Source organism: Mustela nivalis, assembly GCF_964662115.1.
Source record: "Mustela nivalis genome assembly, chromosome: 1".
NCBI classification, from domain to species: Eukaryota; Metazoa; Chordata; class Mammalia; order Carnivora; family Mustelidae; genus Mustela; species Mustela nivalis.
Window position 1 is genome coordinate 64966158 of NC_139020.1, and position 144179 is coordinate 65110336.

Below are 144179 nucleotides of genomic sequence, written 5' to 3' on the forward strand. Positions count from 1 at the left end.
GTAAAGGAAATCATTGAAAGTGTTAAAAAATCTACTGTTATAAGACTTAAGAACTATACCAAAATGCAATGTGAAGACATTTTTTTTAATCTTTTGATAGGAAAAAAAAAAAAACATTAAATGACATTTGGCTTTAACCAGGTTAATTTGAATATGTAGTGAGTATTAGATGACATGAAGGAATTCTTAATTTTGTTAGATGTGAAATTAGGTTAGATGTGAAGTTAAAAAATCTGTATCAGTTTGAGATGCACATTAAGGGTAAAATTATGTCTGGGATTTGTTTCAAAATACTCAAGCATAGAGTTGGGGAAGGGATGAAATTAGGTTGCCAAAATGTTAAGCATTGATTCTTGGTGATGGGTATGTAAGGGTTATTAAAAATGGATTCACTTTTGCCTGTTTAAATTTTTCCTTAATAGTTTTAAAAAGCAGAATAAGCCCCGCAGAAAGGGGATGTCCGAAATGAAAGACCCCAACTATTCTAGAAGGTTCTAAGATTTCACAGGGATTTCCGAAAGATGTGAACTGTAATTCCCAAAACGCTGCTGGATTTGAGCATTGGACTCCGGCTCTCGGGACCGAACCCACGGTAGGTGGTTGAAGGCTCACGTCAGTTTTGGGAGTGCTTTGGGAAGGCAGGACGTCTTTCCCCAGCCCAGCGGCCTCCCCGCCTCAGGAATGCCCTCTTTTCAATCTTTCTTCCTCTAAACCCCCCGTGCCCTTCACTCCCCTACGCCTTTGGGTGCTTCTCTTTTCGCCGCCCCCAACCTTCCTCTCCAGCGCCTAGCCCCACCCATCCCTTTTGCGGACCCTACCTGTCCTCTCCCACGCCAGGCCCACCCCTTCCGTTTCAAGGCCCGCCCACGAATTCGCCCCGCCCTCCCTCTCGTGCTCCTCGCCCCGCCCCTTATCTCGACGCTGAGGAGGAGGTTACCATAGCTACCGTGCACACAGCAGCTACGCGTCCCTAGTTGGTCCCCGGCTGGCCGGAGGGAAGAGGCGACACCATGAGCCATGTGGTGACTATCGAGGAGCCCCAGGCCAACCTGCAGGTGTCTCAGACCCGGTGCGGGGTGAGGTCGAGGGCCTGGGGCAACGTCTCTACCAGTCGACAGTATGATTTTCTGTACGGTAAGGGTGACACCAGACTTCCCTCCTGAGTTACTGCCTCCTGAGCTAGGTGGGCTTCGGGACGGTGGGACCGAGCCAGGAGCCCGGTGAGCGGAAGATGAGCCTCAGATCAGATCCCTTGTCCGCGGTTATCCTTTGTTGGGTGGGGGCAGCTCGGAGCTCCCAGGTGGCGGTGCTCTCCCTGCTCGTTGGGAGCCCCAGGTGTGCTCAGCGTGTCTGAGCACCGCGCCGGATCATCCGCCTTTACTGTTCGCCACGATCTTTTCCTGATAATTTGCACAGCCTTAAGCAGTCTTTCTAAAACCTGTTTCCACTGTTTTGTTATCCAGAAAAGTGTGCAGTGATTTGCAGAGTTGGAGATTCACTCAAATCCCCACGATGAAACTGCAAAAATGACCTTCCCGCTCCCATTCTCCGGGCAACTCAAAATTTGGCTTTGTATATAAAGAAGTAGCAGTTTATCTCACCTTTGTTTTTAGTTTTATCTTTTTTTAAAAACTTATTGTTACTCATCAGAGCATTGCTTATAAACTATGTCCGCTGGATTCTTTTGGGTCAGTAAAGGCAGGCCCAGTTTGTTTCAGTACTATGCTTGTCCGTTGATGTTCTGTTTCTTTTACTGGATCTTTAAGTTCCTTGAGTTCTTTAGGTACTTGTTTTATACAGTTTTGCAGGCTTATCATCATCAGTGTTGGTACATGTGCGAGCTGCTTCACAAAAAACCTTACTGAATTTTGAATTTACTATTATAAGAATTTTAATCAATTAAACATGATTTTTCTAATTTTGCCCTCATTGATCCCATGCTCTTCTCCTGAACCCTGCATTGCTTTTTAACCATGTGGTAGCTCCTCTAGGATTCCCAGGATCATCTTTGGATGGGTATCCAGAGGTTACCCATTTCCTGGTATAGGGACTGTGTAATGGGTTGCTTGGGTATTATGGGCAGTGGTTTTCTTCATTCACTCTTGGTTTCATCTTGTAAAAATAAGTCTGGTAAACTGTAAAAACATCACGTTGGTTTCAAAGGTAATTTGGAAAGTGGATAGACCTCTTCAGTAAAGACAGGCAAAGAATTTATCAAGCTTCTTGTCTCTTTTATCCTTAAAAGTATTGCTTTTTCTCTTTCTCTTTCTTTCACTCTTGCAGAAGGATTGCTAAATGTTTCCATGTTCCTTGCAAGGAACAAAAACCCACTCAAAATAGGCCAAATAAAGTTTGGATTGTTCCAATAAAACAGAGAGTCTCACAGCTATTAATGGACAGGAAGCATAGTTTAGCTAGGACAAAGTAGAACCAAGACAAGGAAGGTCAGAACTAAGTTGGTGCCCTTCTGCCTGATTTCTTGGACCTTATGGTTTTTTACCTTGTTTAGGTTGTCAGATTTAGCAAGTAAAAGTACAGGATGCCCAGTTAAATTTGAATTTGAAATAAGCAATGAATAATATTTTAATACAAATTTTTAGCCCCATGCAATATTTGGGATCTATTTATATGAAAAGTTATTCATTGCCTATATGAAATGTAACGGAGCATCCTGTATTTTAGCTATCAACTCTAACCTTTGCTCTTTTCTGTGCATATGTTTCCTTCTTCCATCTGACAAGAAGCCACTTCTTTATGGATTTCTCTTACTGTGATGGGGACTGGGGTGGCAGTCTACATGACCTCTTATCCTAAAGCTCATCATCAATTGTATAGAGACCGCATGTATCTTAGCTGAAAATTGAAGAGAGAAATAAGGTAGATTGTTGACAAGCCAGTGAATTGACTGACTTGGGTCCAGTTTCCACCTGACAGAACTGTGCTAGTGTCGGTGTGGTGGTCAGTGGTATACACGTGAACACCTTAACAACTTTTTCATGCTTCCCCCGTTCCCACCCCTCAAACCCAATGGACTTTTCACCATAGTTAATTGTCTGCAAGGCTTTTCTCCTCTAAGAAGCTTTGGGTGCCTTCATTAAATGTAATATTTACTCTTCTGATCACTCTAGCAATTAAGATTGATTCAGATGCCTTCCATTTTTTTTTTTTAAGATTTTATTTATTTATTTGACAGACAGAGATCACAAGTAGGCAGAGAAGCAGGCAGAGAGAGAGAGGAGGAAGCAGGCTCCCTGCTGAGCAGAGAACCCGATGCGGGACTTGATCCCAGGACTCTGAGATCATGACCTGAGCCGAAGGCAGCGGCTTAACCCACTGAGCCACCCAGGCGCCCCTATTTTTTGGTATTTTAGAGTTAACATCATTTTCTTAGTAGATTTTACCTCATTTATATACCATTTTGCATTTAACTCAGTTTTTTGGTAAATGCTTTGTGTCTCTCAAGTACCTCTTGAAGTGACCAGTGTACATTGTCACTTTGCTGAATCTGTACACTATTAGTTATATATACAGTAGTATATGTAACTATATATATATAGTTACATATACAGTGTATATATATAGTTACATATACAGTAGTCCTGATAATGAAAGCCTTTTAACTATATGATACAGTTTTTCTAGCTTCCAAAATGTTTTAAAATGCTTTCTAGATATATCATAAGCTCTTTCCTCCCCCCCCCCGAATATGCAATTTAGTATATTTTTGCCTAAAAGTAATCCTTCTGTCTTGGGGTTTTATACACTTCTTCTCATGATTACTTGGTTGTGATAACTTCGTAGGCTTGCCAGAACAGTTTCTACAGTACAGTTAAATTGGCTGAGGGGCTTTCCCATGGTTTCTGTGGGAAACTTCCACCCATAAAATTCATGGGGTTCCGATAATATTGGGCCTGGGAACCAGAAGGATTGGAGTTGAAATTCTAACGGTCAGTAAGTGGCTAATTTCTTGAAGCTTCAGTTTCCTCCCCTATAAAAAAGGAGGCCTAGTGCCTATCTCATTGGCTTTTTGAAAGGATTAAATGGAATATTGCTTCTAAAGTACTTAATACCTGTCCAGGAATAAGCAAATGATACCTGGTGAGTACTATTACCTGGGCATCTCAGAGGTCTTTCTATTGCCTTTTGAGCATTGATTATGATCACAGTTGTGGGGTATGTTGCAGAATGTAGCCATAAATCCTACAGTATTATGCCATTATCTTCTATGGATGGCAGGAATGTTTCTATAGATCACATGTCTTTGTACTCCTTATGGGTAGAAGAGGAGAATGGTTTATAATTTATTATTCAGATTTAGGAGAAATGCAGCCTAAACTCATTTCAAATGAACAACACGGGTGGAACCAAAGACCCAGTGACATCTTTTAAATCACTTAAAGTAAGAGTATGAATAGAAATTTCCTTTTGGGGGCACTTGGGCGCCTCAGTCAGTTAAGTGTCTTCCTGCCATTCCCCCTGCTTATGCTCTCTCTCTCTCTCTCCCTGTGTGTCAAATAAATAAATAAATAAATAAATCTTTAAAAAAATGTCCCTTGTCCCATACTATTCCTAATATATCAGATGTGTTGAAGCTATAGCCTTTTCCCCTTTAAACAGGTGCATTCATTCAGCCTTCAGATTCACTAGCCTGTAATTTGGGGCCATAAAATCTGGTCTCATCATTCCTAATCAGCCCAGTTTTCATCACTTCTCAACTTGAATCATAGGTGTGGATTTGGGTGCTGCAGTTGAAGAAGAGTATATCTAAGGATGATGATTCCCAAAGTCATATCACTGATCCAGACTTCTCTTCCAAACTCTAGATTCTTATATCAAATTGCCTGCTTCATTTCTCCACTTGGACATATAATAGATGCCTAAGGCATGCTTTTCATGTTCTCCCTACAAATCTGCACCATCACAGGCTTTCCTGTGTCAATTGATACCAGCCCCATACTTTATTTTTGTATTATTATTATTTTTATTATGTTATGTTAGTCACCTTACAGTACATCATTAGTTTTTAATGTAGTGTTCCATAATTCATTGTTTGCATATAATACCCAGTACTCCATGCAGTATGTGCCCTGCTTAATACCCCCTCACTGGGCCAACCCATCCCTCCCCACCCTGCCATCCAAAACCTTCAGTTTGTTTCCCAGAGTCCATAGTCTCTCATGGTTCATCTCCCTTTTTGGTTTCCCACCCTTTATTTTTCCCTTCCTTCTAATGTCCTCCATGCTATTCCTTACATTCCACAAATAAGTGAAACCATATGATAATTGACTTTCTCTGCTTGACTTATTTCACTTAGCATAATCTCCTCCGGTTCCATCCATCCAGCCCAATACATTGCTAAGTCGAAAAATCTTGGAGCCATCATTGTCTCATCTCTCTCTCTTTCTGACACACACCATTCCAATCCATTAATAAGTCCTCTCTGTCCAACCTTAAAAATATATCTAAAATCCTGCCCCATTTCATAAGTTCTCTTGCCATCAATATCATTTTTTCTCTAGGCTCACTGCATGAGCCTCCTAATAGGTCTCCCTGTCTTTTCGATTGTTTCCATGCTATCTGTTCTTCACTGGGCAGCAACAATGAACATTTTATTATTTTTAAAAATATTTTATTTATTTATTTTAGAGAGAGAGCATATGAGATAAGTGGGGAGAGGTGTAGAGAGGTAGAGGAGGAGAGTAGAGGGAAAGGGAGAGAATCCCAAGCAAACTCCACACTGAGTACAGAGCCCTATGTGGGGCTCAATTCCACAACCCCAATTTCAGCTCATGACCTGAGCTGAAACTTAACCAACTGGGCCACCCAGGAGCCCCTACAATGAACGTTTTAAAATATAAGTCAGATTTTGTCACATTTTGTTTCAAAATCTTACAATGGTTTCCCACCTAACTCAGATTAAAAGCCAAAGTCTTTTCAGTGGTCCACAAAGCCCCATGTGATCTAGGCCCCTGGTAATTTGCCTGACCTTTTATCTACCCTATTTTGCCCCTCTCACTCTGTTTCAATCCTGTTGGTTTCTGCTGTTCTTCAAACACATCAGGCATGCTGCCATCCTAGGGCCTTTGCTCTGTTTCCTCTGCTTCAAATGCTCTTCAGATAACTCTGTAGTCAACTCCCCACTTGCAGGTCTCCTTAAATGCCACCCTTTGGGGTGCCTGAGTGGCTCAGTGAGGTTAAGCATCTTCCTTTGGCTCAGGTCATGATCCCCGGGTCCTGGGATTGAGTCCTACATTGGGCTCCCTGCTCAGCGGGGAGCCTGCTTCTCCCTCTGCTGCTCTCCCTGCTTGTTCTCTCCCTCCCTCTCTGTCTGTCAAATAAACAAACAAACAAACAAACAAACAAATAAAATCATTAAAAAAAAAAAAAAAAGTCATCCCTCAATGAGGCCTGGTCTGCCCTGACTATTCTGTGTAAAATTGCAACCCAATTTCCCTTACCTGCTCTTTCCCCACATTTTTAGTAGCACTTAACTGTCCTCTAACATATTATATAATATGCAAATTTGTTGTGTTGTTTATTGTCTCTCATGAAGTCAGGGATCTTTATCTTTTTCTTGATATGTTCGAGGCACCTTGAACATAGTAACCTGTCCATAAATCTTTCTTGAATGAAAGAGAGCTGAGCCTCTTGTAGTTTATCAACCTTGGGGAAAATATTAAAAATCTGCATCCAATATATCATATTTGTTTGGTAACTGAGGAGTTATTAGACTCTAGGAATTGACTCACATTATCTAAATTAAATTAAATTTAAATTACTTATAAATCACAATGACAATTATTAATTCCTGTGAAGAAATATATTGCCAAGTCATATAGACTAGTTGGCCAGGGTATTTGTTTCTAAAGAGATACCTATTTGGGAAATCAAACCTCTATCTGAAGGTTGCTTATGAATTTAATGTCATGTTATTTCATTTTAAGAGATGGCATAATAAATCATAAATATTATTCATTGCTTTAAAGATATACCTAACAAACCCATACTTACAATAACAGGGTAACCTTTTGTTGAACTTTGGAGAAAAAACTTTGTCCCATCATCAACATCCTTCTAAATTTAAGGAGTGAATTATAGCTGATTTTATTTATTTATTATTAGAGAATGACATTTTCTTATTATGTTTATCAATTCTGAGGTGACGTGTTGTTAAGAGTTTGTATCTTTCCCTTGTACTGAATATGGGAGGTAGTGCTGCAGTGTGTTATTTCTTTCACTTGCAAAGGGGCGTAATTAGTGTATATATCTTAGAATATTTCTTGGGCCACCTAGACCCAGAAAGTGGTCTGGGTAAAAGAAAGCAGTCTGAGAGAAAAGATGGCGTATTTATGCTCCGGTGCTTGAGAACATATCAGGCCTACTTTTTGCCTTCTAATTCTATTTCCTGACTTTGGAATATACAGAGGAGAAATGCATCTAACAGACTCTCACTGGTGACAGAGTAACAGGGCAATGAGCTTCTGTAGAGTTAGGCAATATCTAAATCTTGTAATTAGTTTTCCAATTAAGAAGTTACATTTTTTTGCTATTATTCTCAGTCTAGATATATTCCATTCCTTATACCACCTTATTGTTTATTTTGCAGATCCATTGTTTATTGTGTCGAGTGAGAAAGACCATACACAGGCAACTATCCAAGCTAACCTGATTCGAAACAGACTGGTAGGTCAATGACTAAGGCCACCTAATGAACTTGAACCATCTAGTTTTGCTAACCACACTAATCAGACTGACTAATCATGAGATTTCCAGTGGATTTTGTATTCTGCAGAAATCACTCTGCCATGATTACTATGGGATAAGACATTTTGATACTTATGGCCCACTGTGAAGATTAATTAACTAATAGTGAATAAAGGACTCATTATAACCTAATTTATTTCAGTGGGAAAAGTTATATGTGCCTGTGTTAAAAGAATTCAAATAGTACAGAAACATATATAGTACGAAATAAATTCTGTCCCTCATCCCCCTTCTTATAATCATCCATTGCCATCAGTTTCTTGGGTATCTTTCTAGAGATATTCTATTCATATACAATTACCCTTCTTTCTATGCCATATACACTGTTTTTGTACCTTTCAAAATTTATAATAATAAATAAAATGCTTTAGAAAATCTGATGGTGGGGCACCTGGGTGGCTCAGTGGATTAAAGCCTCTGCCTTCAGCTCAGGTCATGGTCTCAGGGTCCTGGGATCGAGCCCTGCATTGGACTCTCTGCTCAGTGTGGAGCCTGCTTCCCGGCTCTCTCTCTCTGCCTGCCTCTCTGCCTACTTGTGATCTCTGTCTGTCAAATAAAAGAAAATTTTTAAGAAAATCTGATGGTAAGATTTTGTCCTTTTCCTCCCTATCTGCCTGTCCTAATATTAGAGAAAAGTTCCCAGGTTTAGAACCATGTTCAGTAACCTGATCCATTATCCAAGATATTCTCTCTATTGGAGCAAGGCAGACCCTGTCCCACCATTCATCCGCCGGGAATGGAAAGGACAGGAGGAGAAACACAGAGAAGCCCTCAGGCAGCTTACCACGTAAGTGTCAGGTAGCTTTGGCTGCTAATCATGTTTTTAATAAATGTGTTTTTCTTCTTAAGAATTTTTATTCTGCATTTTTTAAAAGTACCATTGTGATGTTACACCCAGGTCAATTGACCAAAAGAGACCTGATTCAGGGGCAAAGGTTATGGGATTATAGTTAGTAGATATTCTCAGAAGCTTGGAGTGAATATATATATTAAATGACAATTTGCCACCAAAGGTAGAGGTAGAAGTGACTGAATTTGTTTCTTTGATCCATCTTAGAAATTGCAACTATACCCTTCTGCTAGTATCTAAATATATATATATTTGGAGATTTGCAGCCAAAGCACCTTCAGAGACAAGTCTCTTGAATTCTTTATTCTTTTAATTATTTACAAATCATGCCTAGTAAGTTTAAAAAGCTACCTTTCAGCCTGGACATAAAAAGTTTCTCTTAAAACTCTGTTATTCCTATATACTATTAATTAAAAGTGTGTATTTTTGTATGTGAGATTTCATAAACCCACTTTTTTCTTACTCTTCCTTCCTCTTTTTAACCCCTGGTTTCTTGGCTCAGGGAAAGTAATTATTATGTAGTCTGAGATGTAGGTCAGTCAGATGCATGTTATAGATGACTTTGCTCTCAGTCTCAGATACTCTGTGCATCTCCTACTTTATAGACATAAAAATATGAAATAGAAATTATATTTGAAAATGACACATTAGACTTTAATAATGTTTTTCTGCTTCATTTTAGAACTGGTGAGTCTTTTCAGATGACTAAAGAGACTTATGAAGATCCTGAAGTTACTGGAAGGAATCGCTACAAATATTTTGAAAGGTAAAATGTAATTACTAATGAAAATGAGCCCAGATATTATTAGAAAATGTCTTTTATGATAATATTAGCAGCTGTCAGTTTTGAGTGCATGCAGTGTGTCACGTACCAGTTTAAGTGCTTTATATCTATAATCATTTTTTTTTTTTTTAGATTGTAAAACTACACCCAACAAGGGGCTCTAGCTCACAACCCCAAGATCAGTAGTTGCATGCTCTACCAAGTGAGCGAGGCAGGCACTCTATATAATCAATTTTTATAACAGAATTGTAGGATAAGATATATTATCCCTCTTTATCAATAAGGAAGCTGAGACCAAGAGAGGAAAAATAAATTGCTTGAAGTCTCTTAAGTTAGCAAGTGGCAGATCTGGGATTCCAGCTAAATCTGCCTAACATCAGTAGCTGTAAGTAAGAATGTAAATTTGAGAACAAAATGAAGTCATCAAATCAAATGAGATATAGCAGATTCATCATGACAGTCATAGTACATGGGAAATTGTGATAAGTGGACAAATAGGCAACATTCACTGTCTTTGTGTGAGTGTTGTCAAAACCAACATGGTCGAAAATTTCACTTTGTTTCATTTGTGATCAGTATTCATGTGATAATCCTGTAGTTGGGTTAAAATAAAATGAGGATCTCTCTATAGGTCTTAGGTGGTTAGAAAAACAGTCGTGATGCCATATGTACATAAGCTTTCTTGAGAATGTAAATTTGTTATCCACATTGTTATTTGTAAGCAACCTCTTTAGAGAAGTTTTATAACGCTGACTTTTTAGAGAAGTCTTAAATTTTCAACATAGTATTCTCAATTCCTAGACTTTCTGGGGGTAGTTTTTAAAACTAAGTCATTGCGAATTTCACAATGTCTCAGGGAACTGAAGTTGCTGGGAACGGATGACCAGCTGAAGCCCAGGTATAAGGCATTGCTTCTGAAACTGTGGCTTGTTTACCATCTGCAGGGAAAACACTGGAATGTTTATTACAAATGCAGAATCATTAGCTCTATCTTAAATCTCCTGGATCTCCTGGGCTAGACTTGGTAATTAGCATTTTAAACAAAATCTCCCCCACTCTCCAGTGATTTTGTGTTTGTCCAGATTTGAGGATTACCAGTACGGGATATTCAAGCTCACTGATTTTAAGGGACTAATATGAGAGTTGGAATAAAGCCCAGAGAGCACACAATGAAAAAGTTCCACATGTTTTTGTTTTTCTCCACCAGACCTTTCCTTCCATTTCAACAGATGCCATTCAATGTCGTTTTTGCAGCAACCAAGTAAGTAACTGTTATTTTACAATTTTTTTTCTGTTTATTCCCATATTTGTTTCCAGAAGATAGTTCTCTAAATCAACATTTTTCAAATTCCAGATCACAAATCATTAGAAAGTCATGACATATTTTAGTGGGTCATGAATAGCATTTTAGAAAATGAAATAGAAAATAACCAAAAGCATCAGATACTTTGAGGGTAAATTGCCTTTTTGCTAATAATTTCTATTTTGGATAGATATATACATATGTTCATATGTAATGATTATGATGTAAAATGTATTTCTTATTACACATTTTGGTAAAAATACAAGTTAAAAAATGCTTTAAATATCCTCTTTGCTTCCCTGAAACACACACTTACTTGGCAACAACTCTTCAGTATTTTATCGAGAAAAGTAATCAGTTATGAAATAGTTTTTGAGTACTGGAAGTTCATAATTTAATAATCATCTAATATACACAAGGTTATTCAATATACAATGATCAACAAAACATGGTTTTTGTCCCAGAGAGGAATGGCCCAAGGTGACAGAAAAGTAAAGGACAGGGGCCAAAGCTGGGATGAATGTGCAGTTCTCCAGTATTGTTTTAGGGCTGTACTGTTTTGCTCTACTGTTTCCTGTGTCAGTATAACATAATGTGTTTACAAGAGAAATCATTGAAATGATCAAGAAAAGAAGCCTTTCTTAAGGTCTCAGATTTCTGAACAGAAATTTGGATAGGGCTTGGCTTTCAAACAAGTATTTAAAGGATATCCTAATGATACAGCATTTTAAGAATAGATGTTATCAAATGTCTGTAATCCTCAAGATAAGTGCCAGTTATGATCCTGATTCTCTGAGTATTTATTTATTTATTTATTTTAAAATATTATTTATTTATTAGGGAGTGCATGAGTGGGGGGGGGGGTTTATAGACTCCCCACTGAGCAGGGAGCCTGACACAGAGCTTGATCCCAAGATCATGATCTGAACCAAAGGCAGATGCTTAACTGACTGAGCCACCCCGGTGCCCCTCTCCTCTGATTTTTTAAGACTATGCATGGATACTTTTGGCTCTTATACAGATGGAGAATAGATTTCTTGCTCTCCCCTTAGAGAGAGCAACTTTGTGTGGTGTCAGTTTACTCAGGGATGGCTGCAGACTTGTTTTCAGTGAAAGGCTCTGTATGAGAAAGGAGGAACATATGAGATTGGGAGATCCCTATAGATATCTTTGATAACTCTTTGAAAGCAGGCTTAGTGGATCATCTACTTTGGAGGTAATATTTACGTCAGGTCTAAAAGTTGTTTAATTGTGGGGAGTTCCGGGTTGACAGTGATGAACACTAAGCCTCTTCTTTTCTAAATAACTGTGATGTGAGAGATTCCCTATAAGAATTAAACCATAACAGTTGACATCTTAGATACTCTCTTAGAAGTTTTTAAGGAATTAATCAGTGTCCCTGAATGCAATCAGCTCTGGGATTCTGGCAGGGTTGAATTTCTGAGCAATGAGGATAATTCACCTTACGTTAGCAGGGATGGAATTGTCTGGGGGACCAGCTGGCCTTCTCCAGCCTTTCATGGTTGGCCGTGGACTCTTTACTTTGGACTCATGTAAGCATCTTGGTGAAAAGGATAAAAAGTTAACATTTTAAAAAAGTTCAGTGGCAGGTTTTAGTTCCACATGTGAGGAGCTTGGCAGTTGCCATCTGTCCTATCAACAAGTAAAAAGTGGAACAAACTGAAAAAGCAACAACTTTTCTTGGATCTGTAAGAAAGGGGAGGATTCAGGGCAAACTGCTGCCCTAAGATTAGAGTGTCAGACAGGTTATAAGGAGGCATGGATTCCCAGAATCCCAGAGATTCATGAGTGGAAACAACTCCAGAAACCAATTCCAGATAGGAAAACCTGAACGATGACTGATGAATTGCAGGGCGCCTGGGTGGCTCAGTTGTTAAGTGTCTGCCTTCAGCTCAGGTCATGATCTCAGGGTCCTGGGATCAAGCCCCACATCGAGTTTCCTGCTCAGTGGCAAGCCTGCTTCTTCCTCTCCCACTCCCCCTGCTTGTTTTCCCTCTCTCGCTGTCTCTTTCTCCCTGTCAAATAAATAAAATCTTAAAAAAAAAATAGATGAGTTGTTGGAGGCTCTGAGAATTAAATTTTAGGGGGACCTAGTCATTGGAGCTCCCACAATTTTGTGAGATTTACCTCCAGGAGCTCAACTAGGTTCTCAAAGGGGGTTTAGGGAAAAAGCCCCTCATGTGGGGAGTGGAAAGGGAACTATTTTGAAATATGCCAGAGCACTGTGTTCTTAACAAGGTCAGTTATTAGGAGAAACTAGTTAACCAGAGTCTAACCTCCTGGAATTACTATGGCCTAACTCACCTGGGGGAAGGATAATATGCAATTCTACCCTTCTCTAACCATCTTGCCCAACCTGGGGAGGAGGCAGATGGAGAAAAAACTGGGAAACACTTAGGAAATTCACAGTCCATATGCATAGGCTCACCAAAAGACTGAGACATAATCACAGGACAATAGAATACTTATTTTCCCCCTCTTTCCCACTTCACCACCACATTACTAAAGGCCTATTTACAGTAGTTCTTCTCACCCAGTATTATGTGTATCAGTCAAGAATCAAAAGGCATACTGAAAGGCAAAAAACAATTTGAAGAGGCAGTATAAGCATGAGAACCAGACATGGGAGATATGTTGGATTATCAGATCAAGAATTTAAAATGACTATGATAACACGCTAAGGAGGTCTAATGGATAAAGTGGATAGCATGCAAGATCAGATAGGCAGTGTAAACAGAGAAAAGGAAATCTTAAATTTAAAAAATGCTAGAAATAAAAAATGCTATAGCAGAAATGAAGAATACCCTTGATGGGCTCACTAGTAAGTTGGACATAGCTTACGAAAGAATTTTGGGGCTAGAAGTTAGAACCATAGAAAGTCATAAAACTGGAAAGCAAAGAGAATAAAGACACAAAGACTGAAAAAAGGAACAGAATACCCAAGAGCTGTGGACAACTACAAAGATAAAATAAATGTATAATGGAAATACCAGAAGAAGAAAGAGAGAAAGGAACAGAAGACATATTTGAAACAATCACTGAGGACTTCCCCAAATTAATATCAGACATCACACTACAGAGTTAGGAAGCCCAGAGAACACCAAGCAGGATAAATGCCAAAAGAAGTACACTTCTCTTACTGATAATTACTTTTCACTGATAAGACATATCTTATTCAAACTAAAGAGAATCAAGATAAAAAAGAAATTTTGACAGAATCTAGAGGACAAAAATACCTTACTTACAGAGGAACAAAGATGAAAATTACTTCTGACTTCTCAGAAATCACATGTGTAAGAAGAGGGAGACATGAAAATTTAAAGTGTTGAGAGAGAAAAAAAATCAACCTAGAATTCTGTATCCTATGAAATTACCTTTAAAAGTGAAGGAGAAATAAAAACTTTCTCAGACAAACAAAAATTGAGAAAATCTGTTGCCATTAGACCTGCCTTATAAGAAATGTTAAAAGATGTTCTTTAGAGAGAAGGAAAATAATAAAAGTCAGAAGCTTGGATCTGCATAAAGAAAAGATGGAATAAATGAAGGTAAAATGAAAAGTTTTATTTTTTTAATCTAACAGTTGACAGTTTGTTCAAAATAACAGCAACGATGTGTTTGGAAACATATATATAGTTGATACACAGTAGACTCTTGAAAATATGGAGGTTAAGGGTACTGACCCTGGCATACTGAAAATCTATGCATAACTTTTGACTTCCTTAAAACTTAACCTACTCATAGCCTACTGTTGACTGGAAGGCTTACCAATAATATAAACAGTCAGTTAACACATACATATTTTGTATGTTGTATATATTATGTACTATATTTTTTACAATGTTAAGAAAATCATAACAGAAAATAGATTTACAGTACCGTATTGTATTTAGGAAAAAAATCCACGTATAGATGGATCTATGTGATTAAAACCTATGTTGTTCAGGGTTTAACTGTGTGTGTGTGTGTGTGTGTGTGTGTGTGTGTGTGTTTGCTTATGTATGCTTATATAAAGTAAAATGACAGCAATGATAGGTGAAAGAGAAGAATTAGGATTATTTTGTTATTATATAAGGTGTGTACACTACCCATGAAGGAATATAATGTTATTTGAAAGTGGACTTGGATTAGTTTTAAATATATATTGCAAGCTCTGGAGCAACCACTAAAAAAAGTCAAAAAGGAAGTATAACTAATAATACTTAATAAAAAAGATAAAGTAAAATCATATAAAATGTTCAACTAAAGCCATAAAAAGCAGAAATATGGTAGAAGACAAAATAAGAACAAAAAACAAGAACAACAAATAGAAAATGGTAACAAATATAGTAGACCTTAATCCAAATATATCAACAACCACTTTGACCATCAGTGGTCTAAATGTACCAATTAAAAGACAGATATAGTCAGGATGGATCAAAAAACAAGAACCAACTATATATTGTCAATAAGAAATCCACTTTATTTTTTATTTTATTCAGTTTTTAAATTTTCCAGTATAGTTAACATACAATGTTATATTAGTTTCACCTGTACAGTGTAGTGATACAACAGTTCTATACACTACTTGGTGCTCAGCATAATAAATGTACTGTTTAATCCCCATGATTTATTTTACCCATACCTCCAGCTACCTCCCCTCTGGTAACTACCAATTTGTGCTCAATAGTTAAAAGAGTCTATTTCTTGTTCTCTTTCTCTCTCTTTTTTTAAAGAAACCCACTTTAACTATAAAGACACTTATAGATTCTTTTTAAGATTTTATTTTTAATGTTGGGGCACCTGGGTGGCTCAAGGGGTTAAGCCTCTGCCTTCAGCTCAGGTCATGATCTCAGGGTCCTGGGTCAAGCCCTACATCAGGCTCTCTGCTCAGCAGGGAGCCTGCTTCCTTCCCTACCCCCTGCCCACCTCTCTGCCTACTTGTGAACTCTGTCTGTCAAATAAATAAATAAAATCTTTTTAAAAATTTTTATTTTTAATGTCTATACGCAGTGTAGGGCTTGAACTCACAACCCCAAGATCTAAGAGTTGCTCTATTGACTGAGCCAGCCAGGTGCCCCAAGACACCTATAGATTAAATGGGTGGAGAAAAATACATTATGCCAACACTAATTAAAAGAAACCTACAGTACTTATATTAATTTCAAAAAGAGCAGACTTCAAAGCAAGGAAAATTATCAGGGATAAATAGAGGCATTATGTAATGATAAAAGGCTCAGTTCTCCAAAAAGACATACATTCTTTCACATGTATGCACCTAACAACAGAATGTCAAACTACATAAGGCAAAAACTAATAGAATTACAAGGAGAAATGGATGAATCCATTATCATAGTTGGAGACTTTAACACCCTTCCAGCAGAAATGGACACATCTAGCAGGCAACAAATCAGGAAGGCCCTAGTTGAACTCAACAACACCATCAATCAACTGGATGTAATTGATATCTATAGATTACTTTGTCCAACAACTGCAGAATACATATTTTTCTCAAGTTCACATGGAACATTCACCATGATAGACTACATTCTGGGCCATAAAACACAATTTAACAAATGTGAAAGAATAGAAATCATACAGTGTCTGCTGTCAGACCACAATGGAACTAAACCAGAAACTAGTAACAGAAGGGTAACAGAATTCCTGAATATGTAGAGATTAAATGATACATTTCTAAATAACACAAAGGAGAAAGAAGAAATCTCCACAGAAATTGAAAAGTATTTTGAGCTTCATGAAAATGGCAATACAGTTTATCAGAATTTGTGGAGTACATTGAAAGCAGTGTTCAGAGGGAAATTTATATTGAATTTATGTATTAGAAAATAACTAAAACCAATCATCTAAGCTTTCACCTTAGGAAACTAGGAAGAGAAGAGCAAATTAAATCCAAAGCAAAAGAAAGGAAACAATAAGAATTAGAGCATAAATCAGTGGAATTGATCAAGGAAATCAATAGAAAAAAGTCAGTGAAGCCAAGAGCTGGTTCGTCAACAAGATCACTAAAATTGATACCTCTAGGGACACCTGGGTGGCTCAGTTGGTTAAGCTGCTGCCTTCAGCTCAGGTCATGATCCCAGTGTCCTGGGATCGAGTCCTACATTGGGCTCCTTGCTCAGCAGGGAGCCTCCTTCTCTCTCTGTCTCTGCCTGCTGCTCTGCCTGCTTGTGTTCTCCCCCTCTCTCTCTGACAAATAAATAAATAAGTAAATAAAATCTTAAAAAAAAATTGATACCTCTAGCTGGGATAACTAAAAAAAAACAACACAGAGAGAGAGAGGACACAATTTACTAATATCAGAAATGAAAACAAGGACCTCACTACAGATTTTATTGATGTTAAAAACGTAAAGGAATACTATGAATAACAATACCTGCAAATTTGGTAACCTAGATGAAAAGACTAATTTCTTGAGGCTCAGATGGTTAAGCGTCTACCTTTGGCTCAGGTAATGATCTCCAGGTCCTGAGATCAGGCCCCCTGTTGGGCTCTGTGCTCAACATGAAGCCTGCTTCTCCCTCACCCTCTGTCTGCTGCTCTCCCTGCTTTTGCTCTCTCTGTCTCTCTTTCTTTTTCTTTCTTTTTTTTTTTTTAAAGATTTTATTTATTTATTTGAAACAGAGAGAGAGATCACAAGTAGGCAGAGAGGCAGAGAGAGGGAGAAGCAGGTTCCCTGCTGAGCAGAGAGCCCGATGCGGGCCTCGATCCCAGGATCCTGAGATCATGACCTGAGCCGAAGGCAGAGGCTTAACCCACTGAGCCACCCCGGCGCCCTCTGTCTCTCTTTCTCTCTCAAACGAATAAATAAAATCTTTATTTTATTTTATTTTTTTTTAAAAAAAGGTGTCTCCCTTCAGTTTGGTTCATGATCCCAGGATTGAGCCTAGGCTCCCTCCTCAGCTGGGAGCCTACTTCTCCCTTTCTCTCTGCCCCTCCCCCAGCCCACTCATTCTCTCTTTCTCACTCTGCTCTCTTTCTCTGGAAAATCTTTTCCTTTTAAAAAGAAAATACCTGAAAGACACAATTTGTCCAAACTCACACAAGAAGAAATAGACAATGTGAATAGACCTGTATCTATTAAAGAAATTAAATCAATAATTAATAACCTTCCAAAACAGAAAGCACCAGACTCAGATGGGTCTACTGGTGAATTCTACCAAACATTTAAGAAAGAAATGATACCATCCTCAACAATCTGTTTTAGATAATAGAAGAGGGAATACTTTCTAACTTTATGTGGCCAGCATTATTCTAAAACCAAAATTGAAAGAAGACTGCAGACCAATGAACATAGGCACAGAAATTCTCAACAGTATATTAGCAAATCAAATCCAGCAGTGTATAAAAAAGTTATACACCACAACCAGGCTGATACTAGGCTAATTCAGCATTTGGAAATCAGTTAGTATAATCCGTCATATCAACAGGCTAAACAAGAAAAATCACATGATCACATTAATAGAGGCAGAAAAAGTATTTCACTGTATCTAATACCTGTTCATGATAAAAACTATGAGTAAACTAGGACTAGAAGGAAACTTCCTCAACTTGATAAAGAACATGTACAAAAACTTACAGTATACTTAAATATTGAGAAACTCAAAGCTTTTCCAAGGTCAGGAACAAGGCAAAGCTGTCCCCTGTCACTTCTTCTTTTCAACATCATAAAAGTCCTAGCTAATGTAGTAAGACAAGAAAAGAAAATAAGTTACACAGATTGGTAAGGAAGAAATCTGTCTTTGTTAGCAGATGCTATGTTTATCTATTTAGAAAATTGGGGAAAAAGGACTAAAAATACCAGAACCAATAAGTGATTATAGTAAGGCTGCAGAGTACAAGGTTAATAAACAAAAGTCCATTGCTTTCCTATATACCAGCAATGAACAAGTGGGATTTAAAATTAAAAAAATGCAGTACCATATAATTATCATAAAAAATGAAATATTTAGGTATCAATTCAATAAGATATATACAAGATTTATAGGAGGAAAACTATAAAACTTCGATGAAAGACATAAAAGAATAAATAAGTAGAGAGAGATTCCATGTTCCTGGATGACAAGACTCAGTATGGTCAAGATGTCAAGTCTTCACAACTTCATCTATGGATTTAATGTAATCTCAGTCAAAATCCCTGTAAGTTATTTTCTGGCTATCAAAAATTGATTTTAGAGCTTATATGAATAGTCCTTATGTGTTGACAATAGCCAATGCAATATTGACGGAGAAGAACAGAGTTGGAGGACTGGCACTACCTGACTTCTAGACCTACTATTAAGCTATAGTAATGAAGACATAATGGTATTGAGAAAATAAAAGACAGATCAGTGAAACAGAATAGGGAACCCAGATGTAAGCCCACATAAATATAACCAACTGATTTTTGACAAAAAGAATAAAAGCAATACAATAGAGCAAAGTAGTTTTTTTAACAAATGGTGCTGAGACAACTGGACATCTACATGCAAAAGGAAAAAACAAAAAAAAGAATCCAGACACAGACCTTACACCCTTCACAAAAATTAACTCAAAATGAATCACAGATCTCAAGGTAGAATGCAGAACTCTAAAACTCTTAGAAGATAACAAGAAGGGCGCCTGGGTGGCTCAGTGGGTTAAGCCGCTGCCTTCGGCTCAGGTCATGATCTTGGGGTTCTGGGATCGAGTCCTGCATCGGGCTCTCTGCTCAGCAGGCAGGGAGCCTGCTTCCCCCTTTCTCTCTGCCTGCCTCTCTGCCTACTTGTGATCTCTCTCTCTCTCTGTCAAATGAATAAATAAAATATTAAAAAAAAACCCCACAGATGCCCTGCACTGCCAAGTGGGCAGACATCTGGACACAGGGTGAAGGCAGGGATCTGTGGGATCCCTGGGACATACGAGGGAAGATTGTTCACTCTTCTCTAAGGGCTTCCTAGACAGTAGTGGGCCCAAACTCCCCTCTCAAGGGAGAGGGCTGGCGCCATTTCTCTTCCCTGCCCCTCAGCATAAACTAACTACAGTAAGCAACACAAGCTAACAGTGGCAGCATAAACTGCTTACACCAAGCCCTGCCCCCTTGCACTCTGCAGTTACTTCTTTACTAGGGCAAGTGTGCCTGAGAACCTGAGTAGTGGGCCCCTCCCCCAGAAGAGCAACATAACTGCACTGTATGCACCAAGTCTACTGACCATAGAGTGCTGCAAAGCATCAGGTCTCTCTTAATAAACAGACCAGAGCACACATAGTTAAAATTTGCCACACTCTGGCCAAGTTCCAAGCAGTCCCCAGGGCAGGCAATGTGAAATTCTGCAGAGGACTGACCTGAGGGAAAGAATAGCCATAACACAGCAGCAAATGTACACAGCATCTAGAGAGACACTTTTTGAAGTGCGTAGCCCTCGACAGCATATGAACCTCTTCTTCATAAAGCTATTACTCTCAGGAGCAGGAAATATAACAGGCTTTCATAACACACAGAAGAAGACAGAGACCTAAACAAATACCAAGATGGAGGAATTCATCCCGAAAGAAAGAAAAAGAAAAGTTCACAGTAGTGATCTAATCAAAACAGATATAAGTAATATGCCTGATTCAGAATTTAAAACAATAACCATAAGGATACTAGCTGGGCTTGAGAAAAGCATAGAAGACATCAGGGAGACCTTTATCACAGAGATAAAAGACCTAAAAACTAGTCGGGCTGAAATAAAACATTCTATAACCAAGAAGCAAAATTGATTGGATAATGACAACAAGGATGGACAAGATATGAAGAAGTACTAGGATAAAATTATGGAAAATAATAAAGCTGAAAAGAAGAGAGAAAGAAAAATATTGGATCATGAATGTAGATTTAGGGGACTCAGTGTCTCCACAAAGTATATAACATTCATATCATAGGAGTCCCAGAAGAAGAAGAGGAGGAAAAAGGGGCAGAAGGTTTATTTGAGGAAATGATAGCTGAAAACTTTCTGATCTGGGGAAGGAAGCATATATCCAAATCAAGGCAGCACAGAGAACTCCCATCAAAATCAGCAAAAGCATGCCAACACCAAGACACATTGTAGTAAAATTTGCAAAATGTGGAGATAGGGAAAAAAAATCATAAAAGCATCAAGACAAAAGAAGTCCCTAACTTATAAGGGAAGACAAATAATGTTAGCAGGAAACCTTTCCACAGAAACTTAGCAGGCCTGAACGGAGTGGCATGATATATTCAACATGCTGAATGGGAAAATATTCTCGGAAAAGCCAAAGTATTTTAGAAATGGGAAAAGCCAAGAATACTCTATCTAGCAAGGTTGTCATTCAGAGTAGAAGGAAAGATGGTGTTTCCCAGACAAAAACTAAGGAAGTTTGTGACCACTAAACCAGCCCTGCAAAAATTTTTAAAGGAGACTTTCCCTGCAAAAAATTTTAAAGGAGACTTTCCCTGGAAAAGAAAGACCAAAAGTAACAAAGACTAGAAATGAACAGAGAAAATCTCCAGGAACAAGGACAAAACAAGTAACACAATGCCACTGAATTCATATCTAACAATAATCACTCAATGTAAATGGACGAAATGCTCCAATCAAAAAACATAGGTTATCAGAATGGATCAAAACAAAACAAAAAAATCAAAACAAGACATCTGTATGTTGCCTACAAGAGACTCACATTAGACCTAAAGGCACTTACAGCTGGAAAGTGAGATGGAGAACAACTTAACATGCTAACAGACATCAGAACAAAGCTGGAGTAGCCATGCTTATGTCAAATAAAGTAGATTTTATTTTATTTATTTATTTTTAAGATTTTATTGATTTATCTGACAGCACAAGCAGGGGGAGCAGCAGATGGAAAGGGAGAAGCAGGCTCTCTGTTGAGCAGGGAGCCTGATGTGGGGTTCAATCCCAGGACCTTGGGATCATGACCTGGGACAAAGGCAGATGCTTAACCATCTGAGCCACCCAGACACCCATAAAGTAGATTTTTTTTTTAAAGATTTTATTTATTTATTTGACAGAGAGAAATCACAAGTAGATGGAGAGGCAGGCAGAGAGAGAGAAGGAAGCAGGCTCCCTGCTGAGCAGAGAGCCCGATGCGGGACTCGATCCCAGGACCCTGAGATCATGACCTGAGCCGAAGGCAGCGGCTTAACCCACTGAGCCACCCAGGCGCCCCCATAAAGTAGATTTTAAATCAAAGGCTGTAACAACAAGAGTTGAAGAAGGGCACTGTATCCTAATAAACAGGTCTGACCAACAAGAAGATCTAACGAATATAAATATTTATGCCCCCAACTTGGGAGCACCCAAATATATAAAACAATTAATACAAACATAAAGGAACTCACTGACAATAGGGGACTTTAATGGCCACTTAGAGCAATAGACAGATCATCTAAGCAGAAAATCAGCAAGGAACCAATGGCTTTGAATGACACACTGAACTGGATGGACTGAACAGATATATTCAGAACATTCCATCCTAAAGGAGCAGAATACATATTCTTTTTGGGAGCACATGGGCATTGTCCAGAATAGATCATATACTAGGTTACAAATCAGGCCTCAACAAGTACAGAAAGACTGAGATCATACCATGAATATTTTCTGACCACAATGCTATGAAACTTGAGGTCAACCACAAAAAATTTGGAAAGACCACAAATACATGGAGGTTAAAGAACATCCTGCTAAAGAATGAATGGGTCAACCAGGAATTTAAAGAAGACATAAAAGAAATAAATGGAAAAAAAAAGAAAATGAAAACATGCTGGTCCAAAACCTTTGGGATGCAGCAAAAGTGATCATAAGAGAGAAGTATATAGCAAGATAGGCCTATATCAGGAAGAAGAAAAATCTCAGATACACAACTTAACTTTATACCTAAAGGAACTAGAAAAAGAACAAGTGAAACCTAAAGCCAGCAGAAGAAGGGAAATGATAGAGTAAAAATAAATGGTACAGAATTTTAAAAAACCAAACAGAACAGATCAATGAAACCAGGAGCTGGTTCTTTGAAAGAATGAATAAAATTGATAACCCCCTAGCCAGACTTATCAAGAGGAAAAGAAAAAGACCCAAATAAATAAAATCACAAATGAGAGAAGATAGATCACAACCAATACCACAGAAATTCAAACAATTATAAGAGAATATTATGAAAAATTATATACCAACAAATTGGGCAATCTGGAAGAAATGGACCTAGAACATATATACTACCAAAACTGAAGCAGGGAGAAATAGAATATTTGAACAGACCCCTAACCAGCAATGGGATTAAATCAGTGATAAAAAATCTCCCAGCAAACAAAAATCCAGGGTCAGGTGGGTTTCCAGGGGAATTCTGTTAAACATTTATTTTTTATTTCTTTAAAGTTTTTATTTATCCATTTGACAGAGAGAGAGAAAGATTACAAGCAGGGGGAGCAACAGGCAGAGGGAGAGGGAGAATGCAGGCTCCCCATTGAACAGGGGCCTAATCCCAGGACTGTGGGATCATGACAAAGGCCAGACACCCAATCAGCTGAGCCACCCAGGTGCCCCTCTATCAAACATATAAAGAAGAGTTAATACCTATTCTTCTGAAGCTGTTGCAAAAAAAGAAATTGAAGGAAAACTTCCAAACTCATTCTATGAGGCCTGCTTTAGTTCCCAAATCAGACAAAGACATCACTAGAAAGAATTACAGGCCAATATCCCTAATGAATATGGATGTAAAGATAAATTTCCATAAGGTAGTAGCAAGTTGAATCCAACAGTACATTAAAGAGTTACCACATCAAGTGGATTTATTCCTGGTCTGCAAGGTGGTTCAATATTCACAAATCCATCAATGATACACTATATTGATAAAAGAAAGGGAAAGAACCATGTGATCCTCTCAATAGATGCAGAAAAATCATTTGACAAATACAGCATCCATTCATTATAAAAACCCTCAATAAAGTAGGGATAGAAGGAACATACCTCAACATTGTAAAGGCCATGTACAAAAGACCCACATCTAATATCATCCTCAATGAGGAAAAACTGCGAGCCTTCCCTCTGGTCAGGGATGTACAGGGATGGCCACTCTTATCTTTGCTATTAAAGTAGTACTGAAAGTCCTAGCCTCAGCAATTAGACAACAGATTGGCAAGGAAGAAGTCAAACTTAATTATCCATAGATAACATAATACTCTATGTAGAAAATCCAAAAGACCCCACCCCAAAATTGCCAGAACTGATGACATGAATTTAGTAAAATTGCAGGATACAAATCAGGGTACAGAAATCTGTTGCATTTCTATATACCAATAATGAAGCAGCAGAAAGAGAAATCAAGAAATCAGTTCCATTCACAATTGTACCAAAAGCAAGATACCTAAGAATAAACCTAACCAAAGAGGTAAAAGATCTGTACTCTGAAAACTGCAGAACACTTGTGCAAGAAATTGAACAAGACACAAAGAAATGGAAAAACATTCCATACTCATGGATTAGAAGAACAAATATTGTTAAAATGACTATACCACCCAAAACAATCCACACATTCAATGCAATCCCTATCAAAATATCAACAGGACTTTTCACAGAGCTAGAACAAAACAATCCTAAAATTTGTATGGAGCCACAAAAGACCCCGAATAGCCAAAGAAAAGCAAAGCTGGAGGCATCACAATTCAGGACTTCAATTTATATTACAAAACCGTAGTTATCGAGACAGTATGGTACTGGCACAGAAAGAGACATCTAGATCAATGTAACAGAACAGATAACCCAGAAATGGACCTATAACTATATGGTCAACTAAACTATGGTTTCCTGCTTTGACAAAGCAGGAAAGATGGAATCTTTGGAAAGATGGAATCCATGGAAAACAGTCTGTTCCATAAAAAAGAGTGTAATATTGCCATTTGCAACAACATGGATAGAATTAGAGTGTATTATGCTAAGCAAAGTAAGTCAGAAAGACAAATACCATTTTATTTCATTCATATGTGGAATTTAAGAAACAAAACAGATGAACATGGCAGGGGGAAAGACAGGCAGACCATAAATTAGACTTTTAACCATAGAGAACAAACAGGGTTGCTGGAGGGGAGGTGGGCAGGGAGATGGGCTAAATGGGTGATGGGGATTAAGGAGGATACTTGTGATGAGCACTGGGTGTTATATGTACGTGGTAAATCAGTAAACTACTCCTGAAACTAATATTACACGGTATGTTAACTAAGTGGAATTTAAATTTATTGCAAGGACAGGACTTGCTCTTTTTTTTTTTTTTTAAAGATTTTATTTATTTATTTGACAGAGATCACAAGTAGGCAGAGAGGCAGGCAGAGAGAGAGAGGAGGAAGCAGGCTCCCCGCTGAGCAGAGAGCCCAATGCGGGGCTCGATCCCAGGACTCTGGGATCATGACCTGAGTCGAAGGCAGAGGCCTTAACCCGCTGAGCCACCCAGGCGCCCCACTAAGCGGAATTTAATACAAACTTTAAAAAAAATAAAAACTTTTGCCGTACAAAGACAGTGTCAGTAGAATGAGAAGACAGCCACAGACTCAGAGAAGATATTTGCAGAAGATGTATTTGCTAAAGTACCGTTATCCAAACTATGTAGTAAACTTCAAACATAACAATAAGAACAACCTGATTTTAAAATGGACCAAAGACCTTAACAGACACCTCACAAAAAGGATATACAGATTGCAAATAAGAACATGAAAAGATGCTTCATATCATATGTCACTGGGGAAATGCAAATTAAAATGATAATCAGGTGTCACTATGCACTTACTAGAATGGCCACCATCTGGGACACTAACAATACCAGCACCAGGAACCCTCATTCATTGCTGGTGGGAAATACAAAATGCTATAGCCACGTTGGGAGACAGTATGGCTATTATAAAACTAAACATACTCTTAGCATATGATCCAGCAATCTTGCTCCTTGGTGTTCACCCAAGGAGTTGAAAACTTACGCAAAAATTTGAAAAATTTACCTGCATATAAACCCATTAGTATTTATAGCAGCTTTATTCATAAATGCCAAAACTTGGAGGCAACCAAGATGTCCTTTACCAGGTTGATCGATAAACTATGGTATATTGAGACAGTGTAATATATTATTCATCACTAAAAGGAAATGAGCTATTAAGTCATGGAAAGATGTGGAAGAATCTTAAATGCATATTACTAAGACAAAGAAGCCAATCAGGAAAAGCTACAGTATGTGTGATTCCAACTATATGACATTCTGGAAAAGACAAAGCTATGGGGATTCTAAAAGGATCATTGATTGCCAGGGGTGGGAGGGGTATGGATGAATAGATGGAGTACAGAGAATTTTTAGGACGGGGAAGATACTCTGTATGATGCTGTAATGGCAGATAGGTATTATGCTACATGTACTACGTATTGTAAGGATTTGTCAAAGCCATAGAATGTATAATACCAAGAGAGAACTGCAGTATACTTTATGGGGTGATCATGATGTGTAAATGTATGTTCCTCATTTGTAACAAATGTACCACTCTGGTGAGGGATATTGATAATGGAGCAGCCTATGCATGTATGGAGGCAAAGCGTATATGGGAAGTCTCTGTACCTTCCTCTCAGTTTTACTGTGAATGTAAAACTGCTCTGAAAACATTAAGTTTTTAAAAAACACATTCTTTAGCGTTTAGTTACAGAAACCCCTCTTTGTGTTTAGTTTTGTTGGGCTTGGAGGGGAAAATCTAGAAGGGGGTCTGGCAGACAGGGCATGCTCCTGGTGCTTGTGTGGTAGTGGAGGAGGAAGGGTCTGGATAGAGGGAACAGAGCAGTGGTACATGCTGTCAGGGTACCAGTGAGCCTGTGGATGGGATCCAGGGCTCAAGCCAGATGAGAAGCAAATACGGGGTTTTTCTTGTTTTTGAGTCCTGACTGAAGTTGGGGAGGGGTAGGAGAGAGATCATTGTTCTTTCTTACTCAGTTTATTCTCCCTAAAACCAGCTGAAATGGAGAAAAGGAGTATAGGTTGGAGAAAAATAACAAGTTAGAAAAGAATCTATTAAGTTATAGGACTTCTGTCAAGGTAGCTTTCCCCTTTGCATCCTCTCCCCCGACTCCTCTAGAAGGATCTTAAATCATCAGAGAGGCTAGTCAGAAGGATTCGTTAGGCTTTAGCATAGTCTTAGCAAATTTGATCAGATGGTTCAAATGTGTATAAATTTTAATTTGGTAAGAAATTTATTTTCTTGATTCAAACCAGTGGTGTTATAATATTCATATGATCTGAGATAACATAAAGCTGATTTGAAGTTATTTCCTCAACTAGAATCTTTATAGTCAAGTAATTTCTGCTGAAAACATAAATTATAAAATATCTAAATTATCTACAGAGGTTAGAAATTCATAACAGCTGCTGAAAAAATGATTTCAATACCACTAGAATTCAGCATTAATAACAGTTTAAAGTACTATTTCATTACAGGTTGAGCCTCCAAGAAGGTGCTTCTTTCTAGCTGACTTGAAGTGCATTTTTAGAGCTCAGCTCTGTATGTTTTGCTTATATATAAACACCTCCCATTGTCTATTTTTTAAAATGGAAACCTTTCTCTCTTTTGCCATTATATTTCAGGTTTTTTGCTTACGTAATTTAATATTCTACCAACTAGAAAATGTATTTTCTTTTAAATGGAAATGGCTATTTTTTCCCTTATTTTTTAGTACTTATTTAATAGTACTACGTGTTTAGATTTTTTATTTATTTTATTTTATTTATTTATTTATTTATTTTAGATTTTTAAAAAATGTTAGAAAATTTAGAAAAACTATAAAAATGAAAAAATTCTGTAATCCTATCCAGAAATAGCTATTTTATTGTATATCCATCTAAGCATTTTTCTATGCACAAAACACAGGTGTGGTTTTTTTTAAGATTTTATTTTATTTATTTGACAGAGAGAGATAGCAATCACAGGTAGGCAGAGAGTCAGACAGAGAGAGGGCGGGAAGCAGGCTCCCTGCTGAGCAGAGAGCTCGACTCAGGGCTCCATCCCAGGACCCTGAGATCATGATCTGAGCCGAAGGCAGAGGCTTAACCCACTGAGTCATCCAGTTTCCCCCAAAACACAGTTTTTAAATATAAAAATGTAGTCCTGTTGTACATGCTGCTCTACAGTGTGCTTTTTTCCCTATTTTACATTGAATTATGGACATTTTTATATGTTTATAAATTCTGATTACATTTTTACTTTTAATAGCTGCATAAATTCCATTATATGTATGCCATATTTTTTGAAGTAGTTTTTCTATTGATGGTGATCATTTAAGTTTCTTGAAAACTTAAATTTAAATCATTTTTCTTGAAAAAGAGCCACATGAATAGATTGAAAAGATTTCCCTGAGGTATGACTTAGTTAAAAGGGGAAGATGCAAAAATGTATTAATAATATGATTTCCATATTAGCAAAACAATAATAATCTATATGTGTATATTTGTTCAAGTGTAGAAGAATAAGTGTGGATGAAAATACAGCAAGATTCAAGCATAATTGAAGTATATATTCTAGATATAGGATATACAGAAAGGGTCCTTCTATAGGTGGATAAGGGAGAAAAGATATTAAGGGAAACAAACTCAAAAGTAAAAGAGAAAAACACTGCTGGGGTGCCTGGCTGGCTCAGTTGGTGGAGTTGCAACTCTTGATCTTGGGGTTGTGAGTTCGAGCCCCTCATTGGGTGCAGAGATTCCTTAAAAATAAAATCTTTATTTTATTTTTTAGATTTTATTTAAATTCAAGTTAGTTAAAATATAGTGTATTATTAGTTTCAGGGGTAGAATTTAGTGATTCATCAGTTGCATACAACATCCAATGCTCATTACATCAAGTGCCTTCCTTAATACCCATCACCCAATTACTTGGTCCCCTCACCAACCTCCCCTCCAGCAATTCTGTTCCCTATAAGAGTATCTTATGGTTTGCTCCCTGTTTTTATCTTATTTTTTCCTTCCCTTCCCCTGTGTTCATCTGTTTTATTTCTTGAATTCTACATGAGTGAAATCATACGGTATTTGTCTTTCCCTGAGTTATTTCGCTTAGCATAATACACTCTAGTTCCATCCATGTCATTGCACATGGCAAGATTTCATTCATTTTGATGGCTGAGTAATATTCCTCTGTATGTGTGTGTGTGTATACACACTATATCTTTATCCACTCATCAGTTGATGGACATCCAAAAATAAAACCTTAGAAAAGAGGGGTGCCTGGGTGGCTCAGTGGGTTAAGCCGCTGCCTTCGGCTCAGGTCATGATCTCAGAGTCCTGGGATCGAGTCCCACATCGGGCTTTCTGCTCAGCAGGGAGCCTGCTTCCCTCTCTCTCTGCCTGCCTCTCCATCTACTTGTGATTTCTCTCTGTCAAATAAATAAATAAAATCGTAAAAAAAAAAAAACAAAAAACACCTTAGAAAAGAAAACAGTGCGCTGTTTTTAAAGCATATGTGCTATCATACTTGTTATAAAATATATATAAATATAAAAATAGCCATATATCATTTTGATATCATATAAAAATATATAAAAATATAAACATTATCATACTTGTTATAAAATTATGTTAATAGTAGAGATGTTTATTTTTTGTAATATTTTAAAGATTTTATTTATTTATTTATTTGACAGAGAGCTAGAGAGCACAAGTAGGCAGAGTGGCAGGCAGTGGGAAGAGAGAAGCAGGTTCTCTGCTGAGCAGGGAGCCTGACATGGGGCTCAATCCCAGGACCCCGAGATCATGACCCAAGCCTAAAGCAGATGCCTAGCTGACTGAGCCACCCAGGCACCCCAGGAGTAGACACATGTTTGAATGAATTAATATAAAAATTTTTTCCGTACTTAAAAGTAACCAGAATAAGAAAAAAACAAAAAGTTGAAAATATGGATCTAAGATTGATGCCTAATAACCTCAGGTGCAACCATTTTTTAAAAATTGGTCATTAGAAAAAGTTTTTAAGTTTTCTCTTACACATCAGACTTTATGAATATATTTGCATATATCTCTGTATATCTGTTTATATTTCAGTCAACATGAGAATGCCCGTTTCTTTGCAATTTGATCAATGCTAGGTATTTTCAATTTTTTAGATCTTTGCTTATGTAATATAATAAAATAGCATCTTGTGGTTTTATTTTACTTTTCTTTGATTACAAGTTATGTTCATTATTTTTTCATATGTTTGCTACAAGTTTTCATTTTTTCCAATTGTTCTTTATCCATTTTTCTTTTAGTATTTAACTGTCTTACTGATTTATAAGGCCTTTATTTGGTAATAAAAATATTATGGTATATTTACTTATGTTTCCTATTACTTTTATAGTCTCATTTTTTACATTAAATGCCTTAAAATATCTGGAATTAATTTCTATCCAAGGGATGAGGTAACTTTTACATAGTTAACCAAGTAATCCTAACATTAATTAATTGAGTCATCTATCTTGAAAGAGCCTTGCCTTTTTAAAAAATCAGAAAGCATCTCTTCTCTTTTCTCTGCTCCTGAATTTCTAGAGGGAAACAAATTTTGTTGTATAACTGAAACCAGAGAAAAAAGAAACCAGCAATTCTCAGCAGGTTCAGAAGTAACTGTATGACATCCTAGAATCTACCTTTTATAGCTCTGTACTACATTCCCGCCCAGTGATACACAGATAAGTAGGTACTTTTGTGATTAGACCTGGGCTTTTATATCCCTTCAGTTTTTTGGAAGAGATGAGACTAACAAGGCAGTTCTCTCAAGATAATTGGGCACAATCCTGAATACACTGGATTCATGAATTTGTGCATGTTTAAAGGGGAATGGGCTTAGTGAAGCTAAGGATTTATTTCTACGTGACTGTATAGTCTTCTAAGTGATTGGATCAGGTTTTAATTTTTGAAATAATTTTCCCTTTTAGGACAGAGGCATATATTTTCCCTCCTACTCCTGCTAAGTACCCTCCTGTACCTTCAAAGTATACCGTGGGTACTCAGACTGATTATCGGGATGCTGAAGTTCAAACTGATCCGTATTCTCCAGAATATGTAGTATGTCAGGATTCAATCCCTGAGCTCTTGACCCTGGCTACTCTTACGTGGGGTGAGTTGACAATTGTCTTGATTATTTTTGAAGGCCTGTCCTGATAACAGTGCATGCTGTTGAGTTCCTGGAAATAATGTGCTCAGAGGTAACTGCCTCTGTTGCTGTTTAAAATGTCTTGCTCAGCAGAGCTACTTCACAGACTCATGCTTCTATTGATACTTTTCTTCAAGGAGAGTATACCCTTTCCATTTTAAGGAGGCTTATTGTACTTTATCCTCGAAGCTGAAGTTCTATTTCAGCTTAATTTTGTGTTTATTTGCTGACTACTCACCTCCCCCCGCCCCCCAAACTGTTTTTCCTAATGAATCAATTCCTTTTCATTGAGCAATCCTCACTCCCTCTTTACATATAAACTTTTTTTGAGTGTATAATACTGAATGTATATTCCACCATATGGAACAGTATTATCTTACTTTGCCAAAATATCTTGCATTATCAAAGCTCTCTTACATACCCCTATTGGATGATTTGGGTGATTTCTTTTGCTGTTATCTCTAAAATGTCAATATGGTTCAGGCTCAGAAATTCACTCTTAGAATGCAATAAAATCTGACCAAGGCCTATATTATGTGAAATTAGAAAAATTAATAAGGAAAGGGGCTTTTTAAAAAAAATATTTTATTTTTTCAGTGTTCCAAGATTCATTGTTTATGCACCACACTCAGTGCTCCATGCAATACATGCCCTCCATAATACCCACCACCAGTCTCACTCATCTCCCTACCCCCCCCCCCAAAAAACTCTTTGTTTCTCAGAGTCCACAGTCTCTTATGGTTTGTCTCCCTCTCCGATTTCCCCCAACTCACTTCTCCTTTCCTTCTCCCAATGTCCTCCGTGTTATTCCTTATGCTCCACAAGTAAGTGAAACCATATGATAATTGACTCTCTCTGCTTGACTTACTTCACTAAGCATAATCTCCTCCTGTCCCATCCATGTTGATACAAAAGTTGGGTATTCATCCTTTCTGATGGAGGCATAATACTCCATTGTATATATGGACCATATATATCTTCTTTATCTGTTTGTCTGTTGAAGGGCATCTTGGTTCTTTCCACCATTTGGCTATTGTGGCCACTGCTGCTATGAACATTGGGGTACAGATGACCCTTCTGTTCACTACTTCTGTATCTTTGGTGTAAATATCCAGTAGTGCAATTGCAGTGTCATAGGGTAGCTTTATTTTTAATTTCTTAAGGGATCTCTGCACTGTTTTCCAAAGTGGCTGCACCATTCCCACTAACAGTGTAAGAAGGTTCCGGAAAGGGGCTTTTGGAAATGACTAGACATTAGCTTCTTGAACTCACTTGATTGTAGCAGGGAAACTGAGAGCCAGAGAAGCCAGCTCCTCCTAGGTGTTAGAGATAGTTGGTTCACTGTAATGATTTTTATTAAAATGAGTTACTTTTGTTTCCCAGTTGTGATAGTTTGCTCTGGTCAAGTCTGTATCATAGACAGTAAAGATGTTCATATCTGAGACCTAGTTTGGTTCTTGTTTCCTGGCTCTCCTTACAAATTCAGAAGCATTCTTTACATCCATACTTAAAAGTAGAGGCTCTACTTTCAGATGAGATTTTCAGAGGAGATTTCAGACAGATTAAAAATATGGTGAAACTTTTCCCTTCTGCTCTGAATATGTATATGTATTAGTGTATATATATGAAAATATATATTGGTTATATGTATATTAGTGTGTTTGTATACACATATATACTTTTTAAGAAAGGAAGAAAATTTCCGTAGTTTAGAAGTATAGACTTCCTAAAAGAAAGAAATAGCTGGGAGCCCAAGATGATGAGCAGGAACTGTGAATGGTAGGGAGCCTGATCTGAAATGCCTGCCTGAACTAGAAGAAGCAGGACTTTTCTCCTGCCCACAGGTGGGGCCGAAGCCCAGTGCCTGCCAATACAGATGTTGAAGTATCAGTAAAAACCACTGAGTCAGGCCTACCCCCTCATTTGTAAGGCCCTGAGTAGGATTTTAAATGGAGGCCTATATACTATATGTATAAGATGTTTTAAAATGATAAATCAAGTTAATATCTGTTAAGTAAAATATTTTAAGGAAATAAATCTGTATTTTTCACAAATATATCTTTTTTTCTATTTTAAAAATTTATTTATTTATTTTCAGAGAGAGAGTGCATGTACAAGCAGGCAGAGTGGCAGGGAGAGGCAGAGAGAGAAGCAGGCTCCCCGCTGAGCAAGGAGCCTGATGCAGGACTCAATCCCAGGACCCTAGGATCATGATCTGAGCTGAAGGCAGATGCTTAACCTACTGAGCCACCCAGGCATCCCTACAAATATATCTCTATAACAAGTTGAAAGGACAAGTTTAAATGGAAAATTCTTAGATACCTTGGGATTCTTTGGAGGAATGGGGCAGCAAGAAAAGAGGCTGCCTGTGACTTACTTTTTTCTCTGGCTCTGTTCCACATCATGAGGGGCTTGTCATGTATGCATGTGGTTACTTCACCTTCTTTTTCCAATCTCTGCATATATATCCCTGTAAACAGCTGCTACGTGGTTACTTCTTGGGTTTAAGGGTGAACGAACAGGGGCACCTGGGTGGCTCAGTTGGTTAAACATCTTCTTTCAGCACAGATCATGATCCCAGGGTCCTAGCATCAAGCCCAACATTAGGCTTGCTCGGTAAAGAGCCTGCTTCTCCCTCTCCCTCTGCTGCTCCCCGTGCTTGTGATTTTTTTTTTCTCTCTCTCTGTTAAATGAATAAAATCTTTTTAAAAAGGAGGGGGGTATGAACAAACAGCAGCATATAGTCTGCCCAGGGGAATCTGAATTCTAGGAAGAGGTCCATGTAGATACTGCAAGGAGGCTTGGGCCATTTTTTAAGGAATTTCAAGGTCTCTAACAGTGGAGTAGGTTCAGCTGGGCATGGTCTGTTGAACTTCTCATCTTATGATAATGGGCAGAGCTCTAAAGAATGAGGCTGGGGAGCTATCCCTTTTGCCAGGTCAAAGACTGTTACTATCCAGTGTGCTTATGAGAGGAATCTACAGATGATCTCAACCCAAGAATCACAAAACATCTAAAGAACACAGGCACCAGGAGTCATCCACAAAAAGTTAAAAAAGAGAGAGAGAGAGAATAAATTCCTGAGCAAACAGAGCAAATGGACCAATCTGAAAAGGACTTGGGAAATACTTTTTATATCCTCAAAGAGATAAAGAGGGATAAAGCATGAAAACAAGAGTGGGAGCTATGAAAAAGAACCAGTTGCAATCACTGGGAAGGAAAACTATGAAGTTTGAAATAAAATGAGCTCAGTAGTAAACTAGGCAGCGCTGAAGAACAAATTAGTGAAATGAAAGAGGAAATGAACAAATATTCCAGAATGCAATATTCAAAGATAGAATAAGGTTTAAAAAAAAAAAGGTAAGAACCATGGGGGGGAAGAAAAAAAAAAAAAAGAACCATGGGGGATAGGATTATAAGATCCTATAATAGAGAGAATGGTGGAGAAGCGGATGCAAGAAAAGATAAAGACTGAGAAAGATAAATGGCTGAGAATTTCCCAGGACTAAAGAAATATATGAATCATGTACTGTTGGATCCTATTGGCTAGTATTTGGTGAGAATTTTTGCATCTGTGCTCATGAAGGATATTGGTCTGTAATTCTCTTTTTTGACGGGGTTTTTGTCTGGTTTTGGTATCAAGGTAATGCTGGCCTCATATAATGAGTTTGGAAGTTTTCCTTCCATTTCTATTTCTTGGAAAAGTTTCAGGAGAATAGGTATTTTTTTTCTATTTTATTTATTTATCTTTTTTTAGTTTTTATAAACATATAATGTATTTTGATACCCAGGGGTACAGGTCTGTGAATGGCTAGATTTACGCACTTCACAGCACTCACCATATCACATACCCTCCCCAATGTCTATAACCACACCCTCTCTCCCAAACCCCCTCCCCCCAGCAACCCTCAGTTTGTTTTGTGAGATTAAGAGTCACTTATGGTTTTTCTCCCTCCCTATCCCATCTTGTTTCATTCATTCTTCTCCTACGCCTTAAACCCCCCATGTTGTATCTCCACTTCCTCATATCAGGGAGATCATAGGAAAGTTGTCTTTCTCCAATTGACTTATTTCGCTAAGCATGATACCCTCTAGTTCCATCCATGTCATCACAAATGGCAAGATTTCATTTCTTTTGATGACTGCATAGTATTCCATTGTGTATATATACCACATCTTCTTTATCCATTCATCTGTTGATGGACATCTAGGTTCTTTCCATAGTTTGGCTATTGTAAACATTGCTGCTATAAACACTCGGGTGCATGTGCCCCTTCGAATCACTACGTTTGTAGCTTTAGGGTAAATACCCAGTAGTGCAATTGCTGGGTCGTAGGGTAGTTCTATTTTCAACATTTTGAGGAATCTCCAACCTGTTTTTCAGAGTGGTTGCACCAGCTTGCATTCCCACCAACAGTGTAGGAGGGTTCCCCTTTCTCTATATCCTCACCAGCATCTGTCATTTCCTGACTTATTAATTTTAGCCGTTCTCACTGGTGTGAGGTGATATCTCATTGTGGTTTTGATTTGTATTTCCCTGATGCAGATTGATGTGGAGCATTTTTTCATGTGTCTGTTGGCCATCTGGATGTCTTCTTTGCAGAAATGTCTGTTCATGTCTTCTGCCCATTTCTTGATTGGATTATTTGTTCTTTGGGTGTTGAGTTTGCTAAGTTCTTTATAGATTTTGGACACTAGCCCTTTATCTGATATGTCGTTTGCAAATATCTTCTCCCATTCTGTCAGTTGTCTTTTGGTTTTGTTAACTGTTTCCTTTGTTGTGCAAAAGCTTTTGATCTTAATGAAATCCCAATAGTTCATTTTGTTTTTGCTTCCCTTGCATTTGGTGATGTTCCTAGGAAGATGTTGCTGTGGCTGAGGTCGAAGAGGTTGCTCCCTGTGTTCTCCTCAAGGATTTTGATGGATTCCTTTCTCACATTGAGGTCCTTTATCCATTTTGAGTCTATTTTCGTGTGTGATATAAGGAAATGGTCCAGTTTAATTTTTCTGCATGTGGCTGTCCAATTTTCCCAACACCATTTATTGAAGAGGCTGTCTTTTTTCCATTGGACATTCTTTCCTGCTTTGTCGAAGATTAGTTGGCCATAGAGTTGAGAGTCTATTTCTGGGCTCTCTATTCTGTTCCATTAATTTATATGTCTGTTTTTGTGCCAGTACCATGCTGTCTTGATGATGACAGCTTTGTAATAGAGCTTGAAGTCCGGAATTGTGATGCGACCAACTTTGGCTTTCTTTTTCAATATTCCTTTGGCTATTTGAGATCTTTTCTGGTTCCATATAAATTTTAGGGTTATTTGTTCCATTTCTTTTTTTTTTTTTTTAAGATTTTATTTATTTATTTGACAGAGAGAAATCACAAGTAGATGGAGAGGCAGGCAGAGAGAGAGAGAGAGAGAGAAGCAGGCTCCCCGCTGAGCAGAGAGGCCGATGCGGGACTCGATCCCAGGACCCTGAGATCATGACCTGAGCTGAAGGCAGCGGCTTAACCCACTGAGCCACCCAGGCGCCCCTTGTTCCATTTCTTTGAAAAAAATGGATGGGATTTTGATAGGAACTGCATTAAATATGTAGATTGTTTTAGGTAGCATAGATATTTTCACAATATTTGTTCTTTCAATCCAGGAGCATGGAACATTTTTCCGTTTCTTTGTGTCTTCTTCAATTTCTTTCATGAGTACTTTATAGTTTTCTGAGTATAGATTCTTAGCCTCTTTGGTTAGGTTTATTCCTAGGTATCTTATAGTTTTGGGTGCAATTGTAAATGGGATTGACTCCTTAATTTCTCTTTCTTCTGTCTTGTTGTTGGTGTAGAGAAATGCAACTGATTTCTGTGCATTGATTTTATATCCTGACATTTTACTGAATTCCTGTATAAGTTCTAGCAGTTTTGGAGTGGAGTCTTTTGGGTTTTCCACATATCATCTGCAAAGAGTGATAGTTTGACTTCTTCTTTGACCATTTGGATGCCTTTAATTTCCTTTTGTTGTCTGATTGCTGAGGATAGGACTTCTAGTACTATGTTGAATAGCAGTGATGATAACGGACATCTCTGCCGTGTTCCTGACCTTAGCAGAAAAGCTTTCAGTTTTTCTCCATTGAGAATGATATTTGTGGTGGGTTTTTCATAGATGGCTTTGATAATATTGAGGTATGTGCCCTCTATCCCTACACTTTGAAGAGTTTTGATCAGGAAGAGATGCTGTACTTTGTCAAATGCTTGTCAGCATCTATTGAGAGTATCATATGGTTCTTGTTTTTTCTTTTATTAATGTATTGTATCACATTGATTGATTTGCAGATGTTGAACCAACCTTACAGCCCTGGAATAAATCCCACTTGGTCATGGTGAATGATCCTTTTAATGTACTGTTGAATCCTATTGGCTAGTATTTTGGTGAGAATTTTCACATCTGTGTTCATCAAGGATATTGGTCTGTAGTTCTCTTTTTTGATGGGATCCTTGTCTGGTTTGGGGATCAAGGTGATGCTGGTCTCATAAAATGAGTTTGGAAGTTTTCCTTCCATTTCTATTTTTTGGAACAGTTTCAGGAGAATAGGAATTAGTTCTTCTTTAAATGTTTGGTAGAATTCCCCCTGGGAAGCCGTCTGGCCCTGGGCTTTTGATTGTTTGGAGATTTTTGATGACTGTTTCAATCTCCTTACTCATTGTGAGTCTGTTCAGGTTTTCTATTTCTTCCTGGTTCAGTTGTGGTAGTTTATATGTCTCTAGAAATGCATCCATTTCTTCCAGATTGTCAAATTTGTTTGCATAGAGTTGCTCATAGTATGTTCTTATAATTGTTTGTATTTCTTTGGTGTTAGTTGTGATCTCTCCTCTTTCATTCATGATTTTATTTATTTGGGTCCTTTCTCTTTTCTTTTTGATAAGTCTGGCCAGGGGGTTATCAATCTTATTAATTCTTTCAAAGAACCAGCTCCTAGTTTCATTGATTTGTTCTATTGTTTTTTTTTTTTTTTTTTTTTTTTTTTTGGTTTCTATTTCATTGGTTTCTGCTCTGATCTTTATTATTTCTCTTCTCCTACTGAGCTTAGGGTTTCTTTCTTGTTCTTTCTCCAGCTCCATTAGGTGTAGGCTTAGGTTATGTACTTGAGACCTTTCTTGTTTCTTGAGAAAGGCTTGTACCGCTATATATTTTCCTCTTAGGACTGCCTTTGCTGTGTCCCACAGATTTTGAACCATTGTGTTTTCATTATCATTTGTTTCCATGAATTTTTTAAATTCTTTAATTTCCCAATTGACTCATTCATTCTTTAGTAGGATGCTCTTTAGCCTCCATATATTTGAGTTCTTTGCAACTTCCCTCTTGTGATTGAGTTCTAGCTTTAGAGCATTGTGGTCTGAAAATATGCAGGGAATGATCCCAATCTTTTGGTACTGGTTGAGACCTGATTTGTGACCCAGGATGTGATCTATTCTGGAGAATGTTCCATGTGCACTAGGGAAGAATATGTATTCTGTTGCTTTGGGATGGAATGTTCTGAATATATCTGTGATGTCCATCTGGTCCAGTGTGTCATTTAAGGCCTTTATTTCCTTGTTGATCTTTTGCTTGGATGATCTGTCCATTTCAGTGAGGGGGGTGTTATAGTCCCCTACTGTTATTGTATTATTGTCAGTGTGTTTCTTTGATTTTGTTATTAATCGGTTATATAGATGGCTGCTCCCATGTTAGGGGCATAGATATTTAAAATTGTTAGATCTTCTTGTTGGACAGACCCTTTAAGTATGATATAGTGTTCTTCCTCATCTCTTTATTGTCTTTAGCTTAAAATCTAATTTATCTGATATACAGATTGCCACTTCAGCTTTTTAAAATGTCTGTTAGCATGGTAAATTGTTTTCCACCCCCTCACTTTAAATCTGGAGGTGTCTTTGGGTCTAAAATGAGTTTCTTGTAACAGCATATTGATGGGTTTTGTTTTTTATCCATTCTGATACCCTGTGTCTTTTGATTGGGGCATTTAGCCCATTAACATTCAGGGTAACTATTGAAAGATAAGAATTTAGTACCATTGTATTGCCTGTAAGGTGACTGTTACTGTATATTGTCTCTGTTCCTTTCTAGTCTACTACTTTTAGGCTCTCTCTTTGCTTAGAGGACCCCTTTCAATATTTCCTGTAGAGCTGGTTTGGTATTTTCAAATCCTTTCAGTTTTTGTTTGTCCTGGAAGCTTTTTATCTCTCCTTCTATTTTCAATGATAGCCTAGCTGGATACAGTCTTCTTGGCTGTATACTCTTCTTATTTAGTGCTCTGAATATATTGTGCCAGTTCTTTCTGGCTTGCCAGGTCTCTGTGGATAAGTCTGCTGCCTATCTAATATTTCTACCATTGTATTTTACAGACATACAGCTTGTCCTGAGCTGCTTTCAGTATTTTCTCTTTGTCACTAAGACTTGTAAGTTTTACTATTAGATGATGGGGTGTGGACCTATTTTTATTGATTTTGAGGGGCTTCTCTGTTCTTCCTGGATTTTGATGCTTGTTCTCTTTGCCATATTAGGGAGATTCTCTACTATAATTCACTCCTTTTTTTCTTTCTTCTTTTGGAATTCCAATTTTTCTAATATTGTTTCATATTATGATATCACTTATCTCTCGAATTCTCCCCTTATGGTCCAGTAGTTGTTTGTCTCTCTTTTGCTCAGCCTCTTTATTCTCCATCATTTGGTGTTCTTTATCACTAATTCTCTCTTCTGCCTCATTTTTTACTACACCTCATTAATAGGTTTTTAAATTTCAACTTGGTTAGATTTTAGTTCTTTTATTTCTCCAGAAAGGGATTTTATTTCTCCAGAAACGGTTTCTCTAATATCTTTCATGCCTTTTTCGAGCTCAGCTAGCATCTTGAGAATTGTCATTTTGAACTCTAGTTCTGACATATCAATGTCCATATTGATTAGGTCCCTAGCCCTTGTTACTGCTTTGTATTTTTTTTTTGTAGTAAGTTTTTCTGCCTTGTCATTTTATCCAGACAAGAATATAAGAACAAGAGAATAAAATGCTAAAAGGGTGGCAAAGACTCCAGAAAAATGTATGCTAACCAAATTGGAAGAATCCAAAACCGGGGGCGAGGGGAGAGGAAAAGGGGAAAAAAAGAAATAAAAATTAAAAAATTTTACACATTAGACTGTGTGCAAAAAATTTACACATTACACACACATTAGACTGGCGAGTAGAACAGAGCCACGCCCTTGATTTTGGGTGTATTTTGGTATTTTGAAGGAACTACCTCCCAAAATTTTAAAGAAAGAAAAACATATATATATACACACAAAAGTAAGGGTAAACGTGATGAAGGGATGGAATATGACTGTACAAATGAGAATAAAAAAAATTCTAAAAAAAGAAGTGATGAGATAAGTTGGTTGGAAAAAGAAAAAAAAGAGGAGGGAATGTGCTCAGGCTGGAGACTAGAACAAATCCATGTGCTAGATTAGGGTATATTTTGATTAGAAGAACTTATACCCCAAAATTAAAAAAAAAAACCCTACACATATACAAAAAATAAGGTTAAATACAATGAAGGGATAAAATATGGTATAACAATGAAGGTTTAAAAAGATTTTTTTAGAAAGGTATTATTAAGATAAACTAGCTCAAAAACGTTAAAAGAGGAAAGAGGAAATGTTAAAAAAAAATAGGATTAAAAAAAAAAAACTAGGGCACCTGGGTGGCTCAGTCATTAAGTGTCTGCCTTCAGCTCAGGTCATGATCCTAGGGTCCTGGGATGAGCCCCACATCGAGCTCCCTGCTCTGTGGGAAGCCTGCTTCTCCCTTTCCCTCTGTTGCTCCCCTGCTTGTGTTCACTCTCTTGCTGTGTCTCTGTCAAATAAGTACGTAAAATCTTTTAAAGAAATATTTTAAAAAATTTAACTTTGCAAAACTAAAGGATCATGGAGAAAAGGCCATGAATTCTATGCGTTGCTTTCCCCTAGCTCTGGAGTTCTGCTGTTCTCCTTGATTGGTGAGCGCGGTCTTGGCTGGATGGTCTTGCTCATTTTCTGTGGGAGGGGCCTGTTGCAGATTCTCAAATGTCTTTGCCTGAGGCAGAATTGCACCACACTTTCCAGGGACTGGGCTAAGTAATCTGCTTAGTTAGCTCTCGGAGCTTTTGTTCCCTGAACATTTTCCGTACTGCTTTGGAGGATGGGAATGAAAATGGTGGCCTCCCAATCTCTGGCCCAGAGGAGCCAAGAGCTCGGGGCCCCACTCCTCAGTGTGCCCTCAGATATAAGCAATCACTCTTGTTTTCCTGGTCTCTGGCCGTACTCCAAGCTCACCCGGCCTGTGATTGAATGTTTCTATCTCTGGTGCACGGTCCCATTTGGAGTCTCCAAACCCAGCAGATTCCTGCTGTGCTGCTTCTCCTGGAGAAGGAAGGTGAGTCTCCCTGGATCTGCCACTTGTGGGGTCACTGCTCTTTGATCATGTGCCTTGGATCATGGTTTAAGGCAACCCCGATCTGAAAGCTCACTCTTGGTTCTGATTCTGTAGTTGGCTTCCCCCCTCTGATACCTGGCAGCTCTGACACTCTCAGACACCCCCAATCTTTCTCTGACCCCATGGGACCTGAGACCACACTGTCCCCACGAGGGCTCCACCCCCGCTTAGCCTCTGGAGTGATGTCCCTCAGTGGAGCGGACTTCTAAAGATTTTATTTATTTATCAGAGGGAGAGATGGGGAGAGAGCGAGCACAGGCAGACAGAATGGCAGGCAGAGGCAGAGGGAGAAGCAGGCTCCCTACTGAGCAAGGAGCCCGATGTGGGACTCGATCCCAGGACGCTGGGATCATGACCTGAGCCGAAGGCAGCTGCTTAACCAACTGAGCCACCCAGGCGTCCCTGGAGCAGACTTCTAAATTTCTGATTTTGTGCTCTACTGCTCCACTGCTTGCCGGGAGCCCCCCATCCCCTGGTCCATCTTCCTGTCACTTTCGATTCACTTCTCCCCACATCCTACCTTTCAGAAAGTGAAATCAGAAAGGAAATCTACCTATGTGTTCCTAGAATTGCTGCTCTTCTTCTTTCCTATCTCCTTTTGAGTTTGTAGGTGTTTGGAATGGTTTGATAACTATCTAGCTGAACTCCAGGACCTGATGTCATTTCAGTCTGCTACTCCTCCACCATCTTGCCTCTCACTCAAGATGATAATTTTTTAAAAAGTTTTTTTGGGGGGTGCCTGGGTGGCTCAGTTGTTAAACATGTGCCTTCGGCTCACATCATGAAGCCGCGTCCGGCTTCCTGCTCAGTGGGATGCCTGCTTCTCTCTCTCCCACTCCCCCTGCTCATGTTCTCTCTCTCTCTGTCTCTCTCTCTGTCAAATAAATAAATAAAATCTTTTTTTAAAAAAAAGTTTTTATTTATTCTCATTTGAGAGAGAGAGAAGGCACAAGCAAAGCGAGGGGCAGAGAGAGAGAAACAATCAGGCTTCTCACTGAGCAGAGAGCCCAATGCAGGACTCCCTCCTAGGACCCTGAGATCATGACCTGAGTGAGCCAAAGGCGGATGCTTAACCTACCAAGCTACCCATATGCCCTGTAAAGATGATAATTTCTTTAAAAAAGAAGTAAGTATTAAAACTCTATGTTAGGATTGGCAGACTATGGTCCAAAAGCCAAACTGGCCTATTGCCTTTTTTAATATAGCTTGAATGCTAAGAATGGCTTTTACACTATAAAATAGATGACAAAATCCTATTTTGTAGCATGTGAAAATTACATGAAATTAAGATTTCAGCGACTCTAAAGAGGTTTTATTGGAACATAGCCACACTCATTTGTTCATGTACTGTCTGCCTGCTTTTGCATTTCATTTTTTGGAAAAAAAAATTTTTAAATTTTAATTTCATTATATTTAACATACAGTGTTATATTAATTTCAGGTATATAAGATAGTGGTTCAGCAGTTCTATACATACTAACACACATCACAATAAGTGTATTCTTTAATTCTCATCACCTATTTCCCTCCTTCCTCCCTCCCAGTAACCAGTTCTCTATATTTAAGAGTCTATTTTTTGTTTTTCTTTGTTGATTTGTTTTGTTTCTTAAATTCCACACAAGTAAAATCATATGGTATTTGTCTTTCTCTTTCTGACATTTCACTTACCATTATGTTCTCTAGCTCTACCCATGACAAAGATGTTGCAAATGACAAGATTTCATTCTTTTTTATGGCTGAATAATATTCTATTGTGTATATATGCCACTTCATATTTATCCATTTATAATTCTATGGACCCTTGGGTTGCTTCCATAATTCGCCCATTATAAATAACACTGCTATAAACATATACCTTTGGAAATTAGTGCTTTTATATTATTTGGATAAATACCTAGTAGTTCAAGTACTGGGTCATATGGTAATTCTAGTTTTCATTTTTTTGAATAACCTACATGCTGTCTTCCACAATGGTTGCAGAAGTTTGCATTCCCGGGGTACCTGGCTGGCTCAGTGGAAAGAGCATTCCACTCTTGATCTCAGGGTCATAAGTTTGAGCTGCATGTTGGATATAGAGATTATTTAAAAACGAAATCTTAAAAAAATGTTTTGGGGCACCTGGGTGGCTTAGTTTGTGAGTGTTGGACTCTTAATTTTGACTTAGGTCATGATACCAACCCCCGTATTGGAGTCATGCTCAGTGGTGAGTCTGTTTGAGATTCTCTCCCTTTCCCTCTGACCTTCCCCTACTCACTCATGCACTCTCTCTCTCTCAAATAAATATATAAATCTTTAAAAAAAATTTTGCATTCCCACCAACATCAAGGTTCCTTTTTCTCTACATCCTTGTCAACACTTGTGATTTCTTACTTATTTTAGCCATTCTGACAGGTGTGAGATAACCTCTGGTGGTGTTTTTGATTTGCATTTTCCTGTTGATGAGTGATGCTGAACATCTTTTCTTGTGTCTGTTGGCCATCTGTATGTTTTCTTTGGAGAAATGACTGTGTGTGTGTGTGTGTGTGTGTGTGTGTTGAGTTGTAAAAGTTCTTTCTATATTTTGGATACTAACCCTTGGTCAAATATGTCATTTGCAAATATATTCTTTCATTCAGTAGGTTGTCTTTTAGTTATGTTGATTGTTTCCTTTGCTGTGCAGAAGCTTTTTATTGTAGTCCCAGTAGTTTATTTTTGCTTTTGTTTCCCTTGCCTTGGGAGACTATCTAGAAAAATGTTGCTGTGACCAATGTCAGCGAAATTATTGCCAGTGTTCTCTTCTAGAATGTTTATGGTTTTAGGCCTCAAATTTAGGTTTCTAATCCATTTTGAGTGTATTTTTGTGTGTGGTATAAGAAAGTGGTCCAGTTTCATTCTTTTGTATGTAAGTATTTGGTTTTCTCAACACCATTTGTTGAAGAGACTTTTTCCCATTGCATGTTCTTGCCTCCTTTGTGGAAAATTAGTTGACCATAAAATTGTGGATTTATTTCTGGTCTTTCTGTTCTCTTCTGTTGATCTATGTGTCTGTTTTTGTGCCAGTACCATACTGTTTGATTACTACAGCTTTATAGTATATTTTGGATTTTGGGATTGTGACACCTCCAGTTTTGTTTTGTTTTGTTTCCCAAGATTGGTCTGTCTATTTGGAGTCTTTTGTGGTTCCATTCAAATGTTAGGATTATTTGTTCTAGTTCTGTGAAAAATACTGTTGGTATTTTGATAGGGAGTGCATTAAATCTGTAGGTTGCTTTCTATAGTATAGACATTTTAACAATATTTGTTCTCCCAATATATGAACATGGAATATCCATTTGTATCATCTTCAGTTTCTTTCATCAGTGTTTTATAGTGTTCAAAGTAGACGTCTTTTACTTCCTTGGTTAAGTTTTTTTTTTTTTTTTTTTTAAGATTTTATTTATTTGACAGAGAGAGACACAGCAAGAGAGGGAGCACAAGCAAGGGGAGTGGGAGAGGGAGAAACAGACTTCTTGTTGAGCAGGGAGCCCGATGTGGGGCTCCATCCCAGAACCCTGGGATCATGACCTGAGCTGAAGGCAGTTGCTTAATGACTGAGCCACACAGGCACCCCTCCTTGTTAAGTTTATTCCTTGGTATTTCATATGATTTTTATACTTTGTGCTGTTGATGTGATATATCATGTTGGTTGATACTGAACCACCCTCATATCTCAGGAAAAAATCCCACTTGATCTTGGTAAATGATTTGTTCAACTTGGTTTGCTAATATCTGTTTGAAGATTTTGCATTTCTGTTCATCAGAGATATTGGTATATAGTTCCCTCAGTCTGTCTCTCTTTTTTTTTAGTGTCTTTATCTGGTTTTGGTATCAGGGTACAGGTGGCCTCATAGAATGAATTTGAAAGCTTTCTTTCCTCTTCTATTTTTCAGAATAGTTTGAGAAGAATAAGTATTAACTCTTTAAATATTTGTTAGAATTCACCTTTGAAGATGTCTGGTCCTAGACTTTTGTTTGTCAAAGTTTTTTGATTGCTGATTCAATCTTTTATGCTGGTGGTCAGTCTGTTCACATTTTCTGTTTCTTCCTGTTCAAGTTTGGGAGGTTATATGATTCTATTTCTTCTGGATTATCCAATTTGTTGGCATATACTTTTTTATAATAGTCTCATAACCCTTGGTCTTTCTGTGGTGTTGGTTGTTATTTCTCATCTTTCATTTCTGATGTATTTTTGAGCCCTCTCTTTTTCTTTTGATGAGTTTATCAATTTTGTTGATCTTTTCAAAGAACCAGCTCCTGGTTTCATTGTTCTGTTCTACTGTTGTTTTTTAAAAAAATTTCTATATTTATTCATTCTCTAATCTTTAGTATTTCCTTTCTTGTGCTAGTTTTGGGCTTTGCGTATTTTTTTTTTTTTTTTTTTAGCTCCCTTAAGTGTAATGTTAGGTTGTTTATTTGAAGTTTTTCTTGCTTCTTGAGGTAGGCCTGTATTGCTATAAATTTCCCTTTAAAATTGCTTTTCTGCATGTCAAAGATTTTTGGCCATTGTGTTTTCATTTTCATTTGTCTCCATATATTTTTTAATTCCTCTTTGATTTCTTGGTTGATCCATTCATTGTTTAGTAGCCTGTAACTTAGCCTCTATGTATGTGTGTTTTTCCAGATTTTTTTCCTGTGGTTGATGTCTAGTTTCATACTGTTGTGGTTAGAAAAGATGCATGGTACTTCAGTCTTTGTAAACCTGTTGAGACTTGCTTTGTGGCCTAATATGTGATCTGTTCTGGAGAATGTTCCATATGCACTTGAAAAAAATGTGTGTATTCCACTGTTTTAAGATGCAATGTTCTGAATATATCTGTTAGATCCATGTGGTCAAATGTGTCATTTATAGCCACTGTTTCCTTAATCATCTACTGTTTAGATGACCTATCCATTAATATAAAGGATGTTAAAGTCCCCTACTATTATTGTGTTAGTATCAGTTGCTCCCTTTAAGTTTCTTATTAGCTGCTATATATTTTCGGGTATTCCCGTCTTCTTGTTCAGTGGTTCCCGTCTTCTTGTTCAGTGGTTCCCTGTGTGATTATGTACTATCCTTTGTCTTCTGTTACTGTCTTCGTTTTAAAGCCTATTTTGTCTAATAAAAGTGTTCCACCTGGCTTTCTTTCACTTTCATTTGCATGATAAATGCTTTTGCATTTCTTTACTTTTAGTCTGCATGCATATGTCTTTATGTCTGAAGTGAGTCTTGTAGGCAGTATATATATGGTTCTTGCTTTGTTTTTTTTTTTTTTTTTAAGATTTTACTTACTTATTTACTTACTTATTTATTTGTTTTAGAGAGAGTATGAGTTGGGGGAGGAGGAGTGGAGGAGTAAAGGGAAGAAGAATCCAGGTAGACTCTGTTCTGAGCATGATGTCCCACACAGGCTTGATCTCACAATCCTAAGATCACAACCTGAGTCAAAACCAAGAGTCAGATGCTTAGCCAACTGAGCTACCCAGGTGCCCTGATGGGTCTTACTTTTTTATCTATTCTGTCACCCTATGTCCTTTGATTGGAATGTTTAGTCCACTTACATTCAAAGTAATTACTGAGAGGTATGTACTTATCGTCATTTTGTTACTTGTTTTATGGTTGTTTTTGTAGTTCTTATTAAATTCCTTTTTTTTCTCATTGTCCTCTTTCAAGATTTGCTAGCTTTCTTTATTGATATACTTTGGTTCCCTTCTCTTCGTATTTTGCATTTCTATTACTAGTTTTTGATTTGTGGTTATGTTTAGGTCTATATGTAACATCTTATGCATGTAGCAGTCTATATTAGGGTTTTGGCCACTTAAGTTTGAACCCATTCTAAAAGCATTAAATTTTTATTCCTCTCCCCTGTTATATTTTAGGTATATGGTGTTACACTTTACATCCTTTTATTTTGTGATTCCCTTGACTGATTTTTATAGATATACTTTATTTTACTGGTTTTGTGCTTCCTACTTTTCTTACTCCTGCTTATGGTCTTTCCTTTCCACTCATAGAGTCTCCATTAACATTTCACGGAAGGCTGGTTTAGTGGTCATGAATTCCCCCAACTTCTGTCTCCTTGGCAAACTTTTTCTCTCTCCTTCTATTCTGAGTGATAGCTCTGTGGGATAGAGTATTCTTGGTTACACATTTTTCTCTTTCAGCACTTTGAATATTTCATGTCACCCTCTTCTGGCCTGCAGTGTTTCTGCTGAAAAATCAGCTTGTTGTCTTACAAGGTATTTCTTGTATATAATTACTTTTTTTTCTTGCTGCTTTAAAAATTCTTTACCACTACTTTCTGCCATTTTAATTACCATGTGCTTTGGTATGGACCTCCTTGAGTTGATTTTGTTGGGGGCATTTTGTGCCTCCTGAATCTGGATTTCTGTTTCCCTCTCCAGATTTGAAGAGTTTTCAGCTGTTATTTCTTCAAATAAAATTTTCTTCCCCCCACCCTTTTCTCTTTTTTTTTTTTTATAGATTTTTTTTTTTTTTTAAGATTTTATTTATTTATCAGAGAGAGAGGGGGAGAGAGCGAGCACAGGCAGACGGAATGGCAGGCAGAGGCAGAGGGAGAAGCAGGCTCCCTGCCAAGCAAGGAGCCCGATGCGGGACTCGATCCCAGGACGCTGGGATCATGACCTGAGCCGAAGGCAGCTGCCCAACCAACTGAGCCACCCAGGCGTCCCTCCTTTTCTCTTTTTTTTTGGATCCTTACAATGCAAGTGTTATTATACTTGATGGTGTTGTTGAGTTTCTTTAATCTATTTACATTTTTATTATTCTTTTTTGTCTCCTGTTCAGCTTGATTGCTTTCCATTACTCTGTCCTCCAGTCACTGAAATATTCATCTGCATCCTCTAGTGTACTATTTTTTTCTCTTCAGTTATTGAGTTCTTCATTTCTGTTTGGTTCTTTTTTATGTTTTCTCTCTTTGTTGTGTGTCTCACTGAGTCCTTCACTCTTTTCTCCATTTCAGTGAGTATGTTTATGATGATTACTATTTCCTACCAAGCATATTGTTTATCTCTATTTCATTTAGATTTCTTATGATTTTTCCCTGTCCTTATTGATATTTTCTCCTGTCCTTTCATTTGGGACATATTCTTCTGCATCCTCATTTTGTCTAATTCTCTGTGTCTGTTTCTATGTGTTATGAAAGTCAGCTATATCTGCTCTTGAAAGTCATGGATGTATGAAGAGGTGGTCCTGTAGTGCCTTGCATTACAATGTCCCCTTTTCACCAGACCCTGCAATTTCAGGGGCATCTTCTGTGCATGTTGTTTGTGCTCTACTGTTGTGACTGAGTTGTGTTTACCTTCAGTCTAGTCATCTGCAAAAGCTCTTTGCCTGTTGTAGGCAGGGTTTGGTCCCCGTGTTTTAATTTTGCCAGTCTGGGATTGCCTTGAGCTTGAGTTGAGTCAGACCAGGGGTTTGCCAGAGCTTCAGTAGCACTGAACAGCAAGGTATTCTTCCTGTATTGTCCCTTGAGATAGTTTTGTTGGTGAGTGGGACCAGCAGTTAGTTCAGAAATCTGTCCCCAGCCCACTACTATGTGTGGTTAGACTGGTATGTGTGGTTATCTTCCCCTCTCCTTGAGACAGGAATTGCTTGGAGTGGTGGTGGCCCCTTTTTGGGCTGCTTGCATAATGCTAGCCTTGGATGGACTTTTGCCAAGGATGGTTCCACAGGAGACATGGGATCAGAGTTAGTAGTGTCAGCAAGGTCTGTCAGTATGTACGGAGGTGACCTGCAGCTGCCTGGGACAACTCTGCTGAGGCCAGCTTGGTTGGAGAGAGCAGATCTTCAGAAGACTGTGGGGCAGGGTATGCTATTAGAAAGGTTGGTGGAGATTATTCCTGCTGTGCTGATTCTGGCAGTTGTCCATATATCTACACTGGAGGGTGGAGGTGGGAAATGGCCCCTGCCAACTTCTTTGTTCCTCGAGGAGTCTCCCAAAGATCCCTGCCCCTCCAGCACAAACTCTGAGATAGTAAATAAACCCCCCTCTTGTATATCCCAGATGCTTATCAAATTTCTGCTTCTAAGTTGAATCTCAGTGGGGCTATTTGTTGTGCTGTCTCTTTAAGGGTAGGGGCTCAGTTTTCTCTCATCCTCCACTCTCCTGGAGCTGAGCCCACTGATTTTTTTTTTTTTTTTTAAGTTCCAGGTGCTAAGCCATACTGATTTTAAGAGTTGGCGAAGCTGGACCCCTCTTCCTTTCAAAGCCAAATGTTACAGGGATTCCTCTTTCTGGTGCCTGTCCCCGGTGCCTGGGGTACCTGGCATGGGTTCTATCCTCTTTGTACTCACTGCATTCTTCCCTTTGGTGGACAGTCCTGCGGGTCTGTTTGGCTCCCACTGTGTCTTTGCCTTTCTTACCCTCCTTAGTGTGGCCTCTTTTCAACATATAGATGTGAAGTCTTTTCTTCCAGTCTTTGTTGTTTTTTTTTTTTTTTTCTGGTTATTTACACTGATGGGGATGTATCTAGTTGCATCTGTTGGATGAGACAAGCCTAGGATATTCCTGTTCTGCCATCTCCCCACAAGTCCTTCCTCTACATTTTTAATATAGTAATGATTAGGATGTGTTCCTGGCATTTAGCACATGGGATTGGGCTTGGGAGGTAGGCTGGCATGGATACTAAATATCCTATCCTGCATTCAGCAGTCCCATATAAGAAATAATTGTTTGCTCAGTATGGCAGTGATATCACTGATTGAGTGATGCTGACTTTTTGATTGAGAAATGCTGACTCAGTGCAGTAAGAGGGAAAAATTCAGGTATGAGGATTAGAAATAAAAAGCAAAACTATACTTGTAGACAGTTTACTTATTTAGAAAATCAAATGAAAGTACAAATTATCAGAACAAAGAACCTGAGTTGAAGGTAGGTGATTGTGGAATTGACATACAAAGATCAATAGCTTTCCTATATGTGAACTATGTCTATAAATATATAAGATTATATTTGAAAATATAATCTTAAAGCAACAAATAACAACCTAAGAAAGTCACGTAGCAAAAACATGTATGTATAGCATTATGGAGAAAACTATAAAGTGTTCCTTAAGCATGTGAACAAAGATTTGATAAAAAGAAGAGCATACCATGTTTATAAATGGGAAGACTCCTGCTTGAATAAATAAATATTATTTCTCCCCTAAATATTTTATACCTTCAATCAATGCTAATCCAAATCCCTATTTCCAGTATAACTGTATATATATATAAGTCAGTATCTTTGCTCTTCTCTTCCCAGAAACCATACAAAAGCAATAAGCACAACAGAACTCCCACAAGGTACACTTTCAGTGAAACTACAAAAAAAAAAAAAGAAAATCTGTGAAGGACTACAAAAAGCAACTGAGATTAGGCAGAAACAATGTGGGAGGAAGTAAGGAAGCATGGGCTGTGGGGGAGCACCTGGGGAATCTCAGAAGGCTTGAGGAAAATTCTGGGAGGCAGGTTTGGCAATATCCAGAAAAATTTAAAGTGATTATATTTTATGATCTAGCTGCTAGACTTTAGGTCTTTCTAAGGATCCTAGAGAAATTTTCATATGGACATAATGAGAGCAGTACAAGGATGTTTTTTGCAGCATTACTATGCTTCAAAAATTGAAGCAATCTAAAACATCAATTTTTAGAAGATAGCTTAAATTCTGGTTGAGTCCTACAGTTGGAGAATGAAATTAGATCTCTTTCTATCAGTGTGACTAGTGTCCCCAAGACAAAATTGAGTAAAAAAGCAAGTTGCTGAGTGATACTTAAATATAGTAAAATATCATGTATGTAAAAATTAAATAAAAGACTAGTGTTATATTTTTACTTACATATAGTTCATTTTTTTCCAGCTTTATTGAGATATAATTGACATATCATATAAGTTTAAGACATACCATGTGATGATTTTATATATATATATATTTTACAAAATGATTGCCACAATTACTTAACACACCCATCACCTCACATAATACTTTTTTGGGGGGGGGGTATGTGTGGTGAGAACTTTTGAGGTCTACTCTCTTGTCAGCTTTCAAGTATACAGTATAGTATTTTTAACTATAGTCATTTTGCTGTATGTGAGATATCCAGAACTTATTCATCATATAATGGTAAGTTTGTACCCTTTGACCACTTTCACCCATTTCTCCCACTTCCTTGCCCCTGGCAATCATCAGTCTACTCCCTGTTTCTATGAATTCAGTTTTTTTTAGATTCCAGATGTAAGTGAGATCATACAATTTTTGTTTTTTTCTGTCTGACTGATTTTACTTAGCATAATGCCCTCAAGTTTAATTCATGTTTTCACAAGTGGCAGGATTTCCTTTCTGTATGGCTGAATTTTATATATTTTATATTACATATAAAATTTATCACATTAATTATAGTCAGTATTAATTATATTAAATATTACATATATGATAAATTTTGTTATATCACATAGTAATTATATTTAATATAATGATAATTATATTTAATGTTATATAGGAATTATATACATTTATATCATTTTTTTACATAGTCATGTGTTGATGAACACTTAAGTTGTTTCCATGTCTTAGCTACTGTAAATAATGCTACAATGAGCACGGCTGGGTACAGATATCTCTTTGAGATAGTAATTTCATTTCCTTCAGATATATACCCAGAAGTGGAATTGCTGAATCATATGGTACCTCTATTTTTAATTTTTTGAGTAAGCTCCATACTGTCTTTGATAGTGACTATAGCAATTATATTCTTGCCAACAGTGCACTAGGGTTCCCTTTTCTCTATATCCTTGCCAGCATTTGTTATCTCTTGTCTTTTTAAAAACAACTATCCTAACAGCTTTGAAGCAATACCTTCTTGTGTTTTTCTTTTGTAGTTCTCTGATAATTTCTGATATTGGGTGCCTTCCATGTACCTGCTGGTCATTTGTATATCTTCTTTGGAAGAATGTCTATTCAGGTCCTTTGTCCATTTTAAAATCACATTATTTTGGTTTTTTTATTTGTAGTAGTTCCTAATATATTTAGGATATTAACCCCTTATCAGATGTATGGTTTGAAAATATTTTCTTCCACTCTATAAGTTGCCATTTCATTTTGTTACTTATTTCTTTTGCTGTGCAGAAGCTTTTTAGTTTGATGCAGTCTCATTTTTGTTTATTTTTGCTTTTGTCATTGTGCTTTTCATGCCATATACAAAAAACCATTGCCAAGACGAATATCAAGAAGCTTTCTCCCTATGCTTTCTTCTAGGAGTTTTACATTTAAGTATTTAATCCATTTCAAGTCAAGTCAAGTCAAGTGATTGATGTAAGTTAGGGATTTAGTTTCACTCTTTTACATGTAAATATCCAATTTTTCCAGCCCCACTTACTGAGGAAAGTATCTTTCCCCCATTGAGTATTTGTGGCTCCCTTGTCAAATATTAGTTGACTATATTTGGGTTTATTTCTGGGCTCTTGATCCTGTTTCATTGGTCTATGTGATTGTTTTTATGCCACTACTGTATTATTTTGATGACTGTAGCTTTGTAATATAGCTTGAAACCAGGAAGTGTAATGCCTTCAGCTTTGTTCTTCTTTCTCAAAATTGCTTTTGCTCTTTGGGAGTTTTTTATGTTTCCATATTAATTTCAAGGTTGTTTTTTCTATTTTTTAAAAAAGATTTTATTTATTTATTTGACACAGAGATGGAGATCACAAGTAGGCAGAGAGGCCGGCAGAGGGGTGGGGGGAAGCAGGCTCCCTACTGAGCAGAGAGCCTGATGTGGGGCTCAATCCCCAGACCCCGAGATCATGACCTGAGCCGAAGGCAGAGGCTTAACCCACTGAGCCACCCGGGCGCCCCTGTTTTTTCTATTTCTGTAAAAAATGTCTTTGAATCTTACTAGGAATTGTACTGAATCTGTGTATGGCTTTGGGTAGTATGTATATTTTAACAAATTAATTCTTCCAATCCATGAACATGGGATATTTTTCCCTTTACTTTTGTCATCTTCAATTTCTTTCATCAGTATTTCATAGTTTTTAGTGCATAGATCTTTTACCTCCTTAGTTAAATTTATTCCTATTATTATTATTACTACTACTACTACTATTATTTTAAGATTTTATTTATTTGAGAGAGAGAGCATGCACGAGTGGGGTGGGGAGGGTCAGAAGAAGCAGGAGAAGCAGCCTCCCCACTGAGTTAGGAGCCTGAGGAGGGGTTCAATTCCAGAACCCTGGGATCATGACCTGAGCTGAAGGCAGAAGCTTAATTGACTGAGCCACCCAGGTGCCCCCCATTTTATTATTTTTTATTCTATTATAAATGGGATTGTGTTCTTTATTTTTTAGGTAGTTCATTGTTAAAATATAAAAATACAACTGATTTTTGTATGTTGATTTTGTATCCTGCAACTTTACTGAATTCATTTGTTAGTTCTAGCCGTTTTTTATAGTCTTTATAGTTTTCTATATTATAAGGTCATGTTATCTGCAAAAGAGACCATTCACCTCTCCCTTTTCAGTTTGGTTGGCTTTTGTTTCTTCTTTGCGTGATTGCTCTGGGTAGGACTTCTAGTACTGTACTGAATAGGAGTGATAAGAATAGGCTCTTGTTTTGTCCCTGATCTTAAAGTAAAAGCTTTCAACTTCACTGTTGAGTATGCTGGGCTTGTCTATAGAGTCCATTTCTGTTTCATTTCTCTAATAGAGAGGGAGTATAGAGTAGTAGATAAGACCACAAAGGTCAGATTGCCATGTTCAAATCCTGATTTCTATCACTTACCAGCTGTGACCTTCTTTAAGTAACTGGTATTTCCTTGCATTTCAAAATGTTGATTTGTCCGATATAGGGCATTCCAAGGTATGATTATTTAGTAGGCAGATAATATTCTTCAAATACTGTCTAGTTTTATTTTTTTTTAACTGTCTAGCATTTTATGTGCAACGAAAATGTCTTCTGGCCGAATAAGTAACAAGAGGCAGTACAGGGCACAGATAAGCTATGAGGCACACCAGGAAGATGTTTCCTAATATCATTTTGTCATCACCCCTGAAGTTCAAGAGAACAGGAACTGAAAGGGAATAAATGAAATACTGAAATGTACATGAGTTTGTCCATATGCTTCTAAGGTTCTTTGCTTCATCATCCAGGTCGAGGGCTCCCGGCAGGACAAGCTGAGGTTGAGATGATAGAACGTGCCCGGGAGAAGCGTGCTTGGGAAGCCACTCTTCCAAGTCTGAGTGACTCCTTCCAGTTTGAGAAGAGGAGGAGGATGATGAATATGATGGAGAGGAAGGAGTGGGCCTTCAGAGAGCAGGAGATTGAAAAGTAAGTTCTAGATTACCCAAATATCTGCACCTGAGCTGTTGGCATAATGTAAATACTTTTTATCTGTAAAACATTTTCCCAAATGTATTGGTTTAACAGCAACCTGCCACCTATAGAGATAGAAAGTTGGGTTTCTGGTTCTTTTGGGAATAATAGCTCTATAATTTTCTTCCTAACAATATAAAAATGTATAAGGCCCTTTTCATATGTAAAGTTTTAAGTATGGAACCCAGATTTGAACAATTCCTCAAAACATCTGTGATTCTTCTCTTCCCTTTTCCCTTTTCTCTCTCTCTCTCTTTTTTTTTTTTTTATGATTTTATTTATTTATTTGTCAGAGACAGAGGGAGAGAGAGCGAGTGACGCAGGCAGACAGAGAGGCAGGCAGAGGCAGAGGGAGAAGCAGGCTCCCTGCCAAGCAAGGATCCCGATGTGGGACTCTATCCCAGGACTCTGGGATCATGACCTGAGCCGAAGGCAGCTGCTTAACCAACTGAGCCACCCAGGCGTCCCTTCCCTTTTCTCTTTAAAGAAATCTAGACTATCACAGAATCCCACTGAAATGCCTTTTGTTTTTTTAAAGATTTTAAAAATTTATTGGAAAGAGTGAGCACAAGCAGGGGGAGCAGCAGAGGGAGCTGCAGGGGGGAAAGGGAGAAGTAGGCTTTCCACTGAGCAGGGAGGCCGATGTGGGGCTCGATTCCAGGACCCTGGGATCATGACCTGAGCCGAAGGTGACTGAACCACTCAGGTGCCCCTAAAATGTTTTTCTTTTTAAAATTTTTAAAACTGTAGTTCATTAACATACGGTGTATTAACATACAGTGTAATACTGGCTTCAGGAGTAGAATTCAGTGCTTCATCACTTACATATAACACCCAGTGCTCATCACAAGTGCCCTCCTTAATCCCCATCACCTATTTTGCCCATCTCCCACCCACTTTCCTGCATCAACCCTCAGTTTGTTCTCCATTTGTAAAAGTCTCTTTCCTTTTTCTTCCCCTTCCCATATGTTCATCAATTTTGTTTCTTAAATTATACATATGAGTGGAATCCTATGGTATTTGCCTTTCGCTTTCTCTTACTTTGCTCAACATAATATACTCTAGCTCCATCCACTTTGTTACAAATGGCAACATTTCATTATTTTTTCACACCTGAGTAATTTCCTATTGTGTGTGTGTGTCTGTGTGTGTGTTTGCCACATCTTTATCATTCATCATCAGTCTTTTGAACTGACCCTTTCTGTTCATTCCCAGTGCCACCCTCTCTGGGGATATCTTCATATCCAGCAGCCTCCTAGCTAATCCTCTTATTCTCCCTGCTACTGGATTCGAAGTCAGGACGCCTCGGGTTCTAGTCACAGCCCATGGGGCATTTTCGATTTAAAAGACAAATTGTGGAGTTCCTTAATTAAGAGATGAACTCACAGTGCACAAATAACAATATGCTGTGGTACTTCTGGTTTTCAGTTATTTATCTAATGTATTTGCAGTAGCAATGTATTTGTCTTTGGAATGTGTGGAAAGGATGAAAACCCCCAAATTACAACTCCCTAGCAATAAGGAAAGGAAAGGAAGGGAACTTGATAAGGTTATCGTTTGTCCTAGGCTGAGCTGAGGCACTTCACTGCTCATAGCAATGCCACCACAGCCCCTGACGGTGCGCTTACACAAAAGAAAGTTAAGAACCAGAGCCTCAGTGTGGTTCTGAATTCAAAATATGTTTTATCTTTTTATAACACCTTCTATTAACCCTGAATCCAGACTGTGTGATGTTTTGGTAAAAACTTGCAATTAAAAAATGCAAAGGTGTTAGGTATTGGGTGTCCAATCCTGTCTGTAGAAAATTAAATTTATTGCTGCAATTTGGAGAGGTATAGTCTTATCAGAAGGGCATTAAAAACATTTAAAATGTTTCTGGGTAGTTCTGTTTGGGGTAAGTGAAGACTTGGGAAAGTTATTGTGAGAAGCTAGCCTCTGAGCTGGGTGTTGAAGGGTGAGTAAGAAGCCATCAGTTAGATAATATTAGTGATGACGATGATGATGATGGTGATGATGGTATTTACAGAGCATGTTACAGTTATAGAGTGCTTACTATGTGTTGGAGCCATGTTCCAAGCCAGTAGTTCTCAAATTGTGGTCTGCAAACCAGCAGCATCAGCATTACCTGGGAATTTGTTAGAAATCCAGATTTTCGGGCACCATGAGGATTCCAGATTATCTGATGCATGCTCAAGTTTGGGAACTACTCTTCTACCGTGTTGTATGTATTAACTCATTTAATGCACATGACAATCTTATGGGATAGAAATTATGTCCATTTTATGACTAAAGGAATTGAGGTTCAGTGATGAATTTTAGAATGAACCTAGGATTTCTAACTTCACACAGAAAGGTGACTCTTGGTCTGTGGCTTATTTTTAAAAACACCTGTTTCTCCATATTTTTCGCTTTTCACTACTTCTCCACTCCCCCTTGTATGTTCGCTTTGAGAAGCTTTCCCAGTATGACATGTTAGCTCTGTCTCCAGTCCTTTGAGTTGAACTTTCCTCTACTGAGGCCTCACTTTTCCCTTGTGTATGTGGCAAATCTCAGGCCTTGTTTATTCTCAAGACTAGAGTTCATGGCTCCTGTACAGAAGACTTCCCCACCTTCCTGGATCCACTGGGAATAGCATTAGACATAGACACTCTGTCATTTCTTCTCCCATATTCTTCATTCTTCTGGTCTGGTATTTATCTTCTTGTGCTATAAAATACTAGTTGATATGCCCGCTCCAATAGAACAGTACTTCTTGAGAGAAGGTGTTTTATTTTGTTCATCATTGTTTGTTTCCTGCTTGGCATATGGTGAGCACTTCATAAATATTTGACAAATGAGTGGCTGAATAATTTACTCTATGAATTTTTAAGTAAGAGTAAAATGTTCAAATGTCTATTTTAGGAAGGAAAATCTTGACAGCTGTCTGGAGCAAGATTAGAAGGAGGGACTAGATTAGCAACTAGAGTCAAAGTTAGGAGAGGGATGATAAAAACATGAGCTAAGTGATGGATGTAAGAAGTGTTTTAGAAGAGGAATTATTAGGGGAGGGAAGATGTAAGATAGGGTAGGTTTCTGGTGGAACAAAATGAGTGGGGTTTGTTTGAGGTTGTCAAGGACTAGCTGAAAATTCCTAGCAGACAGAAATTCTGGTTCAGAAACACCTGGTCTGGAGGTAGAGATTTTGAAGTCATGTGTACATGGTTGTATACACATGAGCAAGGTAGCTAGCTCTGGGAGAACAAGATATAGGTAAGGGGAAGGGAAACAAAGATTGATTGGTTGTCTATATGTGCCAGACACTGGCATTTTCACATTTATTCCTTAAAATAGCATGCTGCTTCGTTTTCTCTTCACTCGTATTACTTAACTCCCCGGCCAATACCTATGGACCTGGAACTGTGTACAAACGTCTTATTGTTCTTTTAGGTCCATCTGCCTAGAGAGCCCTTTTATTTGACTGGCATACTCTTCTTCTCCTTTCAGAACTACGCCCATACATATTCATTTTATAGAGAGACTCACTATTGAGTTGCCTCCCCCAAACGGCCAATCCGTTTGTCATACTTTTGCCAGAGCAGCCTTTTTAAGTACCTGAATGTGATACCAGCCTCAAGAGAGCATCCTGTTTATGGCAGGGGTTTCCCTTCTCTCTAGTACAACACTCTGAGATACCAAATAGGTCCTTATGTCTGGTGATTTACTTAAAGGCTTCAGGAGATTCGCCTGGAGATTCTAAAAGAGCTGCTGAGAAAACGTGATGAGAATCAAAACGAAGTGAACATGAAGCACCTGAATGCCCGGTGGTCTCAACTGCAGGAAGCAAAGGAGGCAAAATTGGCACGGATTCAGCACACACACGTCTCAGGTAATGGTATCATATGAACAGTGAAGGGAATGGGAGGGTTCACTTTGCTTTGAATCTTTGAGCAAACCTGATTTAGATACAATTCTTTTGAGTCCTAATGTTATTAAATAAGTAAAGGAGATGAATTATTTCTCAAAAGTTGAAGAGTGGAAGAAAATTCCTTACTGAGAAAACCAAGTATTGATGTTCTAACAGGCAGTCCAGCTATTAACATTATGTGTGTGGGGGGGGGGGGGAAAGGGGTAAGTGTAAGGGGTTGGCCTTCCCATATTCATGGATTGAAGTCCTGGATAGGGAGCCCTATTTCTCAGTCTTTTTTTTATTATTGCTCTTAAATGAGACATTTAATCATCATTTTTCCTGCTCACCCCCTGCCATGAAATTTTAATACCGTGGATATACTTTATATCTGTTTGTGTACTATATCTGTACATATAAAAAGAGCAGTCCGTAGATGATTAAGAATGACTATATCGAAATTTTAAATTAAAATTTAAAAAGGGGCATCTGCATGGCTCAATTGGTTAAGTGTCCCCCTTGATTTCGGCTCAGGTCATGATCTCAGGGTCAGGAGATTAAGCCCCATGTTGGGCTCCTCACTGGGCATGGGGCCTACTAAAGCTTCTCTCTCACCCTCTCCCTCTGTCCCTAACCACCCCTCATCTCTGTCTTTCTCCCTCTCAAAAAAAAAAGTAAAAATAAGGTTTAAAAATTTTAACTCATTTGTATTTAACTTTATAGTTTTATTTGCTTAGGAACTTTTAATGTAATTTACTTTTAAAGTTGTAATATTTCAATTACATGTGTAAATTAGCAATTTCTATGCCTAATAAATGGAATAATCATAATATTTAAAAAACCAAATTTGTTATTTATCTACAAAAGTAGAACAATTATAAAAATTCCTTAAAATTAAAAAAAATTCCTTAAAATTATTCTCAGTGAACTTAACTTCTAAAGTTTTCTTGATGTGAGAAAATAACTTTTAACTAGATGCTAGGTATGCATTTAGATATTGTCAACTGTTTCTTTTCAGTACTTCACAATAATAAACGATGGGTTGACTAGCTTGTCTATTGTATTCTATTCTATTCTAAAGTCCTCCTGTCCCTCTCTTCCGCCCTCTGGGATCGGTCACCTTCCAAAAAACTTCCTGCACACATAACTTTGTTTTAGGCTCTGCCTTTGGGGGAACCAAGGCTAAGACATTACTCATATGTCACTTCTTCAGTGAGGCCTTCAAGGACACCCCTACCCCCCATAAAATAGGTACCTGTTATCTGCTCTCACTTATATGCCCCTGAACTTTTGTGTGTGAGAAGATAACTTTTAACTAGCTGTTAAGTATGCAGTTAGATATTGTCAACACTTTTTCTCTTCAGTACTTGATCTAACTAATGATGAGCCGACTAACTTTTGTAGATAAATAACAAACTGAAGGTTGCTGGAGGGGAGGGGTAGAGGGATGGGGTAACTGGGTGATGGGCATTAAGGAGGGCACTTGAGAAGATGAGCACCATATGTTAGATGCAACTGATGAATCACTGACCTCTACTCTGAAACTAATAAAAAAAGATAAATAACAAAATATAAACTTTTTGTTTAATTCCCAAACCCCACGTCACACACAAAAGTGTGGAGAATCAAACATAAATGCCCATAAGGTAGCAGTAGTACATGCAGCCGCCTCTTATAGTAAGACTTTGCTGTCCCACAGTATGGGTTTGCACCCATGGTGAGTGCACAGTGTGGAGCCCTAGGGGGTGGATCTGTGGTAGGCAGAGAGGTAGCACAACTCCTCAGCTGAGTAAACTCCCAGTGTGCACAGCTGAGCCTTTTCCATCTGACGGCCAAACAGTTCTGAAAGCTCCAAGCTGGGATATATTGTGTTTTATTCTGTTGTTAGCCAAGGTAGAAGGAGATTATTAAAGAACCTGTTGTCTTCCTTCCCTTGCAGTTATTTTCTCAGGAGAAAATAATTCTCCAGAACTTCACTGACCATGTCTTTCTTGGTTAGTTTGAGTTTCTTTCATTAGCTTGACAAAACTCTTCCTGAGTTTTTGTAAGTAAGTTTTTGTAAGCTCTTACCTCAGAGCTTGGAATGCACTTATAAAAGACTTTTGATGAGTACCAACTGAGGACACCAACTGACTCAGCTTCTGTCACTCCCACTTGTCTCCTGATGACCTGGGCTTTGCGGATGACAGACCTGGCTACAGTGAGCGGTCATCATGAAATTCAGTCAGTTCAGTAGCTTCCCTGTGAATAAAAGTAGAACTGGCTTATTAGGCATTTGTTCAGAACAGCACTGTGAAGATAGTCATAGAGGTATGTTTTATTGTAGCAATCAGAAAACTTGTGGGAAAAAGAAAGAATATAGAAGGAAAGTTGGAGAGAAGAAATATCATCAGGGATTATTGTGATTATGCATCACAGGTCTATGGACCTCTGTCTCGCCTTGGTCGTTTCCCCGACAACAATTCAGAGGACTTTGTAGTAAAAAATCACTATCTCAACACCTATGAAGGTAAGCAATTTACATAATTACAAGTCCAGTATAAGAGGAGTATTAAAGTACTAAAAGAGAAGTATTAGGTTAAAGGCTAAACAAAAAATAAAAATATTTTCAAGAAATAGCAATGAACACATTTAATGTTATTAATAGGAGTACATACAAACCAATAAAAATTCCTAAGATCCAAATAAATAAATGGGTTTATTGTGTAACAATATATGTTTACCTACTAAACATTTAAGCATGTTCAATGTCACAAAAATGAAACTGAAAAAGCTTTTATACTAGGTTTTCAGAGTAAACAAGGAATATATCATGAAATCAGCCCTTTAAAAAGAAGTATTAGTAAACTGGTGGGCAAGGAAATGTGTAACTAGGGGATAAGTTCATGGAGAGGACTATACCTCTTGCCAAGTCCCGGTGAGGCTCATTTAGATTATTTAAATTTAATTGGCAAGTTGAAGCATATACATGGCCAAGATCATGAATTGATGGTCACACTGTTGAACCCGTAGCTCTGGCTGATCATCTCCAGAGCAGAATACAATAAACTGGTGTATAGCGACCAAAAATTGGTGGTCCCATATATCATATGGTCACTAATTTTCTGTGGTTATTGTCATAGAACTTAATACTTTTTTGTAGGGAAATATTTAATTAGAATGCATTTCTCAGGGTCCCTGGGTAGCTCAGTTTGTTAAGTGTCTGATCCCAGGGTCCTGGGTTCAAGTCCCACATTGGGCTCCCTGCTCAATGGGGGGTCTGCTTCTCTGTCTGCCCCACCCTCTTTATGTGCTCTTTCTCTCTCTCTCTCTCTCTCTCACAGATAAATAAAATCTTTTTTTTTTTTAAAGAATGCATTTTTCATTTTGTGGTCTAAATCACCAAGAACACGAGAACATTAATTATGTAGAAATTTGCATTACATTTTGGGGCCACTTCAATTATGTGAGCTCTATCTTATCAGTAATTCTAAATTAAACCACTTAGCAAACATATTGTTTAACAATATGCTTTCAAAATGTGAAATTTAATCACTGAATACTAAAAATATGTACTTCCTTCCTGTAGGATTAGTTGAACTTGAGTCACGTCTCCCAGATTTTGTGACACAACCCCGAATCAGACCGCCAAAGCCAAAAGTCACTACCACGAAAGCTGGTTTTCTCAAGAGGGCAGCAAGGATGGACCATGAGTTGGTAGAGGTTCATAAGGTATAAGACTTATTCGTAGACAGGCGCTATTAGTGGGACTTTTGTAGTGAAATACTTCATCTCCAAAACTGCAGTGTCCAGTAGTTCTCAGCACATAACTCTACATCTTTTTTCTCCAGATTTTATCTTCTGGAAGTTGCCCACACTGTGTTGAACCAATGTTTTTTCCTTGTTTCAAACTGTAGGAAAATTGTTGGAGGCTGTTCTCGCCATTTGCAGAAGTCATGCTACTTCCTTTTTTTTGTTGTTGTTGTTAACATGTTACTTCCTAAAAGTGGTTCTGACTTTGGATCTACATAATAAAATCTGCCACTACAATGAGGTGGAGCAAGTTCCTAGTGTCAGGAATTACTGCTGGTTTTAATAGTGTAATAGGCCTCATTTTCTCCCTTTTAGATTTGTTACCGGGGACTCGGGAAGAAAGGGAGTCACGTTCAAGTCCTTTCTCATCTGGTTTAAAGCTCAACTAAATGAGAAAGTGCAGTGGTTATCCCCATAATACAAGTTACACAGCACCCCACAGCTGTGCTTCCCATTTGTTAGTTGGACTGTAAGTGTACAGACTCTAGAATTCGTGATTTATGATCATGCTGCTCCGTCTTTAGCATGCATCACAATCACCTAGAGGGCTTAAAACACATGTCGCTGGGCCCACCCCTCAAAGTTTCTGATTGAGTAGGTCAGGGGTGGGGCTGGAGTATTTGCATGTGGTACAAGTTTCCAGATAACCCAATCTTCAGAAATTGCCATTGGAGACACACTGGTTCGTGATAATCTCATCATTGGCCCATGCATTTGTTTGTTCATTTGGCTTTGGGAATAGCATAAGAATCCACAGTAGCCTATACTCAATATAAAAATTAAGACCATGGGGCGCCTGGGTGGCTCAGTTGTTAAAGCGTCTGATTCTTGATTTCAGCTCAGGTCACGATCTCAGAGTCCTGAGATAGAGCCCCACTGTGGCTCCATGCTAGATGGGGAGCCTGCTTAAAATTCTCTCTCTCCCTCTTCCTCTGTCTCTACCCACCCCACCAAGGCACACATCGCCCTTTCTTTCTATCAGTAAATAAATAAATAAATAAATAAATAAATAAATAAGGACTTTGACAATAATTCACGTATATCTATGTGTTTTTTTCCCACCTCATCACCCCATCTCCATTTACCCATTCTGAACTTAGTGTTCATTATTCTCTCACTTTCTGTAAGTTTCTTTCAAATACTCTTTATTAGGGAATGGAAGTTCTCTTCTACTCCTGTTTTACTAAAGATGTTTTATCTGTATCTATTGAGGTAATTATATATTTTAAAAATTATTGAATAGGGAACATTTATGTTTATGTTTTTGTTTTTTTTAAATGAACAATCTATCCTTACATACTGGGAATGAACCTAACTTGGATAAGATTTTTTTTTTAAGATTTTATTTATTTATTTGACAGAGATCACAAGTAGGCGGAGAGGCAGGCAGAGAGAAAGGGGGAAGCAGGCTCCCTGTGGAGCAGAGAGCCTGATGCAAGGCTCGATTCCAGGACCCTTAGATCATGACCTGAGCCAAAGGCAGAGGCTTAACCCACTGAGCCACCCAGGTACCCAAGATGTTTTATTTTTAATACACTGTTGGATATTAAGGAGGGCACTTGTTATGATGAGCCCTGTGTGTTATATGTAAGTGATGAATCACTAAATTCTATTCCTGAAACCAATACTACACTATATGTTAACTAACTAGAATTCAAATAAAAATTTGAAAAAGAAAAAAAAATCATTGTTGGATTCGATTTATTAATATGTTTTTCAGAATTTTGATTCCATATTCATGAGTGAAACAACCTTATTTTTCTCTCATTTTGACTCTGTATGGCTTTGGTGTTAGAGTGATGCAGGTCTTCTGAAATGACTGCAGAGTATTCCTTCTTTTCTACTTTTGGAAAGAGTTTAAGTTTAAAGTGATCTAGTCCTTCAATTCAGTAGAATACTTATATTAAAATTATCTGAGACCGATGTTTTCTTCATGGAAAAATTCTAACTACTCCTTCAGTTTCCTCACTAGTTCTAGAACTGTCTGCATTGTTTTGGTAAATTATATCTTCCTTTTTTTTTAAATTTCTTTTTTATTATTATTTTTATTTTTTATGGAGGGAGAGAAGAAAGGGGCAGGAGAGGGGCAGAGAATGAGGTAGAGAGAGAATCTTAGGGGATCCATGCCCAACTGCAGAGCCCAATGCGGGACTTATCTCAGTACCCTGAGATTGTGACTGGAGCCAAACCAAGAGTCAGACATTTAACTAACTAAGCAAATCAGGTGCCCTGGTAAATTACATTTGCCTTATAAAGTGTTTTGCGCCTAACTTTTCATGTTTTTTTGCATGTGGTTGTTGATAGTATTATTTAAATCTTTTTAGTGTTTGTGGTATCTATAGTCATGCCTACTTTTTTTCATTTGTAATACTATTTATTTTTGCTTTCACTTGCTTTCCTTACTTGGTTTTACAGGAGGCTTATTAATTTCCTTGGTATTGTTTTTCCAAAGAATGAAATTTTGACTTTGCTGATTTTCTCTATTATATATATATATTTTTAGTCACATTAACTCCCATTCATATACATCTTTCCTTTTTCTTTCTGTTTTGTTGTTCTTTTCCTTAAAGTAGTCATGTAGCTCATTAATTTTCAGGCAGTCATCAGTTTTATAAAAGTATTGAAGGGTAAGCATTTCCTTCAAAACACTGATTTTGGTATATTCCATTAGTTTTGATTTTATCAATATTAGTATCTAATTTTTTAAAACATCTGTTATGGTTTTTGAACCTGTGAGTGTTTAAGTTTTTAAATTTCCAAATATGCAGGAATTTTAACTCATTTTTGAATTAACTTCTAACTCCTTTGCTCTATGGTCAAGGATCCCTATTCTTTGAAACTTAGTGAGGCTTGTCTTGTGAACTAGTTTACATATAAAATAATCTAAGTTTTACATATAGAGATTTTTTACATATAAAATATTTTACATATAAAATAATATGTTACATATAAAATAATCTAAGTCCACCTTCAGATAATGCTGCCACTTTACGTGCAGTGTAGGTTCCTTATAGCAGATTATTCCCCGTTCATCCCTACTGTCCGTGTGGCACTCCTGTCATTCACTTCACTGATCCATATGCTATAATAACCAATATATTCTTACTCTCATTGCTTTAACATTTCTATTTTGGATCAATTAAAAATAAGAAAAAATACTTTATTTTACCTTTATTTATTCTTTCTATGGCACTGTTCCTTTATAGGAATGCAAGTTTATGACCTATGTCATTTTGCTCCTACCTGAAGCAACTGGAGAACTTGGTTTACATTTATTATAAGGAAGGTCTCCTGGCAATAAACTCTCTCAGTTTTTGTTTGTCTCAGGAAGTCTTTATTTCTTCTGTATGATTTTTTTTTTTTTTTAGATAATTCACATACCATTAAATTCACTCTTTTAAAATAAACAATTCAGTTTTTTTTTTTTCTTCTTTACACATTTATTATATAGAAAATATTTCACTTTTCTTTTTTTTTTTTTTTTTTTAAAAAAAAAAAAAAAAAACAATTCAGTTTTTTTTAGTATACATATACACAAGGTTGTTCAACCATCACCATTATTTAATTCCAAAACATTCTCATTATCCCCAAAAGAAACCCATACCCATTGGCAGTCACTCCCAATTGCCTTCTTCTCCCTATCCCCCAGCAACCACTCATATTTCTTTTTATGGATTTGCCTATTCTGAACATTTCATATAAATGAAATCAAACAATGTATGGCCTTTTGTGTCTAGCTTCTTTCACTTAGCACAATGTTTTCAAAGTTCATCCATGTTGTGGTAGGTACCTTATTGCTTTGTATGACTGTACAATATTCCATTATGTGGATATATCACATTTTGTTTACCTGCTCATCAATTGATTCAGTTGATAGAAATTTGAGTAGTTTCTACTTTTTATCTATTATAAACTATGGTGCTTTGCACATATGTGTACAAATTTGTGTGTGGACATAAATTTTTCAGTTCTTTTGGCAATATACCTAGGAATGGAATTCCTGAGTCACCAGGTAACTCTTATACTTCTTGAAGAACTCCCAGAATATTTCAAAAGTGGCTACACTGTTTTACATTCCCACCAAGAATGTATGAGGATTCTGATTTCTCCGTATTTTTGTCCACACTTATTATTGCCCATCTTTTTTATTATAGCCATCCTAGCTCACCCAATGAGATTCCTGCATGGTATCTCATTGTGGTTTAGAATTGCATTTGTCATAATAATTAATGAATTTTAGCACCTTTTTCATGTGCTTTTTGGTCATATGTACATCTTTTTTTTTTTTTTTTTAAGATTTTGTTTATTTATTTGCGAGAGAGAGAGAGACAGCGTAAGAGAGTGAGCAAGCACAAGCTGGGGGAGGGACAGAGGGGAGAGGGAGAAGCAGGCTCTCTGCCAAGCCGGAGCCCGATTCAGGGCTTGATCCCAGGACCTTGGGATCATGACCTGAGCCAAAGGCAAATGCTTAACCCACTGAGCCACTCAGGTACTCCAGGGCATTTGCATATCTTTTTTGGGGAAAAGTCTATTCAGATCCTTTGCTTATTTTTTAATTGGTTGTCTTTTTATTGTTTATAATAGACATTACTTTTAATGTCTATTTACTGTTGAGTTGTAGGAGTTTTGTATATATCCTGAGGACTATTCCCTTGTCAGATGTGATTTGCAGATTTTCCTCCCATTCTGTGGGATGTGTTTTTACTTTGATAGGATCCTTTGAAACAGGTAAGTTTAAAATTGTGATCTTTTCAGTTTTGAATAATTATTTTATTGAGTGAATTCTAGGTTGGCGGGATTTTTTTCCAACACTTCAAAGATTTCACTCTCGCATGGATTTTTTTTTTTTAAGATTTTGTTTATTTATTAGAGAGAGAGTGAGCAAGAGCATGGGCAGGGAGGAGGGACAGGGAGAAGCTGAAGCCGATTCCCACTGAGCAGGGAGCCTGATGCAGGACTCGATGCCAGGACCCCAGAATCATGACCTAGCTGAAGGCAGATGCTTAACCGACTGAGCCACCCAGGCATCCTGCATAGATGTTTTCTGACTAGAATTCCACTGTAATTTTTAATCTTCATTCCTCAGTAACGAAGGTGTGTTTTCTATCTTCTTTCAGACTTCTCTCTTTGTCTTTCTCTAAATGTTATATGCCTGGGGTGTGTGTGTGTGTGTGTGTGTGTGTGTGTGTGTCTGTGTGTGTATGTGTGTGTTAAGGTACATGTCTTGCTTAATGTTTTCTAAGCTTTCCGGATTTCTGGGTTGGTGTTTGTTATTACTTTGGGCAAGTTTCCAGCCATTATTATTTCAAATATTTATTCTGCATTCTCTCTTTCTTCTCCAATTGGCATTCCACTTACACATATTACTCCTTGTGATATTGTCTCACAGTTCTTAAATGTTCTGTTCTGTTTCTTTGTTTTTCCTTGCATTTCAGTTTGGGAAGTTTTTATTGACATATCTTCAAGTTCCTGGAGTCTTTTTTTTTTTTTAATCTTTTTTTAGCTGTGTTGATTCTACCAATGAGCCTATTGGTAGCATTCTCCATTCCTGTTATAGTGTTTTGACTTCTAGTCTTTCCTTTTGATTCTTTGGGTTTCTGTCTCTGCTTACGTTACTTATCTGTTCTTGCTTGTCATCTTCCTTTTCCATTAGAGCCCTTAACATAGTAATCATTGTTATTTTAAATTTTCTGTCTGATAATTCCAACATGTATATCATATCTGACTCTGGTTCTGATGGTTACTTCTCTTTTTAGAGTATTTTTTTTTCCTTGCCTTTGTAATGCCTTTTAATTTTTTTGTTGATAGCCTGACATCTGTTATCAAACAATAGTAACTGAGGTAAATAGACTATAGTGTGGCATTTATATTAATCTGGCTAGATGTTGGGCTGTGTTTAATGTTTGTTATAGCTGATGTCAGAGGATTCACATTCTTCTACAGTCCTTGTTTTTAATCTGTCCTCTTGGCTTTGGGATGAGATGCCATTATATGGTGTCTGTCAGTCTGGAATATTGGTTTGAATTAAAGAGAGTCACTAAATATTAGATTTATGTCCAGATAGTGTATTTACTTGGTCTTATGGTTACATTATTTTGAGAATCCAGTATCAGAAATATAAAGGTATAGGTGGTATAAGGCTTTAAAAAATACTTCATGAGCTATGTCACAGTAACCATAGAGGAGAAATATCTAGAATAGTATAAAATAATTTCCACAGTACAGTATTTTCAGGCTATTCTTGGTAGTAATTTAGGTTAGAATATATTTTTGAAGACTTGTCAAATTACTTATGTCCTAAAGGAAATTAAAGAGTGTACCAATGAATACTTTCTTCTATTTATGAAAATCATGGATTGAACTCAGTTGCCTAATGTATTTGTCTTTTAAGCATGTTAAAATGTATTGTTTGGTAATAACATTTCCTCGATATTCTCATATTCATTCATATTCCCCCTCCCAAGAGCTTTACCTTTCTAGACAATAAGACAGATTGAAGGGATTCTCATATACTTTTATTTGTTGGTTTTATTATACTTTTCATTAGACTTCTTGACCAAACATTTTTCCCTTAACTGTGAAAATGAATTGCCTTTTTTCCAAAATTTAAATTATTTGTTTCTTTTCTCCTATATTTAGAATTTATTTGCTGACTGGGAAAAATATCCACATAGTTCAAAATTCATAAATTATACAAAAGTATTAAATGTAAATCTTCTATCCCTGTCTCCCAGCTATGCAGTTCCTTCTTTGGAGGCCACCAGTGTTTTTTAGTTTCATATCTTCCTGTCCAGAGATATCTTACAAACAAATATATTCATATCTATATAGAGAAATATACACATGTATATATGTGTGTATTTAGAAATATGTAAGAACAAATAAAAATACCTATGAGTATCTTCTTAAATTTTTTTACACAAATAATACATAATACACACTGTCTGTCTGTGCTTTTATTATTTAATATATGTTGGAGATCATCCCATATTGCGTTACATCATTTTTTACAGATTTTTCATCATATAAATGTTCCATGTCTACCCAGTCCCCACTTGATGGATATTTATATTGTCCCAAGTTTTTTGTATATAAAAAAAATACTATATTGAGTGATCTTATTTGCATATAATTTGGTACATGTATGAGCAACATATCTAGAAGAAAATTCCTAGACATGAATTACTGACCCACAATATGCCTGCATTTATAGTTTTGATGGATGCTGATAAATTTTCTTACATAAATGATGTACTAATTGCTGAGTGTGTGAGAGTGCCTGCTTTTCCAGATCCCTACCAACATATTATGAATGATTGGTTTTAAGATGGTTTCTTGTGGTGCTGTTTAAGGCAACGCACTCAAGAGATGCCTGAGCTTAAAATTATTATTTTTTTGACTGCTGCTGCTTTCTGTTGATTCTATATATTAGAGCTCTATATATTAGAGCTGTTGTGTATTTGGTGTCAGTTTCATTTTGTAGAAACTCAGAGGGTTCTGTTAAAACCACAATAATTTCGTGTGGTTTCAAATTTTACTCAACTTGCATATTTTTATTAATTTCAAGTTTTGGCTTAGTGCTTATTTTGTCACTTCTCTCTGTTTTCTGTGGGAAAACTAATATAAAAATCATATGATGAAAAACATTCTAAAATATGATTTTTAAAAGACAGATCAGGTTTTTTGATCCTTTTAAGTTACAAGTATCCCTCTATGGCTGAAAATAGAAACAATGAACAAAACCTTATGTCATATATAATTTGGGGGACTTCTGGTGACTAAAAGTAAAATCAGTAAAAATGTATGTTGAAATCAAAGCACATGCACACACTGTTTCTCAAGAAAACAAGTTCATTTTCAGAAAAACTGAGGTGCAGTCCTTCATGGTCAAAGGAAAGCCCTTTCTTCACTAGGAGACAATTGCCATTTAATGTTCCTCAGTTCCCCCATAACAACAGAACATACCAAATATTTCTGTCATTTGTGGCACAGGGAAATTTTCTATCACTCAGGTACTTACTTGAAATAGCTAATTGGCTCTTATGGAAGAATAGGATTTGGAGGTTTTGCTTGCATACACACCACAAAACCTTTCAAAATCTCAAAAAAAATTTTTTTAATTCCCCAAATCTTTGACTAAAATGGATAAACCTAGAATATGTGCTTGGTTTATTCAGTGTTAGCAGATGTTTAGGAATATCATACCATCCCTTGGGTCAAACAAGCTCCCAGTTTTGGCCCTTCTCAAACTGTCATAGCATAACCATAGTGAAGACTATTTCTGATTGATACTTGATCTGTGGCCTAGATTGAGTAGTGGAAGAAAATACAAAGGTAAGAAATGACGCTAGTTGGTGTGTTTGATTTCAGGCAATACTGGATAAGAAGAATAGAGTTCTTGAACCAAAGAAAGTTTTGCGCTTTCTTCAAAGAAAGGCTCTACCTCAACCTCGGCTTCCAACTCCAACCTTGGAAATGAGTTCCAATGTAAGTTTGAAACTTTATTTGAAATGCTAAATTCAGTATTGCTGTTTGTTTATTCTTATACTTTGGGTTAAAAACAAACCTAACTTAACAGAGTTACCTTTTCAAGATCTGACTTATGGCTTTTCTTCTTATGCTTCAAACATCAGACCATTACGAATAAGCAAAATGAAATCTTCCTAAGAAAAATGGGCATCAGAAGGTAATCCTCATGTGTGTCAAATAAAAAAAGATGAAATGATGATCAGTTACCATAACCACCTTGCCCATGGGAAGGTGGCTATGAGCTGGAGTCAGAAAGGAGGGAAATACCAGCAATGTCACGAGGACAGGCCAGCTTCTGAGGTGGGACTGGCTCCAAGAGTTCACCCTGACCAAGGTCACACTTCACCTTCATAGGTCTCCAAACTTAGTTTGGGCAAGGTACCAGAGTCAGTCAGGATTTAGGACTGACTTGGACTCAGCAGCTTCCGCACCCCCACAAGAAAGTGCTAGAGATGCCACAGTACAGATGTATTGCTTGACAGAAGGATTACTGCCTCCCTTGTAGAGGAGGATATTCTTCTTAGCAGTCCTTTTCCTCAGCCCACTATCTACCAGTATAGGCAGTTCTCACAAGATGCCAGAAGGTCGTTGTGTGTTGTCAGAGGGAGAAACATTGGCAGGAGGTCTCATTAGTGCTTCTGAAGGGTCACCTGTGTGGAGACCCTGCTCCAGTACTCCCACTGACTGCCCGGGATATGCTTCTGGAGTTCCCCTTTCTAGGCTTTGTGCCAGTCACTCCCTGTGGTTCACATTGTCTTTCGCATGTGTTCATGCTGTTGATTTCTGTTGCTTTCTCTTGCATTCAGGGGCACTTTAAGTCAATTTGCAGGCTCTGCTTTCTGCTTTTGGTATATAGTTACCTAAGGTGATTTTTGTAGATGGCTATTCTTGTCCATTGTGTTTTTACCAGCTTTTCTAAATTCTTGAGAGAAGTACCTTACTCTAGACTCCAACATAGACTAGTTGTATTCCTTGTCTACTCATGAACAAACATGAAAAAACTATTACAAAAGGGATGTTATAAGCAATACTTGCTGCTTCAAGAAAGATTTTGCTAGAAAGGAGTATAGGAAAATGAAAATGACTTAATTTGTAGGGATAGAGTGAGTTTTTTGCTTTTGATATGATTTTTTAATGATGTCTTATGATAAAAAATAATTTTAACAATACAGGAAGTAACATTTAAAATACTATATGTTCAATGAGTGTAGGCCTTATTTATTTCTCTTCAAATCCTTCTGGCATCTAGCACAGTCTCTTTTGCTTGATCTAAGTCTTCAAAAAAATATTTGATGCTGACCGCTACTCTTTTCAGCCTGCTTGGTTCTCACTTTGTTCTTTTAGGAAGAAGAAGATATAGAGATGGCTGTGATCTACCTTCAAAAGTTACTCCGGGGAAGAGCCGTTCAGAACATGGTATGTATAGTCCAACCACTGGTCCTGTGCTTCTTCTTTGAGAATAGATTTATAGAAGGTGTATATACTCGGTTCCTTGGGGTGAATTCCCTCTTACACCCTGCTGTCTGATGGAACTGTGTGCTCCTGAATTACCTACCCATTCCCTTCTACTGTCAGAGTTTGTCCAAGTGGGTGGCATAGGGTCAGGGAGAGAAAGGACCTGCCTGCTGTTTGTCACAGTTGTCACCGAGGCAAAGTGAAATTAGTATCTTCCTTAGAATCACTAAATCCAACAATTTTCTTACCTGAATTTCGACTTATTTTATAAAAAGTTTATTTAGTTAAGTAATCTCGACACCCAACATGGAGCTTGAACTCATGACCCCTACCCCCCAAGATCAAGCGTTGCATGCTCTATCAACTGAGCCAGCCAGGTGCTTCTGAATTTTGACTATTAAGGCATCATAGACTAAATGGATTCCCTAATTTTCCACAATGTCACAATTATTTGAGTTTGTATATAGCTAGCACTACCTGAATAATAAATAGCTAAGTAATGCTAACTACAGTTTTGAACCCATACTATAAGCTCACATTATATATTCTTTGCTTTACATTTATCATCTCAGTTTTTTCTATCAGTTACCCCATTTTATAGGCAAGTGTTGTGAGTCTGAGATTATATTAACTACTAGCAAATTCAACTCTGGTCTTCCTGACTGTAAAGCCTTCACCACATTATTTGTGCAAGCACACTTCAATTTTAAAACGGACTGATACAAAGCACCAACAAAAAGATCTCTTGGAAAAGAAAGCATGGCTATGAAAAAGAGCATCCTCAGGCATCTTTGGGAAGGAGAACAGAAAATGAAGGGGAGGGTCTGGTTTCTTAATATGACACTATAGAAACCACTTTATCTTTGAGAGGTATTTTGAGAAACTGAGTAAACAACTGCTAAGTAAGCTCTTATTCGACCTGAGCAGCTGGAGGTGTAGAAAAGAATGCAGAGCTCTAAGCCCTGTGGAACACCCCTGCTCTGCGAAGGCAGAACCGAACCCACCGTTCACCAGTCCCTCACCAGTCACTGCAGGAGCCTTAGGGTCCCGCACAGGGGATGCTAACTTACAAGTCTCTTTTTTTATTTGATTTGATTTGATTTGATTTGATTTGATACAGATGTTTGAAGGGAAGGAAAAGCGGCTGGAGTTGATCCAGGAGCTGCGTACCAGCCACGCACTACAAGAGGACGACAGGCTGCTGAAGAAAGCCGAGAAGCAAGTGACGCTGGCCTTGCAGCGGCAGAGGAACTTGCATGAGCACAAGGTTCTTTCCTTTTCTTTCTTGTTATGTCATTTCCCCAGATTTTTATTATTGAGCCGGTGGCGTTACCACAACAGTAAATGAAATGACAAAAAAGAACCACCCCAACCCCATCACTCTATCATAGTTGTGTTTTAAATAACAGCCTGCAGCAGCAGTCCAGAATTGGAATGGGATGTGCCCTTGCTGAACTGGATGTGGTCTTATTTTATTTGCAAAAGAAAAAAAAAAAAACCACCACATTTTAAAAAGGCTCTCCCTTCCAATTTTCTTAAATATTTGGTTATTGTACTCAGTAGAATGGGGGCTCAACAGAATGAAAAGTAGTAAAGGCAGAAAAAAAAAAGACATAAGATTTATTTATTTATTTAAAGATTTTTTATTTATTTATTTGACAGAGAGAAATCACAAGCAGATGGAGAGGCAGGCAGAGAGAGAGAGAGGGAAGCAGGCTCCCTGCTGAACAGAGAGCCCGATGCGGGACTCGATCCCAGGACCCTGAGATCATGACCTGAGCCGAAGGCAGCGGCTTAACCCACTGAGCCACCCAGGCGCCCCCAGACATAAGATTTATTATAAAAAGCAGCACTTGTTTATGAGTTTTGGAGCTGTTCATAGTGTATGTTGGTTAAACCACATCTAAAATATGTTGTTATCTCATGGTATTTGGTATCCTGTGATTTTCATCAGTGTCACCTGCCCGATGCGGAACTCGATCCCAGAACCCTGAGATCATGACCTGAGCCGAAGGCAGCGGCTTAACCCACTGAGCCACCCAGGCGCCCCCAGACATAAGATTTATTATAAAAAGCAGCACTTGTTTATGAGTTTTGGAGCTGTTCATAGTGTATGCTGATTAAACCACATCTAAAATATGTTGTTATCTCATGGTATTTGGTATCCTGTGATTTTCATCAGTGTCACCTGACAACAGCTGCTAATTGCAGCTCTTCCCCAAAAGTTGTAAATGTTTTCCTATGGCATTTGTCCATGTATACAGTTTTCAATATTTCTGACTACAGAATAGACATACTTTTACTATCTCTCCCACTTATCTCTAAATCAGCGTGAAAAAGAAACCGTTTGCAGAGTCTTGTGTTATAAGAAAGCTAATAGTGGAGTTAATATGACCCACCCTTAGTAGTGTACACAACACTTGTGCCATGTGGGACTGGGCATAAATGGTAGGCAGCTTGAGAATGAATGTGTTACGTCTTTCCCATGACACCAGGCTTGTAGATACTCTCTGAGTTTGGGGTTGATGGTGTAGAGAAGGGAGGAAGAAAGCCACAGACTGTGAGACCCAACAGAGGGACAGAGAAAGAAGAATGGAATGTGGACACGAGAGTTTCTGAATCTGGAGGTCTCAGAGCCCTCAAAATGACAGAGACAAGGCTGCACTACTGTTCCGATGGGAACAGAATGGCCTAGAAATACCAGGACCCAAGAACTGGATGGAAAAATGCCCTCCTTGGCCCTTCAGAGTTTCTGATTATAGACTTCAGCAGGTGCACCTAAGCCGCCCAGACTTTATTTTTTTTCTTTTTCTTTTTTTTTTTTTTTTTGATTTTATTTATTTATTTGACAGACAGAGATCACAAGCAAGCAGAGAGGCAGGCAGAGAGAGAGGAGGAAGCAGTCTCCCCACTGAGCAGAGAGCCCGATGTGGGGCTCAATCCCAGGACCCTGAGATTATGACCTGAGCCGAAGGCAGGGGCTTTAACCCACTGAGCCACCCAGGCACCCCCAGCCCAGGCTGTTTAACTCATGTGTCCCAGTTCATAGGTAAACACTTGACTGATACCATCTCAGCTAAGAGCTGAATGAGTCGTTAACAGAAAGAGCTGTCCCCTAACAAAGGACTTGCCCTGCTTACCTTCTGCTGTACCTAGATACACCACTGATATGCAGGAGTCTGAGGGAAGGGGCAGCTCACATCTACCTCCAGCTGATCCTCTCCTATTCTCCTCTTGTATTTTCTTCGGGGCATAGTACAGAAAATGCACAATTCCCAATTATGTAATGCATTGCGTGATATGATCACAGCAAAATCACCTTCCTAAAGATTTTTACTTAATTTTCAAATTAGATTGTACTACCTTAGCATACTCAAATTTCCTGCTGAAGGAGAAGGCTGGACACGAACAGGTAGCCACTTGGGATTTTAAAGGTTGCATCTGCCCCATAACGGAGGGAGCTTGTGATCCTGAGACAAGGAGAGAATCTGTTTGTGGTCTCTGGGCTGAATGACCACTGTTGATAAATGTAAGGAGCAGTAAGGCACTCTTAGTACGGCCCTTTCTTTCCACCTCCTCCTGTCATATAAGTAAAGCTGAACTTTGTGGTTAGAAAGTATGTGCGGGCTGGGTGGAGGTGAGGGAGGGTGCTGGCGCTTGAATGGCAGTCTCCCACAGCCTCATCCTCTTTGAGACCTATGTGGGTTTCCTCCCTTCAGAGACAAACCAGAGAAGAGCACAGCACAGAAGAACTGTCAAGACTGAGGGAGTGTATGACTGGGAGATGAGCCCTTTCCCTTAAACTGGAGGATAGGAAAAGGAACGGGATGAAGTTGCAAAGGATTCAATCTTCCTAAACACTTTCATTCTCTCTATCAAAGCCAGGACAGACAGATCCATAAATAGATACTGTGGCTTATTCCTGCCAGAGAACTCCAGGCCCCAGCTTTACCTCAATGATTACATAGACCTGTAGGCTTTTTCTTGCTCTGTTTCAAAGATAGTTCTTAATGACTTTGAAGTTATTTAAAAGAATATGGTACCACAGTTTCTACTTTCATGTTATTCAAGACCTTAGAATCCCCCAAACTTGTGTCAAAGGACCAAGCGTTAAAAAATTAAAAGGTATCATGAGTGAATTTCTAGAAGGTTCTATTTTATTGAACTCCAAAAATTTTTTTTTAAAAAACCTTGACATTTCCCTTCATATCTGGGAAGATAGAAGTACTTTTCCTTCTGGAAAAAATGAAAAAAAAAATTTTATGTGGGTATTAACTAATGTTTTGCTAAATCCCCCTCATAATTTGAGGACTGTAATCTGTCAGTGACTGACTAAGCAATCCACTTTCTCATGTCTCAGTTTGATTATAAGTTTTCTTAGTAAGAATCCTTGGGGCCGGGCTGCCTGGGTAGCTCAGTGGATTAAGCCTTTGCCTTTAGCTCAGGTCATGATTTCGGGGTACTGGGATCGAGTCCAGCATCGGACTCTCTGCTCAGCAGGGAGCCTGCTTCCCTTTCTCTCTCTGCCTGCCTCTGCCTACTTGTGACCTCTCTCTGTGTCAAATAAATAAATAAATATTTAAAAAGAAAAGAATCGTTGGGGTGATGCCAACCTAGTGATAATACTCCTAATAAACACTAAGTGTATTCTGAAAATGAAGGGACTGTCAGGAGTTCTGGGTAATCCAGCCTCCCTCCATACACATTCGCATGCTTAGTAGAATTTGTATCCTTAAAATTTTACTATTGTTTTTAAGGTCTCACTGGTCGAAAACCATTTGGCTGGACTGGAAGGAAGGGCGCTGGCAGACATGTTTGACTTCCTGTCCAAAGAGCTGGTGAGACTACAGGAAGAGCGGAGGATCCATGCTTTTGCCATGCTGGCCGAGCGGCAGCGGAGGATGCGAGAAGCTGAAGAGAGTGGTCGGCGCCAAGTCGAGCAAAGGCGCCTGAGGGAGGAGGACCAGATATTTAAGGAGGCAAGTGGGGGGCGCAGCTGGATGGCTGAGGAGCCGAATCAAACCAGAGGATACTCATGATACGAAATGGCACTTGTTTTTTGTTTCTCATTGTGTTCTACAAATATGTATTATGTTCCTATGATGTGCTAGGCACTGTGAGATACTTTGGAGGGAAGAAACCAGACTTGGTCCCCTTTCTCCTGGAGCTTAAGTACTATGTAACATGCAAATATGTGTAGGATGAGAAAATATAGTACGTTTCATGAAGCAAACAGATGGGGCCCAGTGGCACATTTTAAACAGGTTACTCTTTTTGCTGTGTGGAGAACAGGTTGGAAGGAGTGCAGAGTGGAAACCAGGAGATCAGGAAGGAGGCCGTGGAAGTAGTTAAAGCCAGTGAGAAACAGGAAGAAGTCAAAGAAACTGTCCGGTTTCTGGCCTAATCAACTGGAAGATGATAGTACCGTTTTTTGATGTAGGAAAGCGGAGCATGGAATTAATTTAAGGGCAGGGGTAGAATCAGGAATTTGATTTTTATTAGGCTTGAGACATTCTAGTGGAGGTGGCATTTCAGTGGTGGATAGCTAAGATGGAATTTAGAAGAGAGGTTTTGGCTAAAGATATAAACTAGAGCACCAGGTTGGTAATTTAGAATTCTGACCAAGACCTAATGAGTGTGAAATTCCAAAGTGAACAAGATGTAAATTCAGAGGAAGTCCAAGGAGCTAATAATATCTCAAAGCACTCACCCTCATCAAGAATATAAAAGCTCAAGTGTTAAAATTGAAGGGGATTTATGAAGAAGATTCCTTTAGAGAGAACTGTGCTGTGACTACCCGTTACACCTCCTACCCCACTCCCACCCCCCAACACACACCAAAACACACCCAGAGGTTGATTTCTTTTACTGCAGTCATTGGCTAGCTTGATACATACTCTTTCAGTTAGGGCGTCTGACGCCCTGGGCATGGAGAAGAGGGAAGCTGGGCCAGCTGGCTGCCCAGGGATAGAAGAGGCTCTATGGGTGGCTAGCATACCCAGAATATGTCAAGGCAAAGGCTGTGTGAGAGTTTCCCCTGGTCCAAATGTGGGCCACATGGGAAAGAGAGATAGAACCCACCTGGATCTTAAACTTTTCCAAGAGGGCTGTCTGAATTGTATGTGTGGATACTCAGTTCAAAAAAAAAAAAAAAAAGGGCGTCCATTTGAGATCTTCTTACTTGATTTGAGATTTTCAGGATTTACCCAATTCTTTCCTTTTTTTTTTTTTTTTTTAAGGATTTATTTATTTGACAGAGACACAGCAAGAGAGGGAACACAAGCAGAGGAAGTGGGAGAGGGAGAAGGCAGGCTTCCCATCAAGCAGGGAGCCCGATGCTGGGCTTGTTCCCAGGACCCTGGGATCATGACCTAAGCTGAAAGCAGACACTTAATGACTGAGCCACCCAGGCGCCCCGATTTACCCAATTCTTACGGAATTAGGATTGATTCTTGAATAGTATTTGTTTTGTGTGTGTGCTTCAAGTTTTTTTTTTTTTTTTTAAGCCAAAGAGATTGCTCTCCCTCTATACAGCGTAAGAATTTTTGAGTTACATATTGTCATGTTCAGCCTTTTAACTGGGGTGGCAGATCATCTACAATGTGTAACAGCCTATAATCCATATTCTAGCTATTTATGTTTGCATACTTAGGGAGGAAAACTGTAAAGAAAAGAGAATGTTTACCATAAAGTCATGACAGTGGGAAGGGTCTGTGGTCAAGAAAAACCCATAGCGGACTTCTAGAATTCTAGCAGTGGCTACATGGGTACTGGCTTTACCCTAATTCAGTGCACAGGACATCTGTCACTGTGCATTTTTTAAAATGTGTGTTCTACTTCACAATTTCAGAAAGCTTAAAAAAGCAACAGTCCAGGGTATGATAGTTCAAAAATTCATCAGAGACTCAGGATCCTTCTAGCTTTCTACTTTTTTGTCCTTAAGGCATGGCCCTCATGGCAGTTTAAGATGACTTCTGGTGCTCCAGGATTATGTCCCCATGATGTGAGACGTGAAAAGAGAAAAACAAAAAAGCTAGGTTACTCCCTTTAAGAATCTTTCCTAGGGGGACCTGGGTGGCTCAGTTAAGTGTCCGATTCTCGATTCTACTCAGGTCACGATCTCAGGGTACCGAGAATGAGTCCTGCCTCAGGCTACACACTGGGTCGAGCCTGCTTAAGATTCTCTCTCTCCCTGACTTGGTTGTGTTCTCTCTCTCTCTCTTAAAAAAAAAAAAAAAAAAAAAAAGAATCCTTTTAAGAAAGTACACGGATGACTTCTGCGTATATTCCCTCAACCAGAACTATGGTTACTAGGAAATGTAGTCTTTAGACACCTGTTGACACAACTAAAACTCAGGGGCTCTGTTATATAAGAGAAAGGAAAGAAAGGACATTGGGAAATAAACTCTTAATCTCTGCTACAGTTGGGTAGTTTGACCAAGTCACATCACTGGAAAGAACAAAGCCAGGATCCAAAACAGGGTTATTGACTGAGGCCCATGGTCCTTCTGCAGTGTTGTATTGCCCACCCTAAGTAAGCCTCATAAAGTGGGCTAGATGGATAGGGCCTGCCCGGACTGGGTGGGTAGGTGGGCTTGCTTGAAACAGACTGACCAGACGGGGGAAAAAAGGAATGATCAATGAGGGAACTATTGACTTAAAGAACGAAATAGATGTGCTTAAAAGACATTAGCCAATGTTTGTTCATTTTTTGGGTCTTGTTTACAGTAGTATTCCTAGTCTTAGTAAGGAGGTATTTTTATTTTTTGCAGGTAATTAAAGTTCACCAAAGTACTGTAACTTCCTATCTGGAAGACATAATACTGAACACTGAAGAGAACACTGCAGAAGAACAAGCCAGGGCAGAAATTGAGAAGATGGCTAAGGAAATCAATGACATTGCTTATGAAATGGAGAGCCGGTTTGTACCAAGACACCAGAGGGCAGGATGGGCAGTCCATTTACTGTTACCGATATGTATTTTTCAAGAGCTTAAGATTTTACCTTTAAGGAGAAACAAGTTTATATCTCCCGCTTCAGTGTCCATTGTTTTTTTGTTTTTAAAGATTTTATTTATTTATTTGACAGAGAGAGAGATCACAAGTAGGCAGAGAGTCAGGCAGGGAGGGGGGGGAAGCAGCTCCCCGCCGAGCAAAAAGCCCGATGTGGGGCTCTATCCCAGGACCCTGAGATCATGACCTGAGCTGAAGGGGCGGCTTAATCCACTGAGCCACCCAGGTGCCCCATTGTCCATTGTTTTAATTGCATAATTCCTTAGAAGTCAATGTGCCTAAACCTTTGTATGGCAGGAGCACGGGGAGTCAGATTTTCAGTGATCCTCTGCAGTCTGGATCACTAACATGTACTTTTACAATACCACAAAGCATGAAAGCAATGTGAATAAGTATGTGCAGTATGACTTCACCCCAAAGGTTTTGGCTTCTTGTATAAGTTATATTTCTAACATTTCTTTCCTGGCAGGCAGGTTAACTAAAGGACAGGATCAAACCTGAATTTGCATGAAATCAACCAAGCCCTCTGGCAGAATAATATTTCAGACAACTTAATCAAGGAAAAGGCAGTGGTGGGATTTGAGCAGTGGAGTCCTTCGCATAAGGAGAACTTAAGTAGAAATCAGAAGCTCAAGTGAGGCAACAAAGGAAATAGTTTAATTTGTTTTTTATTTTTTAGTCGAACTCAGCTTCAGTCAGAGGAGATTGTTGCTGAGTTGGTTTATAGTTTCCTGATCCCAGAAGTGCAAAAGGACTATGTCAAAGAAAAAGGTAAGCCAATGTAATGCTTCACTTTGTGATTTCCTTTAAAAGATATAAATTATTTTCAATATCCCTGAGATTTAAAATTGAGCAGAAGTATAAAGAAATTTCTGAAGGAGAATCACTGAGTTTTTATTTCAGAGCTTGTCAAGTTCTCTTCATGCTCTCTGATTCCAGAGTACAATCAGTCTAGTATAGATGTAATGCAGTTCTAGTAAGTGTGACGGAGTATCACAAGCAAAACCTTCTTTAAGAATTTGGTAAAAAAAAAAAAAAAAAAAGAATTTGGTTTAAGGCAAATGTTCACAATATGCAGGATTTTCAGAGTGCGCTAGCCTTTTGGAGGTGGAACACATACAGGGTGGGTGTTGGAAAGCTGAGATGCTTAAAGGGTTTAAATCTATTCTGCTGCTCTGCCTGTGCCCCAGATAACTTAGTTTCTGCCAGGACTGTATCTAAGTATAAATATCTTCATTTGTCAAAAGTGGCATGTCTTGAAGATGGATGCTTTTAGTTAATAGAGAAAGAAAAATATTGTCTTAAAAAATGTTCTTGGGGCACCTGGGTGACTCAGTCAGTAAAGCATCTGATTCTTGATTTTGGCTCAGGTCATGATCTCAGGGTCTTGGGATCAAGCCCCACATCTGGCTCCATGCTCCACGTGGAGTCTGCTTGAGATTTTCCCTCTCCCTCTGCCTAACCCCCCAGTCCCCACAGAATACTTCTTTGGAGCTTTCAGCCTATTGGTGATAGGTTAGCAGAGACAAAGGGGTGCAACCAGAAGCAAGAAGTGAAATAACTTCCAAGGAAGATGGCCAAGTAGGAAGATCCTAAGCTGACCTTGTCCCACAGTTACACATAGATGACACACATATCAGTGTAAGCAACCCAGAAAACAATCTGAAAACTGACAGAACACACTCTCAACATCTAAACGTAGAGAAGAGATCACATCAAAAATGGTAGGAAGTGCATAGACAGGTCAGAAATCAAACTGACCCATGATGCTGTCCATAGAAGGGACACTGCAAGCATAGAGAAAGGAAAACAGCAGATCCTACACGAGACACCACCCCAGGCAAGGGCCACCTGCACAGGGAAGATGAATCCCTATAACATCTGGTTTTGAAAACCACAGGGGCTTAACTTCACAAGTTTTACAATCAGCAGGGCTCAACATCTGGTACTTTGTAACAGTGGCTTGGCTCTAGAGAGCCAGAAGGCAATAGGAAGCAGTCCCCATCCTTAAAGAGACAGCATAACAAACAGCTCTACTAGGATACAGCATGGAAGCAGCAGTTTAAGTCTATGAGAAGACTTACTAATCACAGAACATGTGCTGGAGGGGCAGGGATCTTTAAGAAACTTCTCCAAAACCAAAAGTGCTGTCAGGAGCCATTTATCTCCCTCAACCCCAGCCTAGATAAATGGATACCTACAAGGACCAGCAAAGTGCATACTCTACTTAGCTTGCTAACAATATACTCCATTCCCAGGTTCTTCTGGGAATCCCAAGCACTCCACTAGGCAGGAGTTCCACTAAAGCTGTGTCACAAACCTGGCATCATGCAAGCAGCTCAATGGACCAGCACCACTCCAAAGTGACTCCTGCCCCAGGGAGAGAGGAAGATAACCACACACACATCAGTCAGATGTGAATCCAGCAAATGGCAGACATTTGGTCTGACTGCGTGCCTCACCCACCAGTGAAAGCCTCCCAGGGGTCAACACAGAAAGAATGCCCTATAGTTCAGTGTGACCATAGCTCTGGCGAACATAGGGCTGACCCAAATCAAGCCCATGGTGAACCCCAGACATCATAGGGACCAAACCCTGCCTACAACAAGCAGAGAGCCTTTGAAGATGACTAGACTGAAGGCAAAAACAACTCAGTCACAACAGTAGGGCATACACAACATGCATAGGAGACATCCCTGAAATTCCAGAATCTGGTGAACACGGGAAAGTTTAATGCAGGGCACTATAGGACCACCACTTTATATGTCCACGACTTTCAAGAGGAGATGTAGCTGACTTTCATAACACATAGAAACAGACACAGAAAAAGGAGGAGACAGAGGAATATGTCCCAAATGAAAGGACAGGACAAAATCATGAGAAAGCTAAATGAAATGGAGATAAGCAATATGCTTAATAGGGAATTTAAAGTAATGGTCATAAACATATTCATTGGAATGGAGAAAAGAGTGAAGGACTCAGATACACAACAAAGAGAGAAAACGCAAAAATACTGGAGGGAAAAAAATAGTACATGAGAGGAAGCATAACACATCAGTGATTTGGAGGATAGAGTAATGGAAAGTAATCAAGCTGAAAGGTAAAAAAGAATAATAAAAATGAAAATAAATTAAGGAAACTCAACCACACCATCAAGTGTAATAACACTTGCATTGTAGAGATTCAAGAAAGAGAGGACAGAGAAAAGGGTAGGGAGAGAAAATTTTATTTGAAGAAATAATAGCTGAAAATTTCCTAAATCTGGAGAGGGAAACAGAAATCTAGATTCAGGAGGCACAAATCACCTCCAACAAAATCAACCCAAGGAGGTCCACATGGTAATTAAAATGGCAAAAAGCAGTGGTAAAGAATTTTTAAAGCAGCAAGAGAAAAAAAAAAGTTTCATATAAGAAATACCCTGTAAGACGGCTGATTTTTTAGCAGAAACATTGGAAGCCAGAAGGGAGTGGCAGGATATATTCAAAGTGCTGGAAGAGAGAAACATGTGACCAAGAATACTCTATCCAAAAAAGCTATCATTCAGAATAGAAGGAGAGAAGAAAAATTTTTCCAGACAGAAGTTGGAGGAATTCATGACCACTAAATCAGCCTTACATGAAATGTTAATGGGGACTCTGAGTGGAAAGGAAAGACCATAAGCAGGAGTAAGAATAGGAAGCACAAAACCAGTAAAATAAAGTATGACACCACATACCTAAAACATGGTGGAGGAGAGGAATAAAAATTTAGTGCTTTTAGAATGGGTTCAAACTTAAGCAAACAACAACAATATAGACTGCTATTTGCATACGACATTACATATCAACCTAATAGTAACCACAAATCAAAAACCAGTAATATATATGCAAAAAATTTGAGAAGGGAATCCAAGTATATCACTAAAGAAAGCCAGCAAACCAGGAGAGAAAAGAGTAAGAAAGGAACAGAGAACTACAAAACAACCATAAGACATGTACTTATTGCTATTTGTTACTTAGCTATCAGTAATTACTTTGAATATAAATGGACTAAATGATCCAATCAAAAGACACAAGATCATAGAATGGATAAGAAACCAACACTCCTATATGCTGCCCACAAAAGACTCATTTCAGACCTAAAGACACATGCAGACTGAAAGTGAAGAGATGCAGAAGGGTTTATCATGCAAATGAAAGTGAAAAGAAAGCTGGGTACAACTTAGTTCAAATAGACTTGAAAACATGGGGCACCTGGGTGGCTCAGTGGGTTAAGCCTTTTCCTTTGGCTCAAGTCATGATCTCAGGGTCCTGGGATCGAGCCCTGCATTGAGCTCTCTGCTCATCAGGGAGCCTGCTTCCCCCACCCCCAACCGCCTGCCTCTCTGCCTACTTGTGATCTCTCTCTCTCTCTCTGCCAAATAAATAGGTAAAATCTTTTTTTTTAAAAAAGAAAGAAAACAAAGTCTATAGCTAGAAACAAAGACACTACGTAATCATAAAGGGCATAACAATCCAACTAGAAGACACAGCAATTCTAAATATTTATGCACCCAACATGGGAGCACTGAAACATATAAAGTAGCTATTAACATACAAAAAGAGAGTAACTGATAGTAATACAATAATAGTAGGGGACTTTAACACCCCATGTACATCAATGGATAGATCATGCAAAGAAAAAAATCAAGGAAACAGTGCTTTGAATGACCCAGCAGACCAGATGGACCTAAGAGATACTCAGAAATTTCCATCCTAAAACAGTGGAAGAGGCATTATTTTCAAGCACACATGGAACATTCTCCAGAATAGATTACATGTTAGGCCACAAAATAATTCTCAACAAATTTAAGGAGTTTGAAGTCATATTATGCATCTATTCCAATGACAATGCTATGAAACTAGAAATCAACCACAGGAAAAAATCTGGAAAGAAAACACTACATAGAGGTTAGATTACAAATGAATGCATCATCCAAGAAATAAAAAAATACATGGAAATAAATGAAATGGAAACGCAATGATCCAGAATCTTTGAGATGTAGCAAAATCTGTTCTAAGAAGAAAGATTATAGCAGTACAAGCCAACCTCAAGAAAAATCTCAAACAATCTAACTTTACACCTAAAGAAGCTAGAAAAATAACAAGCAAAACCCAAAAACCAGAAGGAAGGAAGTAATAAAGATAAGAGAAAAAAATGAATTAAAAAACTAAAAAACAAGGAAGGAAAACAAGAGCTGTTTCTTTGAAAAGATCAACAAAATTGATAAACCTTTAGCCAGACTCATAAAGAGAGAGAGAGAGAGAGAGAGAAACAAAGACAGAGGACTCAAACAAAATGAGAAAAGAATGAGGAGAAATAACACCACAGAAATACCAAAGGTTATGAGACTATTATGGAAAATTATATGGCAACAAATTCAACACCAAGAAGAAATGGATGAATTCCAAGAAATATATATCCTCTCCAGACTAGGTCAGGAAGACATAGAAAATTTGAAGATTAATCACCAGCAGGGGAGATGAATCTGTAATAAAAAAAACTTCCAACAAACAGAAGTTTAGGACCAGGTGGCTTCACGGGTGAATACTACAAGCATTTAAAGAAGCATTTAAAGAATTAAACAAACATTCTTCTCAAACTATTCTGAAAAATAGAAGAGGAAGGAAAGCTTTCAAATATAGTCTATGAAACCAGCTGATATCCTGATACCAAAACCAGATAAAGAAGCTACAAAAACAAGAGAACTACAGGCCAGTACCTCTAATGAACATAGATGCAAAGATTCTCAACAAAATATTAGCAAACCAAATCCAATAATACATTAAAAAAAATTCACCACAGTCAAGTGGGATTTCTTCCTGGGATGCAAGGGTGCTGCAATATTTGCAAATCAATTAATGTGATACATCACAACAACAACAAAGTATAAAAGAACATGCTCATTTCAACAGAAAAAGCATTTGACAAAGCACAGTGTCCTTTCATGATAAAGACCCTCAACAAAGTAGGTTTAGAGGGAGCTTACCTGAACATAATAAGGTCCATATATGAAAAACCCACAGCTGAAATTGTACTCAGTGGTAAAAAACTGAGAATTTCCCCCCTAAGATCAGGAATTAAGACAAAGATGTCCACTCTCACCACTTTTATTCAGCATAGTACTGTAAGTCCTAGCCACAGCAATCAGAGGAAAAGGAGAAATAAAAAGGCACCCAAATTAATAAAGAGAAGTAAAAGTTTAACTATTTGCAGATGACGTGATAATATATAGAGAAAACCCTAGTGATGCCACCAAAAAACTATTAGAACTACTAAATGAATTCAGAAGGGTTACAGGATACACACTCGATAAGCAGAAATCTGTTGCATTTTTTATACATTAATAGTGAAGTAACAGAGAAATTAAGAAAATAATCCCATTTACAATCACACCAAAAAGAATGAAATACCTAGTAATAAACTTAACCAAGGGGGTAAAAGATGTCTACTCTGAACAGTATAAAACACTAATGAAGGAAATTGAAGATGACACAAATGGAAAGACATCCCATGTTCATAGATTGGGAGAACAAAATTGTTAAAGTATCCATACTACACAAAGCAATCTACAGATTTAATGGAGTCCCTTTCAAAATTGCAACAGCATTTTTTCACAAAACTAGAACAAATCATCCTAACATTTGTATGGAACCACAAAAGACCTTGAATGACCAAGGCAGTTTTGAAAAAGAAGAACAAAACTTGGAGGTGTCACAATCCCAATTTCAGGATATGCTACAAAGCTGTAGCAATCAAACCAGTGTAGTACTAGCACAAAAACAGATATATAAATTAATAAAACACAATAGAAAGCCAAGAAATAAACCTACAGTTATAATAGCTGACTAATTTTCCACAAAGGAGACAAGAAAATGTAATGGGAAAAAGTATCTTTAATAAATACTGTTGAGAAAACTGGACAGCTACATACAAAAGAATGAAGCTGAACCATTTTCTTATATCATATACAAAAATACACTCAAAATGGATTAGGGACATATGTGTGAGACCTGAAACCATAAAAATTCTAGAAGAGAGCACGGGCAGTAATTTCCCTGAGGTTGGTCATTGCAACAATTTTCCTAGATAGGTCTCCTGAGGCAAGGGAAACAAAAGCAAATATAGATTACTGGGACTACATCAAAATAAAAAGCTTCTGCACAGCAAAGGAAACCATCAACAAAGCTAAAAGACAAACTACTGAGTGGGAGAAGATATTTGCAAATGACATATCCAGTAAAGGTTTAGAAAAAATATAAAAAACTTTCACAACTCAACACCAAAAAAAAAAAAAAAATGGACAGAAGACATGAACAGACATTTCTCCAAAGAAGACATACAGATGGCCAGAAGACACAGGAAAAGATGATGATACCACTAATCATTAGGGAAATGCACATTAAAACCATGGTGAAATATCACATCATACCAGTCAACCTGGCTAAAATCAAAAACACAAGAAAAAGTGTTAGCAAGGATGTATTTAAAAAACAAAGGGGGGAACCTTATGCATTTATGATGGTAATACAAGCTGGTACAACCACTATAGAAGACTGTATGGAAGTTCCAAAAAAAAAAAAAAAGAAAAATAGAATTACCAAATGATCTAGTAATTTCAGCATTGGGTATTTACCTAAAGAGTATGAACAGTAATTTGAAAAGATATATGCACCCCTGTGTTTACTGTGGCATTATTTAAAATAGCCAAATTATGGAAGCAGCCTGTTCCATCAGTAGATGAATGGATAAAGAAGATGTGGTATATATCCACTATGGAATATTACTCAGCCATTAAAAAAGAATGAAATCTTGGGGTGCCTGGGTGGCTTAGTGGGTTGGGCCTCTGCCTTTGGCTCGTGTCATGGTCTCAGGGTCCTGGGATCGAGTCCCGTGTTGGGCACTCTGCTCGGCGGAGAGCCTGCTTGCTCTTCTCTCTCTGTCTGCCTCTCTGCTTACTTGTGATCTCTCTCTCTCTGTCAAATAAAGAAATAAGATCATTAAAAAGAAAGAATGAAATCTTGCCATTTGCAACAACATGGATGGATCCAGAGGGTATAGTGCTCAGTGAAGTAAGTCAGACAGAGAAAGACAAACACTATGATTTCACTCCTATGTTAAATTTAAAAACATCAAATCAACAAACAAAAATAGACAAATAAGAAAAAAGAATCTTAAGTATAGAGAACAAACAGATGGTTACCAGTGGGGAGACTGGTGGACAAATATATGAAATAGGTAAAGGGGACTAAGAGTTCACATAACGTGATGAGCACTGAAGAATGTATAGAGTTGTTGAATCACTGTATTATGCACCTGAAACTAATATAACACTATTTTAATTGTACTGGAATTTTAAAAAAAGAATAAAAATTTTTAAAATGATCTTTTGTAAGCCTCAAATGTTTACAATAAAAAAATATGGAAAGAGCCCAGATGTCCATCGATTGATGAATAGATAAAGAAGATGTGGTATATGAAGATACAATGGATTATTACTCAGCCATCAAAAAGAATGAAATCTTGTCATTTGCAACAACGTAGATGGAACAAGACAGTAGTATGCTAAGCAAAATCAATCAATCAGAAAAACAATTATCATTTGATCTCACTCATGTGGAATTTAAGAAACAAAACAGGATCATAGGGGAAGGGAGGGAAAAATAAAGTAAGATGAAATCAGAAAGAGAGACAAACCATAAGAGACTCTTAACTCTAGGAAACAAACAGGGTTGGTGGAGGGGAGGTGGGTGGAGGGTGGGGGAACTGGATGATGGGCATTAGTAGGGCACTTGAAGTAAGGAGTCCTGGGTGTTGTAAGCAACTGATGAATCACTGAATAATACCACTGAAACTAATAATACAGTATATGTTAATTAAATTGAATTTAAATTAAAAATTTTAAGTGAAAGAACAGCTTGGTTATTTTTTTACAAGGTTTCCATGTTATGTGGAGAATTCTGGACAGACTTAGAGAAGTATAACATTTCAGATCACCTAAAAGGGACAAAGGAATGATAGAATTCTAATGCATTGGAAGAAAACAAAGAAATATCTTTTTTTCCATTACATAAGTGTACTGAAATTTTTAAGACAGTACCTTCTAGTTATAAGCATTTAGTTTGTTTCATTGTGTTTTCCCATACCTAGCAGTGCTGCAAGCAATATATTTTATGCAAATCCTGGTCATGCTACTGACAGTAAATTCCTAGCAGTATGGTGCTGGAAATAGGGCATGTGCCTTTTACTTTTGCTAGGTGTTACGAAAAGATTGTCCTAATTCATACTCCCATCATAGGTATATGGTAGTGCTTATACCAACAATATTTAATTTTTGGATAAAATAATCAATGTTTTTGTGTTATCTTATAAAAGGGATCTTGTGTTTTCTGAATCTTAAGAAAATATGTAACTCCTTTTTATTTTTCTTAGATCCAAAGTGAGGTCAGCCTGCTTCAGGTCAACTCTAACTGAGGGAATTGAAGGAGGCAGGGAAATCGTGTGTTTAGTAGTTACTAGTTTATGATCCATCCCCTAGCTTTTCTGGGCTCTGAGGGAACGTGGCCTCTGAAGAGGCACTTGAGCTTAAGGAATCCAGTGGAACTTGTCTGTGGGGAGGGTGGAGAAGTCCTTAGCCTCTTCTCTTTGTATGTTTACCCCATGAAGAAAGCCATCTGGACAGGGAGCACACTGGGACCTTTTTGTTTCTCTTTTCAAATAAAAGAACCATATGTATTATATATACTCTTTACCCCAAATTAAGATAATATTTACAGACCGTGTTTGAGATATTTCATGATTGAAAAGACCTGTATATAGATATAAAATAACAGTGACTACCGAATTTTAAGTGCATGCTAAGTTCCAGATACTGTGCTAAGCATTTAAAAAGTACCTATATCAATTTCTTAAAATACCTAGAGGTCTATTCTTATTTTTCAGTTCTGGAAATAAGTGCTTAGAAATTTTATACAACTTACAGATTTGAACTGTGATCTGTGTGGAAGTTGCTGTGTGATTTATCCTCTGTAAACTTGCTGACACTTGAATAGCACAGAATCCATAGTACTTCTTCCTGTCCTTTACTAGCTGTATGATCTGGGGCAAATTACTTAATCTCTCTGTCTCTCCATTTCCTTCTCCAAAAATGGGGATATTATCAATAGTCTCTTTTAGGCTTGTAGGGTGGTTTAAATGAATATATGCCAACTGCTTAGAACAGTGCCTGGCACAAAGTAAGGGCAAATGCTAAATGCTAAATCATCATCATCAACTTCAGGATTAGTGCCTTCTGAGGGAAATGGGATGCCTAACTACTAATTCTTGATAATAAATATCCTTAGAATATGGAGCAAAGACCACCTTCTACAGCCATGAGCTCAGAAACTTATCATCAGTCAACAAGTATCTTCCAGGCTCAAAGAAAAGTAGGAGACAAGGTCTCTACCTTTAAGTCATTACAACCTAGTTAATAAACAAAATGGAACTCACGCGGAGTGCTTCAGTGCTGCAAGTGGGTTTGTACGAACTCAGGTGTGGCCGTGGTAGATGCGGGCTGGCCCAGTCGGAGGAGACTTCTGGAGGAGCTGGGACCGGAATTGGGCTACGCAGAGAGGGTAGAACCGGAGTGCAGGCATTCCAGGGGAGGGCAGCTGTGGAGGAGAGGAATAGAGGAAGCCTGGTGGGGAGGAGCAGGACCACCCGGAACCTGAGAGTGGGAACAGGGGGAACCGCTCTCATGAGCCAGGAGCCTAGATCTGGCTCCTGGAGGAGGTGTACTTCTAAAACAGAGAGCAGGTCATTGTTATTTAATCTCATCAGCTTTAAGCAAGGGAATATGTGGCTTACAGAATTATCATTTCTATCACTACTTTCTTGAAAATCTTTGGGAATGATCTTGTTTAGACTTTCAGAGTAAAATTTCTTGTTGCTTTGGCACAGTGAGGAACGCCCAGCGGAAGCACATTCTTGCAGCCCATCAGATCATCCACAGCCACACGGAAGACATGGTCAATAAGGATTTTGTGGAGCAACAGCAGGATGAGGCGGTCTCAGACACAGACGAGTTACCCGAGGGAGAAACTCAAAAATAAGAACCACAGCTCAGGTGAGGTGGGTTTTTCATCTGAGAGGAGGCAGAGAGGAGGAGAGGCAGCAGCATTCAGTTCTCTGCTCTAGTCCAACAACCATGATGTGTTTAAGAAAGTGAAACACTCCCATTCAAATCGGCACATTTCATCTAGGTTACAGAATCTACTACTGAAATTCTTAGAGAATAGAGTTGACATTATAGCAATTGGACTCTTGGGTCCAGGAAACAGGATCCTAGGTAATTTTTTATGGGTCCTTAAAGCAGATGATGGTAGTTCATCACAAATAAAGCTTAAAATGCGTGTTATAAAAAGCAGCTTGTTTTTAGGGAGTAGAGGAGGACTCCTTGTCTCATCAGCCTGGTTGTAAGCATAGCACGAGGCACAGGCTGTCCAATTCTAGCCCAGAGGCCACCTGCAGGCCCCACCAGGAGCTGGTCTTAGGTTCAACTAAACATCCCTGCTCACAAGACTAACATAGACAAGGTTTGATATGAGTTTGGTATCTGTCTACACAGCAAGAGAGAAGTTGGAAACTGCAGCTTTGAGCAGGGTGGATGGCAGGTGCTTCTCTATATGGAAGCTCTTGTCGTGTCCACACAGACACAGTTACTTTATCCCCTGGTTACAAAGCTCAGAGGCAAGGAAGAGAGATTTCCATTGGGTTGGTGCAGACCTGCCCTGCTTTCCATGCCTTGGGGTCCAGGATGTCTCATAATGACTCCACACGCCTCGTGTCTGGGTCCCCCTAATGGATCCACTCGGTTACAAAAGTCAGCACACTCAGGAAAACTCAAAGCTATGGTTTCTTGTTAGGTATTAATAGTTCATTTATAATTATTTCCAATAAAATGGTAGTTACTTGGTGGTTAAGTAGTGTAGCTTAGTAACATAGTTGATACAAAATACCTTATCAAATTACTAGAATAGAGCTAGGGAGTCAATAGAAAATAAAATTCTCATGAGAATTCCCATAAGAAGGGAAGTGAACCCTTTGCCTATACCTTCTGCCTCAGCCCTCCCTGGTCAAGCACATCAGTACTGTTTTGGCCTGAGAGTATGCTATCAGGAGAGGGAAAACACAAGGCTTACAGGAAAATTTGAGCCTGGCATTCAGAAGATTTGGATGTTAGCCAGCTCTGCCACTAACTATAATTTTATAGAATAATTTCCCTTCACTAGATGTTTGCCTGTGCCTATGTGACCAACAGACCCTGTTCAAGGGAATCTATTAGGGCCTTAAGTTTCGACCAAAGAGGATCGTACAGTGGCTAACTGAACATAATTAAAAACAAAGAGGATCATAGAAGGGATATTGAGAGGAAGGGGCAGTAAAGAAAGAAAGCAGAGAGAAAACTGATAAAGGACTCTTAAGTACCAAGCTATGGCTGTAAATTACAGAAAAAATCTTTCATTTTTAATTAGTAATGAAAGAGCCTCTGAAATCCCCAAAGATATAAAACATGTATTTACATGTAACATTATCCATACATCTATGTAATATAAATTCAAGGACCATAGCATTTTGTCTATCTTATTATGATAAAAACCATCGTCAATACTTGGATAGTCCTTTGTCTTACATGAAAATTTAAGAAGATCAGTAATTTACATAGTTTAAAATGAGTATGTCTGCACTTACTTCTGAGTATAAAGTATCTATCTCTTTACTGTTTTATTAATGTTTGGAACATGATGCTTAGTTATCTCCATTGTATGTACCCTCTCTTCCTTCTCTGTGGGAAGGAGGGAAGGACAGATGTGAGATTATTTAATAGTGCTTTGGGATGTAGGCACGAACCATTGATTTTAAAATATTTTTAATCAGCTTGAAGACAATGGAGAGCTAACAGTGAGGAATCTCTGGCCAGATATCTAAGAGAAGATATATTCAGAGAGGTGATTCTGGCATTTGCAGCCGCCTTTTTTTCCCCCTGAAGGAATGTGCATAGTTTAGAATATGGGGCTGAAAAGCTGAGTGATGCTTTCACCAGCTTTGTAAAACTAGGGGGACAAAAACTAGAGTCAAGCTGGAGGCCCTGGTAAGCCTCCCCTATTTGGGTTGGGGCACCAACCCCTCGTTGGGACTAGGGGCACCTGGGTCGCTCAGTTGGTTAAATGTCCAACTCTTGATTTCAGCCCAGGTCCTGATCTGAGGGTCATGAGATCAAGCCCTGGGTCGGGCTCTGTGTTCCACAGGAGTCTGCTTGGGATTCACTCTCTCTCTCTCTCTCTCTCTGAAATAAATAAATAAATCTTAAAAAAATATATATAAATATATATATATATATATATATATATATATATATATACACACACACACATACCTAACTCCTTTGGTTCACACCTGGAGAGGAATTTGCCTCAGGATGAATCATATCCTGACCCTCACCCATACCTGATTTAGAGGATATTTAGATGAGACTTAGATGATGCTCTAATGAGTTAAGACTTTGGGGGCTATTGGGATGGAATGGTGAGAAGGACATGAATTGGGGGGTGGGTATGGAGTACTACAGACTTTTGTCCCCCCAAAATTCAGATGTTAAAGACCTAACCTCTAATATGATGATATCTGGAGATGAGGGCTCTGGGAGGTAATTGGCTTAGATGAGATCATGAGGGCGAGTCCCCTATAATGGAAATGGTGCCCTTATAAGAAGAGACACAGAGAGCTTGTCCTCTCTTTTTCCCTGCCATGTGAGAACAGGCCAAGAAGACAGCCATCTACAAACCAAGAAGAGAGTTTTCCCCAGAAACCGGCCATGCTGACATCTTGATCTTAATCTCCAGAACTGTGAAAAAATGAATTTCTGTTGTTTAAACTCCCCAGTTAAGGTATTTTGTTAAAGCAGCCTGAGCTAACACACTTATGTTTAAAGAGATAAAAGTCAACATTGAAATTTTCAGAATTGGAGATGATACAAATGATATAGCAGATTTCTACTGTAAAACAGAAATTCTAGATTCTAAAAATACAGTAATGAATATGAGAAACTCAATGAATGAATTTAAGAGCAGGATAAATATAGCTATGGAGAAAACTAATAAATTAGAAGATAGGTCAGAAGAATTTATACCTAGAAAGAATAAAGGAACAAAAAGGTGGAAACTACAGAGGAGCTGCAAGGATAGATGTAGGATGACTTAATTATTAGGAAGAGACAAGAGGATAGTAGGAGTGGACCACTGATTCAAGAAATTTGACTGCTAAGAAAAGAAATATGTCAAGAAATCCTGAATTTATAAAAACCAATGAGAGACTCAATATTTATAACAAGCCTTCTTTTTAAAAAAAAATTAAGATTTTATTTATTTATTAGACAGAGATCACAAGTAGGCAGAGAGACAGGCAGAGAGAGGGGGAAGCAGGCTCCCCGCAGAGCAGAGAGCCCATGCAGGGCTCAATCATAGGACCCTAGGATCATAACCTGAGCTGAAGGCAGAGGCTTTAACCCACTGAGCCACTCAGGTGCCCCTCTAACAAGCCTTCTTAACCCCAAGCAGAAAAATATTAAAAATCTATACCTACATATATTTTAATATGACTGTGAAAACAAAAGAGAAAAAAAAATCTTTAAAGTTTTCAGGGGAAAAGGACGTGAATTGTCTTCAAGACAATAATTAAAAATTAAAGAGCAATAATTAAACTGAAGTTGACTTCTGGCTAGAAACAAAGCCAGAAAATAATTGAGTGATAGCTTCAAAATGCTGAAATAGTATAATAACATAGGCTTCTATACCATGCCAATATATCCTTCAAGAATGACAGTGAAAGACATATTCAGATAAATGAAACAAAATTAGTCACTAGGACATCATCACTACAAGAAATTACTAAAGGGTGTTGATCAAATAGAAGGAAGATTATCCCAGTTGGAAAGTTGGATATAAAGAATATGTGGATATTTTTTAACTGCAAAAAAAAGAAGAAGAAGAAGAAGAAAAAGCAACATTGGTGACATGGTTACACAGCATAAGTAGTGCAAGAGTCCGAAATCCGTGTATGGGCTAAATTGTTGTAAGGCATTTTGCTTTATCTAGAAGAGGGATAAAGTGTTATTTAGCATTATCTTTGATGACTCAAGGCAACAGTCCGTAACGTCTAAGGTAACTTCTAAAGCACAGTAGAAAGATGTATGACACTAAACTAATAGAAGAAAATGGAATAAAAGTCCCACTCAATATAAAAGGAAGATAGAAAGGAGAGGAAAAGGAAACAAAACCAATAGAAAGCACTGAATAAAATGGTAGGTTTTTTTATTGTGGATTCATCACTAATTTATATTAAATGTAAATAGCAAATGCCCAAAGTCAGAATTTGTCAGACTGAATAAAAATAAATGCTGTTTGTAAGAAGCATATGCAAAATCTAAATATACAGAATGCTTACAAGTTAAAGGATAAAAAAAGATACCATGAAAACAGCATCCGCAGGAAAGTGGGAATAACAATATTAGTGTTAGACAGGGAGGGCTTTAAAGCAGAAAACCCCACTAGACAAATGAGGGTCACTTCATAAAGATAAAGGTTTTAATTCATTGGGAAGGTTTCAGTCACAAATAGGAATATATCTAGTAACATGGCCTCAACCTTTGTAAAGCAAATGTAATAGCACTGCATAGAGAAACAAATCCGAAATAATGCTAGAAAATTTTAATCACTATCAGGAATTGGTGGAGCAACCAGAGAAAAAAAAAGAAATGGAAGGTTTGAAATACATAATTAAGAAATTTGCCTAGTGGACATTTATAGAATATTACACCTAACAACTCCAGAATGCATACTCTTTAAGAATACACACAACAAACATGTACAAAAACTATTTATGGTCATAAAGCGAGTGTCAACCAATTCAAAGAGTTGAAATCCTGCAAAGTGTGTTCTTTGATAAAAATGCAATGAAATGGGAAATCAATGACAAGATAATTTAATATGTTTAATTCTAATTCTAATATGTTGTAAAGTGTCATAGAACTAGAAAATACTTTGGACTGAAAAATGACAAAAATGCTAATGTGTATCAAACTTGTGGAATGCTGTTAATGTGGCACTTAGAAATTTGTAGTCTTAAAGGCATTTATTTGAAAAGATGAAAATAAGACTAAGCATTCTTTTCAAGAAATTATAAAAAGAACAGTGAATTAGGGCACCTGGGTGGCTCAGTAGGTTAAGCGCCTGCCTTCAGCTCAGGTCATGATCTCAGGGTCTTGGGATCGAGCCCTACATTGGGCTCTCTGCTCAGCCTGCTTCACCCTCTTCTCTCTGCCTGCCTCTCTGCCTACTTGTGATCCCCCTCTCTCTGTCAAATAAATAAATAAAAATCTTAAAAATAAAAAAAAGAACAGTGAATTAGATGCAAAAAAGCAAAAGGAAAGAAATAATACAATAAAATAACAGCAGAATTTAATAAAACATAAAAATTTGAAGAAAACATTCATAAATTGAGGGACAGAATTTAATAAAACAAAAAATAGAAATGTCTTCTGATTTTAGTAGAATGTAGTAGGTAGCTGCAACATTTAGGGAAAATAATGGACACATTGTAAACATATTTTTAAAGACACTGGAGAGCTATGGAAATGGAAGGCAGAGAAGAAAGTCCTTCCTAAGGGATCTGCGATCACTGGCCATTTTCTTGTCTTGGGGCAGTAGCCGAGTTTGGGTACAAGCTGGGACTCAGGCTTGCCAAGGCAGAAGATCTTTATTTATTAGCGGAAACAGAAACCAACAAGGCATTTAAAAATCAGTGTGGCGGGACGTGATGGATTACAGTCGAGAGGGGCCCCGAACATATGACCAGATTTCCCCACAGAATGTCAGCAGTAGGTTTTTTGTGGATAAACCTCTTACTAGTGAAAACATGTTTGAATCTATCATGAGTTTTTTAGCCAGCTGTTTCAGTGGTGATCTTCACTCAGTCTCATGGATTTAACCATTGTTAATTTATTGTTCCATGATTTTTTTCGTCAGAAATAGCTGTATATCCTGACTTGCCTACCTCACTGATACTTGTTAGCTTAGCACTGATAACCCTTCAGTGCGAGTTTTTGAGCTCAGATTAAGATGGAGATTTTTCGGGACGCCTGGGTGGCTCAGTGGGTTAAAGCCTCTGCCTTCGGCTCAGGTCATGATCCCAGGGTCCTGGGATCGAGTCCCGCATCGGGCTCTCTGCTCAGCAGGGAGCCTGCTTCCTCCTCTCTCTGCCGGCCTCTCTGCCTCCTTATGATTTGTCTATCAAATAAATAAATAAATCTTTAAAAAAAGATGGAGATTTTTCTAAGTAAGAAAACTAACCTTATCCACTACTATGGAATACTGAATGGCTTTGGAAATTAACTTTTGCTGTAGACTTGATAATATTTTTTAAATTAATCCAACCTAAAATTACAAGGCAAAACAGCTTATATGGCAGAATTTACACTACGGGAAAGTCACTTCAATGGCAACTAACATTGAATCACAAGCAATGGCAACCTGCTTTTTATACTTCCTTTGCCTGTCACAAGTTAAAACAAGAAGCAAGATTTTAATCCCCATACATATTTGCAGTGGATATGTTATCTGAGTTTACACCTTCAGGAGCATTTTGTGGACCTTGAAACAAGTGCAAAGGAAATTATCCTATTTCAAAGTCTCTTTAACTGTGTGAAGGAGGAATGTCCCACTTAACTTCCAACTGGAAGTGATTAATATGTGTCGTAATGACATGCTAAGAGGGAAATATCAAGAGAAGAATCTAATGGAGTTCTGTAAGTGCCCCCCAGACATAGATATGCACAATTAAAAGCATATGCTCATGGTTGATATCGGTGTTGGCAGCACTTATCTGTGTGACAGACATTTTCAAAGCTGATGGGGATGGGTGTCGGGGGTCTCATTGTAAATGTTTATCTGCTATTGGGGATATGTAATCAATTTTGAAGCTCTGAACCTCAATTAAGCAAAATGTTATCCTCTAAATAAGACTTCTGGGGTGCCTGGGTGGCTCAGTGGGTTAAGCCTCTGCCTTCAGCTCAGGTCATGATCTCAGGGTCCTGGGATCAAGCCCGGAATTGGGCTCTCTGCTCAGCAGGGAGCCAGCTTTGCCCTCTCTCTCTGCCTGCCTCTCTGCCTACTTGTGATTTCTCTGTTAAATAAATAGATAAAATCTTAAAAAAAAAAAAAAGACTTCCATTTTTCTTATTAGTAGACTCATATTAAAAACAAACCTGTAGTCAAATATTATTACTGCCTTTGAATTTTATCAAAAATTTTGTGAAAATATCTTCTCCTGTTGAGGACCTATATAATATCCTTGATTTTATTTACTGGCCCACAAAGCCTAAAATATTTACTATCAGGCCCTTTGTAGAAAACATTTATCAATTCCTACTATGTAGCAGTTAAAACGATGAAGCAGAACTAAATACAACATGGATGAGTCTCACAAACATAGTATTGAAAGAAGCCAAATCCTAAAAAGAAATCTACAGTATGAGTTTAAATCCACACAAAACTATGGCATTTAAGAATGCATGCTTAGGAGGTAAAGATACAAAGAAAATCAAGGAAGTAAATACTGTAAAAAATAAAAATCAAAATAGTGATGACTTTTAGAGGATAGAGAGAGGGTTGTGATTGCAAAGGAGGAAGTGGGAACTTAAAGGACTTCTTGACCTGGGCGATATTTACACCGATGAATATTTAACATGAATTCACTAAGCTGCACATCGGTTTTATGTTATTTTCTCATATATGTCACATTCCTTAATTAAAAGCTAGAAATATGTATGCATACATACAAATGTGGATGGACTCATGAGGCCTACAATACACACCAAATATTTCTGGAAAGATCAACAAGAAATGGGTTTAGTATTTGTTGGAAGACCTGAGGACTGGGGAGAATAGACATACTCTCCGCACATTTATATCCTTTTGTAGTTTGACTTCTTTACAGTGTCCACATATTAAGTTTTCAGTTATAATTCAGTTAATGTAAGGATGGTAAGTCCTGTGATTTGGAAACAGACCCTGTGAGTTAAGAAACATTTGGATCATGGGGCTCATAAGTGGCAGAGCTGGGCCGTCTGGCGTTGTCTGGCTCCTCAACCAAGGGTTTGTGTAATTGCATCACAGTAGTTTTTTGGATGTATAGGTCTGATAATGATTGTTTCTTAAAAGATCGCATAATCAAACATTTGTGGGGGTTTTTTCTGTTTCTTTACAGATTATCTCTTTTAAAAGAAGCTGTACAGATCATCATATGGAATTCCAGTAATCTGTGCTTCTCCCAAGATGTGCAGCTCTTATGGACTTGTCAATGTGTACATGAGGAAAGATCTTTCTTCTCCCTAAACTTCCAATAATTTAAAATTATTTTCAGTAATTACAATCAAATGAAGGAGTTTATTCTCTTTAGTGTTTCGCAGATGCTCTACTTCAAGAGAAAATTTTCTCATGTCTCATTTCAGCATTTTGTTAACTAGGAGGATATTCTGGCTTGCTGAATCAAACAAAAAGAAATGTTACTGAATATTTCTTAAGTAGTTTTGGCTTGATATTCATAATGCATTGACCTTATCTGCTAAGTTTAGAAGTATGCACACCCCATGACCTGGCATTTCATCTCCTAAATACATACTCAGCAAAAATACATGGATATGTGCACCAATGGGCATGACAAGAATGTTCACAGCAGCACTTTTCATGACAGCCCCTAAATTAGAAACCCAAACCTCCACTGACAGTGGAACAGAAAAATAAGCTGTGGTATTCAGTGGCCCATCAACTTACCATTGAGACTAGCAGAAGAATATTCATGCAACACCCACAGAGAGGATGCTTTGGGGGAGCAATCTGCCCATCCTGTGTATTGACTAACATGAGGATCCCTCCTCAGTTAAATATTTGTAAATAGGGAAAAAACCTAAAACATAAACAAATCTATGTGGGCCCCATATCCACATTACTCTGACAACAGAATAAAAACCTATCTTAGAAAATACCCTTCTCTAGGAAACCAGAAAAGCTTCAGAAGCTATCTGCTTGGTGAGGAGGCAAAAAGAAATGGGCTCCTGGGAAACTGCAGCTGAGAATAAGAAGAGCAGACACCAGCAGATGCAAAAGAAAGCTGGCTACGATGAAAAAAATACAAAAAGATTTAAAAATCCGTGGAACACATTTGGATGCAGTTAAAAGAACAGAAGTACCAAAGCAGAGAATAAGATGCAGTTAAAAGAACAGAAGTACCAAAGCAGAGAATAAAAGAGGTGATGTTGCCAACAAACTTCCTGTCGTCCTATATGGTTTGGGAAGGATAAAGAGATGAGAATGACAAAGAGGTTAGCTCTGGATCACCAGTCCTAAAGCAATGGAATTCTTAAAGAAGGAATCAAAACAAATAAAGTTATAATAAAAGATTTTCTGAGCTGAAAAAATACTTGTGCATATAAATTTGAAAAGATTTATTTTTACCTTGTATTAGGAAAACAGTGATCAGGGTAACTTTTTTTTCACCGGAGAATCACTGACAGGAAGGTACTGCACAGGTAAAGAGTCAGCTGCGTTTTGCTTTGGTCCTTTAAAAATCTAACCTGGGGGCGCCTGGGTGGCTCAGTCAGTTAACCCCCTGCCTTTGGCTCAGGTCCAGATCCCAGCACCCCCCCCCCACCTTGCTCAGCAGGAAGCCTGCTTCTCCTGCTCCCTCTGCTTGTGCTTGCTCTATCTCAAATAAATAAGTAAAATCTTTTTATTATTTTTTTTATAATAATTTTTTTTAAGATTTTATTTGTAAATAGGGAGAGAAATCACAAGTAGGCAGAGAGGCAGGCAGAGAGAGAGAGAGAGGAGGAAGAAGGCTCCCTGCTGAGCAGAGAGCCCGATGCGGGACTCGATCCCAGGACCCTGAGATCATGACCTGAGCCGAAGGCAGCGGCTTAACCACTGAGCCACCCAGGCGCCCCAATCTTTTTAAAAAATAAAAAGAAATAAAAATAAAAATGCTAACTTGAATGAGGGAACAGTTACCTGTACAAAAGAAAATCAGGAACGCAAGACAAAATGAGAAGCAGCAATGAGGCATGGTGGGTTAGAAGATAGGGGCAGGGCAGAGGTGTTATCCAATAGCAGGCGACAGCAGACTTACTCTGTAAGGAGTCAGATAGTAAGTAATTTAGGTTTTGCGGGCCAAAGAGTTTCTGCTGCAATTACTCAATTCTGCCATCATAGGGTGAAAGCAGCAATGGATAACACGTGGAAGGAACATGGCTACATTACAATGAAACTTGACAAACTGGCAGCAGCCAGATTTGGCCCATGACCTGTGGTTTGCCCATCTCTGCTATATAAGCTGTGAACCAAAAATCAAATATCCACTTTGAAAAAGTGGTCAAAGTGGCTTTGAATAGTTAGCTATAATAATGATAATGAGATAGAATATTTTCTAAAACAATTTTTATGCAGTCTTCTAAAACTAAGATTTGTATTTAGACGTAAAGGAAAATACAGGGTTTTAGAGAATTCTCATTAGCTAATTGAAGTTTACCAGGAAGGGAAACTTTCTTCTGTTACTAGCATCCTTCTACTTAAAATGACTTTACTTAAACTACCTGAACCTTAATAACCTTTAAAACACCTTCAATGATGAGTAAAACTCATGTTTAAAGCCATGTGATCATGGCAACCAAAGCCATGTGGTTGTTGGGACTAGACTAGTATAATTGGTGGCAATACACAATCACAATGAACTGATTTGTAAGTTAGAAAACTTTGTTTCATGGATGTTTAATCATGTATCTTGAATCCTTGTGCCACTTAAAGGCACTTCCTCTTTTCAACATCCTTAAGAACAGGCAAAGTAGAATCCAAGGAAGAAGTGTGTAGTGTGAGTTAAGGGTCTCTCTGGGGTGAGAAACTCAACACAGAATTGTTAGAGATTCCAAATCCTTAAGTGCAGAACTCCCAGACAGTTTGAAGTCTGAGTATATGTTGACTGAAGAGAACTCTCATCCCTCTCCTCAATTCTGGACCATGGTACCCACTTGTGAGTAGAGTTGCACCTACTAAGATGACTGGGGGTACTTTCATGCAGCAGGCTCCACAGAGAGGCTTACAGACCCAGCTACCAGTAGAGTGGGGAATGCCAGGGGGCAAGCATGCGCTAAGCAGTGGAGTAGCATGGACGTTAAGCACTATGCTCTGGAGCCAGGTAGGTGGTCTGGAGCGAAATCCCAGTCCAATGACACTGTGTCCTCAAACAAGTTACTTAATCTCTTTGAGCTTTAGCTTCCTCATACCTAAAAGGATATAAGTATAGAATGTACGTCATGGGGTTGGTATGAGGATGTAATGAATTCATTCATGTAAAAGGCTTAGGACAGTAGCTGGCATATGGTAAGCATTCAGTAAGTACCACTTAGCTATTTTTATTATCACTATGGTATAGAAGCAAAGGCTATGGGTAGAGCAAAGTCACACCATCTACTGCTATGTAGAAAGTGGCTCAGTGAGTGTCAGAATCTAACCAATTAGATGAATTCCTCCATCTAACTTGGGGATGAGTAAAAGAAAGAGAGAGAGGGATGAGTGCTCGTGTTCTTTACAATCTTGAAGCGTTGACAGTAAGGGCTCACTCTCTACCAAACACCAGAGCAGCAGAAAGAAGACATAAGTATTGTGAAGACTTTCCCAGAAAACTAAAACATTAAAGGAGGGTTCTTTTATTATAAGTGTCAAATGTTGAGGAAACATTTGGAATCAAAGGCTATATTAGTTCTTAACCAGGGCTGCATGCTAAAATCATTGAGTACTTTAAAAAAAATCGGTTCTTGGGACTCAGCAGATGAATTAAGATAGAATCTTTAGAAATGGGGCCAGGCAGGGATATATTTTTTTAAAGCTTCCCAAGTGATCTAATGTACGTTCACACTTCAGAATAGGAGAAACCTTTCCCAAGGGAACTATCCTTTCCCAAGTATTTACCATTCAGAAACTTACCATGGGAGACATGTCCTTAGTCTAGGCTTTAATGATATTTTATTTCTAAAGCCTCAGGGATTCCAAAGACCATAGAAAAAAATTGTAGGAGCAAACACAGATACTGGGCACAATCATAACACTTGGGCTTCTTCGTCTGCCATTGCCCATATCGCACTTGCCTGTAATTCCTGCATAATCATCTCTCTGGACTGTTAGGTCTGAGGGGAGGGCAGGAGCCTTCTGAGTACATTTGTTTTTATTCCTGGTGCCTAGCACAGTCTCTGGCACATGGTAATCTCTCAAGTATTTATTGAATGAAATTCTACGTAATGTTTGTAAAAGCAAATACTTGTATGATTTTGAAGAACATTTGTGATGTCTTGGTATTTTGTGGTATGAAATGAGTTCTCAAGAATAAAATTCTAATTTATAATATTCACTTGTAGCAAGTAACTTCTTGTGATTCAACTGGTGAATGTTATGAAGGAACCAAGTAAGCCATAAAGGGCATATGGACCTTCCATACCACATCCTGAAGGGAGTTTATGCCCTTCATTTTGGACAAACAACATTAACAACTTAAAAACCTCCAACAGAGGTTTAGAGAAGAGGCATAAATGTTCTTCTCAATATTTTTAATAAAGACATATTAAAACATTACCATAAAAATAGCTTCTAATTAGGGGCACCTGGGTGGCTCAGTGGGTTAAAGCCTCTGCCTTCGGCTCAGGTCATGATCCCAGGATCCTGGGATCAAGCCCCGCATCGGGCTTTCTGCTCAGCAGGGAGCCTGCTTCCTCCTCCCTCTCTCTCTGCCTGCCTCTCTGCCTACTTGTGATCTCTGTCAAATAAAATAAATAATCTTTTTAAAAAAATAGCTTCTAATTATGACAGAAGAGACCAGCAATTCTCCTCTACTAACATACAGATAGGTAAATAGCTATAACTAGACAAAATTATCAAAAACACCCATTTTAGGGCACTAGAAATCTATTAGAGATGGCCAACAGGTCTACACTACCCCCCAACACCCATGCAGCTCATTCTGCATGAATGGCCGTCTTCTAGTCCAGCAGCTTTGCTGAGGAAAGAGTTGATTTTGGGTGAGGAGATGGAGAGAAATCTAATGGTACTACATGCTAAAGGTAGCATCTTCTCAGTAGTTTATAGAAAAATCAGGAATCCATAAAGTTTTAGATGATCTGAACAACACTACTCACTGCTTTAACCTAATGCTAATCAGAACACTACACCTATGACAGGATATACATTCTTTTCAAGTGTACATAGGACATTTGCTGAGATAGGCCATATCCTGTGCCTTAAAACAAGTCTCAATAAATTTCAAAGAATTGAAATCTTAAGAAATATATTCTCTGGCCACAAATAATTAGAAATCAAAAGGGGAAGAAATAAGGTTAGAAAATTCCCAAATGTGGACATTAAACAATCTATTTCAAATAAATTTTGGATCAAATAAGAAATCACAGTGGAAGTTAGAAAATACTTTGACTTGAATTATTGAGAAAATACAACTTTGAAATTTATGGGATGCAGCTAAAACAGTACTTAGGGAGAAATAGTTTTATAAACTCATATGAGAAAAGAGGTTTAAAACCAAGTAAGTTTACACAATAGGAAAAAATAAACCCACGTTTAAGAAGTCAGGTGGAGGGGCGCCTGGGTGGCTCAGTGGTTTGGGCTGCTGCCTTTGGCTCGGGTCATGATCTCAGGGTCCTGGGATCGAGCCCCGCATCGGGCTCCCTGCTCCGCAGGAAGCCTGCTTCCCTCTCTCTCTCTCTCTGCCTGCCTCTCTGCCTACTTGTGATCTCCGTCTTTCAAATAAATAAATAAAATCTTTAAAAAAAAAAAAAAAAAGAAGTCAGGTGGAAATTTTAAGACAAGAACAGAAATCAATGAACAGAAGACTTACAAAGTATAGAGATAACAAACCCAAAATTTAGTTCTTTGAAAAGACTAATAAAATTAATTCCTAGCAAAAGTTGTTTAAAAAAGAAAACACAAATTATCAATGTCAAAGGGGGTATCACCACAATGAAAGAAGGTATGTCACTACAGATTCTATAGGCATTATAAGAATAATGAGAGAATATTTGGAAAACTTATAACAGTAAATTTGATAGCTTACATGGGATGGGCAAAGTCTTTGAAACACAGAATTTACCAAAACAGATATTAAGAATAAAATATAATATCTGAATAACTCAATACCTGTTAAGTAAATTGTTTATAAAAAAATTTTCCCTCAAAGAAACCTTCATGTCCAGATGGTATGTTTCAGTGGTGAATTCATCAATTGAATAAATTCAATCCCATAAATTCATCAAACATTTAAGGATACTGATACCAGTTTTATACAAACTCAGAAAATAAAGAGGAAACACTTCCTATCACACTTTAAGAGGCTGGTAAAACCATACCAAAATCTAAAAAAAAGATAAGAAAATAAGATTAAAGATCTATAACCTTCAAGAATATAGATGCTAAAAACCACTAACAAAATGTTACCAAATCAAATCCAGCACTACACAAATGAAACAAAAAACCAGGATAATATATCAGACCAGTGGATTTATTCCAAAGATGCAAGGTTGGTTCAAATATTCAAAAATCAATATAATTCACCATATTAATAGGAGAAAAGAATAAAAGCATTATGATTGTAATGAAGAAAAAAATCCAAAATTCTATGCTCATTTAGGATTAGAAATTCTCAAAAAACAAGGCATAGAAAGGAACTTTTAAAATCTATCAAAAGAATCTGTACAAAATCCTACAACTGGCATGATAACTAATGTTGAAATACTGAATGCCACCCACTTCAAAACTAGTAACAAAGCAAGTATATTCACCACCATCTTTCTATTCAATATTGCTTCTAATTGATGCAACAAGGTAAGAGGGGATAAAGCATAAGGATTTGAAAGGAACAAGTAAAACTAAAAACATTTTGCAGAAAACATAACTGTTTGCACAGAACAACCTAAGGAAAGCTAAAGAACAACTACTAGACTTACTTAACAAAGTCAAAGGACACGGCAATATACAGAAAAATATGTGTTTCTATAGGCTAGCAACAACTGGAAGATGGAAAGAAAAATTAAGTTCTATTTACAGCAGTATCAAAAGACCTAAACACTTATAGGACTTGCCATAAATACAACATAATATTAGCATAATAGATAAATAGATAAACATTACAGAATATGGGGTCTAGATAGGCCCATTCATTTACAGTTAATTGGTTTTTTGACTAAGGTGACAAAGCTATGTAATGGGGAAAGGAAAGTCATTTCAACAACTTGTGCTAGAAAAAACTGAAGAAATAAAGGGGGGAAATGAGTCTTGATACCTACATCACACCAAACACAAAAATTAATTTGGGATAGATCTCAGAATTAAAAGTTTAAGCAATACAGCTCTTCGAATAAAACATAGGAGAATGTTTTCATGACTTAATCTGCAGAGAACCCCAAAAATACTAATTGTAAAAAAGAAAGGCTGATATGCCTATGGATTCTTCTGAGGAGAGGAATTGTTCACCATTATGACCAAGATAGACACAAAACCCAACACAGCAAGGTCTTAGGCTTCAGAAATAGGCTTTCCTGTTTCATTGATCACTTTTCTCAAAAGCAAAGCCTTAGTACAAACTACCTGTGTCATTTCCTCGCACAGTGAAGGGAACAAAGATGTACACAAAAAAGAAATTAGGCATCCACTAGCACTGGTGGTATCAGGAAAATGGCAGAGTGGCCAGCTCCAAACTCCTGACCCTCCACAGAAACACTGAAGAACAAGCAGCAACTATTAGAAACAACTTTACCAGAACTCCTGAAAAAGTCAAAGGTTTATAACAACCAAACAGATGCTGAATCAAGAAAAGGACAACTTAAAAATTTTAGGAAAGTGATCACAGGACTTCTGGGGAAGATGGCAGAGTAGGAGGATTCTAGGCTCACGTCATCCCACAGTTACACAAATATAACATCCACATCAGTATAAATAACCCAGAAAATGACTCGAAGACTGGCAGAATAGACTCTCCAGCAGCTAAATGTAGAGAAGAGGCCACAGTGAAAATGGTAGAAGGGTGATGACATGATTGGGAAATAAATCGACCCATGAGATGGGCTGAACGAGGGAGGGACCTACAGGTGTGGGGAGAGGAGAAGAGCAAACCCCAGACCAGACACCCCAGACACAAGGGACCTGTACTGGGAAGACGAATCCTCCTAACATTTGGCTTTGAAAACCACGTGACCTAACTTTGTGCATTCTTACAGTCAGTGGGGCTTAACACCTAGAATGTTAAAAATCAGTGAGCCCACCTCTGGGAGAGCTGGAGAGTGATAGGAAACTGAGTCCCTACACTTAAAGAGACAACGTAACAAACAGCCCCATGGAAATACAGCATAGAAGCAGCAGTTTGAAAAATGCTTGGCATATAGGGGAGGGAAATCTGTTCACTACTCTCAGAGCATATACTGGAGGGGCAGGGACCTTTGGGAGACTTCAGCAAGAACAAAAGAGCTTGTGAACACCATTTCCCTCCCTTGCCCCTTACCTAGAGACAAGGACACTTGTGAGAACCAGCACAATGTGAACATGCTCACTTATCTTGCTAACAATGTACCCTGCACCCCACTCCCTTCTGCAGACCACCTCCTCCTGCCCAGCCTTGGCAGGAGTTTTTGTAGGCGGCTGCAGATTCCATCTTGCAGAAGACCAGATGGGATCTTGTTAGCATTGCACCCCCCGCCTTTACCCTCATATTCTCCTGCAGATCCACCGCTTCAAACATGCCCTTGATAGGAATCCATCAAAGCAGCACCACAAGCCTGGTGGTGTGCAAGCAGGCCTAACTGGAGTAAGTCCACTCCAAAGTGACTTTTGCTCCAGAGAGAAGGGAAGAAAACCACACATACCAATTTGACTGCAACTCCAGAAGTGGGCTGAGGTAGACTTCTAGTCTGACTACAGCCTCCCCCTGCCCTACCCCGCCAAAGAAAGCTTCTCAGAGGAAAATAGAGGAAGAGTGTCCTGCAGTTCTGTGACTCAATTCAGGCCCAGTGCAGCCCCAGATTAGCTCACTAATAGCAGAGGGACTAAGCCCTGCCCATAAAAGACAAAGAAAGCCATTGCAGATGACTAGACTGAAGGCAAATATAGTTCAGTCACACGAGTAGGGCACACACAAACACACACACACACACCTGAAGTGCCAGTTTCTGGTAAAGAGGGGATATTGCACCACAGGGCATTATAGGACCTATTCTTCATAAGTCTGTGACTTCCAAAAGGAGAGGATATAGTTGACTTTCCTAACACAAACAGACACAGAGTTACACAAAATGAAGAGATAGAGGAATATGTTCCAAATGAAAGAACAAGACAAAATCACAAGACAGTTAAACGAAATGGAGATAAATAACATGTCTAATACAGGATTTAAAGAATTGGCCATAAGTATATTCAATGGACTTGAGAAAAGAGTGGAGGATCTCAGTGAGACCCTCAACAAAGAGATAGAAAACATAAAAAAGAACCAATCAGAAACAAGGAACTCAATAACTGAAATTAATAATACACTAGAGGGAATAAATAGTAAACCACAGGAAGCAGGAGAACAGGTCAGTGAACTGGAGGACAGATTAATGGAAAATAATCAAGCTGAATGAACAGGAGAGAGAAAAAAATAATATAAAGTGAAAATAGATTAAAGAAACTCAGCCATACCGTCAAGCATAATAACACTCACATTATAGATTCAAAAAGGAAAAGGAGAGAAAAGGGGAGGAGAAAATTTTATTTGAAGAAATAATAGCTGAAAACTTCCCAATCTGGGGAAGGAAACACAAATTCAGATCCAGGAAGCACAGAGAGACTCCCCCCCCCCAAATCAACCCAAGGAAGTCCACACCAAGACATAGTAATTAACATGGCAAAAAGTAATGATAAAAGAGCACAAGAAAACAGTTACATATAAGGAAAAGCATGCAAGGGTATCCGTTGGTTTTTCAGCAGAAAACAGGCCAGAAGGGATACATGATATCATCAAAGTCCTGAAAGAAAAAAACCTGCAACCAAGAATACCCTCTCCATCAAGGTTATCATTCATCTGTTGATGGACATCTACCTGTTCTCCCCACGCTCCACCGCTAGGGCAATACCCCTTGAGCAGCCTCGCTCTGTTCTTTCTAAATATAAAGGTTCCTTGACCTGGTGACACATTCCGTGAATTCACCCCGAGGAAACTCTCTAGGCTTCTCTGATCTGCTCTCCCCTAAGAGAGGCTCAGCAGCTCGGCCTTTCTGGGGTCTGCCACAGACCCCATGAAGAGTGGAAGGCAGGGACTGAATTTCTCCTACTTGCCAGCTGTGCTTGGGGCTCAGGAAGACCCTCAACGCTGGCATCGGAGCATCCGTCTGCTGCCCTTACTAACTACCGTGGCTTTTCCAGCTGTTCTCATAGCTGTAGCTTCGAGGCTGCCTCCTGTCGAGGCTGTGCTTTCAGATGGGCAGAGGCCTAGCTGTCCTATAGGCTTCCTCCCGCCTGCTGGTGCAGGAGCTCACAAGAGCCCCCAGAAGATTCCTCTAGAAACCTGAGAAGAGTTTTTTTGCCTCAGTGATTTTAGAACCTGTTCCTAGTTCCCTGTTGCTGCTGTAAATAATTCACCATTTTTATAAGTGAGATAAGGCCAGGCCCTTGTGAGCCAGGAGAGATTTGAGATGATGATGAAAGCCGTGTATTTTGCCCACAACCCAAGGACTTCTGGCAAGCTGACCCACCTAAACTGGGATTCTGCCCTTTCTCCCCCTAGACACAGAAATGTCTATCTTTACAAAAGATCTACTTTTTTTTTTTTTTCAGAGTGGTTATAGGTTCACAGAAAAATGAAGAGGAAGGTACAGACATTCCCCGTATGCTATCTGACCCTGCACACGCTCAGCCTCACAGCCAGCCCCTTATCCACACCCCCCAGAGAATGGTACATTTGTTGCAATCAGTGAAATGACATTGACACATTGTGTCAATGACTCAAAGTCTATAGTCCACATTAGAGTTCACTCTTGGTGGTGTCCATTCTATGGATTTGGAGAAATGTTTGATAACATGTATCCACCATTACAGTATCACACAAGAGTGTTTTTCCTGCCTTAAACAGTCTCTGTACTCCCCAAAAGACCTACTTTTAATCTTGGAAATAAAGGTTTCCTGGAGCGAGTTCCTATTCTTTTCCGGCTTCCCACCACCAGCTGTAGTCATGGCCTGTTGGTCATAGCTTTGCAGGATATCAGAGGTACCACCAGGCCCAGAATACAGCCCCCAGGGCACCCTAGACAGGCTGCTTCCCCCAGGAGCCCAAGCCAGTATCTCACCTCTTCTAGGACCTCCCTGTCTGAGGCCCAAGTCAACCTCCTAACCAGTGGGACTTATAATCCAATGCTCCCCAGCCCTAGCAGAATCCCCTCTGGACAGATAGAAACTGGCCTGACAGAAAGGAGTCCCATGGCCATAGGTCCCAGTCACCACTGCGGCTGAAGCTCCAATAGTGAGACACGTGCACCATCTTATTTCTGCATTTGGATGAGGACAGCAAGGTGAACAACCACTGGATAAGGGTTGACCTAGATTCTAGTCCTCCTCACATCCAGGAGAGGAAAATTGAGGGGAAGAGAAGAAACCAGTTTAGCTGAGAAGCAAGAAAACCATATTTATTCTTGCTTTTCTTATCAGGAGAGCTTGATGAAAATATCTAATTCAGGATAAAAACAATTTAAATCAGAAACATGTGTAAGGCAGTCCAAATTTTCCCAAGATGACCATGATAATTGTTTAGAAATCTCTAGTTCTTATCCCTGTCCATCTAACTGATCAGTTTCCCTCGCCCTTTCTCCTCTTCTTCCCCTTTGTCCTTCCCCCAAGACCCAGCTCTACTGTTGTCAGAAGAACATACCTAGTCCACTCCCCACGCCTACCATAGAACATTTTTTTAAAACAAAGCAAGTAGAAGAAACATATCCTGGGAAACCCACTGCTTTTGGCTTTTGTCTATTCTTTTCCCTTAAGAGCTAGAACAGCCATCAAGCTCCTCCCAGGGAACCTGAAGGATCAGGCTGCAGGATGTGGGACTGCTGGTTCCTGGCCGGCCTGGAGGAGGACAGAGCCTTGGACCCATTCTCTGGTTCCTGGTCATCTGTCAGTCCCAGCACTAGAGCTGCAGGTCACGCTCCCCTGCAATGGGCTTAGCCCCCACCCCTCCCTCTTCCTCTCTCCCTGGGTGCCCTCTCTCACCTGAACATGCTGCCCTCGCTCATCATCTTGTCAAGTAACACTGTCCAGAAAGGTGGCTTAGACAAAGGAACACATATGTTAGGAGACCTAGGTTCAAATTAACTTTGCCCCAGAGACACAGCACAGAGAGCATCAGTTGCATGAATTTGCACAGAACCAGTTAGACCAAACACATACTAGCAACACTACCCCCCATCCCCAGCATTTTACAGTGAAGACTGGAGAAAAAAGTGGGGGCACGTAATGAGAGTAAATACGGTAATAGGTTCATTTGCTAGTTGGAGCTCTGGACTTGGGACTTAGGAGTGCCAGATGGGGGCCACAGGGAGCCTACAGCCTACGTCTGACCTGGACTGAGATGTAGGTGAGAGACAAGATTGGCTCACATCCTGGGAAATAACCTAGGTCGGAACTCTAGCAGGAGCCACAGCCTCTCCCCGGGGCAAAGTGTTCACCACAGTAACAAGCGGAAGAGGAAGGTAATGCTTCAGTCTGCAGCACGGCAAGGACTTGAAGGCTGCCGAGCTTCTCCCTGATCCTTTGTTCCTGCTTATTCAGAGCGGACCCCAAAGGAGAAGTCACAGCAAAGAAGTTGCCACCAAGCAGGTATGGGTTTTCTTTCTTCCTTTCTCTTTTGCCAGGGGCAGATTGCCTCCCCAGATCCCTGAAAAAAAAAAAAAAAAAAAAAAAAAAGTGGGAACGCAAACATATCTTAACATTTGAGGCCCACACCGTAGAGGGTCATATTGGCCTTACAGCTGTTCAGCTTTCCAGGATGGAAAAAAACGTGCAGATAATCACTTAATATCGAGTTCCATTAACCATGCTTCCTGATCATGCACCTGCCCCCTAAAGAAATAATCACAATGGAAATCTCAATTTTATATCAGCCACAATGAGTCATACACACAATCGGCCCCCTCTCTGTTGCAGAGTTGGAGTCTCCTGATCCAGAAAAATACCCAGGTGCGGGGTTGTGGGGGCTGGGAGCAACTCAGCCCTGGTTCCTGTCAGTCCTTGGGGCCAGGGCAGAGACCCAGCTGCAGGACAGTCACGGGGCCTGATCTCCTCTGCAAGGGGTCCCTCAGAGGCTCTTCCAAACCCCTCCCCAGCCCTCAGGCTGAGTTGGCTTTGGCCCAGTCTGTGTTCTACCTTTACTTGCCGGGGTAGGCAGCCTGGCCTGCAGAACAAAACCTCTTCTACATGAGCTCAGTGCCACCCTTCTCCCCACAAAGCAGCCCAGCAGTGTTTGAAGGTAACACCATGTGTGGGGATGGTCAGGAGTTACCTCTGAGGCCACTGAACCTTGATTCAGTGAGTCAGCGGCGACAGGCACTAGACTCCTCACACACGGGATGGCTGTGTGACTTTGGTGCTGGCTGGAAAGGTCAATGGTCAGCACCAAGGTGGCCAAGGTGACTGGATTATTTCCACTGTGATGGATGTTTGATCTCAAATGATATGGCCAGAGTCCAGAATGTTCTAAGCAAGGCCCCAGAGGCTACTACTTATTTAAGTAGTTGGTTCATAAGAAAGATAAATTTTTCCATATACTTATTAAGTATAATTTTCAATATCCTTTTGAAAATGTCTTTAAGTTATATTACAAACTTAAATCTAAACCAGGGATTGGCAAACTATGGTGTGCATGCCAAATGTGAACCACCAGATTTTTTTTTAAAGATTTTATTTATTTATTTGACAAAGACAGAGAGAGAGCGAGCACAAGCAGGGGGAACAGGAGAGGGAGAAGCAGGCTCCCTGCCAAGCAGAGTCCGATGTATGGCTCAATCCCAGAACCCAGGGACCAGAATCTGAGCTGAAGGCAGAAGCTTAACCAACTGAGCCACACAGGCGCCCCCGCCACCAGCTGTTCTTATAAATAACATTTTATTAGAACACAGCCATGCTCATTAATGACATATTATCTACAGCTGCATTTGCCCTTGGACAACAGAATTGAATACTTGCAAAAAAGACAATATTGCCCCCAAAGCCTAAAATATTAACTATATGGCCCTTTACAGAAAAAGTTTGTCAAGTCCTAGTCTCAAGCTATCAAATTTTTCTTCAATTATTATGAATGAACATAATAAACAACCACAAAACTGATTAAACTATTGTTAGTAGGTAATAGCTTTTTAAAGTGATGAAGCCTGATTACATGCTTTTTGTAAAATAATGGATCCAAAAGTTAAAAATAGAACTACCTTACGACCCAGCAATTGAAATACTAGGTATTTACTGAAAGGATACAAAAATACTGATTTGGAGGGACACACGCACCCCTATGTTTACAGCAGCATTATCAACAACAGCCAAATTATGGAAAGAGTCCAAATGTCTATTGACTGATGAATGGATGAAGAAGATGTGTGTGTGTGTGTGTGTGTGTGTGTGTGTGTGTGTAATGGAATATTACTCAGCCATCAAAAAGATGAAATCTTTTTTCCCGTCATTTGCAGTGACGTGGATGGAGCTAGAGAGTATAATGCTAAGCAAAATAAGTCAGTCAGAGAAAGACAAATACCATACGATTTCATTCACATGGAATTTAAGAAACAAAACAGATGAACATGGGGCAAAAAAAGAGAGAGGCAAACCAGAAAACAGACTTTTAACTATAGAGAACAAACTGAGGGTTGACGGAGGGAGGTGGCGTGGGATGGGTTAAATGGGTGATGGGCATTAAGGAAGGTACTTCTTGTGAGGAGCACTGGGTGGTTATATGTAAGTGATGAATCACTCAGTTCTACTCCTAAAACTACACTGTATGTTAACTGACTAGAATGTAAATAAAAACTCAAAACAATAAATAAAAAAAAATAAAATGATGATTCAGGATAGATAAAGCTAAATTCTCCTTAAGCCATCCTGCCAGTGCCAGTCCCCTGTCCCCACGAAAGCAACTGCTATAACCAGTTTGGTACATTTATCGCCAATCCTCCGCATTCACAGATACGTACATGTACTAGCAAACTGTTTGTTGTCATATTATTCTCATTCTGGTTTTCCACCCAACAAACTTTTCATATCCATATTCCATATGGAGACTTTCTATCTCTGTATATAGCTCTACCTCAATAATTTTGTATGGATTATACATAGAATATGTGCGTCTTATTTTTTTCAAAGTTTTCTACTTATTTTGGGGGGGGAGGGGCAGAGGAAGAGGGAGAGACTCTTAAGCAGGCTCCAGACCCAGCTTGGAGCCCCACCTTGGACTCCTCCCAGGACCCTGAGATCATGGCCTCAGGCAAAATTGAGAATCGGAAGCTTAACTGATTGAGCCCACCAGGTGCCCCAGAATATGTGCATTTTAATTTTTGATGTTATCAAATTGCCCTCCACGGTGACTGCAACAATTCATACTCCCTCCACAGAGAATGACAGTTACTGTTCCTCCATACCCTGATGCTTGCTGTCTATTAAACATTTATGGTTTTTCTGATGAGATGAGTGAAAATAGTAACCCATTTGTAAAATATGTAAATGTCCCTGATTACTAATGTGTTAGTTTGCAGAGCTGCCATAATAAAACACCACATGCTGGGGGGCTGAAACTCCAGACACTTATATTCTCACGGTGCTGGAGGCTCAAAGCCAAGATCAAGGAGCTGGCAGGTGTCACTCCTTCTGAGGTCTGGCTGTGTCCTCCCATAGCTTTCTGTGAGAGCCCAGCTCTGGTAGCTTGCCTTCCAGATTTCTCCTTCTTACATGGACATCAGTCATATGGGATTAGGCCCCACCCTAATGACCCCATTTGAACTTAATTGCCTCTTTAAAGGTACACTTAGAGATATAGTCACATGCTGAAATGGGGGTGGGGGACACACAACTAGTGTTGCACTAACAACTAGTGCAATTGGGCATCATTTTATATCATTCTTGGCCATTGTATTTCCTCTTCTTTTTTTTTTTTTAAAAGATTTTATTTATTGATTTGGCAGAGAGAGATCACAAGTAGGCAGAGAGGCAGGCAGAGAGAGAGGAGGAAGCAGGGTCCTGGCTGAGCAGAGAGCCCGATGCGGGGCTTGATCCCAGGACTCTGGGTTCATGACCTGAGCCGAAGGCAGAGGCTTTAACCGACCGAGCCACCCAGGCGCCCCTGTATTTCCTCTTCTTAATTGCCCATTCATATTCTTAGCTCATTTTATATGGGGTTATTTTCTTCTACTTACTTGTAGGATTCTAATATTTATTCTTGGTGCTAATCCTTTGATATACATATAATAAATATTCCTGCTAAGTCTGTGACTTGTTATTTAACTTTGTTTACATCATGTTTTTTAGTCAACAGAAGTATTTACTGTTATTGTTATTGCTGTTATTATTTTGAGTTAGTTGAATTTATTAATTTTCTCCTTTATGGATTTTGTTTTTTGGGGCTTATGTAGGGAAGCCTTCTCAACCTCCTAAGATTATGATGATAATAAAGTATTAGCATACTTTCTTTAAATAACTTTATCACCTAAAAAAAATAGGCTTTTAGTCCTATATTCCAAATTAAGTTTGCCCTCTCCCTAGTCATTTGAACATTCCCTCTATTGTGTACTAAATTCTCATTTTTACATGTCTGCTGCTACTTTAAAAAAAAAATGCATTTCCTATTCTATCATAGGAAATATTATAGAGTCAATTTCTATTATAGCTTTACTGTTTCTAATTGATTTTTTTACTGACATATACAAAATCTATTTTGTGTTTGGTGTTATTTTTTTTTAAATATTTATTTATTTATTTTAGGGAGAGAGTTGGGGGGAAGGGGCAGAGGGAGATGGAGAGAGAAACTCAAGCAGACTCATCACTGAGCACAACATGGGGCTCGATCTCATGACCCTGAGATCATGACCTGAGCCAAAACCAAAAATCAGACATTTAAGTGACTGAGCCACCCAGATGCCCCAAAAATCTATTTTGTGTTTTGATATTTTGTCTGGTCATTTTACTTAATTCTCTTAATACTTGTAAAACTATCAATTGATTCTGTTGGAACTTCCTGGTAGACAACTATATTATATATATAAAAGAGTTTTGTTCTTGCCTTCCTCATCTTTACACAGAGAAAAATATTTTTTTCTCTTACTGCCTTTTCTTGGCCTTCTAGCACAATGCAGAGTAATAATTAAGACTGAGGAGAATCTCAGGGCTGATGCATACAGTTGTAGGAGTTGTGCACTGCACAATTCTAGGGACACCATTCACAAATCCTTTGATGTCTAGGTATTTTTTATCACTGATTTTTGTTTTGAAGATTTTAATTATTTGAGAGAAAAGAGGAGAGAGAAAATGAGCTGGGGAGGAGCAGAGGGAGAGGGAAAAGCAGATTCTGCACAGAGTCAGATGCAGGACTCGATCCCACAACCCATGAGATCATGACCTGAGCCAGAACCAAGAGCCAGACGCTTAACTGACTGAGCCACCCAGTTCCCCCAGTGTTTCTGATTTTAATTCATTATTATTTCATACTGTGAACTCCTATTTCCTGGAGACTTCTCTGCAGGACTCTTTGACATAGGAGTGTGAGGGGACTCTTCTTGCATACAGGAGCCTTCTAAGTGTCAGGATTTTCAGGGGACTGGGAAGAGTTCCCTGCCATCCAACACCTGTTCATCCACCTGCCTTATCCCCTGAACTTCTGTGAAACACTGAAATAACAATATCCAAATGAAAATTAAGATAAAGAGATACATCCAAATTCCTCATGTAATGTCAGAAACAACTCTCCTGGGTCTGGATGAATTCTAGTCACATTCTGAAACGCTATGCAGTAGGAACACTGCAAACACATAGAAGAGACAGGCAGTTGACTCAGAGGTCATTGTGCTCTGTTAAATATTGGAAGATGGTACGGGGTGTACTTTTAACTTGGGCTGATACCAGCTTTCAACCCTGATCTATGTCTAGGAACAAATTTTTTTGACCCCTTGGGTCTGATGACTGCATCCCAGATGCACAAAGGCCAAACTGCATGGCCACCTGAAGATAGCAACAGACTTCTCACTTGAATTTATGCAATGTAACATTTCCTCTCTGAGTTTCTTCTGGGTGCCTGTCCCATGCCAGGGCCAAGGAGTGGGGGACACTTTTGTTCACAGTATTTGATCCATTAAAAGAAAAAAAAAAAAAACTTTAAATATATGATCTCATTTTATCACTGTCTTTTGTGACAAAAAATGCAAAAAAAAAAAAAAAACAACAAAAACAAAACTTACACTGTACATAGCGTATCCATTGGCCCTATAGGAAGAATTAGAATCAAGGGAAAAGTTCTATCACTTGTTGCCTTTGTGACCTTGGACACACAACCCCAGTGGCTTCAGTCATAAAGGGGATAATAAGACTTGTCTGGCCCTGCTCAACCACAGAGAGGCCCTTCTCCGCTGACCTCACAGGTGCCCCTGCAGGAGATGATGATTTGGCAACACTTAGTAAATAGTAAAACCTGTATCATAGGAGTTAAAACCTGCCAACCTTCTCCCTTCATTGAACAAAACCAATAGTTTGCAAGCTTCACTGTCAACTTCTTAGAAATTCAATTCTTTTTTTTTAAATTTGACAGAGAGAGAGCACAAGCAGGCAAAGGGAGAGGGAGAAGCAGGCTTCCCACTGAGTGGGACTCTATTCCAGGAAACCAGGATCCTGACTCAGGCTGAGGGCAGACACCTAACTGACTGAGCCACCCAGGCACCCCAAAAACCCAAAACTTATGTAACTTCCCTTCAGCTGCTTATTTTCCCTCTTTACCCTCTGGTCAGTTCTGACATATATCCACACACATACACACATGCGTATACACATACATTTCTGATTGTATATGCTTATGATGCATGTAGATACATACATATAACTATACACATAAGACATATTACATATAAAACGTAAGTATATTATAATCCTACTGCTTCAAATAGTTTCTACCCCTAAAATCACAAGTTTTCTATCATTTTCCCCTCCACTTAGAGTCCTTGCCGCTTCAACTCCCAAGTTGCCCACTCTTGCCTCCCCGTAATCTTGACTTGGCTTCAAAGCCTTTTGATTTGACTCATTTGAAGATTAAATATATATTCATCTCCTCCCCACACCCTTTTCTTGGGAAGGAGTTATCTCACCCCCAAACGCATTTCGACTTTCAACAACAGTTTACGATACCAGTTATCTTGCATGTGTGTTTCATTACTTCCTCTAACTTCTTGAACCCTAAAAATGTTTGAATTGCCATACCCTCTACCTGCCTCTCGGTCATCTTCTCCGTTGTGTACAGCCCATTTTCCATCTGGGTTAGTTGGCTTTCTTAGGTCCTTGCTACTCAAATCAGACCAGCAGTGCTGGCAACATCCGAAACCCACCGCCAGACCCAGGGGTTGGAAGGTGCGTTTAACAAGCTCCCCAGGTGATCTGTTTGCACGTTAATGTTGGAGAATCCCTGAACTTAGATTCTAAACATGTGCTCTGGGTTACTTCACCCCATGCAGATTCTGAAGCAGACAGAGATCTTAACTGTCACCGAGGTTCCGAGGTGTGGTTCGAAAGCTAACGACCATCAACTCCAGGGCAGCTTGCTTGATTGTGACCTGGTTATCTTTTTATTCCTTACTGTAGTGCTTTGATCTACTGCTGTTCCTTCTGTTCTCTGGTTCTTCAACTATTTTCCTTCGGCTTTGTCTCTGCCTCCTGCCTTCTGCTTCCTCGAAGCCCTGCTTGGCTCCCGGGGCCGCCTTAACTGTGGGCATTAGGGCCTCCCAGGGAAGGCAGGACTGAGGTATCTGGCCACACACTTCAGTCAAATATATTGGCTTCCCTTTTAATGTTCTTTAAATATCTGATTAACATTTATTTAGTGACAAGTGATGGTATTTTTTTAATTATAGTAAAAAACACATAATATAGCATTTACCATCTTAGCCATTTTAAGTGTAGGGTTCAGTAACATTAAGTATATTTAGACTGTTGTGAAACTGATCTCCAGGTCTTTTTCCTCTTGTAAAACTGAAACTCTACCCATTAAACAGTAACTCCTTATTCCTCTCTTGCCCCAGGCCCTGGCAAACATTCTCCTACTTTTTAAACTTTATCGAGGAATAATTGCAAATATAATCATATATATTTAAAATGTAAAATGTGGGGCACCTGGGTGGCTCAGTTGGTTAAGTGTCTGCCTTCGGCTCAGGTCATGATCTCGGGGTCCTGGGATCGAGCCCCACATTGGGCTCTCCACTCAGCAGGAAGCCTGCTTCTCTCTCTCCCTCTGTCTTTCTCTCTCTCTCAAATCAATAAATAAAACCTAAAAAAAAAAATGTACAATGTGATGATTTGGTAGACATATATTTTAGAATGATTACCAACGTCCAAATAATTAACTCATCCATCACCCCACACAGTAGACACAGTTAACTCTGTGTGCGTGTATGTGTGAAGAATGTTTAATTCCCACTCCAAGCTACTTCCAAATAAATAATACTGTATTATTAGCTAATTAACCATGTTAGCAACACTGTGTTATTAACTCTAATAACTGTACATTGCCACCACTCGACTTTGTGTTTCTATGAGTGTAACTGCTTTAGTTAAACTCATTTAGGTACCTCCTACACTGAAATCATACAGTACTCGTCCTTCTGCGACGGACTTCTTTGACTAGCACAATGTCCTCAAGGTTCATTGGTGTCGTAGCCTGTGCCAGAATTCCTTCCTTGTCCAGGCTGATAATACTGCATAACACGTGTCTTCCATTCATCTGTTTGTGGCCATTTTGGTTGCTTCCCCCTTTTGGCTGTTGTAAATAACGTTGCTGTGAACATGGGTATGCAAATACCACTTTGAGGCCCTGCTTTCAATCCAGAAAGTTGAATTCTGGATCATATGGTCTGTTTTTTATTTTTTCTTCAAAAAAGACCCACCGCCCTGTTTCCCAGAGCAGCTGCGCTATTTTGTGTTCCAAGCAGCAGCGCAAGCGGGTTTGAATTCCCCACATCCTCTTCAGCACTTGTTATTTTCCATTTCTGTGACAGCAGCACCCCCAGTGGGTGTAGAGGGAGGTCTCATGGCATTTCCCTAGTGATCAGTGACACTGAGCATCTTTTCATATATTTATTGGCAAGTGATACTTTTTTTAATGCAAAACGTATATCGTGTCCTTCATGATCAAGACGAGTAATTTATTCTGTGCCATTTTCCAAGCCAGACTACTTCTTAGAAGGCATGTTTAAGTGTTTAGAAAATAAAATAGTCTACTCATTCCCCTCAAACAGCCCTACACCACACATGAGTCTGTCTCTGGTTCTGTCTGCCAGTTTTCACAGGGTGCTCAGGGTTGTCAGAGTCTTATCTCCGGTGGCTGGCTGGAGTGACCCAGTGTGACATGCATGAGTGCCCCAGTCACTCCATAGAGACTCGTCTATACTGTCCAGGAGTGTAGGAAAGGAAACAATTTATGGTTTATTTTGTTTCTCAGTTATTCCAGCAATGTTTTGACACCCTTTGAAATGGTGGCTCCCTACGGAGAAGCTCAGCGATCGGCCCTTTGAGTTGGCTCTGTCTGTATATCTGACATTCCGTGTCACTAGGAAAGGATCTCAGTGGGTTGGTGGATCCCTTGGTTGGTGGATCTCCCTGGGAGAGAGCAGTCACAAACATCCCTCACAGGGCCCCAGAACCTGGTCCCACCAGGAGCCCTTCTGAGGGTGGCCGTGGGTGGGGGCAGCCCTCCTTAGCACCCTCGTCCTGTGAGGTCAGGTTGGGCGAATTTGTGTCTCCTTTACAAGGACAGAGGGGAGGCTGTGAATACTTGTCTGCCACAACATTTCTTCTCATGTAATTGTCTCAGATAAAATGTTGGCATTTTATCTGACACATCCTGTCTTCTTCTGATGTGAGGTCTGGGGAGGCAGTAATGTTTTTTCCTATTAAAAGCATTCCTTGATCTCTCTGCTTTAAAAAAAAGTTATTTGATGGGTCTCCTTTCAAAACCCCAGATTTCCCTGTAACTCCCACCTTGCTGCCGACCCCTTCTGTCCTAGCCAAAGCCCACTCTTTCCCCTTCAGAGTGGGACAGAAAAAGAAGACTTCGTCCTTGTCACTGAAGAAGATTAAAGAGTTAACAGTGAGGCAGAGAAGCAGGGGGGTGGGGGTGGGGGGACAGCCAGATCCCAGGAAAGGGATTCTCTGAGGGCTTCTCTGAGGGCTTCCTTTTGGCACGTTTGTCCAGGCGCTTGGTCCTGACACTGGCATCAGTCTTTCGTGTAAGACTTCATATTTGGGGGGCATCAGTCTGCCCCACAGAGGAGACTGAGCAGTGAAGGCTCTGTCAGCCAGTCTGAGATGTGATCTCTCCTGGAGACTCCAGCAGGTTGTGTCCCTTTGTTGACAGGGACAATGGAAACAGATCAGAGATTGATTTTAGACAACGAAGCTTGGGGCTCTGGGCCCCTTCTGTACATGGGCTCCCTCCCATAGTTGAATCCTTTTATAACATTTTCATAAGTAAGATATTTAAGCATGGTTGTTTTTAGACGGTTTCTACACCACTGTCCTATTTTCCCTGAAGCCAGGTGTTGATGGAGTGGCCATGGGCTCATTGGAGATTGAGTTGGGGGTACATTTAGTTTGGGCATATTCATATAGTGGCAGTTACTTGCGTGTGGGGTTGAGTTACTGCTAACCACCCAACATAGCAATGGGTCCCAGGAATGTCCCACTCTGCTGCTTGTCCGCCACTCTTGCAGGTGCCAGCAGAAGCTAAAGAAGGGGAGTGAAGTTTGAAATGTGTGGAGCCAAGAATTAGACCATGGAAAATTCTTCCAAATATGAAGTCTTACACGAAAGAAACTTGATAGAGGCTTTCTTATGTTTGACAACAATCCTCAGCTACATGTGAAGATAAAAATATTCCCATTATCATAATAAAAAGCAAATTTTGGTCAATGATACCAGAGAAAAAACTTTATATATAAAGTTCCCATATAAACTTTTTTATATAAAAAATGACATTACATGGGTTCTTGGGTGTCTCAGTGGGTTAAGCCGCTGCCTTCGGCTCAGGTCATGATCTCAGGGTCCTGGGATCGAGTCCCGCATCGGGCTCTCTGCTCAGCAGGGAGCCTGCTTCCTCCTCTCTCTCTCTCTCTCTCTCTCTCTCTCTGCCTGCCTCTCTGTCTACTTGTGATCTCTGTCTGTCAAATAAACAAATAAAATCTTTTTTTAAAAAAATGACATTACAATATCATTGCTATATGAGGGGAATTACTTGTTTTCTATTGCTGCTGCAGTATTACCACAAACTTGGTGGCTTAATACAAAATTTATTATCTTATAGTTCTAGATGTCAGGGGTCCAAAGTCAGTATTACTGGGGTGAAACCCAGATGTTAGCAAGCTGGTGCCTTCTGGAAGGTCTAGGGGAGAGTCTGTTTATCACCTTTTCCAGCGTCTAGAGCCTGCCTGGATTCCTAAGTTCACAGCCTCTTTCTCCATCTTCAAAGCCAGCAATGTAGCATCTGACCACTTTTCCATGATCACGTCTCTTTCTCTGACCAGACCCAGGAAAGTTTCTCTGATTTTTGAGGTCTGTTTCCTCAATCACATCTGTAAAGACTCTTTTTCCATATAAGGAAACACATTTCCATGTTTCAGGGATTAGGATGCGAATCTTTGGGGACCATTATTCTGTTTCCCACAAAGGACAATATTAATAGTTGTAATTTATTGTGATTTCTTTTCTCAGTCTTTCTCACAAATACATCTTCTCTTTGGTACCTAATTCCGTATTTGCAATGTGCGTTCTTTTTCTTGAAGAAGACCCCTCCAGTTGTACAAGCCTCAGACCTCACATAATCTGACTCCTGGCAAGTCTACTTGCCCACTGACTGGGTCGAGAACTTGACGAAATTTTTCCCACACTAGCTGGGCAGAGTCTGTGGGGGTGGTTCTGCTCACTGGCCAGGAAGGGAACCTGGGAATAGCTGAAGAGGAGAGTACCTGTGTCTCATACGATGACTCCGGACAATCACCGAGCAAAGTGCAGGATGCCCATATTCTATAAGGGATGCTCTGATGAGCGCCATGCTCTGTGGATGCCTGTTGGGGGGAGGTGGAAGAGCCCCTGAACCATAGCACTCAGAGCTCAGTGGATGTCCTGCTTTGGCAACTGCCATGATGCTTTTTGGTTCGGCCAGTCTGCTCTTTCTGTCTTGGGGCTCCAAGATGATCATGTCCGGCTTTCTCTCTGGGATTCTTTCCTGGCCCCAGTATTGACCGAAGTCTCTCTTCTCTCCTGCTGCCTTATGGAAAACACCCATCATTGGGGTCTCCCTTTTGGCCATTTACTCTACTCTCTTCGGGTCTTCATGCTGCCCCCCACCTTGCTACCTGGGCCACTGGTCACACAGGTCCCTGAAATTTCTTCTCTCTGCCCTTGAGTCTCCCCCACTCTCACTTCTCTAGGGCTGTCTCTTTCCCAAATCTACCTCGGCACCCAGGTGAGGGCTTCTCTCCTGATCTCCCCCCTTCTAGCAATTTCCTCTTCCTGCTCTGGTGAGAATTTTCTCCTCCACCTCCAGACATCTCTGTTACACTTGGCAACCCAACAGGCAACATCGTGGGCCTTCTACTGGGCATTTCCTTCTTCCCTAAAAACAAAAAGATAGGCGCTTCCCACATCTATACCCGGTGTCCAGTCTGGGTATATCCGCAGCATGGCTCACTGTGTTCACACAGTCTCTCAATATCTGGCTCCAAGGGTCACTAGTGGATGGCTTCCCACCCCTCCCTCTCCCCCAAAGTAGACTCTCTCCCCAGCACCACCTTTTCATACAATCCTTCTGCTGGTGAGGAGTGTGAATATTCACACACTTCTCTGGTTTTCTTGGTTTTCCATCATGATTAGCCATCTACCCCATACTGTTGGGGTCCTGGGAACACTGAAACCTAGTGTGCTGCCTCTCACAGCTCAATCCCCCTTGACCGGCAGATGCCAGGTCTGCGGACAGGGTCTCATTTGGCCTCATTTTGGAGCCTGAAGCTGCTCAACCAGCACCACTCAGGTGTTCTGCAGGGCTGTCAGTGTGGGCCTCCAGTGGCCACCGTTGTCCACTGTCAAAGCCAACCCAGTGGCCATGCAGTTTTCATCCTCTACACCTGCCTCTGAAGTCCTTCCCCAGCTCCTGGGCATCCCAGAGTCCTCCCCCAGCCGCACTTGGGGATCCTTCCTCCTTCCATAGCAGAAACTGAACTCTGCGTTTCCTTTAGAATTTCTCTCCGCTATCACCCTGGGATGCACCATTCTCCTTCCTTTCTTTCTCCCCAAGTTCAACCCTGTCCTCCCTGTAGTGTGCAAGTTCTCCAGCATGCTCAGATTACCGAGCCGGGTGAGGAACAGGTGCAACCCTTAGAGCAAGCCCAGCTGGATTCAGTCAACACTGCATGTTTAATTAGTCTGATTAAATTCACATGAACAAGAGATGTGGCTGGCACATACCAGTCACCCAGGCACTGTCATTTCTCTGTCCACAGGGCACCGTGCTGGAAGGACTAGTGTAAGGGGGAAGCAGGGTCAGAACTGTAGGCATCATCCAGCACCCCCAAGTCCGATCTATTTCTAACAGAACTCTAGGGGTTCTGTTTCCATTATCTCTTGCCATATAACAAATCTCCCCAAAACTTGCTGGGTGAAGCCAGCCACCATTTTATTTTCTCCCATCATTCTGTGTTGACAGAGCTCAGCCTGCTCTGTGGCATCAGCCGGATGCGTAGCTGGGCTGGTATGTCCACGAGGGTTTGCTCACTTGTCTGGAGCTTGGTGGGGAGGGCTGGAAGGTGAGGGCAGAGGGACCTCTCTCATCTTGTCATATGAGGGCTTTCCCTCTGCACATGGTCTCTCTGCATGGTCCCCTTGGGTGTCACCTCAGCAGCAGAGCTAAACTTTTCTCACACGGTAGGTTAGGGCTCCCCCAAAGGGCAGAAGCAGAAGCTACCAGGCCATCTTGCAGCTTTGGCCCACAACCGGCACAGTGACATTTCCCCACAATTCTATTGGTCAAAGCGAGACACAGGCCATCCCAGATTCCTCCTGAGAGAGGACTGCAATAAGGTGTGGACCCCAGGAGGTGTGGTTTGCTGGGACAGACTTCGGAGCAAAGCTGTCATGGGTTCTCTAGCTGGGGCTTCATATATGAGAGAATGAACCACAGAATGTACCAGATCTGTGTGACAGTCAACTTAGGTAAAACAAAGTAAAAGTTACACAAATGCTATGACGTGAGACTCTGGCAATAATCCTAATACCTCCTCATTACAGAGTTGTATCAGTCAGACACAGTGCAATAAGTAAATGTCTCCTCCCTTTGTCCCTTGGCAGACAATTCTTTGCACATCTAATTCTGCTGTAAGTTGTTTTTTTTTTTTTTTTTTTAAGATTTTATTTATTTGACAGACAGAGATCACAAGTAGACAGAGAGGCAGGCAGAGAGAGAGGGGAAAGCAGGCTTCCTGCTGAGCAGAGAGCCCGATGTGGGGCTCAATGTGGGGCTCAATCCCAGGACCCTGGGATCATGACCCGAGCTGAAGGCAGAGGCCTATACCACTGAGCCACCCAGGTGTCCACTGTAAGTTGTTTTTGCTGCTCTTGCTCATGGTGCCACCTTAGTGTTTGATTCCTGATTTGTGAGGTTTTGCTCATATTTCTTGAAAATCATTTGTGTGATTCTTTGCACCTCAGTGGAAAGTGATTTCCCTAGAGAAGAGTGTGTCTGCTTCTGTGGGTGCCTGGGAGCACTGCCCACCCAAGATCTCCTTAAATCAAATCATTAGCTTCAGGTTTTTGGGAGGACTCTCGATATACATTTTGTCTGCAAGCCCATATGAGGTCAGGATCATGATTTGAAAAATCAGGAGGGATTTCCCCCCACACCTGTTCAGTTCAAGTTTCCCATCAGCCCATTTTATATACAGTTTTCTGGAAGCAGGATTGTGGGACAGATTAATTTCTAATTCATTTTTACAGGTGAAATGTTTGCTTTCATCTATTTTGCTGCTGGAAAGAGAAACTTTCATTTTGAAATGTTACTAAAAGTTTTATTTGGGGTTAAGAAAAGGCAACATCATCTGTGGTGTGGTGGCCCTGGGCAATCAGTGCCCAGAGAGGCTTTGGGAAGCATCATGAATAAGACAACTCCCATCTCTGCTCATCCTCCTCTGTGCTCACTCCAAGTATAGAATTCGGACACACTCTCAGGTGAACATTCCCTGGGGCAAGCATCTCAAACACAAGTCTACTAACGGGTACAAGTTCTTTGATTACTCACTTATGCCCCCTCTTGACTGGGATGCTGGCCATTGTCTTCCTGCATTCCGAGAGCCCGTCTCCTCTCTTTCTCCCCATTTGCTTGATTACTTAGCTGAAAACTGACTTTCTGTCCTGCCTTTTCAACTTTCTCTGGGAGCTTGGGCCACCTCATGCCTGAGAGGCTGTCTCCCTAGTCCCAGAACCATCTCTAACAAGTGGCCTGTCCCTGGGGCCTCTGACCAGGTTAAGGGCTCCTAATCCAAGTCCATTCAGGAATTGCTTCTGTGACCTCACCCGGGCAACCTTTTCTTTCTCCTTCTCATTTCTTCCTCTTACCCTTCTCTCAGCATATTCCTGTTCACATGCTTTCCTACAGGGCCCTGTTACTGCATACACACCGCCACCATGACATCTTTCCTGATAATGAGTACTAATCCCACCCCCAGTTCTCCTGTGGTTCAGCTCTTGGGTCTGCAGAACCATGTGGGAGCAGCACACAGGGAGGACTGTGTCAGCACATCTCTGCCCGGCCCCTTCATTTCCTGTGTTTTTTTTCACTTCTAGCCCAAGAGGCCTAGAAGCAAACCTGGAGGTGAGACCTGGAGAAAGCTGGAACCATGCTGACCTTGTGTCCTACGAAGAGGCAGATTCAGCACCTGCGAAGCCTGCTGTTAGTGCAGATGAAGGAGATGGGGGTCCCCAAATCTGCCGTGTATGTGGGGATAAGGCGACTGGTTACCACTTCAATGTCATGACATGTGAAGGATGCAAGGGCTTTTTCAGGTAGAGTTACCTGCCAGCCCTTACCCACCTGCCACCCCAACACACTGGGTCACATCTAACTGGGGCTCTGCCATTAGCCCACTGGGAACTGCTTTAGAGTCTCAGCCTGACCTATCCCAGCTTCAGAGTATAGGGCAGTTGCCAGTTCAAATGCCTTCTATTTTTTCAGGAGATTCATGAATATCTCAGACCACTTCCTCTTCCATCTTTCTATCTTACCCGGGAAAGGGCCCCTTTCACTAAGATAACCCTTTTGTTTCTCCATGTGTTGAATAAAATGGAAAATCAGTTCATAAAAGAGGAAAGAATCCAAAAAGCCAAAACTCTAGTGCTCAAATCAACTTCAGGGAGTGTTTGTTAAGCAAAGAATGGCATAAAATAAAAGAATAGGACAAAACAGTCTCATCTAGAAACAGGCAAACAGGGAGGTCGAAAACTTAAGGACTGCAAAGTATCAGTTCATAGCAAGACAGGCCTACACAGAACGGTTCCCATTGTCCAAATGAAGAAAGAGTAAAGACCAAAGCCCCCCTGCGAGGCTCTCAGATCAAAAGGAAGAGAAGCCGGCCAAGAAAGGAGGGAAGCAGAGAAAGAATGTGTGAGGAGTTGGCAGTCTGCCCACCAGGAGGAGAGAGCAGCTCCCACCTAGGGGCCCACTTGGGACCCTCAGAAGCTCCCAGGACAGCCAGCTGGCTGTCTGCAGAGTTCCTGGCAGCTGAACATGTGCCCAGAAATGGACCCTAGAGCCAGGACCCATCCTGCAATCTCTAAGATGGGCTGCCAGTCAGCATGCGGTGGGTGGGGGGCCAGAACCCACAGCAGGCCCTCCCGGGAGGCGCTGCGGCACCTTGGACGTCTCCCTAGTCAAGAAGCCCCGGCTTTGGGGCTGGAGCTACGAGGCTCTCCAGTCCCGTGGGGGCTCCGTTGGTCTAGTGCAGGTCCCAAAGCAACCATGTCGGCAGCCACACTCCGGGTCGTGTGGAGTACAACAGGGTCCAGAGAGACGTGTAGCTTGGAACACCCCCCGCCCCCCGTCCCACCCCCCAACTCCCCACCACACCCGGGCACAGGAAGCCCCGGTGTCCTCGAACCGGCCTTTCACTCTCTGTTCTCTCATAGGAGAGCCGTGAAACGCAACACCCGGCTGAGGTGCCCCTTCCGGAAGGGCACCTGCGAAATCACCCGGAAGACCCGGCGTCAGTGCCAGGCCTGCCGGCTCCGCAAGTGCCTGGAGAGCGGGATGAAGAAGGAGAGTGAGCAGCGGGAAGGGCCCTGGGCGGGCGCGGGCTGGGGCGCATGCGCATCGTGAGCCTGGGCCAGGTGTGCCTCGGGCCCAGGCTGGACGGAAGCGGAAGCGTGGTGACGTGTACGCGCACGTGTGCAGACACGCACCATGGGTGTGCGCATGCCTGAGACCTGTGTACCACAGGCAGGCCAAGGGAGGCGAGCTCGTGGGCCACCTGCCCACACCACCACCCCAGGTCCATCCTACAAGGACTTGACAGAGAAAGTGCGTCTTTATTCTCTGCTCCGGGAGGTGTGGTGGGCATCTCATGCTCCTTTAACCCCTCAGGTGCCCCTGCACGATTCTTTTCGTCGCTTTCATAATCGTCCACATGGTGTTTTAGCCACATTGGGCCAGGGGAACTGGGGAGAAGGAAGCCAGAGGCACATGGTGTGATACGACCCCCACCCTTCCAGCAGCTAGTACCCATCAGCCTCCCAAACCTGGTGTTTGGAGGAATTCCAGAGGAGTCAGACAGGTGGCATAGGATGCTATCATTCTACCTGTAAATCTTGGGTGTATAATTGTGCTCCCAGCTCACTCTGAGATTGAGGCTGGTAGGGAAAAGGCTGAAAGCTTCCAGTGCGTATGTCTCCACTGATCCCAGAGTTGGCAGCCTCTTTCAGGGGACGAGTTCCCTGGGCCTGTGGACAGGGGCATCTCCTGCAGGCCAGCTGAGAGTCAGGCCCTCCTGTGGCTGTCCCCACCGTTGCTTGCACCGACGCCCACCTCTTTGCTCTGCACGCATAAGCTCCAGAAATCCATGGAAGGCCCTAAGGCTCCAACCTATGTAGGAAATGGCTGGAATGGTCACCAATATTTCGTGCTGAGCAGCAGCCTTAGCTCCCTAGGGTCTTGGAGACCCAGATACCTTGGGGGGACTCTGAGGAGTCTGGTTTGTTGTCTATTCCACCAAAGAAGACTACTGACTGACCATTTATGTGCCAGGAAATCTGCTGGCACTTCGCATGCCATGTCTCATTGTGGCAGCAGCGTGAGGGGAGCACTGTTGCTCCAGATCATGAAGAAGGACATTAAAGCCTGGAGGGGTTAAGGTGCTTGTTCAAGGTCACCGCTAGCGAGTGGCAAAGCTGTGACCAAAACCCAGCATCTTTCAATTCTGAAGCCCGAGCTCTTCCCAGTATTCCACAAAGTTGTCACAAACCCACTGCCTCGGGCAGTTTACCAGCTGCACATCACTCTCAGCCCTTAACCCAGTGTTTCTCCAGGGGAGTCCACCATCTAGGACAGGGTGGGTTTTTTGCCACCAGCCCTAGTCCTCCTGCTGCCTGGAGGCTCACCAAGTGCAGCCAAGCTCCTGCAGGTGCCTGAGCCTGCCCCTGGTTATCCCCTCAGTGATCATGTCCGATGCGGCTGTGGAGCAGAGGCGGGCTCTGATCAGGAGGAAAAAGAGAGAACGGATGGGCACTCAGACCCTGGGAGCCAAGGGGCTGACTCAGGAGCAGCAGACAATGATCAGAGAACTGATGGATGCTCAGATGAAAACCTTCGACACCACCTTCTCCAATTTCAAGGACTTCCGGGTATGAGGCTCTCTCCAGTTGGCTCAGACATTATCCTAGCTCCTCAAAACCCCAGTCTCATTCCCAAGGGTTCTCAAAGAGTGGCCCCCGCCTGCGCATCAGTGGGCGCCCCAGGGAATGGTTAGAAATACCAGTTCTCAGCTTACCCGAGACCTGCCAAATCAGAAACGCTGACGGTGGGGCCCAGTGATTGGTGTTTTGAAAGGGAACACCTAGGTGATTCTGACATGTGCTCAGAGAGAGAATCTTTGTTCTCTCCTTCCACAGCAGGTAGTAAGTGGGCCTGAGCCAGAAACAGAGTTTTGGAAGCTGAGTTGCTCTAGGGTGGTTGACCCTCAGGGCTTTCTGAGGACAGGCCCAGGACCTGTTGGGGATCTGGCATTTGTGAAAGGGTTTTATAGATCTAAGACACATTTGTGATCTCAGCAATGTCAGCCATGTCTGATCCCGGTGCTCTCTTCCTGCTCTGTGCTCACAGGTGTATCTCAGGCGATTGGCTCCACTCAGAGAGCTGGCAGCCAGTGACCCCTGGAGTCTGTCCTTTCCATCTTGGGCTCCCACAACCTCCTTTTTAAGTCAGGGGTGCTTGGAACACACCCAGAGGTGGAGATCCCTTACATTCCACTGGGCAGAGAGCAAACCCATTTCTGACCAGGCAGGGATGGGAGGGAACATTGATAGATCCAGGAAGTACACCACTTGACAGGAGAGGACCAGAGAGAAGGAACAAATACGTGCGTGCACACACACACACGCATGTATATATGCATGCACGTGTGTGTGTGTGTGTGTGTGTGTGTGTGTGTGTGTGTGTGTGTCTGCACTTGGCATCCTCTCAGGCTGCAGCAGTGGCCTGTGTAGAAACCTGTTTGGGAGAATACATGCTGCCCCTCCTGTCCTCTCTCCATCTTCCGGGTCCTGTCCCAGCTGCCAGAAGCGCCCAGCAGTGGTCACGAGGTTCCGGAATCCCTGCAGCCTCCAGTGGGGGAAGAAGCTGCCAAGTGGAGCCAGATCAGGGAAGATCTGTGCTCACTGAAGGTCTCTCTGCGCCTGCGGGGGGAAGACGGCAGCATCTGGAACTACAAACCCCAACCTGATAGCAGTGGGAGAGAGATCTTTTCCCTGCTGCCCCACATGGCTGACATGTCAACCTACATGTTCAAAGGCATCATCAACTTTGCCAAAGTCATCTCCCACTTCAGGTAGGACACAGCGGCGGGGTGGAGGGGTGTGGAGAGGAGCAGGCAGTGGCCAGCAGATTTAAAGGGTCTAGGGTAGATTCCTCTGAATTTGGGGGATGTTGGTGCCAAAGGACCCTCCCTTATCTCCACCTACCCTTCCCATCAATAGGCAGGGCAGGTTATATTGTAGGAGCCCACCTGTTCCCCTGTGACACCGAGGCCTTGTTTAATGGGGTGAGGGTGGCCACGAGTCAGATGTAGCACATTAGATCAGGGGAGTAAGAGAAAGGCCTGCCTGCACGTGTGGATCTTGGCAGATCCCCACTGACATCCGGTGACCCGCAATGGAACATCGTGGTGTGAGGTTACTTGCCATTTCTTGTGAGCACGGTTGTGAGCACTGCCCCCCCTGGAGGTGTGCATGATGATCTCCTTCCTTCAACAAATAGAAAACTAAGGTTCACCAAGGTCAAGGAACTTGCACAGGGTTGTAGTTAACCAGAGGGGCCCGATTTGGGAGCAGAGAGTGCAGAGTTCAAAGCCAACTACCCACCAGGTCCTGAGCCAGCGCTGGGAAATAAGAGAGTAAGATCGACTTCCTGAGATTATAGATCTGAAAGAAAGGGGCTGGTGCAGAAAAAAAGGGACTGAATTTCTGAGGAGACCAAAGACAGGCAGGGGGCCCCTCAACAGCCAGCCTAAATGTCGTTCCTTCTGGGGTCTTAGTAGAAAGGCTCCTCTGTGGGGAGTCGGAAACTCGCAGATTTTGGGGGTGGTGTCAGCCTAAACATGAATTTCAGAGGTGGCCATTGTGTCTTGGCCTGGCCTCAGTGCCGGGAGGGGGCTGACGGCATCTGGGCTGCCTTGAGCGAAGGGATAGAAACAGTCAATCCATAACAGACAGCAGGAAGCAGATATGCCTACGGGCATGGAGCTCCTGCCAAAGGAGCGGCGCCAGAGGAAGGACCTCTGGGAGGTGCCTCCACAGCCTGTCTTGAAGGACCAGCAGGGTTTACCTAAGGGGAAGCCAGAGGGGCGGTCATCCCAAGTGGGGAAATTGAGGCAGAAGCTGGAGGCTGGGGAGCTGGAGCCGCAGCATGGACCGTGGGCCGGTGGCTGTGGGGGACTTGGAGGAGATGGGCTGGACAGTAGGGGAGAGCAGGCTGCACTGGCAGCACAGACCCCAGCAGCAGGAGCCCCGCGGGAGGTGTGGGGAGGAGCAACCTGCTTGGCTGCTGTCAGAGGAGGGATTGGAGGCTATCTGAAAGCATCTGCAGCCCCCTCCACCCCCCCCCACCCCAGCCACGTTTCTGGATATAGGAGGGGGCTGGCCTATAGCCCCCAGTCTGGAAGCTGGCACATCCCCCCCATCCTCTCTGCTAGGGATTTGCCCATCGAGGACCAGATCTCCCTGCTAAAGGGGGCCACCTTTGAGCTGTGCCAGCTGAGATTCAACACAGTGTTCAACGCAGAGACGGGAACCTGGGAGTGTGGTCGGCTGTCCTACTGCTTGGAAGACCCCGCAGGTGCCCGCGAGCTGCCTGCCTGCCCCATCGGAGGGGGACAAACATGCGCGTGGTTGGAGGGGAGGAGCCACATCAGGACAGGCCGAGGGTCCTGGGGTTGCAGGGCAGAGACCGGTCGACCGGCAAACAAGCCCTCTGTGAGGGAAGGCTGAGAATTTTGCCCACCCACAGGTGGCTTCCAGCAGCTTCTCCTGGAGCCGGTGCTGAAGTTCCACTACAGGCTGAAGAAGCTGCAGCTGCATAGGGAGGAGTACGTGCTGATGCAGGCCATCTCTCTTTTCTCTCCAGGTGACGACCCCACCTGGCCTGCTTGGCCACTCCCCTCCAGCACCTCCAGCCCCAGGCTTGCTTGCATTCCCTCAGCTTTAGGAGGAGGTGGCAGCCCACCCCTGCCCTCCCCAGGGAGGGTCCCAGCCTCTGGGCTTGCCCCCGTTTGCTGCATGGCCAGGAGGGGGTCCCTGGCTAGCTTCTCCCTGGGTTGGCGGGGTGATGTCCCCTTCGAGTGCCATCCTCCCTTCCCTGCCTGGGTGCCTCTGGCTCCGGAAGGTGGTTGGCTGGCCATTTGCACTCTCTGGCTGGCCCGATCTTGTCTGCCCCCACGGCCTTGCTGGCACCACGCTGTCTTCCCGTCCCCCGCAGACCGCCCAGGTGTGGTGCAGCGCAGTGTGGTGGACCAGCTGCAGGAGAGATTTGCCATTGCCCTGAAGGCCTACATCGAGTGCAGCCGGCCCCAGCCTGCCCACCGGTGAGCAGCAAGCAGGGAGGGTGTGAGGGGTTCCCTCCAGCAGCCCCCTCCTCTAGGCACCCCACCTGTTCTGGGCCTCTCAGAGAGGGCAGGCCAGAGCTTCTCCTGGGGCAGCCTCTGACTCCCGGGGCTTTGGGGCCCTGTTCTGTGACCTCCACTAAGGCCCCCAGCCCAGTCAGCCTGAGTTCCAGCCCAGCAATGGAGAAACTTGAGGAAAGGCCAGAGGCCATGCCCAGCTGTGGACGTTGCTCCTGTCTGCCCTTTTCCACTCCTGTCAGCAGGAATAGGAACCACCAGGGAGTACTCCCAGAGGCTCCTACAGGCTCTTCTACCAATAGCCAGCAGTAACCAGCATGGTAGTAAAAATAACCATGACAAAAACCGTGATGGTAGTAATAAATAAATTTGCACTGAGAAGTGCCAGCCCTGGGGCCAAGCAGTTTACATGATTTGACCCCTTTAATCTTGAACACAGACCCATGAAATGGGTGCCACCACTCCCCTGCAAGGGGCTGGAGACTCAGGGTGACTGCCTCAGGGTCCCCAGACAGATGGGTGGGATCTGGAGGTGGCAGAAGGTGGACCTTTTGAGTGCTCCCCAATCCCGTCCAGGAACAAGCACAAACAGGCAGGGTAGGAAAGTCCGTAGTTTGTGCTGGCCACAGCCAAAGGACGAAGGCTGCTCAGGGCTCGGCCAGACAGGGGTTTCCATCCCTGCGCTGGCTCTCAGCAGTCCTACGGGCCCAGGCCCTGAGGGGTGAAGGCCTGCACGAGGTGTGTTGGCTGAACTTCAAATCCCAAGTCCTTGCTTGGCCAGCTGTGACTTTATTTTGAGCTCAGCCTCTGGGCCACATCCTGATGTTCTTGGTCTTTCCCTGCATGGAGCTGGGAGGCATCACGCAAAAACTAAGGCATGAAACTGCTCTTAGACACTAGATCCCAGGCTGGATCCAGGAAGGATCGGCAGGTCATCCTGTAGTTGCTGCTTCCACGACTCCGCTGCTTGGTCCTGGCCCACAGCCATGCGCCAAGGCCATGTTGTCCCCTAGATTGCTCTCTGTGCGCGGCCCCTGCAGTGCCTGGATTTTCCCATGGAAGGCATGAGGGGTGAGGGAGGAGTGTAAGTCCACACCTCAGTCCCTCCAAGTCTGTCCTGCACTTCTCATCCGCCGACTAGGAGGAGGAGCTCAAGGAATTCAACTGAACCTTGTCTCTTGGCTTGCCTGAGATGTTCTAAGAGTAATACCCTCAAACTTGTGCAACTTCAAAGCAGTCCCAGGGTTGGTGGATGGGGACAAGGGTGGGCCGCACTCCCAATTATTCCTCTGGCTGGCCTGCAGGTTCCTGTTCCTGAAGATCATGGCTATTCTCACCGAGCTCCGCAGCATCAATGCCCAGCACACCCAGAGGCTGCTGCGCATTCAAGACATACACCCGTTCGCCAGCCCCCTCATGCGGGAGCTGTTTGGCATCACAGATGGCTGAGAAGCTGCCCCCTTGGGAGAGCCTTGGGTAGTGGGAAAATAGAAATATTATTTCAGCCAGAGCCAGAGCCCTGTCCTTGGAGCCACCATTCCTGGATCCAGACAGATGGATACCGCTGAGAGCCGACAATGCCCTACTTGTCGTGCCCACCCCAGGGAATCCACAACCACAGCTCTGGCAGTGTTGCCTAGCGTTCCTCAGGGAAGGGATGAGGGTCTCCCTGGACTCCAACCCAGTCTGAGGAGAGGGAAGCCATAGACACTTCGATGGAGAGTGCACTGGCCTGTCCAGAGGCAAGAGCACCCTCCCCTTAGAGATGGCCCTGTGGTCTGGGCATCTAGTGTCATGGTGGGAGAGGGGAAAGGGTGCCTGGGGCTGGACCATCTGAGAGTCTGTGCCCACAGCCAGGTTCATTAGCTTCTTGGATGTTTTCACTACATAGCCCCGTGTCCCTCACCGCACTCATTCCCAGCCCGCAACCACCTGTCCTGACCTGCTCAGTGAGTTTCCAGGCCTGTGTTCATCAGCTGGTGTATCTGTGTCTGCGAGAGGAGCCAGAAGGCCTGCAGCAGATGTTAGAGGCCTGTCATGACCGCTGGGTCTATTCTTTCTTCCTTCTGGACCCTCGTTCTGTGTCTTTGTAGCCATACAAACACATTCGTAAGCACCAACAACTGCAGCTTTCTGTGGGGTATTTGCCGACTCAGACATAGCTCCTGAACTCCAAGACTTTCAAGTTCAACTTAACAAAGCAGAAACACAAGAGTTTTGATCCAAAGAAGTGGTAAGGGCCACAAGAAGCAAGAGGAATTTCTTCCTGTGAACACTGAGCTATGTGGGGTTCTGCATGCACCTAAGGACCCAAGTGAGGGATCTCTGGAACATGTGTTCGTGGGAGGAAGGGCACTAACTGGCTGAGTGCACATTGCGTGACTTAGTGTAGGTTGGCTCTGCGTCAGACCTGGGGCTTGGGTCTGCCCCCGAGGGTGGAACACTAGGGTGCTCTCTGCAACAAGGTTATGTTAATAAACATGCTAGCTATCACGCCCTGTTTATACATCTGTTTGGAAAGCTAAAGAGTATGAAAGTATTTGCTTTGTTTATAGCCATTTTGAGTAAACATGTTTTTGCCTTTCCTGCAAATTACGTTTGACTAATTTTACGTAAGGCATCCTGCACCTAAGGACAAGATTTAGCAAATATGTTCCTGAGTTTAGTGTCAAATCAAGTCAAGAGGACTAAGTAATTAATTTGTGGCTAGAGATTTAAACTTTTTTTTTGGTCTTCTTTTCTGGGGAAAAAAGAAATGTGGGGGTGGGAAAATAGAAATATTATTTCATAACATACATATCTATTTCTTCACTACTTGTTTTACTACTGCCCTTTGCACATCTGAAGGCTGTTGGTATAAAAACAAAAATGATTTAACTTGGTTTGCTCATAAAATTATTCCATATAAAGATCCATGTAAAGATGGTACACCCTGCAATATAGTATATGTGTTGGTGTGCTTATGTACCAGAATTAAAACTGTAGTATTTGGATTAATTTTAAATGTCTAATGTTTTGAGGCAACTGAAGCTACAAGTTAACTGAATTTTAAGGAACAGACACTTGATTAGCTTTTACCATTTTACAAGAAGGCCAAACTCTGAGAACGTGAGAGATTGCCGACACTATAAATCAAAGCAAACAAACATATTCCTTGCCATCTCCTCAGATTTTCCAGCCTGTTCTGCATTAAGGATATAAAACACACACATTTTTAGAAAAGAAACTGAAGGGAAAAAGAGCTCCTCTCTCCCAATACAATGAATACAGATGAATTTGTTCCCAGGAATTTTGTCTAATTACACTCCTTGGGAAATATAAACTTTATCCCACTGTATTCATAAATCATATGCCTTGCCTCTTCCCCATTGAAATAATTTTGAGTGAAATAATTTTGAGCTATTCATTCAAGAGCCCGAAATGGCTATTAAATATAGGCTACAGTAAGGCAAAATTAAGATAGGATGTAAACTCCCGTATCGTAGTATTGATTTAAAAAATACCTGGGTAGCTGAATTGATATGTACGTAGGATTTATGTATCTTATAAAAATTATTGTAGTCTAAGTGTAGGTAAGATTCAAGGTGAGATACATCAAACTGCTCACACGGATACTTCAGTAGCTTTGCAGATCTTGACCTTACAGGGCTAGGAGCCAGACTCCACTTTGCTCCTCTCAAACATTTGGATGGCTCCATTACTCCCTTTCCTGAGCCTTTGAACACAGAACTAAGTGTCAGTTTCTAGGCATCCCTGTGGCTGCTGTTCATTTTCTAGGTCTTGTCTCAGGTGAGGATGAAGTCCATCTCCAAAGGTAGGAGAAAAGCTCTTCTAAGAAAGTACTGCTTGCCTTCTGGCCCCCTCATTAGCCAGAGGTACTCAGCAGCTAATCTCTACCTGGCCCAGCCATTAAGGATTCAATTAAAGCACTGACATCAACAAGTTTTCTTGTGGGAAGGCTGGGGTGGCCTCTCCTTTCTGGAGAAGAGGCTATAAGTAGAAACAGACATTTGGTTGACCGTCCCTTCCCAGTTTGACAACTCGTAGGCCCCATGCTGTGTTACACAGCAGCTTCCGTTTCCTCTGGACACATTCCCTTAACATGCCCACAGTGCTGGTGAGCGGAAGAATATGTTATACCTGAGAAACAGGAGGCTGAATCATCACTTTGGGTCACTTCCTTTCACAAACTTCTCCATGAAGAGCTCTGCAACCTGACCCCTCCCTTTCCTCACTCTTTCTAGAACACCTATGTAGTGGCATCCACTACCACGGTTCTGAATTGTGACCCGAAAGGTTGGTCGGTACTGTTTGGAGGGCAGTCTTTCAGGCTTTTAAATTAAAAGGGTATCGTTCTCAATTCCAACTCAAATAGGGCAGGAAATAGAAGAGTAGTGAATCCCAAACAAACACGTCAAAGCCATCGGGAGGCCCATCATCCTACAAGTGCCATCTTTATGTTTGCATTTTTCCCTCCTTTCCCCCTACCCTCTGCAACTGCTAAACATGTTTAACTATTTTTCAAGTATTAGCTAACCCCACCACCACAATAAATAAAATAAGCAAATAAACAGAGGAGCAGACTTTATCCAATATAAATTCGTTTTTATTGAAGCAGCAGTCACATGACTTCATATCTAGCCTTTAGATTAGGCCTGACAAGAGTGAGCCAGCCCTAAAAAAAATGATGTTTCTTTTTGCACTAAGAGACATAACATGTTTACATACATCATCCAGTATTGGAAATGAGCAGATGCAAACACAACATGTGTTGGTTACCTGGAGGTACAGCCCCACGGTTTGTGGTGTTCATATATTTTACAAATACTCCCAAAGACCATTACTGATGGGATGAAAGTTAAAAGAAAATACAGCTACACCAAACCATGAACACAGTAATCAAAGACAGCAGCTTATACACGTTTTAAAAATTTGTCCCTTTCAAGGACATTTTCTTTCTTTTCAAAGCAGTGTCTGCAAAGCTTCCTCTACTTCAAATCCAAAGGTTTCCAAGATGGAAGCTGCACCTCTTGGGGCTATACAATGGAATACGATAATTTAAAGAACGAGAACTAGTGTTCATATTTTGATTTTAGAACAAAGATCCATGTTTCTCTAATTGGAGGAACGGAGATGGTGATGTGACTACATATTGCAGTAGCAAAATAGACAGGGTAAAGAAAAGAGGGGTGGGTACTGAAATAAAGACCACACACTTGTGAATTTTAATTTCATTTCCAGGCTAACCTACTTTTTATTTAATGCAAATTACAGTACCAGTTAACTATTTCCAAACCAAGTCACATAGAACAAAATGTATTTACAAGGGAATGGGGAAAGGGAAAAAAAAACATTGAGCATACTTTTCACAAAAAAGTTTATATTTAAAATAAAAAAAAATCAGTCACAGAGGCATTCAAGTAGTAATAATGTTATACAGATTTTGCTTTTCCTTTATATCAAGACAGATTTGCACAAGTGTTTGCAATAGTTTGTATACAACCCACAGTCCTTTATATATATATATATATATACATACATATGTATATATATATATAATAAATTTTGTTTAGATTTGTTTTTAAGATGGAAGTGGTCACGCTAATTGGTATGTGTACAGGCCCAAGTGATCCATCGGCAACACATTTATAAATGCAAATTTTACAGGCAAGCACATTTTCATACACCTATCTGTATCTGCCTGTAGACAGATATAGTAAGAAAAAAAAAACTTAAAAATGAACACAAGGAAGTTTACTTTGTCAAGCTAACCCCTTATGTACTGGTTGTCATTTTGCTTTTATTGCAGAGGTGCAAAACGGAGCAACAAACTTGAATAAAACATCATAACCCTTGTGAAAATAATCCAAACCCCAGGGATTACTTTCAAAGCCTCTCAAACGTAGACCTTAATCTGGGACTCTACTCTGCTTCTAGTTGTTTTTTTTCAGTGGCTCAGGTTTCTACCAGAAAAGACAGATTTTATTGTAAAGCATGCTTACTTTATTTTTCTATATAGGGGAGAAAGTGTTCGGCTCTGTGATTAGATGATCACTAACATGAACAACAGAAATCAGATATAATTTTGGTTTAAAACAAAGGAAAAAAACCCCAAACTCCTGGGGATCTGGCATTGGCCAAGCTTCCTTTGGAAGATTCCAAAGTTAAATCCCTTAAAAAGGAAAGGGAAAAAGAAATGAAATGCCAGTGTCTTTATATCCACAGGGATAGAGAATACAACAGTCCTCTCAGAAACCTTTGCATTGGTGCAGACAAGATGACTGGTTAGGCAGGCTTTGTTAAAACACAAACCAAAAATATGTGTCTAAAAATTAAGAGGACTTAAGAGACAGACACAATATGTCACTGGGAAGAAGGTGCAGTCTTCTGCCTTGTTGGAATGAACACACGATGTTTCAAAAATAGCAACCTTTGGTTTGGTAAAGTTTGTTTTTTCTTCTACTCAAGACATCTTATATGGAATACTTGGAGGCAAAACAAATTTTAATATTTTTCTTTCAAAAAAGGCCTTCATGATGGGCACACAGTTAGAATTAAATTTTTTAAGAAGGAAATGGAAATGACATTCCACTGAACAAGGGGAGAGGTGGCAGGAGGGAGGGGACGGGCTGAGTTCCCTCGGTAACACGGCAGGCCTCTCTCGGCATGGTGGCACTCAGCGCAGTAACTGCTCGTAGTTGCACTAGAGCATTTTGAACCGCGGATGGAGCAGAACCTGGTACTATTAAGCAACTTGGATTTATAAAAACCAACTCTCTCTCTTTCACTTGAGAAGGAAGAAGACAAGGGGGAGAGAGCATGGAAGGCTCCTGGACTTTGCTGTTTCTAAGACCCATGGAAGGAATTTGGGGAAGAGATGAGCAAACTCGAATCTATTCGGTCTCTTCCAGCTCTAGGGCTCGCTGGCATGACACAAAGTCCCTGGGTGGACCAATTATGAAATGAAACTGGTCACTGCTACTGACTGAGGAGGAAAGAGCTGCTCATAACCAAAACAGAGGCAGGGCTTAAATGCAGTGAGAGCATGAACACGGTTTCCTCTTTCCACTCCTGAGCATGGTATCACTGAAATTAACTGTGGAAGGGGCAAAGACACTGTTAGGAGTGAGTTATTATTTCAAAGGGAAAGGGGTAGGACAGGGAGACATGGATAGAAAAACCAATTAAAATTTGAGAAATGAAAAACAAAAACAAACACATGGAAGCGAAGGCACTCCAAACTATATAGATACACTATACATTGCTAGAGTTATTGTTACAATAATACAGGCCGGCACCTACTGTACAGAGTTAAAACTATATGGCTTTAAAAAGCTCGTCTACATTTTGTCTGATTATTAAACAGAATCACTGCCCTGAACAGTAACTTTTTGCTCATTAATTAACAGTTCCTGGGTCCACATATTTACATACAAAACAATAAAACTTAAATTTAAAAACATTGAAAGAAAATATAATGTACAAGCTTGAATTTGGTGAGGAGCTTTATTATTATTATTATTATTATTTACAAAAAATATTCAGAGACCTGGATCTCACTTGTATAAAAGAGTTCTGTGATACCACCATGATCCTTGAGAAAGAAAAATCATGCACCTCAGCCCTCACACACACACATACAGAAATGAGAGAAAAGCATCTGACTTTTCTCTTTTTCTCTTACCCCATTCATGGGGGCAAAGGAGGGTTGTTTCCTAAAACAAGCACAGATTTTTATGGACTCTAGCAAATACACTAAGTCCAGAGTAGTGTCTGTGTCCAAATGTTTGGCTGGGCAGTTTGGTGTGAAAGCAGGTCCTTTTCTCTGCCATAGACCTGCTGTTCAGCTTCTTTATAAATCCTTTCCGAAAATGGTCTACCAAAGCATTCCCTTTAGGAATTACCCGGCCAAATACTTTGATTCAGACTTCTTTCAAAGCTTAATTAGCTCTCAGAAGCACATTATGAAATGTAGAAGTCAGTTTGTTCGATTTGGTTTGACTGAGTGTGTTTCCTTTCTCACGAACTCTGATATAACCAGAGGTTGGAGAAACCCCTTTTGTGGCCAAAGAGCTTAGCTAAACAGTGAGTGAAAACTAAGATGGCTCACAGTTGCCCTTCTGGGTACGGTTCACTTCAGCAGGCAGTAGGACTCTCTTGGAGAGTCGCATACACTTTGTAAAGAAGCAGGACAGGGTACTGGGACCTTCGATGAGGGCTGCCAAGAGACTCCACTTCCGAATCACCTGGAGGGCAAGACCCCTAACACGACCTAAGGTGGCAATGAGGAAGATGAAGGGAGGTTACACATGATCGAGGGCTCAGCTCTATCGCCCTACAGTTATCAACTAACCTTGGAAGGTGTGTAGGGAAAGACTGGGTAGAAGGGAAAGGCGGCCATCACTCAAGTGATCTTTAAATGTAAAGTACAACTGATTGTGCCTTAAAGATTCATAGGTCGAGTAATGGCCCATAAGCACCAAGGTGACTAAGGTTCATTTTAGAGTATATAAGGCCCACAAAGATGTCAACCTTAAAAGTATAAAACAAACTAGTTGTGAAAATCTATTTCCTCACTGCAAACATAATCCTTCAATCCTCTTTGCTTTCCAAGGAATATTGCTTTTTCTTCAAAAACAGGAACTGAGTCTTACACTATTCACTGATACACAAAGAAAACAAACAGAAACTCTTAGCTGGGTGTGGGGGGAAACATTCTTCTCATGCTTCAACCAGTTGATTTTGATACTGTGGACAAAAACAAAAATAAAAGGCAGTATTGAATCTATGTATATATAACATATATACATACACACATTTATATAATCAGCTTTCCTATAAAGTCAGTAGGTACACGTGACTGTTTATACCATTTTGATGTGTAGTTCTTAATATTCCTACCATCTAAAACCACAATGGTCTATCTGACATTCATAATAAATAAAATTTTAAAAGCATGAGGTTAACAAAAAAGCTGAAATTAAATACAGATTCTAGATTTGGATTTAAAATTAGAACTATGTGCAGAATGTGGCAATTTCTGCAAGCTCAATTTGTAATTAAAAATATGAAAAATAAACCAGTAGACTGTTACAGTTCACATTATTTAACTATAATGTCCTCTCAAGTGTATCTTTCCAAGGGAAGCAACTTTAGAAACAAATGTGGACAAATTCATTCACAGTGGTGAGATCTGCTCTTGACCTGTCCCTTCCTCCAGGTTCATCAGCTTTTGACCTCTGCAGCCAGAGTGACTGGCTCAACATCCTTTTCAGTCTTCTGGTCACTAGTTTCAAACTGCACTAAGACTTGCAGAGAACCTTTGGTCAGGCAAAGATCCACCCTCAGAGCACGTATGCTCCTCCTCTGATAGCCAATTTAAGTTTCTTCACCACTAGCACTAATTAGGAGCAAAAGAAAACCTTATCAAGTCAATTAAGAATCTTCAAACTTTATTGACCTCCCTGGGTTACATACAAATGATACACATTTTCTTTTTTGTCTGCCACACCTGCCACCAACATGCCAAAGGCAAGTCTTCAAATACCCAAGGATATGGATTAATTTTACAAGTGACATTGAAGTCCCCACTGAGTTACACCTGCTAAGCTCCCAACCAATTTCAAGCTGTGCACTATACCAAAGTCTTACACTTGACTTTAAAAGAAAACAAAGTTCAAAAAAACTTCAGCACAGAACAAAGTCGTCTTCTTTTGCGGAAGGGGCATGAGGCAGGAGTCCTGTTTTTAAAGTATACAACAGCAGACTTTTGATAAAAAAAGATTGTCGTGGGAGAGAGATTGTGTGTTCTAGTGCTCCGCTTTCCCCTCCCCACAACCCCTCCCACCCCCTGGATCTCCCTCAAAGTGAGAATACAATGAAATTGGTTTGTATTTATAGATATTTTACAAGGTTAAATAAGAACAACAATAATAATAAAAAAATTGAACACTAAAATGAGCAGGTTTTTTTTCTCTTTTTAATTTTCTTTCCAAACGTGACCAGTGTTGCTGAGTGACACTCAAGTAACTGGTGGTTTTTCCCATGCAGCTGCTGGCTGCTCGGGGCTGTT

General features: G+C 40.1%; 3 protein-coding genes across 8 annotated transcripts in view; 2 read left to right on the forward strand and 1 right to left on the reverse strand.

Moving 5' to 3' along the window:
- Positions 1-887: 887 nt before the first annotated feature.
- Positions 888-100719, forward strand: CFAP91 (cilia and flagella associated protein 91). 2 transcript variants are annotated; one of them, XR_014305773.1, is made up of 19 exons: positions 888-1134; positions 7607-7683; positions 8394-8551; positions 9297-9380; positions 10606-10659; positions 30609-30790; positions 54447-54624; positions 58377-58534; positions 60879-61061; positions 62121-62263; positions 70715-70831; positions 72218-72289; positions 73449-73595; positions 77086-77307; positions 80101-80249; positions 81020-81111; positions 91300-91465; positions 99661-100638; positions 100677-100719. XR_014305773.1 is itself a non-coding variant. In XM_082711630.1 (18 exons), exons 1-17 carry the CDS (start codon positions 1011-1013, stop codon positions 91449-91451), a joined length of 2292 nt encoding a protein of 763 aa, XP_082567756.1. In that variant the 5' UTR covers positions 888-1010; the 3' UTR covers positions 91452-91465; positions 99661-100719. The 2 variants fall into 2 exon arrangements, 1 of the variants encoding a protein (XP_082567756.1); XM_082711630.1 differs by having other exon boundaries at positions 99661-100719.
- An 11306-nt stretch (positions 100720-112025) lies between these two features.
- NR1I2 (nuclear receptor subfamily 1 group I member 2) lies at positions 112026-137093 on the forward strand. Of its 4 annotated transcripts, none has more exons than XM_082711643.1 (9): positions 112026-112334; positions 127572-127790; positions 128910-129043; positions 130432-130619; positions 131547-131821; positions 133184-133326; positions 133498-133614; positions 133966-134071; positions 135412-137093. In XM_082711643.1, exons 2-9 carry the CDS (start codon positions 127759-127761, stop codon positions 135554-135556), a joined length of 1140 nt encoding a protein of 379 aa, XP_082567769.1. In that variant the 5' UTR covers positions 112026-112334; positions 127572-127758; the 3' UTR covers positions 135557-137093. The 4 variants fall into 4 exon arrangements, with proteins under 4 accessions (XP_082567769.1, XP_082567768.1, XP_082567766.1 ...); XM_082711642.1 differs by having other exon boundaries at positions 133498-133576; XM_082711640.1 differs by having other exon boundaries at positions 133498-134071.
- A 6445-nt stretch (positions 137094-143538) lies between these two features.
- Positions 143539-144179, reverse strand: part of GSK3B (glycogen synthase kinase 3 beta) — a 214438-nt gene continuing 213797 nt past the window's right edge. For both annotated transcript variants that reach the window (XM_082712162.1, XM_082712161.1), the window contains one exon: positions 143539-144179. This exon is cut by the window's right edge and continues 67 nt beyond it. In XM_082712162.1, the coding sequence (XP_082568288.1) occupies position 144179 (1 nt within the window). In that variant the 3' untranslated portion in view covers positions 143539-144178.

Excerpts from the sequence above, each read along its gene's own strand:
- NR1I2 (XM_082711640.1), top strand. The coding sequence starts at position 127,759 with ATGACATGTGAAGGATGCAAGGGCTTTTTCAG. Across the intron at positions 127,791-128,909 it reads GGATGCAAGGGCTTTTTCAG|GAGAGCCGTGAAACGCAACA; the intron begins GTAGAGTTACCT and ends GTTCTCTCATAG. Across the intron at positions 129,044-130,431 it reads GAGCGGGATGAAGAAGGAGA|TGATCATGTCCGATGCGGCT; the intron begins GTGAGCAGCGGG and ends TTATCCCCTCAG.
- CFAP91 (XM_082711630.1), top strand. The coding sequence starts at position 1,011 with ATGAGCCATGTGGTGACTATCGAGGAGCCCCAGGCCAACCTGCAGGTG. Across the intron at positions 9,381-10,605 it reads CGCTACAAATATTTTGAAAG|ACCTTTCCTTCCATTTCAAC; the intron begins GTAAAATGTAAT and ends TTTCTCCACCAG. Across the intron at positions 62,264-70,714 it reads AGTTGGTAGAGGTTCATAAG|GCAATACTGGATAAGAAGAA; the intron begins GTATAAGACTTA and ends GTTTGATTTCAG.